We start from the raw sequence: 144,179 nt of genomic DNA, 5'->3' as shown, positions 1-144,179 counted from the left end.
AATATGTATATACATTAATACAAGTCTCTGTTTCATTATTATCTCATAACCTAATTTAATTTTACGGCAAACAGAAAGTTTCTAGCTTTGTTCCATGCACATTTAATTTGAAATGTTATTCTAAGCTGTGTAAAGGTTGGCTTTATCATTTATTGCATGTTTGCACGACATCCCTTTAAACACTTGCCAAAGTACATAAAGTAATCCATCAAAGGTGTCAAAGTCTTCTATAGACGTCCGGTCAGTTGGCTATGTCACCACAGTGACATTGACACTTGACACTGACAATTCTGTGCCTATTAATGGTTTTATAAAATTTCATAGTGCGAATATAATAATAATTCGATTTGTTTTGCTTAAACTATCCATACAGTTTAAGCAAAACAAATCGAACCACAAAATTAAAATTTTTAAAAAACCGCGACATAGTAGACCTATTTTCATGAAACACGGCTAAGAACACTCCCGACTAACTCAGCTTTCAGACGAAAAAAACGAAATCTAAATCGGTTCATCCATTCGGGAGCTACGATGCAACAGCCAGACACACACACAGACAGACAGACAGATAGACAGACATACAGACAGACCATCACACAGACAGACACGTCAAACTTATACGTTATTGCGTCGGGGGTTAAAAATAACGGTTTTATAAATGAAAACGGTTTTTTTCGGTAACGGTTTCGAAATATAGCCGGTTTCCAAGCCTTAATTGATTAAAACAAGATTATTAAATATTAATAGAAGGCTACTGGGTTTGTTCTTTCGCTGTGAAACTACATAAATGTCATGTGCACTTTAGTTAAAAGCTTAGACTGCGTGGGTGGGGGTGAATGACCTATTAGAAAAATAAGTTTTACAATTTCCACTTTGCCTTGTTTTACAATCTACACTGTAATCTACATATTACTATAACATGCGAAACAGAGAATTCAATTGTAAACTGAAATAAATGGCATATACAAAGACACAATTAAAAAATTGATAAAACCCCCGACCGTGTCATAGTGGACCGATTTTTATGAAACATGGCTAAGAACACTCCCGACTAACTCAGCTAAATCTAAAAGAAACTAAATCTAAATCGGTTCATCCGTTCGGGAGCTACGATGCCACAGACAGACACACACACAGACAGACAGACAAACAGACAGACAGACAGACAGACAGGTAGACAGACAGACAGACAGACACGTCAAACTTATAACACCCCGTCGTTATTGCGTCGGGGGTTAAAAAGTGACCAAGGCCTCCAAGTGCTCAAAGCTGGATTCGAACCAGCGTCCTCCGTTATCGCGACGGATGCCTAAACCACTCGGCCATTCGGACACGGTGGCAAGGGTCGAAATTTTCAAGTATATGACACAATTACCGAAAGTTTATGGCGCCCCCCGCCATCTCTGAGGTACGAGTAGGTTCTAAGAACTAAGAATTCAATTATGTTATAATAATATTATATCGTCTATCGACGGACGCAACGCAAAACCTGAAGTGTCAGGGAGACCGAGGTGAGTCGTGACAGAAGTGAGTTGTGACACCTTCGATTTTTGGGAACTTATTAAGGGCTAGCATTTGGACTCCCATTTCACCCCCTTAGGAGGTGAATTTTGAAAAATCCTTATTAGTACTCTTCTACATCTTATAAGGAACCTACATGTCGAATTTGGTATCTCTAGGACCAGCGGTTTCGGCAGTGCATTGGTATGTCAGTCGGTTTGTTCTTTTATATTATTGATTAGTAAGCTCGGACTTGGACTAAAAAATATGCGCTCTTTTGTTTTTTTAGTCCAAATCACTAGCTAGCAAATGCGCGCTATTGCGAACTTGCTGCTATTTAGTGATACGAAAATAACAGTTTTTCGTGATTTGTAACGTTTAAATAACAATAACGTACATTTTAATTCGATAAACATTAAGTAGCGTGGAGAGGCGGCGGTGTTGCCGCCAACAGATGATAGCAATAAATGCTAACTACAGATTTAGTAAATGTTTCGCAAATTTTGAGATTTCGTACTTTAGAAAAAAACCATACTCCAAAAAATGAAACTGTTTTTTTCTCTCGTTTTTTTGTGCTTGTTTTAAAGCCAGAAAAAAACCGTTTTTTTGCAACCCTATTCTCGAGTAGTAAGTGCGGTCGCCGCAATCTAAAAGGCAAGCACTCTTAACGCTTTTCAGCTCAAGAGCTTTAAAGTAGCACTTTGAAGCTGTGGTCCGATAGGTCTTGAGCATAATTAGTGGCTTTCCGCACACGCAAGAGTCTTTATGCTTCACTAGCTTTTGCCCGCGGCTTCGCTCGCGTTAGAAAGAGACAAAAAGTAGCCTATGTCACTCTCCATCCCTTCAACTATCTCCGCTTAAAAAATCACGTCAATTCGTCACTCCGTTTTGCCGTGAAAGACGGACAAACAAACAGACACACACACTTTCCCATTTATAATATGGATGTCCAATCAAGCCAAGGCCGAGGACCTTTTCATCTGAATTTTTAATGACCGGTCTGCATAGTGTTGTCAGCTTAATGCTTCAGGGTTCGAATCCCGATAATGGCTTGTGTGATGAGCACAGATATTTGTTCCTGAGTCATGGGCGTTTTCTATGGATACACCCTATTTTTTTTTAATTTCGTTAACTTTAGGGGAAGATTCTTTACATCAAATGCAATTAATTTCTCTAAGAATACTGGCTTTTCAACTCTTGCAGTTATTGAGTTATTAAAAAAATAAAGATAATTACTGAACACCTTTACCAATTCCTAATGTTATTTGTTTTGACATGTGCCGTCAATCACTTGACACTAACTTGAATGTTATTCTTAAGGGTCTCTCACATTAATAAATTCTGAAAAATATGAAAATTATGAAAAATTTTTTTTGCGAATTTAACTAAAAGTGATATAATTGATATACAGGGTGGCTCCTGATAATGAATCTAACGACGTGTCGAATTTAACGGAAAACAAAATAAACACGGTGTATATGTGTAGTGCAAATTGTAGCTTATGTCACTCTCCATCCCGTCAACTAACTCCACTAAAAAAATCACGTCGATTCGTCGCTCCGTTTTGCCGTGAAAGGCGGACAAACAAACAGACACACACTTTCCCATAGTATGGGTTAGCACATTGTTACTGGCGAATTCTCAATGTAAATTGAGACTCCAGTGCCTGTTAAGATCTATTCTTACGGGTACATGTTTGCTATAACGCCACCCTAAGGCGGTTGAGAATTGAGGGAAGGCATGGATAAATTCGCACACATCCAGCAGGCCTCCGTGGCACAGTTGGTTGGCAAGGCCAAAGGTCGCAGGTTCGAGTCCTGCCGGAGGTGTGAATTTTTCCATTTTTCCTTTAATTTAAAAATATTTAATATCGCTCGCAGACGTTTTTGCATGATAAAAAACAAAATGTAATAAATGTAATTAACAGATTGAAAGTTATAAACTCAGTAGCAAAATTTTGACAACGGCGTTCCAGGGGTTATAGACGTCAAAAAGTGATAAGAAAAACTTTTCATAAATGAGGTTTTTGGAAAAAAAAAGGATTAAACTCATTTTAAGTGCCAGTTTTATGTATAAACATTGAAATAAATCCAAACAAAAAAATAACATTTACTTTTTAAAATACAGGGTGGCCCAAAATTACGTTGACAAAAAATAGGGAAATGTTGAAAAAAAAAAAATATCGAAGTTACCGAAAATATTTCTTGGGCCTATATATATTGTATATTTCTACATACACCATGGATATTTCAACAGCATTCATGTCCATTCCGCATGGTTTGCAATGTAGACCAATTGTGTAAAGACATTTTTCTCAGATTCATAAGCTCGATACGTTTCAGCCTACTTAAGTAAATTCACCCAACTTAAAACTATAAATTATAGTTTGTAATTAATCTTAAAACTCTAGCCTGTTTACTGATTACAACAATTAAGATATTTTACAAGCTATACGTGCAGTAAGTTAGAAGAAAGTCATACTAGAGGTGCAGCGGCATATCGTTATTTTTTTCTTCTCATATTTGCGTTTGTACTTGAAAGCAAAGGGAGGATATTTTGAAGAAGATTCGATTTTTTTGGTCAAAAATTATTAAGGTTTCACATTTTAATTTGTAGGACAATTATTCTTGTAAGGACAGAAAAATAATTATACAAACGTTTGTCAACGTATTTTTGGGCCACCCTGTACATTCAAAAATTGTAAAAAAAAAAAATATTTTTGGCGAAATTTGCTTGACGTCATATAACATTTTATCTATATTTTGCCCTCAGAAATGCGTAGTTAAAATCTTTCGGTTCCCTCATGATACACCGTGTCAACCAAAGGTCAACCAAATCATGGCAATGTAGGGCTCACTAGCCAATTGTCTTCATAGAGCGCGTGCCTTCCCAAGGGACCGGCCACATCTAAGAGACGCATGTCCTGAGGTGCGGAACGGACGTCCGCGCCACGCCGCCTGAATGTAATTCAAAAAACGTCTCCTCAGTACATTTTGTATAGGAAGGACGTAAGACGCGCCCCAGGCGGCGTGGCGCGCGCCGCGCCGCTTGGCGGCGCGTCTTACGTCCTTCCTATACAAAATGTACTGCGTGCGTAGCCGAATGGCATTTCTCCGACGCCAAACGAAACCGAAACGCCGCGCCAGTTTGTCCGGCTCTGTCGCGCCAATATGCACGAGCGATAGAGATAGATATCTACTAGCGTTTCGTTTCGTGAGCGTTTCGTGAGCGTTAGTGCCATTCGGCTACGCACCCTGAGGAGACGTTTTTAGGGTTCCGTAGTCAACTAGGAACCCTTATAGTTTCGCCATGTCTGTCTGTCCGTCCGTCCGTCCGTCCGTCCGTCCGTCCGTCCGTCCGTCCGCGGATAATCTCAGTAACCGTTAGCACTAGAAAGCTGAAATTTGGTACCAATTTGTATATGAATAACGCCGACAAAGTGCAAAAATAAAAAATGGAAAAAATGTTTTATCAGGGTACCCCCCCTACATGTAAAGTGGGGGCTGAATTTTTTTTTCATTCCAACCCTAACGTGTGATATATTGTTGGATAGGTATTTAAAAATGAATAAGGGTTTGCTAAGATCGTTTTTTGATAATATTTATATTTTCGGAAATAATCGCTCCTAAAGGAAAAAAAAGGTGCGTCCCCCCCCTCTAACTTTTGAACCATATGTTTAAAAAATATGAAAAAAATCACAAAAGTAGAACTTTATAAAGAATTTCTAGGAAAATTGTTTTGAACTTGATAAGTTCAGTAGTTTTTGAGAAAAATACGGAAAACTACGGAACCCTACACTGAGCGTGGCCCGACACGCTCTTGGCCGGTTTTTTTGAATTACATTCAGGCGGCGTGGCGCGGACGTCCGTTGCGCGCCCCGAGACACGCGACGCTTAAATAAGTGGGAACGCTGCCTAAACCTTGACGTTGGCGGAATCATCGACGAGCCTTTCAATCACCAAGATGGCGACTCTGCTCAACATTTTACTCTATGCCCATGTTGGCAACGTCACATGTCGTTCGGTTGGTACTAACTCACCCCGGCACGCAACCGGAAGTTGAATATTTGATAGCATTTCCGTTTCCGACGCTAATACGTAGCGTAATCTAATATTTACGGGTGAAACCTTCACGGGCGAGTTACGGGGTATTTATGAGGTTTTTCGCTCAATTTGCTTATCGGAAAATATTTGGAAAATGTGTTGAAGTCAACAATTTTCTAACCCCCGACGCAAAAACGACGGGGTGTTATAAGTTTGACGTGACTGTCTGTCTATCTGTTTGTCTGTCCGTCTGTCTGTCTGTCCGTCTGTCTGTCTGTTTGTCTGTCTGTCTGTCTGTGTGTCTGTCTGTGTAGCTCTCGAACGGATGAACCGATTTAGATTTAGTTACCTTTGTATGAAAACTGAGTTAGTCGAGAGTGTTCTTAGCCATGTTTCATGAAAATCGGTCTATTATGTCGCTGTCGGGGGTTTTATCAAAATTTTAATTTTTACTCGTATTAAGTCGACCTCTATGTAACTAACTATGGTTGAGACAACGGGGCAAATCTCGACTGTAACTGGTCCATTTTTTCCATGTTCTACAATGTTTGCATAATTAAATAGTGTCCACCGGTTATATATGTATGGTAGGCGTGTTCAGTGGATACATGTACAACTCAACATCGTAATGTAGTAATGGAAATAACCTAACCACAAAATTAAAATTTTGAAAAAAACCCCGACCGCGACATAGTAGACCGATTTTCATGAGACATGGCTAAGAACACTCCTGACTAACTCAGCTTTCAAACAAAAAAAACTAAATCGGTTCATACGTTCGGGAGCTACGATGCCACAGACAGACACACACACACAGACAGACAGACAAACGGACAGACAGACAGACAGATAGACAGACAGCCAGACAGACACACACACAGACAGACACTTCAAACTTATAACACCCCGTCGTTTTGGCGTCGGGGGTTAAAAATGTACAAGTATTATTGTCTGTGGCCAAAAAAAGAAGGTACACAGCCCTGTCTAATTGAAAAAGTTGGTATCTCCAAAGAATGCTCAAGTTTGGACAAGTCTGAACTTGTTTCAAACCGCCCACTTTATTTATAGCGGATTGCGCAAGTGTGAGGAATGGGGTGAGAAAGTTCAGGAATTGTTTTTAGTAAATAAACAGACCTTTTGTGGGAAGGATTTGTGAAGTAGGTATTAACGTTGCAGGGTGGGTACTGTTTAAGTAGGTACATTATTGATGTCAGTAAGGTATGAGTGGAAGTAAGTAGGTACATTATTGATGTCAGTAAAGTCTGCACGCTTGGAGCGTTCAAGCCTCCGCCACACATAATTTTGATAGCGTAGCGTTAGCGGAGCGCAATGATAGCGGTGCGCCGGATGAACGCTGGAGTTCCGCTCGCAATCCGCGTGCATTCCGCTCGTTCTCCGCTCGGTTTATACATTCGAGAGCTACGATGTCACAGACAGATACACACACAGACAGACAGACACGTCAAACTAACACCCCGTCGTTTTTGCGTCGGGGGTTAAAACTGCCTCTTTACGTGATGTTTATTTAATTGCAACTTGATGATGATGATGAATTGCAACAAGACAAATATTATGAACTCTCAAGGGCCTGAGACATATTTAAAATCACAGGCAAGTAACAACTTCAGTACAAAATCTGACACGCTCGGCCGCCATACAAATAGATAATAAATAAATAAATATTGGGGACACCTTACACAGATCAACTTAGCCCCAAACTAAGCAAAGCTTGTACTATGGGTACTAAGCGACGATATACATAATTAAATAAATAAATACAGACTTATATACATAGAAAACATCCATGACTTTTTTTTTTTGTCAGAGGTGGAGGTAATCCTCATTGGATACTGCCACCCCGGTATCCTGGCAGTATGCCCGACTCAGCCGCCTACGGACTAAAGCCCTCCACCCTGTTCAGTGTAATGTTTTCGGAAACTCGGCGCTATCGGTATACACGTTGTTTCCGGGTGTGTGATTGTGTAGTCCGGGATATAGTGTTTGTGTATTGTGAATGTGGAGTGTAAAGTGTGTGTGTGGAGTTTGTTTGTCGAAAGTTTGTTGACTTGTGTAAGGTAATCGTAGATGCCATTGAATTTTATGTGCCATTAAAAGATTTTAAATTTTTAACTATGTGTGAGTTCTATTAAATCGTGGAAACATTCTGTACTTGATTCTTTCTGTGCTCATCACACAAATAAATGCCCTTACCGGGATTCGATCGCAGGACCGCGGCTTAGCAGGCAGGGTACACTACACTACACTCACTACCGACTGAGCCAGACCGGTCGTCAAATGAACTTGTTTCTTCTATCTAAATATAATTTTGTAAATATCGATATGAGTACAGATCAGCTATTCTTTATTTATTTATTTATTATCAGAAAAAGGTACATTTACTACATTTATGCAGTAACACGTGTCCCACAAAACGGTTTACACAGTTTGACTGTGGGATCAGAGTCTGTTCGCTAATAACTAAGAATAAAATAACACTTACAAAGTATCAATTAGAAACTTAAATAGTCTTCTTGAAGCACGATTTCAGACACATACTTTTACTGGCACTATTTTATGGGTGGGGTTGTTAATATACACTGAAGAAGGCATGAGAGTCTTTTTGCTAAGAGATGTTTGATGAAAATCGGTATTTTGTACACTATTTGCACATAACCTAACCACAAAATTAAAATTTTGAAAAAACCCCCGACCGCGACCTAGTGGACCGATTTTCATGAAACATAAGAACACTCCCGACTAACTCAGCTTTCAGATAAAAAAAAACTAAATCAAAATCGGTTCATCCGTTCGAGAGCTACGATGCCACAGACAGACACACACACAGACAGACAAACAGACAGACAGACAGACAGACATACACACAGACAGAAACGTCAAACTTATTACACCCCTTCGTTTTTGCGTCGGGGGTTAAAAATATAAATAAACATTTCACAACTTGACAGACGTCATCGTGGCGCGGCTACGCAGCGCCGCAACAAGTTGGCACGGGCTGCGGTCTCCGTGAAGTATTTAATACTCGGTTCACACATTATATTAAGTAATTTAGTAGCATTTAAGCTCAAGACATTAGAAATATTCTCCACATCTAATTTATTTTCAAATTTTATAAGCGAAATAGTACATTACTACAGAGGCCGGGACAAATTTCCCGCCGAGGTATGTATAGTGCTTTTCTCAAACATGGTATGAAATAAATAAAGTCTACTGAAAATAGTAACTTTGGATGGCTGTATCTCCTAAGCGGTGCGTCGTAGCGCAAAAATAATCGAATTTTCGTTCCCCTTTAATAACCCGTATACGCCTATAAAAAAACAAAAAATAAAAAAAATAAATAAAAAAAAAAAACGAAAAAAATTTTTTTTGTATGAAAACGCACCCAAAATCAAATATTGTCTAGGGCCCGTACCAGTTGCAGTCGGCACGTCTATAAAGCCCCTTATAGTTTTTTTTTTAATTGGCTAAATACCTGGATGTTATGTCACAATTATCTGTGTTTGGAAATTAAAAAAGAAGACTTTGCCGGCCTTGGCCTGCAAGGTTTGTATGAAATTCCATTATCTATCAATCGTCCTAGCCGCACCTGCAACGTCATACTTCGCTGCCAATTATAAGGCACATAACATCAATATTTCATACCATGTTTGAGAAAAATAATTTTCAGTTGCTGTTTGCGTTGCTAGGAGATCAACTTCTTAAAGTTGAACGTTAGTCCTCAATGAGATGTGTTGTCACGTTCACGTGCCAAAATACAAACAGAACTTCGACATGTGCTTAAGTTTGTCAGTAGAAATAGAAGTTTAGTTTCACAATTAATTTCGCTTCAAGAACCAAACCTTAACCCCCTTATTCATAAACGTACACTAAAGTTATCAAGCCGATAAAGTTCGTTTGTCCCTTTCTATCACACCAATACGTCGGAAAGGGACAAACGAACTTTATCGGCTTGATAACTTTAGTGTACGTTTATGAATAAGGGCATAAGTGTTTTACAAAGTGGAAAGATTTAAATCAAGTACTATCAGGTGCAATAGTGCATAGCGAATTTATCAATGAATTCGTTCATAATTTCTCCATGCACCTTCGCAGCTGATAGTACCTATCAAGAACCTATTACCTACTGTAACAACTTGGCAATGTCTTGTTCTAAAAAAAAATTTTTGAAAAAAAACCCTGACATAGTGGACCGATTTTCATGAAACATGACTAAGAACACTCCCGACTAACTCAGCTTTCAAACAAAAAAAACTAAATCTAAATCGGTTCATCCGTTCGTGAGCTACGATGCCACAGACAGACAGACAGACAGACAGACAGACAGACAAACAGACAAACAGACAGACAGACAAACAGACAGACAAACAGACAGACACGTCTGTTTGTACTCGCGCTAAATTCGAAAATTGCTGAATGCTCCATACACATTTCCACCCCCCTTTTTGACGTACAAAAATATTTTTAAAATAATTTTTAGTCAAGTAATTAAAGGAAATAGGCAAAAAAAATGACCGTTCCCTTCCCCCCTCCCTTATCTCTCAAACTACTAAGTGTAAAATTTTATCTATAAATTACAGGAAAATCTATTAAAAATGTACAGTCAAGCGTAAGTCGGACTTTAAAGAAAAATACTCAAATTACGGATTTCACTCAGTGCCACTGCAAGGAGTTACCAAATCTCTTGAAATTGTGTGAGCGCGTTTGAATATTACATATTAATTCATTTCTGTTCCGTTTTTTGTAGAATTGGTTTAAATATTGATTATTCGCAAAAATGACTTAAGTGCCTTCAAATAAAGAGGCGCTTAAGCCCTTATTGCTGTGTACGGAACCCTTGCAACGCGAGTACAACTCGCACTTGGCCGGTTTTTAACCCCCGACGCAAAAACGACGGGGTGTTATAAGTTTGACGTGTCTGTCTGTCTGTGTGTCTGTCTGTGTGTCTGTTTGTCTGTCTATCTGTGTGTGTGTCTGTCTGTGGCATCGCAGCTCCCGAACGGATGAACCGATTTCGATTTAGTTTTTTTTGTTTGAAAGCTGAGTTAGTCGGGAGTGTTCTTAGCCATGTTTTATGAAAATCGGTCCAATATGTCGCGGTCGGGGGTTTTTTCAAAATTTTAATTTTATGTATGTATGTATGTATAAGCTTTATTGTACATAAAGGAAACAAAAGAGACACAGTTACAAAGTCAGTAATATACAATGTAGGCGGACTTATCCCTTAATGGGATCTCTTCCAGTCAACCTTTGAGGAATTTTGTGGTTATTTTGGAACTAGCTTGATTGATTTGCTTACTCGTAACTTTATCATTAAAAAAATTAAAATTTTGAAAAAACCCCGACATAGTAGACCGATTTTCATGAAACATGGCTAAGAACACTCCCGACTAACTCAGCTTTCAAACAAAAAAAAAAAAAACTAAATGTAAATCGTGAAATAAAACTATGGAAACGGATTAAATCGCGTATAATGAATTTAAAATACATAGTTTTATTTCATGAGTAACTATCGCGGTAACCGAAGACAATAAATGTAAATCGGTTCGTCCGTTCGGGAGCTACGCTGCCACAGACAGACACAGACGGACAGACAAACACATCAAACTTATAACACCCCGTCGTTTTTGCGTCGGGGGTTAATAACTAGTTATTTAATTACGCTTTACACTGATCAAGAATCGATAAGCTCCCAGTATCCCCTATGGGCGACACTGTTCAGAAACTAATCATGTTAAATGGCCGCTACCCCGTTTTACGCTGTCTAAGATATAAGCGGGTAGAGTGATATTTATTACCTATTCTACAGAAATTATTGCATCTGGCTTTGAATATATGTACTGTGTAGGAAAATATACCACATTATTATTAGGACGAGCTTGTTTTTTTTTTTTATGCTACGTCGGTGGCAAACAAGTATACGGCCCGCCTGATGTAAAGCGGTCACCGTAACCTATGGACGCCTGCAACTCAAACAGTGTCACATGCGCGTTGCCACCCCATTAGAAACTTGTACATTCCCTTTTGCTGTGTTAAGTACACAGCAAAAAGGAGTGTACAAGTTCCAAGGAGGGTTCGGGTCGCCGACGACTCAAAGGACAATAAACGGAACAAGTTAGTTCCGTAAGTCCTCCCGTCATCAGCACACCGCACCCTCGTTGAGCTCTGGCAACCTTACTCACCGACAGGAACACAACACTATGAGTAGGGTCTAGTGCTATTTGGCTGCGGTCTTCTGTAAGGCGGAGGTACTACCCCAGTTGGGCTCTGCTCTAGATTCGAACGAGACGATATCCGCTGTGCTGTGCCCTACCACACAAAGCGGAATATCATTCGCTATGCCCTACCTCCTACTAAATTACTCCTACTTGTATCGTATTTATACGTTTAACCTCTTATGTCCTGACCTGAGTTCCTTTAACCACAAGAATAAATTTTTGAAAAAACCCCCGACCGCGACATAGTAGACCGATTTTCATGAAACAGACTAAGAACACTCCCGACTAACTCAGCTTTCAGACAAAAAAAAACTAAATCTAAATCGGTTCATCCGTTCGGGAGCTACGCTGCCATAGACAGACACACACACAGACAGACAAACAGACAGACAGACACGTCAAACTTATAACACCCTGTTTTTGCGTCGGGGTTAAAAATATGTTGCGAAAAAATCTTTAAAACGGAGGTTCCGCTCTCGACTGTTTCCTCCTTCAAAACTTAATCAATCAGAACGAAATTTGAGAATCTGAATAACAATGAAATAATCTGTGTCAGACCGTTTAGTTTTTTTCAGTTCAGCTTTCAGACAAAAAAAAAACTAATCACACACAGACAGACAGACAAACAGACAGACAGACACGTAAAATTTATAACATCCCGTCGTTTTTGCGTCAGGGGTTAAAAAGGAATTAGAATTTTGAACTCATCATTCTCTTGCCCTTATCCCAGTCACTTGGGGTCGGCGCAGCATGTCTTTCTCTTCCTTACATCTCTGTCACTCGTCATCTCATCATTAACTTGTTTTAGTTCCATATCATGTCTCACACAGTCCATCCACCTCTTCTTCGGTTTTCCCCTCCCGTTACTTCCACCACCTTCCACATTCATTCGTAATATCTTTCTCGTCACATGCCTTTCATCCCTCCGCATTACATGTCCATACCATGCTAGTCGATTCGCTCTTACTTTTTCAACTATCGGTGCTACTTTCAGGCTTCCTCTGATATACTCATTCTTTATCTTATCCATTCTTGTGACGCCACACATCCATCTTAACATTCTCATCTCTGCTACATGCAATCTCTTTTCATCCGTCATCTTTAGGGCCCAACACTCTGATCCATACATGAGGACAGGTCTGATGACAGATTTATAAATTTTGCCCTTCAGTCGAAGAGGCATCCGGGCGTCAGAAATGGTTCCCGTGACCTGTCGCCATTTCATCCACCCCGTGCTAATACGGTTTTTCACGTCGCGGTCGATATCGCCATCGCACTGTACGAGCGAACCAAGGTACTTAAAGTCGGAGCAGACCGGCAATAAAATACCATCGAGTTCTATGGCAGCAAAACCAGAGAGACCGCTACAATGGGATTAAACAAAGTTCCAAAGTCAACACCGCAAAATTGAGTCTGGGTGTTAGGAGGATATGGATCACCTGTTAGATCATCCTTCGACAACCGACAACCGACACTGAGATACCTTTTACTTGAGACCGTCAAACATGACTAAGAATACTTCTGACTAATTCAGCTTCCGAACAAACAAAAACTTAATCTAAATCAGTTAATCCGTTCAGGAGCTACGATGCCACAGACAGACACACATATAGACAAACAAAGAGACAGACAGGCACGTCAAACTTATAACAGCCCGTCGTTAAAAATCGAAAACGTCAAAAACTCACAAGGCGCTGTTCGTCAAAGGTAAAATTCATAAATATTATATGTATACATATACCCACGTGTAGGTAGGTACTGTGTAGAAATATATTATGTATTTATGAGTTTACCAACATCTAAGGGTTTCGTTTGAAACACAAAACCTCGAATATTAAATTTGATAGCTAGTTGAATACCCGATAGTCGATTGTTCCGAAGTGGGTCGCGATCGACTTAAGATTTGACCTTGATTTTGATTAGAGGGGTTATGCTTTAAAAAAGGCAAAAAGGACTTTTGATGAGCGATAAATGAAAAGGATGAGCGATAAAAAAATAGCACATTACAATACAAGTGCGAAAAAAAGGAAGTTCGAAACGAGTGGCGATAAATTAAAACACGTCCAAAGGGAGTGTTTTAAATCGACACGAGTTACGAATTTCCTTTTCACACGTGTATCGTACGACGTTTTTCAGTACAGATGAGCCTCCGAAGTTTCCACCTGGCATATAATGAACCACTTCTCGCACTAGTGCGTAAAAAAACGACCATCTGTACTGAAAAGGACTTTTTATGAGCGATACGATAAATGAAAAGGATGAGCGATAAAAAAAATTAGTTACATTACGATACACGTGCGAAAAAAAGGAAGTTCGAAACGAGTGGGGATAAATTAAAACACGACCGAAGGGACTGTTTTAAATAGACAAGAGTTACGAATTTTGCTACTTGGCCAGATTTCAAAATAGAATTACTCTTAACTAATACTTAACACTTTTTACATAACCACAAAATTAAAATTTTGAAAAAAACCCGGACCGCGACATAGTAGACCGATTTTCATGAAACATGGCTAAGAACACTCCCGATTAACTTCAGCTTTCAGATAAAAAAAACTAAATCTAAATCGGTTCATCCGTTCGGGAGCTACGATGCCACCGACAGACACACACACAGACAGACAGATAAATAGACAGACAGACAGACACGTCAAACTTATAACACCCGGTCGTTTTTGCATCGGGGGATAAAAAATCTGACACGCTCGGCCGCTATACAAATAAAATTGCCGTTAATAGAAATTGTCAACAATGTAAACAAACCATTCTGGAAAATATCAATATTCTATCACAATTTTATTATTTTTCCCCTCACTAGCTCGGAAACACGTGTTTTGTCCTTTAATACCAGCGGGTAAAAACGCATTTTATCAACTAGTGGGTAAAGTAATTTGACCTTGAATAAAGTCAAATTAACTGTTTTAAAATTGATAAAAATAGGTGAATCTAGTAATAAAGATGATTTATCACCTGTGGAACTACTGGAAGCAGTGATAAACGCATTTTTTGCGTTGTAGTTTCCTCGCTATACTGAGGGGAAAAGTTTTGTGTTACACTCAGGTGCAAACGTATTTTACTTCTCGTGTGTTAAAAAACTCGCAAGTTCAAGATTCTATTCTCGAACCACTCGCGAACTCGCTTCGCTCGTGGTTCAACTATACAATCCTTTCACTTGCTCGTTTTTCAATTCCACACTCGGCGTTAAAATACAACTTTGCCCCCTTGTATAGCAATTAACTATTAAATTAAAGGTTGAGGATCATAATGTGAGATGAATTGATTAAATAACACATGTATTTAGCCAGTATCTGACGAGTTAGAATGGAAATTAGAGACATTTTGACTACAAGGTTTACTTACATTGTTCACAAATTAACTTGTTTCTTCTGTCTTAATCCAGTTCTGTGGTGAAAGAGCATCCTCATCAGTGGCCTATTGCATAACAATTTACAACTTGTATTACAAGTGGAACTCTCTTTCTTATAAAATGAATTGGAGGGGGACTACCGCTTGTAATATGAGTTGTAAATTGTTATGCAATAGGCCCCAGAAAGCACTCTTTACCAGTTGACGTAGTGAAAAATAATAATATTGATCTAATTTCTACGTAATATTGATGCACTCATTCAACCTTTCAGTAACTCGAGTACGTGATAATATTATCTCTTATCAGTGCTGAAATATATTTCGAATCAATACTGCCGACCTGCGCTTGGTTGCAATAGTTTTCAGAAGCAGGAACACTTTTTATAATTCTGTTACAAAATGGTTTTTTGAAAGTCGCGATAGATGTCGCTGAACAGTCAGCGTCGATTCCTACATCGCGCTAACGAAATTATTATCGGATTTGTATATAAAGCCTAAGCAATTTAAGCAATTTTCAAAAATCAGCTTAAATTATACTATCTATCTCTATGTTAAGTTGCCATTTTTATTTATTGTATTTATGTCTGCCTGTTAACTTTTGTTTCTGTTCCGTTTTTCCAGCTACCCTAAGGTTATCTGGAAGAGATCGCTTGTTAGCGATAAGACCGCCTGTTGTTACCTAGTTATAATCTCACTCAACATTCTGTATATTTATAACATGTAAAATGGTGCAATAAAGAATTTATTTACTTACTTACTTAAAGCCTGACCAAAAGCACACCTCGGACACTGGCGATCAAATACATGAAAGAGGCGCGTTCCTAGCACACAGTCTAAGCTCGTGTAGGTGAACGCGTACCATGCTTGTATGAGTGAAATATGACAGGTCGACTGTTCGCTTTTCTGACAGGCGGTAACTGTGAGGTAACCGAGGGGTGGGCGGCATTTTCAGCGGGGAGCGGGAGTGGACATACTGTACGATAGTACTCTTTATTATACTGTGTCAGAAGGGCGGGCGCTGTTATTCTGACATATAAGGTGACAGTTCAGTATAGTATGAAGAAAATAGTTATATTATAACCACAAAATTAAAATTTTGAAAAAACCCCCGACCGCGACCTGGTGGACCGATTTTCATGAAACATGGCCAAGAACACTCCCGACTAACACAGCTTTCAAATGAAAAAAACTAAATCGAAATCGGTTCATCCATTCGGGAGCTACGATGCCACAGACAGACACACACACAGACAGACAGACAAAAAGACAGACAGACAGACAGACAGACAGACAGACAGACGGACAGACAGACAGACAGACACGTCAAACTTATAACACCCCTCCGTTTTTGCGTCGGGGGTTAAAAATAGTTATATTATAACCACAAAATTAAAATTTTGAAACAACCCCCGACCGCGACCTGGTGGACCGATTTTCATGAAACACGGCTAAGAACACTCCCGACTAACTCAGCTTTCAGACAAAAAAAACTAAATCAAAATCGGTTCATCCGTTCGGGAGCTAGGATGCCATAGACAGACACACAGACAGACAGACACGTCATATAACACCCCGTCGTTTTTGCGTCGGTTAAAAAGCAATATTGTATGAGCCGAAAAATACCAAATCGCCATAGGTTTCTCACTCGGTTGGCTGCCGACTAACAAATTCGATTACGCCCGATATAGTTGCCTCCATTACCCACAGCTGCGTGCTGATTTACTTAGACATGTCCAAGTAATAGAATAAATAAATAATTAATTTTTCGAAATGACTTTTTGCAAAACCACTACGTGTGGATTCCATACGGGCTTATTTGATCATCAGTGATCGGGGATTTGGATGCCACACGGGGTGAATGATCTCATGATATGCCGCGGGATCCCAGGCTTCATGTGGTTAGAATAAGGACAGTTTTTTTCATCATAATGTTTTGTTATGTACCTACCTTTTTATTAAATTTAAAAGTGGAAAATGTCTGCCTTGGGTGAGACTTGAACTCACGGCCTCTGGATCGATACTCCAGCGCTCTGCCAACTGAGCCACCAAGACTTCAACCAAGCCAGCGAAATTTTCCACTACTAAGGTCAATGGGACCCGTAGCGACATCTACCGTAAGAGTGTTAAACTTCTTAAACGGCAACCGGAATTCCAAGTCATATTGGAAATTCACCAGTTACGATGCGCTAACCATGCTAAATTTTCGATTGCAGACGTTTCTGCTAATCAGAAGTTAAAATCTACCTTTTTATTATCAATTTATTGCTAGTGCGGTCCAATGTTTTTGAATGCGATATCAAATCATCACTGTTATTACTGCTGAATTTATTTGTCTTAAGAGGGCTTTCGTGTGAAAAACATTGAAATCGCAACCGAGCGCTTGATTATACCGTGTGTGGTATCAAATTAAAGGGCTTTGCGAGTAGTTTACAAATATATATCACATTATAGGACTTTTTCTACTTGGTCTAACAAAATATGAGAAAATGTCCAAAAGTGGTAATAATTGTACCAGTGAAGGCTCGTTTTCAAAAAATTGCCAAAAATAAATAATAGCAATTTATAATCACTAAGGCATAAACATCAATTTAAGTAAACGTTGCAGATTCATTAAATATAAAAAATATTTCGATGTGATGTAGATTTTCAAAGAAATTGTCACTTAATTTTAGGTAATTTCTGAAAAAAAATGATTTCGTCTTAGCCTCGTTTACTCTTTTTTAAAACCTTATAATAAAAATGTAGTCTGAGAAGTTTGTAGTACAGGGTATACGAATTATAAATTTACCCGTTTTAGTAATCAAAATTGTCCAAATTTTACAAATAAGATCGACTAATTCAGCTCTATACGTGAGTTTTTATAAACGCGCTTTAGACAAAAAATCATAATTAATTTAGTGACTTGGTTTTCAAAAATCCAGTCTTATAAAAATCAAGATAATAAGATGCTCTAACTGAAATTTGAATTAAATAAATCTATTGGATAACGGAAAGTGTAGTATTTCACCGACTAAAACTATAAATTTTACATTATTTTGACGTTTTTTTTGAAAGCAGCCTTAATTAGTTTACTGTACGTGTGTCTGTCTGTTTGTGTGTGGCATCGTAGCTCCCGAACAGATGAACCGATTTAGATTTCGTGTTTTTTTGTCTGAAAGTCGAGTTAGTCGGGAGTGTTCTTAGCCAGGTTACATGAAAATCGGTCCACTAGGTCGCGGCCGGGGGTTTTTTTGAACAAGATTTTTGGCTGAAGCTTTAGTAGTTTCATGTGTTCTGCCTACCCCTTTATGGGATACAGGCGTGATTGTATGTATGTATGTATGTATTTTTGGCTCATCGTTGTTTATTCACCTTATTTGCTCGGTAGCAATTTCGCGAAGTTGGAAAGGTCTCGACTCAAGACGCTTGAATTATTCAAATGACACTTATCGCGGATTTTCGCGTCTCCTGTACTTAAGGGTTAAGGGTCCGTGATTTGCTTCTCCATACAAACGCTTGGAAGTTTTCACAAATCATCATCATCCTCGCGTTATCCCGGCATTTGCCACGGCTCATGGGAACCTGGGGTCCGCTTTGACAACTAATCCCAAGGTTTGGCGTAGGCACTACTTTTTACGAAAGCGACTGCCATCTGACCTTCCAACCCGAAGGGTAAACTAGACCTTATTGGAATTAGTCCGGTTTCCCCACGATGTTTTCCTTCACCGAAAAACGACTGGGAAATATCAAATGACATTTCGCATATAAATCTGAAAAACTCATTGGTGCGAGCCGGGGTTCGAACCCGCGACCTCCGGAACGAAAGTCGCACGTACTGACCGCTAGGTTACCATCGCATTTTCACAAATATGGTGTTGAAAACCGTTACTTATAATTCTGTTGTTTATATCCCCCGACGCAAAAACGACGGGGTGTTATAAGTTTGACATGTCTATCTGTCTGTCTGTGGCATCGTAGCTTCCGAACGGATGAACCGATTTAGATTTAGTTTTTTTTGCTTGAAAGCTGAGTTAGTCGGGAGTGTTCTTAGGGGTTTTTTCAAAATTTTAATTGTGTGGTTAGGTTATTTGAAATTTGCTTTAATACAGATTTTTAACCCCCGACGCAAAAACGACGGGATGTTGTAAGTTTGACGTGTCTGTCTGTCTGTCTGTTTGTCCGTCTGTGTGTGTGTGTGTGTGTGTGTGTGTCTGTCTGTGGCATCGTAGCTCCCGAACGGATAAACCGATTTAGGTTTAGTTTTTTTTTTGTTTGAAAGCTGAGTTAGTCGGGAGTGTTCTTAGCCATGTTTCATGAAAATTTATTTATTTATTTAAACTTTATTGCACAGTAAAAATATACAGTTACAAAAGGCGGACTTAATGCTACATGGCATTCTCTACCAGTCAACCTTTAGGCCAAAGAGAGAAGACCAAAAAAAGGTGCTGGATATGTAAAGAACACTAAAGACTTGATTTTATTGGACTACGTTATAGAAAAAAAATAGGGACTTATATAAATATATTTACCTATTTAAGACACTAATAACTATAATAAATACATATATTAATAATAAATACATATAAATTACATATTATAGATTTACATACAATTTGTCGGGTTTTTTTTAATTTTGTGGTTGATATTTGAAATTTTCGTTGATACGGCTTTTCGTACTTTAATATCAAAATCCCTGTCTTACAATATTGTTTTTTATCAAATACTGACTAAATTATTCACATATTATGCAGATGTGAGAATAATTAGCAAGCAACATACTCAGAATCTCTAAAGCTACGTCGTTACATAAACATCATGTTTGTTTCCAAACGACGAGAAGGGAATAGCTAATGTGGGTAGAAGAGCGATCAAGGGACTAATTATATAGTACTTCGTAAGGATGAAGCATATCGTCACTACTTTGAAAAAATCTCGTATCTCACGCTGCTCCTCAAAGTTAAAACGCAGTAAGTCTATATGCATTCCATACATACTTACTACAATTTTATTTTCATTGACAGACGAAGATACAAGTTTTTTTTTAAAGTAGTGACGATATTCTTCTTCTTTTTTACATCCTGTTACCCTCTGCTGGGGTGTAGGACTCGAATCATATTTCGGTCTGGCTCAGCCGGTAGTGACCCTGCCTGCTAAGCCGCGGTCCTGGGTTCGAATCCCGGTCATGGCATTTATTTATTTATATATTATATATTTTTTAATTTATTGAAAAAAAGAAAAACCTTTAAGTCTAAAGTTACAAATAATCGCCAAACTGTATAACAGTTTGTTGGCGGTGCGCTCTTGTACATGTATCTATTATATTTTACTAATATAAGTATTATGCTATAGTATAAGTAAGAGTAAACACAATAGGTACCATAGGTTAACTGATGTCAATAAAAACAGGTTGTATAACTTGGTAATTAGAATTACTGAGGCTAACGAAGACTACTATAGTGATTATTTAACATTATTTCTTTAAGTTTTGTCTTGAGACTGCCTATTTTTAATTTATTTTTCTCCAGTAAAAGAGGGTATTTGTTACAAATTTTAACCGGCGTGAAGTTAGCAGCCAAAGTTAGCAGCCGCCGATAACCCGACCAAATTAAGAAGTAATTTTTTTTTTTCACAATTTGGTGCATAAAAGCTACTAATTTGTTCCAAATATGATATTTATGAAGTAAATATAAAAGAATACACTGAAAATCAGAAAATCATAACATTTGAGCTCGGCTGCTAACTTTTATTATCAGCGGCCAAACAAGTTATATTAACTCATATATTGTAACCTTAGGACTACCTTAAGGGGAAATAACGTGTAATCCGTAAGAAAGACTATACCTACGACAAAAACAAATCTTAAGTGATACCGATTTTCAAGGTGCCAGAAATTAACATAATAAATAAATACCTAGTATGAAACTTTTCCTCATTAAATAATTATCATCTCCATTTAATACGAATAAATAAACCTTTTCTAAATATAAACCGTATATCCAGTGAGTCACACTATACGACAAAAATAAGCCTAAAATAGTACATGATTAGTAGTAGACAGAAAAATAAAATGAAAAGAAATAACGAGTTTTTGGAATGAATTCGGCTGCCAAGTGATAGCGTTCAAAGTAAACAAGGTACAGCACTACTAAAAACTGATTCAAATAGCCAGTTAGAAGTCAAATAAAACATATATTATAATGTTGCGAAACCAATCATACACCTAGACCTAAAAATTAAAAGATTAATGAAATAAATTCGGCCACTGAGTGAAAGCGTAAACTGAATGAGGTAGAGTTTCGGCATAAATGAACTATTCTAGACGCAAATCGTATATATTATTATTAGGACTATACGACAACAGAAAACCTGAAGTGAGACCAAATTTGTAGTAACCAGAAAATGTACATGAAAAACATTGAATTGAAACTATTCCAAATCCCCATTCAAAAATTATTATCTCCAAGTTAAACGGCAAAACTTAACATTTTTAGGCATGAAACATATAGCCTATTGGCCAAGCTACACGACACTACTAAGCCTGATGTGATACCGAATTTGTAGTAGCCACAAAATGTACATGAAAAACATGGAATTGAAACTATTCCAAATCGCCATTCAAAAATTATTATCTCCAAGCTAAACGGCAAAAGTGAACTTTTTAAGGCATGAAACATATAGCCTATTAACCAACCTATACGACACTACTAAGCCTGATGTGATACCGAATTTGTAGTAGCCAGAAAATATACATGAAGGAAATGAAATTTAAACTATTCCAAATCCCCATTCAAAAATTATTATCTCCAAGTTAAACGGCAAAACTGAACTTTTTCAGGAATGTAACATATAGCCTATTAGCCAAGCTATATGACACAACTAAGTCTGATGTGATACCGAATTTGTAGTAGCCAGAAAATGTACACGAAGGAAATGTAATTGTCTCTATTCCAAATCCCCATTTAAAAATTATTACCTCCAAATTAAACGGCAAAAATGAACTTTTTCAGGAATGTAACATATAGCCTATTAGCCACGCTGCACGACACTACTAAGCCTTACGTGATACCGAATTTGTAGTAGCCAGAATATGTACTTAAAGGAAATGGAATTGAAACTATTCCAAATCCCCATTAAAAAATTAGTATCTCTAAGTTAAACGGCAAAAGTGAACGTTTTTAGGCACGTAATATATAGCCTATTAGCCAAGCTACATGATACTATTAAGCCTTACTTGATACCGAATTTGTAGTAGCCAGAAAATGTACTTGAAGGAAATGGAATTGAAGCTAGTCCAAATCCCCATTCAAAAAATATTATCTCGAAGTCAAACGGCAAAAATGAACTTTTTCAGGCATGTGACATATAGCCTACTAGCCAAGCTACACGACACTACTAAGCCTTACGTGATACCGAATTTGTAGTAGCCAGAAAATGTACTTGAAGGAAATGGAATTGAAACTATTCCAAATCCCCATTCAAAAATTACTACCTCCAAGCTAAACGGCAAAAGAGAACATTTTAAGGCATGAAGCATATAGCATATTAGCCAAGCTATATGACACTACTAAGTCTGATGTGATACCGAATTTGTAGTAGCCAGAAAATGTACATGTAGGAAATGGAATTGAAACAATTCCAAATCCCCATTCAAAAATTATTATCTCCAAGTCAGACGGCAAAAATGAACTATTTCAGGCATGTAACATATAGCCTATTAGCAAAGCTACACGACACTACTAAGCCTTACGTGATACCGAATTTGTAGTAGCCAGAAAATATACATGAAGGAAATGGAATTGAAACTATTCCAAATCCCCATCAAAAATTACTACCTCCAAGTTAAACGGCAAAAGTGAACATTTTTAGGCATGAAACATATAGCATATTAGCCAAGCTATATGACACTACTAAGTCTGATGTGATACCGAATTTGTAGTAGACAGAAAATGTACATGAAGTAAATGAAATTGAAACAATTCTTAATCCCCATTCAGAAATTATTATCTCGAAGTTAAACGGCAAAAATGAACTTTTCAGCGATGTAACATATAGCCTATTAGCCAAGCTACACGACACTACTAAGCCTTACGTGATACCGAATTTGTAGTAGCCAGAAAATGTACTTGAAGGAAATGGAATTGAAGCTATTCCAAATCCCCATTCAAAAATCATTATCTCCAAGTCAAACGGCAAAAATGAACTTTTTCAGGCATGTGACATATAGCCTACTAGCCAAGCTATATGATACTACTAAGTCTGATGTGATACCCAATTTGTAGTAGCCAGAAAATGTGCATGAAGGAAATGGAATTGAAACAATTCCATATCCCCATTCAAAAATTATTTTCTCCAAGTTAAACGGCAAAAATGAACTTTTACAGGCATGTAACATATAGCCTATGAGCAAAGCTACACGACACTACTAAGCCTTACGTGATACCCAATTCGTAGTAGCCAGAAAATGTACTTGAAGGAAATGGAATTGAAACTATTCCAAATCCCCATTCAAAAATTATTTTCTCCAAGTTAAACGGCAAAAATGAACTTTTACAGGCATGTAACATATAGCCTATGAGCCAAGCTACACGACACTACTAAGCCTTACGTGATACCTAATTTGTAGTAGCCAGAAAATGTACTTGAAGGAAATGGAATTGAAACTATTCCAAATCCCCATTCAAAAATTACTACCTCCAAGTTAAACGGCAAAAGTGAACATTTTTAGGCATGAAACATATAGCATATTAGCCAAGCTATATGATACTGCTAAGTCTGATGTGATACCCAATTTGTAGTAGCCAGAAAATGTGCATGAAGGAAATGGAATTGAAACAATTCCAAATCCCCATTCAAAAATTATTTTCTCCAAGTTAAACGGCAAAAATGAACTTTTACAGGCATGTAACATATAGCCTATGAGCCAAGCTACACGACACTACTAAGCCTTACGTGATACCCAATTCGTAGTAGCCAGAAAATGTACTTGAAGGAAATGGAATTGAAACTATTCCAAATCCCCATTCAAAAATCATTATCTCCAAGTCAGACGGCAAAAATGAACTTTTTCAGGCATGTGACATATAGCCTACTAGCCAAGCTACACGACACTACTAAGCCTTACGTGATACCGAATTTGTAGTAGCCAGAAAATGTACATAAAGGAAATGGAATTGAAACAATTCCTAATCCACATTCAAAAATTATTATCTCCAATTCAAACGGCAAAATTGAACTTTTTCAGGCATTAGTCATATAGCCTATTAGCTAAGCTACACGACACTACTAAACCTGACGTGATACTGAATTTGTAGTAGCCAGAAAATGTACATGAAAGAAAATGGAATTGAAACTATTCCAAATCCCCATTTGGAATGAATTCGGCTGCTAAGTGATTGCGTTTAAAGTAAACAAGGTACAGCTGTACTAAAAACAGATTTAAATAGCCAGTTAGAAGCTTAATAAAACTTATAGTATTAAGTTGTGATAACGAATTTGTAGTAGCCACAAAATGTACATGAAAAACATGGAATTGAAACCATTCCAAATCGCCATTCAAAAATTATTATCTCCAAAATAAACGGCAAAAGTGAACATTTTTAGGCATGAAACATATAGCCTATTAGCCACGCTATACGACGCTGCTAAGTCTATTGTGATACCGAATTTGTAGTAGCCAAAATGTACATGAAGTAAATGAAATTGAAACGATTCCAAATCCCCATTCAAAAATGATTATCTCCAAGTTAAACGGAAAAACTGAACTTTTTCAGGCATGAAACATATAGCTTATTAGCCAAGCTATACGACACTACTAAGCCCGTTGTGATACCGAATTTGTAGTAGCCATAAAATGTACATGAAGGAAATGGAATTGAAGCTATTCCAAATCCCCATTCAAAAATTACTACCTCCAAGTTAAACGGCAAAAGTGAACTATTTTAGGAATGAAACCTCTAGCCTATTAGCTAAGCTACAATACAATGCTAAGCCTGATGTGATACCGAATTTGTAGTAGCCAGAAAATGTACTTGAAGGAAATGAAATTGAAACGATTCCAAATCCCCATTCAAAAATTATTATCTCCAAGTCAAACGGCAAAAATGAATTTTTTCAGGCATGTGACATATAGCCTATTAGCCAAGCTACACGACACTACTAAGCCTTACGTGATACCGAATTTGTAGTAGCCAGAATATGTACTTGAAGGAAATGGAATTGACTCTATTCCAAATCCCCATTCAAAAATTATTATCTCCAAGTTAAACGGCAAAACTGAACTTTTTCAGGAATGTAACGTATAGCCTATTAGCCAAGCTACACGACACTACTAAGCCTTACGTGATACCGAATTTGTAGTAGCCAGAAAATATACATGAAGGAAATGGAATTGAAACTATTCCAAATCCCCATTCAAAAATTACTACCTCCAAGTTATTTAAACGGCAAAAGTGAACTTTTTTAGGCATGACACCTCTAGCCTATTAGCTAAGCTACAATACAGTACTAAGCCTGATGTGATACCGAATTTGTAGTAGCCAGAAAATGTACATGAAGGAAATGTAATTGACTCTATTCCAAATCCCCATTCAAAAATTATTATCTCCAAGTTAAACGGCAAAAATGAACTTTTTCAGGAATGAAACATATAGCCTATTAGCTAAGCTACACGACACTACTAAGCCTTACGTGATACCGAATTTGTAGTAGCCAGAATATGTACTTGAAGGAAATGTAATTGAAACTATTCCAAATCCCCATTAAAAAATTATTATCTCTAAGTTAAACGGCAAAAGTCAACGTTTTTAGGCACGTAATATATAGCTTATTAGCCAAGCTACATGATACTATTAAGCCTTACTTGATACCGAATTTGTAGTAGCCAGAAAATGTACTTAAAGGAAATGGAATTGAAGCTATTCCAAATCCCCATTCAAAAATTATTATCTCCAAGTAAAACGGCAAAAATGAACTTTTTCAGGCATGTGAAATATAGCCTACTAGCCAAGCTACACGACACTACTAAGCTTTACGTGATACCTAATTTGTAGTAGCCAGAAAATGTACTTGAAGGAAATGGAATTGAAACTATTCCAAATCCCCATTCAAAAATTACTACCTCCAAGTTAAACGGCAAAAGTGAACATTTTTAGGCATGAAACATATAGCATATTAGCCGAGCTATATGATACTACTAAGTCTGATGTGATACCCAATTTGTAGTAGCCAGAAAATGTGCATGAAGGAAATGGAATTGAAACAATTCCAAATCCCCATTCAAAAATTATTTTCTCCAAGTTAAACGGCAAAAATGAACTTTGACAGGCATGTAACATATAGCCTATGAGCCAAGCTACACGTCACTACTAAGCCTTACGTGATACCCAATTCGTAGTAGCCAGAAAATGTACTTGAAGGAAATGGAATTGAAACTATTCCAAATCCCCATTCAAAAATCATTATCTCCAAGTCAGACGGCAAAAATGAACTTCTTCAGGCATGTGACATATAGCCTATTAGCCAAGCTACACGACACTACTAAGCCTTACGTGATACCGAATTTGTAGTAGCCAGAAAATGTACATGAAGGAAATGGAATTGAAACAATTCCTAATCCCCATTCAAAAATTATTATCTCCAATTCAAACGGCAAAAATGAACTTTTTCAGGCATTAGTCATATAGCCTATTAGCTAAGCTACACGACACTACTAAACCTGACGTGATACTGAATTTGTAGTAGCCAGAAAATGTACATGAAAGAAAATGGAATTGAAACTATTCCAAATCCCCATTTGGAATGAATTCGGCTGCTAAGTGATTGCGTTCAAAGTAAACAAGGTACAGCTGTACTAAAAACAGATTTAAATAGCCAGTTAGAAGCTTAATAAAACTTATAGTATTAAGTTGTGATAACGAATTTGTAGTAGCCACAAAATGTACATGAAAAACATGGAATTGAAACCATTCCAAATCGCCATTCAAAAATTATTATCTCCAAGATAAACGGCAAAAGTGAACTTTTTAGGCATGAAGCATATAGCCTATTAGCCAAGCTATACGACACTGCTAAGTTTATTGTGATACCGAATTTGTAGTAGCCAGAAAATGTACATGAAGTAAATGAAATTGAAACGATTCCAAATCCCCATTCAAAAATTATTATCTCCAAGTTAAACGGAAAAACTGAACTTTTTCAGGCATGAAACATATAGCTTATTAGCCAAGCTATACGATACTACTAAGCCCGTTGTGATACCGAATTTGTAGTAGCCATAAAATGTACATGAAGGAAATGGAATTGAAGCTATTCCAAATCCCCATTCAAAAATTACTACCTCCAAGTTAAACGGCAAAAGTGAACTATTTTAGGAATGAAACCTCTAGCCTATTAGCTAAGCTACAATACAATACTAAGCCTGATGTGATACCGAATTTGTAGTAGCCAGAAAATGTACTTAAATGAAATGGAATTAAAGCTATTCCAAATCCCCATTCAAAAATTATTATCTCCAAGTCAAACGGCAAAAATGAACTTTTTCAGGCATGTGACATATAGCCTACTAGCCAAGCTACACGACACTACTAAGCCTTACGTGATACCTAATTTGTAGTAGCCAGAAAATGTACTTGAAGGAAATGGAATTGAAACTATTCCAAATCCCCATTCAAAAATTACTACCTCCAAGTTAAACGGCAAAAGTGAACATTTTTAGGCATGAAACATATAGCATATTAGCCAAGCTATATGATACTACTAAGTCTGATGTGATACCCAATTTGTAGTAGCCAGAAAATGTGCATGAAGGAAATGGAATTGAAACAATTCCAAATCCCCATTCAAAAATTATTTTCTCCAAGTTAAACGGCAAAAATGAACTTTTACAGGCATGTAACATATAGCCTATGAGCCAAGCTACACGACACTACTAAGCCTTACGTGATACCCAATTCGTAGTAGCCAGAAAATGTACTTGAAGGAAATGGAATTGAAACTATTCCAAATCCCCATTCAAAAATCATTATCTCCAAGTCATACGGCAAAAATGAACTTTTTCAGGCATGTGACATATAGCCTATTAGCCAAGCTACACGACACTACTAAGCCTTACGTGATACCGAATTTGTAGTAGCCAGAAAATGTACATGAAGGAAATGGAATTGAAACAATTCCTAATCCCCATTCAAAAATTATTATCTCCAATTCAAACGGCAAAAATGAACTTTTTCAGGCATTAGTCATATAGCCTATTAGCTAAGCTACACGACACTACTAAACCTGACGTGATACTGAATTTGTAGTAGCCAGAAAATGTACATGAAAGAAAATGGAATTGAAACTATTCCAAATCCCCATTTGGAATGAATTCGGCTGCTAAGTGATTGCTTTCAAAGTAAACAAGGTACAGCTGTACTAAAAACAGATTTAAATAGCCAGTTAGAAGCTTAATAAAACTTATAGTAGTAAGTTGTGATAACGAATTTGTAGTAGCCACAAAATGTACATGAAAAACATGGAATTGAAACCATTCCAAATCGCCATTCAAAAATTATTATCTCCAAGATAAACGGCAAAAGTGAACTTTTTTAGGCATGAAGCATATAGCCTATTAGCCAAGCTATACGACACTGCTAAGTTTATTGTGATACCGAATTTGTAGTAGCCAGAAAATGTACATGAAGTAAATGAAATTGCAACGATTCCAAATCCCCATTCAAAAATTATTATCTCCAAGTTAAACGGAAAAACTGAACTTTTTCAGGCATGAAACATATAGCTTATTAGCCAAGCTATACGACACTACTAAGCCCGTTGTGATACCGAATTTGTAGTAGCCATAAAATGTACATGAAGGAAATGGAATTGAAGCTATTCCAAATCCCCATTCAAAAATTACTACCTCCAAGTTAAACGGCAAAAGTGAACTATTTTAGGAATGAAACCTCTAGCCTATTAGCTAAGCTGCAATACAATACTAAGCCTGATGTGATACCGAATTTGTAGTAGCCAGAAAATGTACTTGAAGGAAATGAAATTGAAACGATTCCAAATCCCCAATCAAAAATTACTACCTCCAAGTTAAACGGCAAAAGTGAACATTTTTAGGCATGAAACATATAGCATATTAGCCAAGCTATATGATACTACTAAGTCTGATGTGATACCCAATTTGTAGTAGCCAGAAAATGTGCATGAAGGAAATGGAATTGAAACAATTCCAAATCCCCATTCAAAAATTATTTTCTCCAAGTTAAACGGCAAAAATGAACTTTTACAGGCATGTAACATATAGCATATGAGCCAAGCTACACGACACTACTAAGCCTTACGTGATACCGAATTTGTAGTAGCCAGAAAATGTACTTGAATGAAATGGAATTGAAACTATTCCAAATCCCCATTCAAAAATCATTATCTCCAAGTCAAACGGCAAAAATGAACTTTTTCAGGCATGTGACATATAGCCTATTAGCCAAGCTACACGACACTACTAAGCCTTACGTGATACCAAATTTGTAGTAGCCAGAAAATGTACTTGAAGGAAATGGAATAGAAACTATTCCAAATCCCCATTCAAAAATTACTACCTCCAAGTTAAACGGCAAAAGTGAACATTTTTAGGCATGAAACATATAGCATATTAGCCAAGCTATATGATACTACTAAGTCTGATGTGATACCCAATTTGTAGTAGCCAGAAAATGTGCATGAAGGAAATGGAATTGAAACAATTCCAAATCCCCATTCAAAAATTATTTTCTCCAAGTTAAACGGCAAAAATGAACTTTTACAGGCATGTAACATATAGCATATGAGACGAACTACACGACACTACTAAGCCTTACGTGATACCGAATTTGTAGTAGCCAGAAAATGTACTTGAAGGAAATGGAATTGAAACTATTCCAAATCCCCATTCAAAAATCATTATCTCCAAGTCAAACGGCAAAAATGAACTTTTTCAGGCATGTGACATATAGCCTATAAGCCAAGCTACACGACACTACTAAGCCTTACGTGATACCGAATTTGTAGTAGCCAGAAAATGTACTTGAAGGAAATGGAATTGAAGCTATTCCAAATCCCCATTCAAAAATTATTATCTCCAAGTCAAACGGCAAAAATGAACTTTTTCAGGCATGTGACATATAGCCTACTAGCCAAGCTACACGACACTACTAAGCCTTACGTGATACCTAATTTGTAGTAGCCAGAAAATGTACTTGAAGAAATGGAATTGAAACTATTCCAAATCCCCATTCAAAAATTGTTATCTCTACGTTAAACGGCAAAAGTGAACTTTTTTAGGAATGAAACCTCTAGCCTATTAGCTAAGCTACAATACAATAATAAGCCTGATATTGTGATACCGAATTTGTAGTAGCCAGAAAATGTACTTAAATGAAATGGAATTAAAGCTATTCCAAATCCCCATTCAAAAATTATTATCTCCAAGTCAAACGGCAAAAATGAATATTTTCAGGCATGCGACATATAGCCTATTAGCCAAGATACATGACACTACTAAGCCTTACGTGATACCGAATTTGTAGTAGCCAGAAAATGTACATGAAGGAAATGGAATTGACTCTATTCCAAATCCCTATTCAAAAATTATTATCTCCAAGTTAAACGGCAAAACTGAACTTTTTCAGGAATGTAACGTATAGCCTATTAGCCAAGCTACACGACACTACTAAGCCTTACGTGATACCGAATTTGTAGTAGCCAGAAAATATACATGAAGGAAATGGAATTGAAACTATTCCAAATCCCCATTCAAAAATTACTACCTCCAAGTTATTTAAACGGCAAAAGTGAACTTTTTTAGGCATGACACCTCTAGCCTATTAGCTAAGCTACAATACAATACTAAGCCTGATGTGATACCGAATTTGTAGTAGCCAGAAAATGTACATGAAGGAAATGTAATTGACTCTATTCCAAATCCCCATTCAAAAATTATTATCTCCAAGTTAAACGGCAAAAATGAACTTTTTCAGGAATGAAACATATAGCCTATTAGCTAAGCTACACGACACTACTAAGCCTTACGTGATACCGAATTTGTAGTAGCCAGAATATGTACTTGAAGGAAATGTAATTGAAACTATTCCAAATCCCCATTAAAAAATTATTATCTCTAAGTTAAACGGCAAAAGTCAACGTTTTTAGGCACGTAATATATAGCTTATTAGCCAAGCTACATGATACTATTAAGCCTTACTTGATACCGAATTTGTAGTAGCCAGAAAATGTACTTAAAGGAAATGGAATTGAAGCTATTCCAAATCCCCATTCAAAAATTATTATCTCGAAGTAAAACGGCAAAAATGAACTTTTTCAGGCATGTGAAATATAGCCTACTAGCCAAGCTCCACGACACTACTAAGCCTTACGTGATACCAAATTTGTAGTATCCAGAAAATGTACTTGAAGGAAATGGAATTGAAACTATTCCAAATCCCCATTCAAAAATTACTACCTCCAAGTTAAACGGCAAAAGTGAACATTTTTAGGCATGAAACATATAGCATATTAGCCAAGCTATATGACACTACTAAGTCTGATGTGATACCCAATTTGTAGTAGCCAGAAAATGTGCATGAAGGAAATGGAATTGAAACAATTCCAAATCCCCATTCAAAAATTATTTTCTCCAAGTTAGACGGCAAAAATGAACTTTTACAGGCATGTAACATATAGCCTATGAGCCAAGCTACACGACACTACTAAGCCTTACGTGATACCCAATTCGTAGTAGCCAGAAAATGTACTTGAAGGAAATGGAATTGAAACTATTCCAAATCCCCATTCAAAAATCATTATCTCCAAGTCAGACGGCAAAAATGAACTTTTTCAGGCATGTGACATATAGCCTATTAGCCAAGGTACACGACACTACTAAGCGTTACGTGATAGCGAATTTGTAGTAGCCAGAAAATGTACATGAAGGAAATGGAATTGAAACAATTCCTAATCCCCATTCAAAAATTATTATCTCCAATTCAAACGGCAAAAATGAACTTTTTCAGGCATTAGTCATATAGCCTATTAGCTAAGCTACACGACACTACTAAACCTGACGTGATACTGAATTTGTAGTAGCCAGAAAATGTACATGAAAGAAAATGGAATTGAAACTATTCCAAATCCCCATTTGGAATGAATTCGGCTGCTAAGTGATTGCGTTCAAAGTAAACAAGGTACAGCTGTACTAAAAACAGATTTAAATAGCCAGTTAGAAGCTTAATAAAACTTATAGTATTAAGTTGTGATAACGAATTTGTAGTAGCCACAAAATGTACATGAAAAACATGGAATTGAAACCATTCCAAATCGCCATTCAAAAATTATTATCTCCAAGATAAACGGCAAAAGTGAACTTTTTTAGGCATGAAGCATATAGCCTATTAGCCAAGCTATACGACACTGCTAAGTTTATTGTGATACCGAATTTGTAGTAGCCAGAAAATGTACATGAAGTAAATGAAATTGAAACGATTCCAAATCCCCATTCAAAAATTATTATCTCCAAGTTAAACGGAAAAACTGAACTTTTTCAGGCATGAAACATATAGCTTATTAGCCAAGCTATACGACACTACTAAGCCCGTTGTGATACCGAATTTGTAGTAGCCATAAAATGTACATGAAGGAAATGGAATTGAAGCTATTCCAAATCCCCATTCAAAAATTACTACCTCCAAGTTAAACGGCAAAAGTGAACTATTTTAGGAATGAAACCTCTAGCCTATTAGCTAAGCTACAATACAATACTAAGCCTGATGTGATACCGAATTTGTAGTAGCCAGAAAATGTACATGAAGGAAATGGAATTGACTCTATTCCAAATCCCCATTCAAAAATTATTATCTCCAAGTTAAACGGCAAAACTGAACTTTTTCAGGAATGTAACGTATAGCCTATTAGCCAAGCTACACGACACTACTAAGCCTTACGTGATACCGAATTTGTAGTAGCCAGAATATGTACTTGAAGGAAATGGAATTGAAACTATTCCAAATCCCCATTCAAAAATTACTACCTCCAAGTTAAACGGCAAAAGTGAACATTTTTAGGTATGAAACATATAGCATATTAGCCAAGCTATATGACACTACTAACTCTGATGTGATACCCAATTTGTAGTAGCCAGAAAATGTGCATGAAGGAAATGGAATTGAAACAATTCCAAATCCCCGTTCAAAAATTATTTTCTCCAAGTTAAACGGCAAAAATGAACTTTTTCAGGCATGTAACATATAGCCTATGAGCCTAGCTACACGACACTACTAAGCCTTACGTGATACCGAATTTGTAGTAGCCAGAAAATGTACTTAAATGAAATGGAATTGAAACTATTCCAAATCCCCATTCAAAAATCATTATCTCCAAGTCAAACGGCAAAAATGAACTTTTTCAGGCATGTGGCATAAAGCCTATTAGCCAAGCTACACGACACTATTAAGCCTTACGTGATACCGAATTTGTAGTAGCCAGAAAATATACATGAAGGAAATGGAATTGAAACAATTCCTAATCCCCATTCAAAAATTCTTATCGCCAGGTCATACGGCAAAAATAAACTTTTTCAGGCATGTAACATATAGCCTACTAGCTTTTACCCGCGGCTTCGCCCGCGTAATAAAAGTATTCATTAAGATTTTCATTTGGATCCGTAGGGACCGTAGGTTTCTCTGTAGGTATATTTATCTGCGATTATTTCGATTTCACATAATACTTTTGCTTGCAATGATTGTAGAAATATTACACATCGACCACAGCGTAGGTAATTCTATATACGCTGGGGAAACCTTTATAAACATCCCACATAGCCCGTATTTGGACACTATGATCGGTGGGTAAAAAGTACTTTTTTCTACTATCCCTTACAATTTTTTTACATTTTGCTTAGGTATACTTATCGCAAACGTAATCTTCAAGCAAGCAAACAACGATCGTCTTAGAGCACATTGATTGTAAGAGACCGCCGACCGATTATCCGTATCCCTCTAACGATACCCATATTATCCGTATCCGTATCCGTATCCGTATCCGTATCCGTATCCGTATCGCTATCGCTATCGCTATCCCTATCGCTAACCCTATCGCTATCGCTATCGCTATCGCTATCGCTATCGCTATCGCTATCGCTATCGCTATCGCTATCCCTATCGCTATCCCTATCGCTATCCCTATCGCTATCCCTATCGCTATCCCTATCGCTATCCCTATCCCTATCCCTATCCCTATCCCTATCCCTATCCCTATCCCTATCCCTATCCCTATCCCTATCCCTATCCCTATCCCTATCCCTATCCCTATCCCTATCCCTATCCCTATCCCTATCCCTATCCCTATCCCTATCCCTATCCCTATCCCTATCCCTATCCCTATACCTATCCCTATCCCTATCCCTTATCAAGATGTTTAATGATATAACACTTTAAGTTCTCGCGCTTTGTACACATATTTAAAGTCACATACAGGTCGAACGCGATTAATTAACATTATTTTTACCTTTTTTCCCAACGTTTCGGCCAGGTTGCACTGGCCGTGGTCGCGGAAGACTGACGTCCCAGCAAAATGTCACAGGAGATGTAAACAACACAAAACTACCCGATATTAATTTATATAAATGTTCGGGGTAGACAAATAAATATAATCTACCCGCTTTTAGTTAATGTTTATTTCTCACCATGTTTATTTTAAAGGTAAAAATAATGTTAATTAATCGCGTTCGACCTGTATGTGACTTTAAATATATGTTTAATGATTTCTTATCAAGTGCTAAAATATAAAGTTTCATGGTTTTATCTTTTAAAATTAAGAAATCCCATACAAACTTTCAACCTCTTTTTCAACCCCTTCATCCCTTTTTTTCGAAATAAAAATAGCCTATGTTCTGTCTCAGGGTCTAAAGATTGTCTGTTCCAAATTTCATCAAAATCGGTTGCGTGGTTTAAGCGGGAAAGCGTAACAGACAGACAGACAGACAGACAGACAGACAGACAGAGTTACTTTCGCATTTATAATATTAGTATGGATAGTATGGATGGATTAGCCAAGCTACATGACACTACTAAGCCTTACGTGATACCGAATTTGTAGTAGCCAGAAAATGTACTTAAAGGAAATGGAATTGAAACTATTCCAAATCCCCATTCAAAAATCATTATCTCCAAGTCAAACGGCAAAAATGAACTTTTTCAGGCATGTGACATATAGCCTATTAGCCAAGCTACACGACACTATTAAGCCTTACGTGATACCGAATTTGTAGTAGCCAGAAAATGTACTTAAAGGAAATGGAATTGAAACTATTCCAAATCCCCATTCAAAAATCATTATCTCCAAGTCAAACGGCAAAAATGAACTTTTTCAGGCATGTGACATATAGCCTATTAGCCAAGCTACACGACACTATTAATAATATGAGTGAAGATCGTGTTAGTTTAAATCAATATAAAGTTCATTTTTGCCGTTTGAATTGGAGATAATAATTTTTGAATGGGGATTAGGAATTGTTTCAATTCCATTTCCTTCATGTACATTTTCTGGCTACTACAAATTCGGTATCACGTAAGGCTTAGTAGTGTCGTGTAGCTTGGCTAATAGGCTATATGTTACATGCCTGAAAAAGTTTATTTTTGCCGTGTGACCTGGCGATAAGAATTTTTGAATGGGGATTAGGAATTGTTTCAATTCCATTTCCTTCATGTATATTTTCTGGCTACTACAAATTCAGTATCACGTAAGGCTTAATAGAGTGTGGCTAATGAAATATTGCCCCAACTTTTGGCGGGAAATTCAAAAAATCTAGGGCTGGTCACACTTGGTATAGTAGGAGATATAGTTTTGATACTAGAAAATATTTTTGTTTTCTGTGCACACTTATATTGAAAATCAATAGAAATTGCTAATATATGTATGTACAGAAATTTGACAAAATCTGTTAGCATTTGACGTATTAACCTAAAAGTTTGACGATGGTTATTGGCATTTAAATATTAATAATTAACGTGTATTACAAGTAGTAATGGGGAATGGATGAAAAAATTAAAAGTGCCTGTTAGTATGTCTCACCACAGTTTAAATTAGACTACTATGCCAAATTTCAACTCCAACTTACAACATTTGCATTTGCTTGTTTGCTCACAGGCAAGACAGAGGCCGAAAGATGTGAAGTCTCCAACCCGCATTGGGCTAGCGTGGAGACTATATAGCCCGAGCCCTCTCAGACATGAGAGGAGGCCTGTGCCCAGCAGTGGAACGTATATAGGCTAAATTATATTATTTATTTTATTTTTTATATTTTTATATCAAATTACTACTGACCAGTCACTTCACTGATTTCTTCTAAATATTGGTTTTTCGTAAGTAGTTACGTTCCAATATTTTTATTTTATTAATGCTTTCCAGAGCTTCGAGTTTCTCCTTGTCTTTACACTCTTTTCCTGTTTATGAGATTTAAGTTTTATTATATTCACATACTTAATCAAAGTTATAGGCAAATGTTAGAACTAGTACTTAAAGTATCAAAATATTAATAGAGCACCAACCTACTATATTGTTTACGACTTGTAAACATTGCAGTTTTTCATTATATGCCGCTTCACGTCGACTTCGCTCTTGGTTGTAATTATTTATTAGCTTAAACAGCAAATTGCGGACCTCGCTTGGTATCGTCATTGTTATAATATTTAAGATTTACCCTTAATAACCCGCGAACAATTTGAATAAGTGACATAAATTGACAGCAGACTTTTAGCCTTTTTTTTAAACCATAGACAATTGGTGATACCACAAGGAAATATCTGTCAACAATATTTGGCTAGCCAGACTCTAGTCTCGTGTAGCTTGGCTAATAGGCTATATGTCACATGCCTGAAAAAGTTCATTTTTGCCGTTTGACTCAGATAATGATTTTTGAATGGGGATTTGGAATAGTTTCAATTCCATTTCCTTTAAGTACATTTTCTGGCTACTACAAATTCGGTATCACGTAAGGCTTAGTAGTGTCGTGTAGCTTGGCTCATAGGCTATATGTTACATGCCTGAAAAAGTTCATTTTTGCCGTTTAACTTGGAGAAAATAATTTTTGAATGGGGATTTGGAATTGTTTCAATTCCATTTCCTTCATGCACATTTTCTGGCTACTACAAATTGGGTATCACATCAGAGTTAGTAGTGTCATATAGCTTGGCTAATATGCTATATGTTTCATGCCTAAAAATGTTCACTTTTGCCGTTTAACTTGGAGGTAGTAATTTTTGAATGGGGATTTGGAATAGTTTCAATTCCATTTCCTTCAAGTACATATTCTGGCTACTACAAATTCTCAGTTTTGCCGTTTAACTTGGAGATAATAATTTTTGAATGGGGATTTGGAATAGAGTCAATTCCATTTCCTTTAAGTACATTTTCTGGCTACTACAAATTCGGTATCACGTAAGGCTTAAAAGTGTCGTGTAGCTTGGCTCATAGGCTATATGTTACATGCCTGAAAAAGTTCAGTTTTGCCATTTAACTTGGAGATAATAATTTTTGAATGGGGATTTGGAATAGTTTCAATTCCATTTCCTTTAAGTACATTTTCTGGCTACTACGAATTCGGTATCACGTAAGGCTTAGTAGTGTCGTGTAGCTTGGCACATAGGCTATATGTTACATGCCTGCAAAGTTCATTTTTGCCGTTTAACTTGGAGAAAATAATTTTTGAATGGAGATTTGGAATTGTTTCAATTCCATTTCCTTCATGCACATTTTCTGGCTACTACAAATTGGGTATCACATCAGACTTAGTAGTGTCATATAGCTTGGCTAATATGCTATATGTTTCATGCCTAAAAATGTTCACTTTTGCCGTTTAACTTGGAGGTAGTAATTTTTGAATGGGGATTTGGAATAGTTTCAATTCCATTTCCTTCAAGTACATATTCTGGCTACTACAAATTCTGTATCACATAAGGCTTAGTAGTGTCGTGTAGCTTGGCTAATAGGCTATACGTTACATTCCTGAATAAGTTCAGTTTTGCCATTTAACTTGGAGATAATAATTTTTGAATGGGGATTTGGTATAGAGTCAATTCCATTTCCTTCATGTACATTTTCTGGCTACTACAAATTCGGTATCACGTAAGGCTTAGTAGTGTCGTGTATCTTGGCTAATAGGCTATATGTCGCATGCCTGAAAATATTCATTTTTGCCGTTTGACTTGGAGATAATAATTTTTGAATGGGGATTTGGAATAGCTTTAATTCCATTTCATTTAAGTACATTTTCTGGCTACTACAAATTCGGTATCACATCAGGCTTAGTATTGTATTGTAGCTTAGCTAATAGGCTAGAGGTTTCATTCCTAAAAAAGTTCACTTTTGCCGTTTAACGTAGAGATAATAATTTTTGAATGGGGATTTTGAATAGTTTCAATTCCATTTCCTTCAAGTACATATTCTGGCTACTACAAATTCGGTATCACGTAAGGCTTAGTAGTGTCGTGTAGCTTGGCTAGTAGGCTATATGTCACATGCCTGAAAAAGTTCATTTTTGCCGTTTGACTTGGAGATAATGATTTTTGAATGGGGATTTGGAATAGCTTCAATTCCATTTCCTTCAAGTACATTTTATGGCTACTACAAATTCGGTATCACGTAAGGCTTAGTAGTGTCGTGTATCTTGGCTAATAGGCTATATGTCGCATGCCTGAAAATATTCATTTTTGCCGTTTGACTTGGAGATAATAATTTTTGAATGGGGATTTGGAATAGCTTTAATTCCATTTCATTTAAGTACATTTTCTGGCTACTACAAATTCGGTATCACATCAGGCTTAATATTGTATTGTAGCTTAGCTAATAGGCTAGAGGTTTCATTCCTAAAAAAGTTCACTTTTGCCGTTTAACGTAGAGATAATAATTTTTGAATGGGGATTTGGAATAGTTTCAATTCCATTTCCTTCAAGTACATTTTCTGGCTACTACAAATTAGGTATCACGTAAGCCTTAGTAGTGTCGTGTAGCTTGGCTAGTAGGCTATATGTCACATGCCTGAAAAAGTTCATTTTTGCCGTTTGACTTGGAGATAATGATTTTTGAATGGGGATTTGGAATAGCTTCAATTCCATTTCCTTCAAGTACATTTTCTGGCTACTACAAATTCGGTATCACGTAAGGCTTAGTAGTGTCGTGTAGCTTGGCTAATAGGCTATATGTTACATTGCTGAAAAAGTTCATTTTTGCCATTTAACTTCGAGATAATAATTTCTGAATGGGGATTAAGAATTGTTTCAATTCCATTTCCTTCATGTACATTTTCTGTCTACTACAAATTCGGTATCACATCAGACTTAGTAGTGTCATATAGCTTGGCTAATATGCTTTATGTTTCATGCCTAAAAATGTTCACTTTTGCCGTTTAACTTGGAGGTAGTAATTTTTAAATGGGGATTTGGAATAGTTTCAATTCCATTTCCTTCAAGTACATTTTCTGGATACTACAAATTTGGTATCACGTAAGGCTTAGTAGTGTCGTGGAGCTTGGCTAGTAGGCTATTTTTCACATGCCTGAAAAAGTTCATTTTTGCCGTTTTACTTGGAGATAATAATTTTTGAATGGGGATTTGGAATAGCTTCAATTCCATTTCCTTTAAGTACATTTTCTGGCTACTACAAATTCGGTATCAAGTAAGGCTTAATAGTATCACACATGATAGCTTGGCTAATAAGCTATATATTACGTGCCTAAAAACGTTGACTTTTGCCGTTTAACTTAGAGATAATAATTTTTTAATGGGGATTTGGAATAGTTTCAATTACATTTCCTTCAAGTACTGGCTACTACAAATTCGGTATCACGTAAGGCTTAGTAGTGTCGTGTAGCTTAGCTAATAGGCTATATGTTTCATTCCTGAAAAAGTTCATTTTTGCCGTTTAACTTGGAGAAAATAATTTTTGAATGGGGATTTGGAATTGTTTCAATTCCATTTCCTTCATGCACATTTTCTGGCTACTACAAATTGGGTATCACATCAGACTTAGTAGTGACATATAGCTTGGCTAATATGCTATATGTTTCATGCCTAAAAATGTTCACATTTGCCGTTTAACTTGGAGGTAGTAATTTTTGAATGGGGATTTGGAATAGTTTCAATTCCATTTCCTTCAAGTACATTTTCTGGCTACTACAAATTAGGTATCACGTAAGGCTTAGTAGTGTCGTGTAGCTTGGCTAGTAGGCTATATGTCACATGCCTGAAAAAGTTCATTTTTGCCGTTTGACTTGGAGATAATAATTTTTGAATGGGGATTTGGAATAGCTTCAATTCCATTTCCTTCAAGTACATTTTCTGGCTACTACAAATTCGGTATCACGTAAGGCTTAGTAGTGTCGTGTAGCTTGGCTAATAGGCTATATGTCACATGCCTGAAAAAGTTCATTTTTGCCGTTTGACTTGGAGATAATGATATTTGAATGGGGATTTGGAATAGTTTCAATTCCATTTCCTTCAAGTACATTTTCTGGCTACTACAAATTCGGTATCACGTAAGGCTTAGTAGTGTCGTGTAGCTTGGCTCATAGGCTATATGTTACATGCCTGTAAAAGTTCATTTTTGCCGTTTAACTTGGAGAAAATAATTTTTGAATGGGGATTTGGAATTGTTTCAATTCCATTTCCTTCATGCACATTTTCTGGCTACTACAAATTGGGTATCACATCAGACTTAGTAGTATCATATAGCTTGGCTAATATGCTATATGTTTCATGCCTAAAAATGTTCACTTTTGCCGTTTAACTTGGAGGTAGTAATTTTTGAATGGGGATTTGGAATAGTTTCTATTCCATTTCCTTCAAGTACATTTTCTGGCTACTACAAATTTGGTATCACGTAAGGCTTAGTAGTGTCGTGTAGCGTGGCTAATAGGCTATATGTCACATGCCTGAAAAAATTCATTTTTGCCGTTTGACTTGGAGATAATAATTTTTGAATGGGGATTTGGAATCGTTTCAATTTCATTTCCTTCAAGTACATTTTCTGGCTACTACAAATACGGTATCATATCAGGCTTAGTATTGTATTGTAGCTTAGCTAATAGGCTAGAGGTTTCATTCCTAAAATAGTTCACTTTTGCCGTTTAACTTGGAGGTAGTAATTTTTGAATGGGGATTTGGAATAGCTTCAATTCCATTTCCTTCATGTACATTTTATGGCTACTACAAATTCGGTATCACAACGGGCTTAGTAGTGTCGTATAGCTTGGCTAATAAGCTATATGTTTCATGCCTGAAAAAGTTCAGTTTTTCCGTTTAACTTGGAGATAATAATTTTTGAATGGGGATTTGGAATCGTTTCAATTTCATTTACTTCATGTACATTTTCTGGCTACTACAAATTCGGTATCACAATAAACTTAGCAGTGTCGTATAGCTTGGCTAATAGGCTATATGCTTCATGCCTAAAAAGTTCACTTTTGCCGTTTATCTTGGAGATAATAATTTTTGAATGGCGATTTGGAATGGTTTCAATTCCATGTTTTTCATGTACATTTTGTGGCTACTACAAATTCGTTATCACAACTTAATACTATAAGTTTTATTAAGCTTCTAACTGGCTATTTAAATCTGTTTTTAGTACAGCTGTACCTTGTTTACTTTGAACGCAATCACTTAGCAGCCGAATTCATTCCAAATGGGGATTTGGAATAGTTTCAATTCCATTTTCTTTCATGTACATTTTCTGGCTACTACAAATTCAGTATCACGTCAGGTTTAGTAGTGTCGTGTAGCTTGGCTAATAGGCTATATGTCACATGCCTGAAAAAATTCATTTTTGCCGTTTGACTTGGAGATAATAATTTTTGAATGGGGATTTGGAATCGTTTCAATTTCATTTCTTTCAAGTACATTTTCTGGCTACTACAAATTAGGTATCACGTAAGGCTTAGTAGTGTCGTGTAGCTTGGCTAGTAGGCTATATGTCACATGCCTGAAAAAGTTCATTTTTGCCGTTTGACTTGGAGATAATAATTTTTGAATGGGGATTTGGAATAGCTTCAATTCCATTTCCTTCAAGTACATTTTCTGGCTACTACAAATTCGGTATCACGTAAGGCTTAGTAGTGTCGTGTAGCTTGGCTTATAGGCTATATGTCACATGCCTGAAAAAGTTCATTTTTGCCGTTTGACTTGGAGATAATGATTTTTGAATGGGGATTTGGAATAGTTTCAATTCCATTTCCTTCAAGTACATTTTCTGGCTACTACAAATTCGGTATCACGTAAGGCTTAGTAGTGTCGTGTAGCTTGGCTCATATGCTATATGTTACATGCCTGTAAAAGTTCATTTTTGCCGTTTAACTTGGAGAAAATAATTTTTGAATGGGGATTTGGAATTGTTTCAATTCCATTTCCTTCATGCACATTTTCTGGCTACTACAAATTGGGTATCACATCAGACTTAGTAGTATCATATAGCTTGGCTAATATGCTATATGTTTCATGCCTAAAAATGTTCACTTTTGCCGTTTAACTTGGAGGTAGTAATTTTTGAATGGGGATTTGGAATAGTTTCTATTCCATTTCCTTAAAGTACATTTTCTGGCTACTACAAATTTGGTATCACGTAAGGCTTAGTAGTGTCGTGTAGCTTGGCTAATAGGCTATATGTCACATGCCTGATAAAATTCATTTTTGCCGTTTGACTTGGAGATAATAATTTTTGAATGGGGATTTGGAATCGTTTCAATTTCATTTCCTTCAAGTACATTTTCTGGCTACTACAAATTCGGTATCACATCACGCTTAGTATTGTATTGTAGCTTAGCTAATAGGCTAGAGGTTTCATTCCTAAAATAGTTCACTTTTTCCGTTTAACTTGGAGGTAGTAATTTTTGAATGGGGATTTGGAATAGCTTCAATTCCATTTCATTCATGTACATTTTATGGGTACTACAAATTCGGTATCACAACGGGCTTAGTAGTGTCGTATAGCTTGGCTAATAAGCTATATGTTTCATGCCTGAAAAAGTTCAGTTTTTCCGTTTAACTTGGAGATAATAATTTTTGAATGGGGATTTGGAATCGTTTCAATTTCATTTACTTCATGTACATTTTCTGGCTACTACAAATTCGGTATCACAATAAACTTAGCAGTGTCGTATAGCTTGGCTAATAGGCTATATGCTTCATGCCTAAAAAAGTTCACTTTTGCCGTTTATCTTGGAGATAATAATTTTTGAATGGCGATTTGGAATGGTTTCAATTCCATGTTTTTCATGTACATTTTGTGGCTACTACAAATTCGTTATCACAACTTAATACTATAAGTTTTATTAAGCTTCTAACTGGCTATTTAAATCTGTTTTTAGTACAGCTGTACCTTGTTTACTTTGAACGCAATCACTTAGCAGCCGAATTCATTCCAAATGGGGATTTGGAATAGTTTCAATTCCATTTTCTTTCATGTACATTTTCTGGCTACTACAAATTCAGTATCACGTCAGGTTTAGTAGTGTCGTGTAGCTTGGCTAATAGGCTATATGTCACATGCCTGAAAAAATTCATTTTTGCCGTTTGACTTGGAGATAATAATTTTTGAATGGGGATTTGGAATCGTTTCAATTTCATTTCCTTCAAGTACATTTTCTGGCTACTACAAATTCGGTATCACATCAGGCTTAGTATTGTATTGTAGCTTAGCTAATAGGCTAGAGGTTTCATTCCTAAAATAGTTCACTTTTGCCGTTTAACTTGGAGGTAGTAATTTTTGAATGGGGATTTGGAATAGCTTCAATTCCATTTCCTTCATGTACATTTTATGGCTACTACAAATTCGGTATCACAACGGGCTTAGTAGTGTCGTATAGCTTGGCTAATAAGCTATATGTTTCATGCCTGAAAAAGTTCAGTTTTTCCGTTTAACTTGGAGATAATAATTTTTGAATGGGGATTTGGAATCGTTTCAATTTCATTTACTTCATGTACATTTTCTGGCTACTACAAATTCGGTATCACAATAAACTTAGCAGTGTCGTATAGCTTGGCTAATAGGCTATATGCTTCATGCCTAAAAAAGTTCACTTTTGCCGTTTATCTTGGAGATAATAATTTTTGAATGGCGATTTGGAATGGTTTCAATTCCATGTTTTTCATGTACATTTTGTGGCTACTACAAATTCGTTATCACAACTTAATACTATAAGTTTTATTAAGCTTCTAACTGGCTATTTAAATCTGTTTTTAGTACAGCTGTACCTTGTTTACTTTGAACGCAATCACTTAGCAGCCGAATTCATTCCAAATGGGGATTTGGAATAGTTTCAATTCCATTTTCTTTCATGTACATTTTCTGGCTACTACAAATTCAGTATCACGTCAGGTTTAGTAGTGTCGTGTAGCTTAGCTAATAGGCTATATGACTAATGCCTGAAAAAGTTCATTTTTGCCGTTTGAATTGGAGATAATAATTTTTGAATGGGGATTAGGAATTGTTTCAATTCCATTTCCTTCATGTACATTTTCTGGCTACTACAAATTCGCTATCACGTAACGCTTAGTAGTGTCGTGTACCTTGGCTAATAGGCTATATGTCACATGCCTGAAAAAGTTCATTTTTGCCGTCTGACTTGGAGATAATGATTTTTGAATGGGGATTTGGAATAGTTTCAATTCCATTTCCTTCAAGTACATTTTCTGGCTACTACGAATTGGGTATCACGTAAGGCTTAGTAGTGTCGTGTAGCTTGGCTCATAGGCTATATGTTACATGCCTGTAAAAGTTCATTTTTGCCGTTTAACTTGGAGAAAATAATTTTTGAATGGGGATTTGGAATTGTTTCAATTCCATTTCCTTCATGCACATTTTCTGGCTACTACAAATTGGGTATCACATCAGACTTAGTAGTGTCATATAGCTTGGCTAATATGCTATATGTTTCATGCCTAAAAATGTTCACTTTTGCCGTTTAACTTGGAGGTAGTAATTTTTGAATGGGGATTTGGAATAGTTTCAATTCCATTTCCTTCAAGTACATTTTCTGGCTACTACAAATTTGGTATCACGTAAGGCTTAGTAGTGTCGTGGAGCTTGGCTAGTAGGCTATATTTCACATGCCTGAAAAAGTTCATTTTTGCCGTTTTACTTCGAGATAATAATTTTTGAATGGGGATTTGGAATAGCTTCAATTCCATTTCCTTTAAGTACATTTTCTGGCTACTACAAATTCGGTATCAAGTAAGGCTTAATAGTATCATGTAGCTTGGCTAATAAGCTATATATTACGTGCCTAAAAACGTTGACTTTTGCCGTTTAACTTAGAGATAATAATTTTTTAATGGGGATTTGGAATAGTTTCAATTACATTTCCTTCAAGTACATTTTCTGGCTACTACAAATTCGGTATCACGTAAGGCTTAGTAGTGTCGTGTAGCTTAGCTAATAGGCTATATGTTTCATTCCTGAAAAAGTTCATTTTTGCCGTTTAACTTGGAGATAATAATTTTTGAATGGGGATTTGGAATAGTTTCAATTCCATTTCCTTCATGTACATTTTCTGGCTACTACAAATTGGGTATCACATCAGGCTTAGTAGTGTCATATAGCTTGGCTAATAGGCTATATGTTTCATGCCTAAAAATGTTCACATTTGCCGTTTAACTTGGAGGTAATAATTTTTGAATGGGGATTTGGAATAGTTTCAATTCCATTTCCTTCAAGTACATTTTCTGGCTACTACAAATTAGGTATCACGTAAGGCTTAGTAGTGTCGTGTAGCTTGGCTAATATAGGCTATATGTCACATGCCTGAAAAAGTTCATTTTTGCCGTTTGACTTGGAGATAATAATTTTTGAATGGGGATTTGGAATAGTTTCAATTCCATTTCCTTCAAGTACATTTTCTGGATACTACAAATTCGGTATCACGTAAGGCTTAGTAGTGTCGTGTAGCTTGGCTAATAGGCTATATGTCACATGCCTGAAAAAGTTCATTTTTGCCGTTTGACTTGGAGATAATGATTTTTGAATGGGGATTTGGAATAGTTTCAATTCCATTTCCTTCAAGTACATTTTCTGGCTATTACAAATTCGGTATCACGTAAGGCTTAGTAGTGTCGTGTAGCTTGGCTCATAGGCTATATGTTACATGCCTGTAAAAGTTCATTTTTGCCGTTTAACTTGGAGAAAATAATTTTTGAATGGGGATTTGGAATTGTTTCAATTCCATTTCCTTCATGCACATTTTCTGGCTACTACAAATTGGGTATCACATCAGACTTAGTAGTATCATATAGCTTGGCTAATATGCTATATGTTTCATGCCTAAAAATGTTCACTTTTGCCGTTTAACTTGGAGGTAGTAATTTTTGAATGGGGATTTGGAATAGTTTCTATTCCATTTCCTTCAAGTACATTTTCTGGCTACTACAAATTTGGTATCACGTAAGGCTTAGTAGTGTCGTGTAGCTTGGCTAAATAGGCTATATGTCACATGCCTGAAAAAATTCATTTTTGCCGTTTGACTTGGAGATAATAATTTTTGAATGGGGATTTGGAATCGTTTCAATTTCATTTCCTTCAAGTACATTTTCTGGCTACTACAAATTCGGTATCACATCAGGCTTAGTATTGTATTGTAGCTTAGCTAATAGGCTAGAGGTTTCATTCCTAAAATAGTTCACTTTTGCCGTTTAACTTGGAGGTAGTAATTTTTGAATGGGGATTTGGAATAGCTTCAATTCCATTTCCTTCATGTACATTTTATGGCTACTACAAATTCGGTATCACAACGGGCTTAGTAGTGTCGTATAGCTTGGCTAATAAGCTATATGTTTCATGCCTGAAAAAGTTCAGTTTTTCCGTTTAACTTGGAGATAATAATTTTTGAATGGGGATTTGGAATCGTTTCAATTTCATTTACTTCATGTACATTTTCTGGCTACTACAAATTCGGTATCACAATAAACTTAGCAGTGTCGTATAGCTTGGCTAATAGGCTATATGCTTCATGCCTAAAAAAGTTCACTTTTGCCGTTTATCTTGGAGATAATAATTTTTGAATGGCGATTTGGAATGGTTTCAATTCCATGTTTTTCATGTACATTTTGTGGCTACTACAAATTCGTTATCACAATCTTAATACTATAAGTTTTATTAAGCTTCTAACTGGCTATTTAAATCTGTTTTTAGTACAGCTGTACCTTGTTTACTTTGAACGCAATCACTTAGCAGCCGAATTCATTCCAAATGGGGATTTGGAATAGTTTCAATTCCATTTTCTTTCATGTACATTTTCTGGCTACTACAAATTCGGTATCACGTAAGGCTTAGTAGTGTCGTGTATCTTGGCTAGGCTATATGTCGTGTTTGACTTTAATAATTTTTGAACTGCTCGTTTCAATTTCAGGCTATATGTTTGGAATAGTTTCAATTCCATTTTCTTTCAATGTACATTTTCTGGCTACTACAAATTCGGTATCACGTAAGGCTTAGTAGTGTCGTGAAAAATGTTCATTTTTGCCGTTTGACTTGGAGATAATAATTTTTGAATGGGGATTTGGAATCGTTTCAATTTCATTTCCTTCAAGTACATTTTCTGGCTACTACAAATTCGGTATCACATCAGGCTTAGTATTGTATTGTAGCTTAGCTAATAGGCTAGAGGTTTCATTCCTAAAATAGTTCACTTTTGCCGTTTAACTTGGAGGTAGTAATTTTTGAATGGGGATTTGGAATAGCTTCAATTCCATTTCCTTCATGTACATTTTATGGCTACTACAAATTCGGTATCACAACGGGCTTAGTAGTGTCGTATAGCTTGGCTAATAAGCTATATGTTTCATGCCTGAAAAAGTTCAGTTTTTCCGTTTAACTTGGAGATAATAATTTTTGAATGGGGATTTGGAATCGTTTCAATTTCATTTACTTCATGTACATTTTCTGGCTACTACAAATTCGGTATCACAATAGACTTAGCAGTGTCGTATAGCTTGGCTAATAGGCTATATGTTTCATGCCTAAAAAAGTTCACTTTTGCCGTTTATCTTGGAGATAATAATTTTTGAATGGCGATTTGGAATGGTTTCAATTCCATGTTTTTCATGTACATTTTGTGGCTACTACAAATTCGTTATCACAACTTAATACTATAAGTTTTATTAAGCTTCTAACTGGCTATTTAAATCTGTTTTTAGTACAGCTGTACCTTGTTTACTTTGAACGCAATCACTTAGCAGCCGAATTCATTCCAAATGGGGATTTGGAATAGTTTCAATTCCATTTTCTTTCATGTACATTTTCTGGCTACTACAAATTCAGTATCACGTCAGGTTTAGTAGTGTCGTGTAGCTTAGCTAATAGGCTATATGACTAATGCCTGAAAAAGTTCATTTTTGCCGTTTGAATTGGAGATAATAATTTTTGAATGGGGATTAGGAATTGTTTCAATTCCATTTCCTTCATGTACATTTTCTGGCTACTACAAATTCGGTATCACGTAAGGCTTAGTAGTGTCGTGTAGCTTGGCTAATAGGCTATATGTCACATGCCTGAAAAAGTTCATTTTTGCCGTCTGACTTGGAGATAATGATTTTTGAATGGGGATTTGGAATAGTTTCAATTCCATTTCCTTCAAGTACATTTTCTGGCTACTACGAATTGGGTATCACGTAAGGCTTAGTAGTGTCGTGTAGCTTGGCTCATAGGCTATATGTTACATGCCTGTAAAAGTTCATTTTTGCCGTTTAACTTGGAGAAAATAATTTTTGAATGGGGATTTGGAATTGTTTCAATTCCATTTCCTTCATGCACATTTTCTGGCTACTACAAATTGGGTATCACATCAGACTTAGTAGTGTCATATAGCTTGGCTAATATGCTATATGTTTCATGCCTAAAAATGTTCACTTTTGCCGTTTAACTTGGAGGTAGTAATTTTTGAATGGGGATTTGGAATAGTTTCAATTCCATTTCCTTCAAGTACATTTTCTGGCTACTACAAATTTGGTATCACGTAAGGCTTAGTAGTGTCGTGTAGCTTGGCTAGTAGGCTATATTTCACATGCCTGAAAAAGTTCATTTTTGCCGTTTTACTTGGAGATAATAATTTTTGAATGGGGATTTGGAATAGCTTCAATTCCATTTCCTTTAAGTACATTTTCTGGCTACTACAAATTCGGTATCAAGTAAGGCTTAATAGTATCATGTAGCTTGGCTAATAAGCTATATATTACGTGCCTAAAAACGTTGACTTTTGCCGTTTAACTTAGAGATAATAATTTTTTAATGGGGATTTGGAATAGTTTCAATTCCATTTCCTTCAAGTACATATTCTGGCTACTACAAATTCGGTATCACGTAAGGCTTAGTAGTGTCGTGTAGCTTAGCTAATAGGCTATATGTTTCATTCCTGAAAAAGTTCATTTTTGCCGTTTAACTTGGAGATAATAATTTTTGAATGGGGATTTGGAATAGAGTCAATTACATTTCCTTCATGTACATTTTCTGGCTACTACAAATTCGGTATCACATCAGGCTTAGTATTGTATTGTAGCTTAGCTAATAGGCTAGAGGTGTCATGCCTAAAAAGTTCACTTTTGCCGTTTAAATAACTTGGAGGTAGTAATTTTTGAATGGGGATTTGGAATAGTTTCAATTCCATTTCCTTCATGTACATTTTCTGGCTACTACAAATTCGGTATCACGTAAGGCTTAGTAGTTTCGTGTAGCTTGGCTAATAGGCTATACGTTACATTCCTGAAAATGTTCAGTTTTGCCGTTTAACTTGGAGATAATAATTTTTGAATGGGGATTTGGAATAGTTTCAATTCCATTTCCTTCATGTACATTTTCTGGCTACTACAAATTCGGTTTCACGTCAGGCTTAGTAGTGTCATGTAGCTTGGCTAATAGGCTATATGTCGCATGCCTGAAAATATTCATTTTTGCCGTTTGACTTGGAGATAATAATTTTTGAATGGGGATTTGGAATAGCTTTAATTCCATTTCATTTAAGTACATTTTCTGGCTACTACAAATTCGGTATCACAATATCAGGCTTATTATTGTATTGTAGCTTAGCTAATAGGCTAGAGGTTTCATTCCTAAAAAGTTCACTTTTGCCGTTTAACGTTGAGATAGTAATTTTTGAATGGGGATTTGGAATAGTTTCAATTCCATTTCTTCAAGTACATTTTCTGGCTACTACAAATTCGGTATCACGTAAGGCTTAGTAGTGTCGTGTAGCTTGGCTAGTAGGCTATATGTCACATGCCTGAAAAAGTTCATTTTTGCCGTTTGACTTGGAGATAATAATTTTTGAATGGGGATTTGGAATAGCTTCAATTCCATTTCCTTCAAGTACATTTTCTGGCTACTACAAATTCGGTATCACGTAAGGCTTAGTAGTGTCGTGTAGCTTGGCTAATAGGCTATATGTCACATGCCTGAAAAAGTTCATTTTTGCCGTTTGACTTGGAGATAATGATTTTTGAATGGGGATTTGGAATAGTTTCAATTCCATTTCCTTCAAGTACATTTTCTGGCTACTACAAATTCGGTATCACGTAAGGCTTAGTAGTGTCGTGTAGCTTGGCTCATAGCTATATGTTACATGCCTGTAAAAGTTCATTTTTGCCGTTTAACTTGGAGAAAATAATTTTTGAATGGGGATTTGGAATTGTTTCAATTCCATTTCCTTCATGCACATTTTCTGGCTACTACAAATTGGGTATCACATCAGACTTAGTAGTATCATATAGCTTGGCTAATATGCTATATGTTTCATGCCTAAAAATGTTCACTTTTGCCGTTTAACTTGGAGGTAGTAATTTTTGAATGGGGATTTGGAATAGTTTCAATTCCATTTCCTTCAAGTACATTTTCTGGATACTACAAATTTGGTATCACGTAAGGCTTAGTAGTGTCGTGTAGCTTGGCTAATAGGCTATATGTCACATGCCTGAAAAAGTTCATTTTTGCCGTTTGACTTGGAGATAATGATTTTTGAATGGGGATTTGGAATAGTTTCAATTCCATTTCCTTCAAGTACATTTTCTGGCTACTACAAATTCGGTATCACGTAAGGCTTAGTAGTGTCGTGTAGCTTGGCTCATAGGCTATATGTTACATGCCTGTAAAAGTTCATTTTTGCCGTTTAACTTGGAGAAAATAATTTTTGAATGGGGATTTGGAATTGTTTCAATTCCATTTCCTTCATGCACATTTTCTGGCTACTACAAATTGGGTATCACATCAGACTTAGTAGTATCATATAGCTTGGCTAATATGCTATATGTTTCATGCCTAAAAATGTTCACTTTTGCCGTTTAACTTGGAGGTAGTAATTTTTGAATGGGGATTTGGAATCGTTTCAATTTCATTTCCTTCAAGTACATTTTCTGGCTACTACAAATTCGGTATCACATCAGGCTTAGTATTGTATTGTAGCTTAGCTAATAGGCTAGAGGTTTCATTCCTAAAATAGTTCACTTTTGCCGTTTAACTTGGAGGTAGTAATTTTTGAATGGGGATTTGGAATAGCTTCAATTCCATTTCCTTCATGTACATTTTATGGCTACTACAAATTCGGTATCACAACGGGCTTAGTAGTGTCGTATAGCTTGGCTAATAAGCTATATGTTTCATGCCTGAAAAAGTTCAGTTTTTCCGTTTAACTTGGAGATAATAATTTTTGAATGGGGATTTGGAATCGTTTCAATTTCATTTACTTCATGTACATTTTCTGGCTACTACAAATTCGGTATCACAATAAACTTAGCAGTGTCGTATAGCTTGGCTAATAGGCTATATGCTTCATGCCTAAAAAAGTTCACTTTTGCCGTTTATCTTGGAGATAATAATTTTTGAATGGCGATTTGGAATGGTTTCAATTCCATGTTTTTCATGTACATTTTGTGGCTACTACAAATTCGTTATCACAACTTAATACTATAAGTTTTATTAAGCTTCTAACTGGCTATTTAAATCTGTTTTTAGTACAGCTGTACCTTGTTTACTTTGAACGCAATCACTTAGCAGCCGAATTCATTCCAAATGGGGATTTGGAATAGTTTCAATTCCATTTTCTTTCATGTACATTTTCTGGCTACTACAAATTCAGTATCACGTCAGGTTTAGTAGTGTCGTGTAGCTTAGCTAATAGGCTATATGACTAATGCCTGAAAAAGTTCATTTTTGCCGTTTGAATTGGAGATAATAATTTTTGAATGGGGATTAGGAATTGTTTCAATTCCATTTCCTTCATGTACATTTTCTGGCTACTACAAATTCGGTATCACGTAAGGCTTAGTAGTGTCGTGTAGCTTGGCTAATAGGCTATATGTCACATGCCTGAAAAAGTTCATTTTTGCCGTTTGACTTGGAGATAATGATTTTTGAATGGGGATTTGGAATAGTTTCAATTCCATTTCCTTCAAGTACATTTTCTGGCTACTACGAATTGGGTATCACGTAAGGCTTAGTAGTGTCGTGTAGCTTGGCTCATAGGCTATATGTTACATGCCTGTAAAAGTTCATTTTTGCCGTTTAACTTGGAGAAAATAATTTTTGAATGGGGATTTGGAATTGTTTCAATTCCATTTCCTTCATGCACATTTTCTGGCTACTACAAATTGGGTATCACATCAGACTTAGTAGTATCATATAGCTTGGCTAATATGCTATATGTTTCATGCCTAAAAATGTTCACTTTTGCCGTTTAACTTGGAGGTAGTAATTTTTGAATGGGGATTTGGAATAGTTTCAATTCCATTTCCTTCAAGTACATTTTCTGGCTACTACAAATTAGGTATCACGTAAGGCTTAGTAGTGTCGTGTAGCTTGGCTAGTAGGCTATATGTCACATGCCTGAAAAAGTTCATTTTTGCCGTTTGACTTGGAGATAATAATTTTTGAATGGGGATTTGGAATAGCTTTAATTCCATTTCATTTAAGTACATTTTCTGGCTACTACAAATTCGGTATCACATCAGGCTTAGTATTGTATTGTAGCTTAGCTAATAGGCTAGAGGTTTCATTCCTAAAATAGTTCACTTTTGCCGTTTAACTTGGAGGTAGTAATTTTTGAATGGGGATTTGGAATAGCTTCAATTCCATTTCCTTCATGTACATTTTATGGCTACTACAAATTCGGTATCACAACGGGCTTAGTAGTGTCGTATAGCTTGGCTAATAAGCTATATGTTTCATGCCTGAAAAAGTTCAGTTTTTCCGTTTAACTTGGAGATAATAATTTTTGAATGGGGATTTGGAATCGTTTCAATTTCATTTACTTCATGTACATTTTCTGGCTACTACAAATTCGGTATCACAATAAACTTAGCAGTGTCGTATAGCTTGGCTAATAGGCTATATGCTTCATGCCTAAAAAAGTTCACTTTTGCCGTTTATCTTGGAGATAATAATTTTTGAATGGCGATTTGGAATGGTTTCAATTCCATGTTTTTCATGTACATTTTGTGGCTACTACAAATTCGTTATCACAACTTAATACTATAAGTTTTATTAAGCTTCTAACTGGCTATTTAAATCTGTTTTTAGTACAGCTGTACCTTGTTTACTTTGAACGCAATCACTTAGCAGCCGAATTCATTCCAAATGGGGATTTGGAATAGTTTCAATTCCATTTTCTTTCATGTACATTTTCTGGCTACTACAAATTCAGTATCACGTCAGGTTTAGTAGTGTCGTGTAGCTTAGCTAATAGGCTATATGACTAATGCCTGAAAAAGTTCATTTTTGCCGTTTGAATTGGAGATAATAATTTTTGAATGGGGATTAGGAATTGTTTCAATTCCATTTCCTTCATGTACATTTTCTGGCTACTACAAATTCGGTATCACGTAAGGCTTAGTAGTGTCGTGTAGCTTGGCTAATAGGCTATATGTCACATGCCTGAAAAAGTTCATTTTTGCCGTCTGACTTGGAGATAATGATTTTTGAATGGGGATTTGGAATAGTTTCAATTCCATTTCCTTCAAGTACATTTTCTGGCTACTACAAATTGGGTATCACGTAAGGCTTAGTAGTGTCGTGTAGCTTGGCTCATAGGCTATATGTTACATGCCTGTAAAAGTTCATTTTTGCCGTTTAACTTGGAGAAAATAATTTTTGAATGGGGATTTGGAATTGTTTCAATTCCATTTCCTTCATGCACATTTTCTGGCTACTACAAATTGGGTATCACATCAGACTTAGTAGTATCATATAGCTTGGCTAATATGCTATATGTTTCATGCCTAAAAATGTTCACTTTTGCCGTTTAACTTGGAGGTAGTAATTTTTGAATGGGGATTTGGAATAGTTTCAATTCCATTTCCTTCAAGTACATTTTCTGGCTACTACAAATTAGGTATCACGTAAGGCTTAGTAGTGTCGTGTAGCTTGGCTAGTAGGCTATATGTCACATGCCTGAAAAAGTTCATTTTTGCCGTTTGACTTGGAGATAATGATTTTTGAATGGGGATTTGGAATAGCTTCAATTCCATTTCCTTCAAGTACATTTTCTGGCTACTACAAATTCGGTATCACGTAAGGCTTAGTAGTGTCGTGTAGCTTGGCTAATAGGCTATATGTTACATCGCTGAAAAAGTTCATTTTTGCCGTTTAACTTCGAGATAATAATTTCTGAATGGGGATTAAGAATTGTTTCAATTCCATTTCCTTCATGTACATTTTCTGTCTACTACAAATTCGGTATCACATCAGACTTAGTAGTGTCATATAGCTTGGCTAATATGCTATATGTTTCATGCCTAAAAATGTTCACTTTTGCCGTTTAACTTGGAGGTAGTAATTTTTGAATGGGGATTTGGAATAGTTTCAATTCCATTTCCTTCAAGTACATTTTCTGGATACTACAAATTTGGTATCACGTAAGGCTTAGTAGTGTCGTGTAGCTTGGCTAGTAGGCTATATTTCACATGCCTGAAAAAGTTCATTTTTGCCGTTTTACTTGGAGATAATAATTTTTGAATGGGGATTTGGAATAGCTTCAATTCCATTTCCTTTAAGTACATTTTCTGGCTACTACAAATTCGGTATCAAGTAAGGCTTAATAGTATCATGTAGCTTGGCTAATAAGCTATATATTACGTGCCTAAAAACGTTGACTTTTGCCGTTTAACTTAGAGATAATAATTTTTTAATGGGGATTTGGAATAGTTTCAATTCCATTTCCTTCAAGTACATATTCTGGCTACTACAAATTCGGTATCACGTAAGGCTTAGTAGTGTCGTGTAGCTTAGCTAATAGGCTATATGTTTCATTCCTGAAAAAGTTCATTTTTGCCGTTTAACTTGGAGATAATAATTTTTGAATGGGGATTTGGAATAGAGTCAATTACATTTCCTTCATGTACATTTTCTGGCTACTACAAATTCGGTATCACATCAGGCTTAGTATTGTATTGTAGCTTAGCTAATAGGCTAGAGGTGTCATGCCTAAAAAAGTTCACTTTTGCCGTTTAAATAACTTGGAGGTAGTAATTTTTGAATGGGGATTTGGAATAGTTTCAATTCCATTTCCTTCATGTATATTTTCTGGCTACTACAAATTCGGTATCACGTAAGGCTTAGTAGTGTCGTGTAGCTTGGCTAATAGGCTATACGTTACATTCCTTAAAAAGTTCAGTTTTGCCGTCTGACTTGGAGATAATAATTTTTGAATGGGGATTTGGAATAGAGTCAATTCCATTTCCTTCATGTACATTTTCTGGCTACTACAAATTCGGTATCACGTAAGGCTTAGTAGTGTCGTGTATCTTGGCTAATAGGCTATATGTCGCATGCCTGAAAATATTCATTTTTGCCGTTTGACTTGGAGATAATAATTTTTGAATGGGGATTTGGAATAGCTTTAATTCCATTTCATTTAAGTACATTTTCTGGCTACTACAAATTCGGTATCACATCAGGCTTAGTATTGTATTGTAGCTTAGCTAATAGGCTAGAGGTTTCATTCCTAAAAAAGTTCACTTTTGCCGTTTAACGTAGAGATAATAATTTTTGAATGGGGATTTGGAATCGTTTCAATTTCATTTCCTTCAAGTACATTTTCTGGCTACTACAAATTCGGTATCACATCAGGCTTAGTATTGTATTGTAGCTTAGTTAATAGGCTAGAGGTTTCATTCCTAAAATAGTTCACTTTTGCCGTTTAACTTGGAGGTAGTAATTTTTGAATGGGGATTTGGAATAGCTTCAATTCCATTTCCTTCATGTACATTTTATGGCTACTACAAATTCGGTATCACAACGGGCTTAGTAGTGTCGTATAGCTTGGCTAATAAGCTATATGTTTCATGCCTGAAAAAGTTCAGTTTTTCCGTTTAACTTGGAGATAATAATTTTTGAATGGGGATTTGGAATCGTTTCAATTTCATTTACTTCATGTACATTTTCTGGCTACTACAAATTCGGTATCACAATAAACTTAGCAGTGTCGTATAGCTTGGCTAATAGGCTATATGCTTCATGCCTAAAAAAGTTCACTTTTGCCGTTTATCTTGGAGATAATAATTTTTGAATGGCGATTTGGAATGGTTTCAATTCCATGTTTTTCATGTACATTTTGTGGCTACTACAAATTCGTTATCACAACTTAATACTATAAGTTTTATTAAGCTTCTAACTGGCTATTTAAATCTGTTTTTAGTACAGCTGTACCTTGTTTACTTTGAACGCAATCACTTAGCAGCCGAATTCATTCCAAATGGGGATTTGGAATAGTTTCAATTCCATTTTCTTTCATGTACATTTTCTGGCTACTACAAATTCAGTATCACGTCAGGTTTAGTAGTGTCGTGTAGCTTAGCTAATAGGCTATATGACTAATGCCTGAAAAAGTTCATTTTTGCCGTTTGAATTGGAGATAATAATTTTTGAATGGGGATTAGGAATTGTTTCAATTCCATTTCCTTCATGTACATTTTCTGGCTACTACAAATTCGGTATCACGTAAGGCTTAGTAGTGTCGTGTAGCTTGGCTAATAGGCTATATGTCACATGCCTGAAGAAGTTCATTTTTGCCGTCTGACTTGGAGATAATGATTTTTGAATGGGGATTTGGAATAGTTTCAATTCCATTTCCTTCAAGTACATTTTCTGGCTACTACGAATTGGGTATCACGTAAGGCTTAGTAGTGTCGTGTAGCTTGGCTCATAGGCTATATGTTACATGCCTGTAAAAGTTCATTTTTGCCGTTTAACTTGGAGAAAATAATTTTTGAATGGGGATTTGGAATTGTTTCAATTCCATTTCCTTCATGCACATTTTCTGGCTACTACAAATTGGGTATCACATCAGACTTAGTAGTATCATATAGCTCGGCTAATATGCTATATGTTTCATGCCTAAAAATGTTCACTTTTGCCGTTTAACTTGGAGGTAGTAATTTTTGAATGGGGATTTGGAATAGTTTCAATTCCATTTCCTTCAAGTACATTTTCTGGCTACTACAAATTAGGTATCACGTAAGGCTTAGTAGTGTCGTGTAGCTTGGCTAGTAGGCTATATTTGACATGCCTGAAAAAGTTCATTTTTGCCGTTTTACTTGGAGATAATAATTTTTGAATGGGGATTTGGAATAGCTTCAATTCCATTTCCTTTAAGTACATTTTCTGGCTACTACAAATTCGGTATCAAGTAAGGCTTAATAGTATCATGTAGCTTGGCTAATAAGCTATATATTACGTGCCTAAAAACGTTGACTTTTGCCGTTTAACTTAGAGATAATAATTTTTTAATGGGGATTTGGAATAGTTTCAATTACATTTCCTTCAAGTACATATTCTGGCTACTACAAATTCGGTATCACGTAAGGCTTAGTAGTGTCGTGTAGCTTAGCTAATAGGCTATATGTTTCATTCCTGAAAAAGTTCATTTTTGCCGTTTAACTTGGAGATAATAATTTTTGAATGGGGATTTGGAATAGAGTTTCAATTACATTTCCTTCATGTACATTTTCTGGCTACTACAAATTCGGTATCACATCAGGCTTAGTACTGTATTGTAGCTTAGCTAATAGGCTAGAGGTGTCATGCCTAAAAAAGTTCACTTTTGCCGTTTAAATAACTTGGAGGTAGTAATTTTTGAATGGGGATTTGGAATAGTTTCAATTCCATTTCCTTCATGTATATTTTCTGGCTACTACAAATTCGGTATCACGTAAGGCTTAGTAGTGTCGTGTAGCTTGGCTAATAGGCTATACGTTACATTCCTGAAAAAGTTCAGTTTTGCCGTTTAACTTGGAGATAATAATTTTTGAATGGGGATTTGGAATAGAGTCAATTCCATTTCCTTCAAGTACATATTCTGGCTACTACAAATTCGGTATCACGTAAGGCTTAGTAGTGTCGTGTAGCTTGGCTAATAGGCTATATGTCACATGCCTGAAAAATTCATTTTTGCCGTTTGACTTGGAGATAATAATTTTTGAATGGGGATTTGGAATCGTTTCAATTTCATTTCCTTCAAGTACATTTTCTGGCTACTACAAATTCGGTATCACATCAGGCTTAGTATTGTATTGTAGCTTAGCTAATAGGCTAGAGGTTTCATTCCTAAAATAGTTCACTTTTGCCGTTTAACTTGGAGGTAGTAATTTTTGAATGGGGATTTGGAATAGCTTCAATTCCATTTCCTTCATGTACATTTTATGGCTACTACAAATTCGGTATCACAACGGGCTTAGTAGTGTCGTATAGCTTGGCTAATAAGCTATATGTTTCATGCCTGAAAAAGTTCAGTTTTTCCGTTTAACTTGGAGATAATCATTTTTGAATGGGGATTTGGAATCGTTTCAATTTCATTTACTTCATGTACATTTTCTGGCTACTACAAATTCGGTATCACAATAGACTTAGCAGCGTCGTATAGCGTGGCTAATAGGCTATATGTTTCATGCCTAAAAATGTTCACTTTTGCCGTTTATTTTGGAGATAATAATTTTTGAATGGCGATTTGGAATGGTTTCAATTCCATGTTTTTCATGTACATTTTGTGGCTACTACAAATTCGTTATCACAACTTAATACTATAAGTTTTATTAAGCTTCTAACTGGCTATTTAAATCTGTTTTTAGTACAGCTGTACCTTGTTTACTTTAAACGCAATCACTTAGCAGCCGAATTCATTCCAAATGGGGATTTGGAATAGTTTCAATTCCATTTTCTTTCATGTACATTTTCTGGCTACTACAAATTCAGTATCACGTCAGGTTTAGTAGTGTCGTGTAGCTTAGCTAATAGGCTATATGACTAATGCCTGAAAAAGTTCATTTTTGCCGTTTGAATTGGAGATAATAATTTTTGAATGGGATTAGGAATTGTTTCAATTCCATTTCCTTCATGTACATTTTCTGGCTACTACAAATTCGGTATCACGTAAGGCTTAGTAGTGTCGTGTAGCTTGGCTAATAGGCTATATGTCACATGCCTGAAAAAGTTCATTTTTGCCGTCTGACTTGGAGATAATGATTTTTGAATGGGGATTTGGAATAGTTTCAATTCCATTTCCTTCAAGTACATTTTCTGGCTACTACGAATTGGGTATCACGTAAGGCTTAGTAGTGTCGTGTAGCTTGGCTCATAGGCTATATGTTACATGCCTGTAAAAGTTCATTTTTGCCGTTTAACTTGGAGAAAATAATTTTTGAATGGGGATTTGGAATTGTTTCAATTCCATTTCCTTCATGCACATTTTCTGGCTACTACAAATTGGGTATCACATCAGACTTAGTAGTATCATATAGCTTGGCTAATATGCTATATGTTTCATGCCTAAAAATGTTCACTTTTGCCGTTTAACTTGGAGGTAGTAATTTTTGAATGGGGATTTGGAATAGTTTCAATTCCATTTCCTTCAAGTACATTTTCTGGCTACTACAAATTAGGTATCACGTAAGGCTTAGTAGTGTCGTGTAGCTTGGCTAGTAGGCTATATGTTACATGCCTGTAAAAAGTTCATTTTTGCCGTTTAACTTGGAGATAATAATTTTTGAATGGGGATTTGGAATAGTTTCAATTCCATTTCCTTCAAGTACATTTTCTGGCTACTACAAATTCGGTATCACGTAAGGCTTAGTAGTGTCGTGTAGCTTTGCTAATAGGCTATATGTTACATGCCTGAAAAAGTTCATTTTTGCCGTTTAACTTGGAGATAATAATTTTTGAATGGGGATATGGAATTGTTTCAATTCCATTTCCTTCATGTACATTTTCTGGCTACTACAAATTCGGTATCACATCAGACTTAGTAGTATCATATAGCTTGGCTAGTAGGCTATATGTCACATGCCTGAAAAAGTTCATTTTTGCCGTTTGACTTGGAGATAATGATTTTTGAATGGGGATTTGGAATAGCTTCAATTCCATTTCCTTCAAGTACATTTTCTGGCTACTACAAATTCGGTATCACGTAAGGCTTAGTAGTGTCGTGTAGCTTGGCTAATAGGCTATATGTTACATCGCTGAAAAGTTCATTTTTGCCGTTTAACTTCGAGATAATAATTTCTGAATGGGGATTTGGAATTGTTTCAATTTCATTTCTTCATGTACATTTTCTGTCTACTACAAATTCGGTATCACATCAGACTTAGTAGTGTCATATAGCTTGGCTAATATGCTATATGTACATTTTCTGGCTACTACAAATTCGCATCAGTCTTAGTATTGTATTGTAGCTTAGCTAATAGGCTAGAGGTGTCATGCCTAAAAATGTTCACTTTTGCCGTTTAACTTGGAGGTAGTAATTTTTGAATGGGGATTTGGAATAGTTTCAATTCCATTTCCTTCATGTATATTTTCTGGCTACTACAAATTCGGTATCACGTAAGGCTTAGTAGTGTCGTGTAGCTTGGCTAATAGGCTATATGTTACATGCCTGAAATAGTTCATTTTTGCCGTCTGACTTGGAGATAATAATTTTTGAATGGGGATTTGGAATTGTTTCAATTCCATTTCCTACATGTACATTTTCTGGCTACTACAAATTCGGTATCACATCAGACTTAGTAGTGTCATATAGCTTGGCTAATATGCTATATGCTTCATGCCTTAAAATGTTCTCTTTTGCCGTTTAGCTTGGAGGTAGTAATTTTTGAATGGGGATTTGGAATAGTTTCAATTCCATTTCCTTCAAGTACATTTTCTGGCTACTACAAATTCGGTATCACGTAAGGCTTAGTAGTGTCGTGTAGCTTGGCTAGTAGGCTATATGTCACATGCCTGAAAAAGTTCATTTTTGCCGTTTGACTTTGGAGATAATATTTTTTGAATGGGGATTTGGACTAGCTTCAATTCCATTTCCTTCAAGTACATTTTCTGGCTACTACAAATTCGGTATCAAGTAAGGCTTAATAGTATCATGTAGCTTGGCTAATAGGCTATATATTACGTGCCTAAAAACGTTCACTTTTGCCGTTTAACTTAGAGATACTAATTTTTTAATGGGGATTTGGAATAGTTTCAATTCCATTTCCTTTAAGTACATATTCTGGCTACTACAAATTCGGTATCACGTAAGGCTTAGTAGTGTCGTGTAGCTTGGCTAATAGGCTATATGTTACATTCCTGAAAAAGTTCATTTTTGCCGTTTAATTTGGAGATAATAATTTTTAAATGGGGATTTGGAATAGAGACAATTACATTTCCTTCGTGTACATTTTCTGGCTACTACAAATTCGGTATCACATCAGACTTAGTAGTGTCATATAGCTTGGCTAATAGGCTATATGTTACATTCCTGAAAAAGTTCAGTTTTGCCGTTTAACTTGGAGATAATAATTTTTGAATGGGGATTTGGAATAGTTTAAATTTCATTTCCTTCATGTATATTTTCTGGCTACTACAAATTCGGTATCACATCAGGCTTAGTAGTGTCGTATAGGTTGGTTAATAGGCTATATGTTTCATGCCTTAAAAAGTTCACTTTTGCCGTTTAGCTTGGAGATAATAATTTTTGAATGGCGATTTGGAATAGTTTCAATTCCATGTTTTTCATGTACATTTTGTGGCTACTACAAATTCGGTATCACATCAGGCTTAGTAGTGTCGTGTAGCTTGGCCAATAGGCTATATGTTTCATGCCTAAAAATGTTAAGTTTTGCCGTTTAACTTGGAGATAATAATTTTTGAATGGGGATTTGGAATAGTTTCAATTCAATGTTTTTCATGTACATTTTCTGGTTACTACAAATTTGGTCTCACTTCAGGTTTTCTGTTGTCGTATAGTCCTAATAATAATATATACGATTTGCGTCTAGAATAGTTCATTTATGCCGAAACTCTACCTCATTCAGTTTACGCTTTCACTCAGTGGCCGAATTTATTTCATTAATCTTTTAATTTTTAGGTCTAGGTGTATGATTGGTTTCGCAACATTATAATATATGTTTTATTTGACTTCTAACTGGCTATTTGAATCTGTTTTTAGTAGTGCTGTACCTTGTTTACTTTGAACGCTATCACTTGGCAGCCGAATTCATTCCAAAAACTCGTTATTTCTTTTCATTTTATTTTTCTGTCTACTACTAATCATGTACTATTTTAGGCTTATTTTTGTCGTATAGTGTGACTCACTGGATATACGGTTTATATTTAGAAAAGGTTTATTTATTCGTATTAAATGGAGATGATAATTATTTAATGAGGAAAAGTTTCATACTAGGTATTTATTTATTATGTTAATTTCTGGCACCTTGAAAATCGGTATCACTTAAGATTTGTTTTTGTCGTAGGTATAGTCTTTCTTACGGATTACACGTTATTTCCCCTTAAGGTAGTCCTAAGGTTACAATATATGAGTTAATATAACTTGTTTGGCCGCTGATAATAAAAGTTAGCAGCCGAGCTCAAATGTTATGATTTTCTGATTTTCAGTGTATTCTTTTATATTTACTTCATAAATATCATATTTGGAACAAATTAGTAGCTTTTATGCACCAAATTGTGAAAAAAAAAATTACTTCTTAATTTGGTCGGGTTATCGGCGGCTGCTAACTTTGGCTGCTAACTTCACGCCGGTCAGGCGCTAAGTTGATCTGTGTAAGATGTCCCCAATATTTTTTTTTTATTTATATAGTTCTTCGTCAGGATGTGGCACATATCGTCTTCTTCTTTGCATCTTGTTACCCTTTGCTGGGGTGTAGGGCTCGAATCCTATTTCTCAATTTACTCCGGTCTTGGGCAGTTTAGGTAGCCTCCCCCCACCCCATGGCTACTACCCTGAGCTCCTGCTGAACCGAGCGACGCCAAGACGACTTAGGGCGGCATGGTTTGCGCTTTCCGGGTATATTCCAGGATGTGGCATACGATCACTAAAACTGGGCCAAGAGAGTGAATTAAATACGCGCGCGCGACGCGACCATAAGGCACTGGTCCCACCGCGAGCTAGTAAGCTATGAGCTATCGGCTATAAAAACGAACAAAAGATAAGCACTCCCGTGCAAATAAAAGAGACACGGCGATTTTAATAGCTCACCGCTGGGCGAGTAACTATAAACATCGCCGTGTCTCTTTTATTTGCACGGGAGTGATTATCTTTTGTTCGTGTTTATAGCCGATAGCTCATAGCTTACTAGCTCGCGGTGGGACCTGTGCCTAAAGGCGACTCAAACAAGAAGGTTGAAAGTATATGAATTACGTTATCCTTTCTTTTGAAATCTTTGGGACTGGGCTAATCACATAAATTCTACGCAGTTATATAATTCGAGGACTGATCTGGATTGACTATAGGGTCTGTAGTATAGGTAGGTCTGTAGGTATATAATATTTAAGCAGTATGTATGTGTGTCTAGTCACCTTTATAATGTTGTTAACAGGCACTTAAATATATACGAAAATAATTACCATCACTGCAAAAAAGAAATTCCTAAATGGCTACAAGAAAAAACCTATAATGAGACTGAACAACTCTTAAATCTTTAATCCACACACACACACACACACACACACACACACACCGCGTGCGAAGATACGCACACTTGTATATGGTATCTTACACGTTTAACTGTAATCTGAAATCTGACATCTTCTGTATTCTCCTATTCTGTAGGTAAGGGTTCTAAATATATACGTGTACCTTAGATATATTATATTAAATCCTTTCACTTGCTCGTTTTTCAATTCCACACTCGGCGTTAAAATACAACTTTGCCCCCTTGTATTTATAACAAATAACTATTTCCCCTCAATAGCTCGGAAACACGCGTTTTGTCCTTTAATACCAACGGGTAAAAACGCATTTTATCCACTAGTGGATAAAGTAATTTAACCTTGAATGTAGCCAAATGTTCTGCTTTAAAATTGATAAAAGTGGATTAATCTAGTGATAATAGTTATTTGTTATACAAGGGGGCAAAGTTGTATTTTAACGCCGAGTGTGGAATTGAAAAACGAGCAAGTGAAAGGATTCTATAGTTGAACCACGAGCGAAGCGAGTGGTTCGAGAATAGAATCCTGAACTTGCGAGTTTTTTAACACACGAGAAGTAAAATACATTTGCACCCGAGTGTAACCCAAAACTTTTCCCCTCACTATAGCGAGGAAACTACAACGCAAAAAATGCGTTTATCACTGCTTCCAGTAGTTCCACAGGTGGTAAATCATCTGTATTACTAGATTCATCTACTTTTATCGATTTTAAAGCAGTTAATTTGACTTTATTCAAGGTCAAATTACTTTACCCACTAGTGGATAAAATGCGTTTTTTACCCGCTGGTATTAAAGGGCAAAACACGTGTTTCTGAGCTAGTGAGGGGAAAAGATGTTTTACCACCTGTGGAACTACTGCGTTGTAGTTTCCTCGCTATAGTGAGGGGAAAAGTTTTGTGTTACGCACGGGTGCAAATGTATTTTACTTCTCGTGTGTTTTGAAAAACTCGCCAAGTTCAGGATTCTATTTTCGAACCACTCGCTTCGCTCGTGGGTCAACTATAGTATCCTTTCACTTGCTCGTTTTTCAATTTTCAACTTTGCACCCTTGTATAACAAATAACTAATTTATTGTAGGCACGTCTAGCCTTCCCTTTACCGTGTTATAAATCTAACTGAATTATACCTTTGTCTCACCTATCTCGATCTCAATTTATGTACAACACTGTATCTTGTCCCTCGTTTCAATAAAACAATGCATAAGATATATATTCAATTCTCTTGTAACTAGTTTCTTGCTTGAGACAGGACTGTGACCCATATTAAGGTAAAATAGAGATTTTATTTTGTAACCCCCGACGCAAAAACGACGGGGAGCGGATCTGTCTGTTTGTCTGTCTGTCTGTCTGTCTGTGTATGGGTCTGTCTGTGGCATCGTAGCTCCCGAACGGATGAACCGATTTAGATTTAGTTTTATTTTGTTTTAAAGCTGAGTTAGTCGGGAGTGTTGTTAGCCTTGTTTCATGAAAATCGGTCCACTATGTCACGGTCGGGGTTTTTTTCAAAATTTTAATTTTGTGGTTAGGTTATAATACTTTTGCACGCGGCTTCGCTCACGTTAAATTGTGGAATGCTTCATACAAACTTACAGCCCCAATTTTAGGGAAGTGGGGGGTCAGAAAGAGACAAAAAGTAGCCTATGTCACTCTCCATCCCTTCAACTATATCCACTTAAAAAATCACGTCAATTCGTCGCTCCGTTTGGCCGTGAAAGACGGACAAACAAACAGACACACACACTTTCCCATTTGTAATATTAGTATGGGTTATGTTATGACATGTGCCGTTGCCTTACATCATCACGTCAGCCCCTGATCGCCCACTGCTGAGCATAGGCCTCTCTTCTAGTACGCCATGTATCCCGGTCCTGAGCTAGTCCCATCCAGTTGTGACCCGCAACCTTGCGGATGTCGTCCACCCAACGAGCCAACGGATGCCAAGCGCTTCTTACATCTGTGAGCGGCCACCATTCTGTTAACATTTTAGTCCATCTGCCATCACTCTGCCTAACAACATGTCCCGACGAACTCCATTTTAGTTTGGTAATGACGAAACCCACAAAGATCACAGGGATCTCGACATAGTCGACACTAACCTGAATGTTATTCTAAAGTCTCTAACTGAGATGCTGGCGACATTTCTTCGCAATTGCCTTTTCTTAAAGATTTCGTTTCCGATACAAAGTGAATAAAATTCCAATTTGTCGAAATTCTCAGTCGAGAAGTAATTCAGGCCGGATAATAATCTCTTAACAAGTTCCTCAGCGAATGACAACTTTCGCAATATTGAAATTTTGATTGACTGAAACTTTTGTACTGTTGTCACATTTTGTGAACATTGTTAGGGGCTTAAAAGATTGCCGATGGTTGATCCATACTAATATTATAAATGGGAAAGTGTGTGTCTGTTTGTTTGTTCATCTTTCACGGCAAAACGGAGCGACGGATTGACGTGATTTTTTAGGTGGAGATAGTTGAAGGGATGGAGAGTGACCTGAGTGACATATAAGCTACTCTTTAACCCACGACGCAAAAACGACGGGGTTGTTAGAGTATTACGATAGTTGTTAAACTGTGTCATTGTGGTAGATAGTTCAGAGGTCATTGATCTCCGGTGGACTGACAGTCAATTGACCCTTTTAAAAATTAAGCGACGTAAGCGCCGACAGCGAAAAGGTATCTTTTGTTGCCAAAATAGATCGAAAATTAATTCCTAATTCGATACGAATAGAAAAACAAAAGCTATATATTGCGAAAATCTATTATGCTGCAAACAATACAAGTACCTAAATCATGAATATCTCTATCATTTTCTAATTTAAGATTCAACATAATGGAAGCTATTTTGACTTCAGGTCGGTTAAACATACGCCAATGAAAATCAAACATGGATTGTTATCATTTCTCATGTCATGCCGCGAGTGATTTTAGATTTCAGAATTCAGACTATACTAATTTTGCCTATGTTTATGCATGATACGCACGTACAGTCAACTAATTGGAACTATGTCATAGTGACGTTATACATCAGATTGTAAATCTCTTACTGCTTCTTATTTTGAAATGGTTGTTGAGTGGCCTAGGGTTCCAATTGGTTAACTGTACGGTACGGTGCGTAGATACAATACAATACAATAAAATATAATAGATTAAGTAGATATACATTTTATTTTTAGTTGTGACATTTAGAGTCATTTGCACCTCTAAAGTAATTTTAGACTTTTTTTTTTTGTATTTGTACTTTTTATATTAAAATTTAGTGTAGTTCTTGGTTGTAATTCGACATTTAGAGACCTTCTACATCTCTAATTAATTGTATAGAGTTAACTTTAGTTAGAACTTAGAATTAGTATATAATAGTATCAATTGTAATTTCAACTCAATTTTAAATATTTTTTTAAATACCTATGTACATGTGACGTGTAAAAGTGCCCCTGTGGCCTATTTGCTGAATAAATTATTTTGATTTTGATTTTGATTTTAATACAATACAATACGATACAATACAATACAATACAATACAATACTCTTTATTGCACACCTCACATAGTTTACAAGTAATGCACAAGAAACAAAAACAAATTACAACAACAGGCGACAACAGGCGAACTTCGTAACTCGTGTCAATTTAAAACACTCCCTTCGGTCGTGTTTTAATTTATCGCCACTCGTTTCGAACTTCCTTTTTTACGCACTTATATCGTAATGTACTATTTTAAATACCTATCCAACAATATATCACGTTGGGGTTGGAATGAAAAAAAAAAAAAAAAACAGTCCCCACTTTACATATAGGGGGGGAGGGTACCGTAACTAAACATTATTTTTTCACTTTTCATTTTACCACTTTGTCGGCGTGATTGATATACATATTGATACCAAATTTCGGCTTTCTAGTACTAACGGTCACTGAGATTATCCGCGGACGGACGGACGGACGGACGGACGGACGGACGGACGGACGGACGGACGGATGGATGGACAGACAGACATGGTTAAACTATAAGGGTTCCTAGTTGACTACGGAACCCTAAAAAAAGCAACATCAGCACCGATAGCATGGTCGCGCGGTAAACGATAAAACATCAGGCCGTCCCTATCGCACTTACAAATAGTGCGAAAGGGACGGCCTGATGTTATATAATTTATCGCGCGACCATGACTGCCTACCTGGCTGGTGGTGTTGGAAAGATAAAATTAACGAACTACATTCAAGGTTCAAGAGGACTTGAAATATAACAAATACTTAAATTGAATAACAAAACCCTATATACAACAAAGTTAGTGCGATGTAGAAATCGTCGCTCTCGGTACAGCGCCATCTAGCGTGATATTTGGCAAACATTTTTATATGAAATGGCGCTTTTACCTAACCTTTCCATGTTACAAATGCGTATACTAAAATAGAAAGCTTAACTCTCTCTTTTCTGTCAGTTAATGGAAATAAACAATATGTTTTCGTATATTACCTCTATAACAATACTAGCTTTTGCCCGCGGTTTCGCTCGAGTTAAATTCGATAATTGCGTAATGCTCCATACAAACTTCCACCCCCCCCCATTTTAGGGAAGTGGGTGGTCAGAAAGAGATAAAGCAGCCTTTGTCACTCTCCATTCCTTCAACTATCTCCACTTAAAAAATCACGTCAATTTGTCGCTCCGTTTTGCAACGAGAGCCAAACAAATAGACACACACTTTCCCATTTGTAATATTAAGTCCCTATGGATTTCGACAAAGTTGTGGGCTTGCTCTCAACAGGATTAGAGCTCATTATGAATGTAAAGAGCCCACGTCAAACAGGCAGGTCGATTCGAACAAACATAGATATGGAAATGATAAATGAATAATGTTTTCACCACACCAACTGGTGAAGGCTTTCTTTGTTATTCGAAAACAGATAGCAAAATTGCATTTTATCCACAAGGGGGCAAAGTAATTTCATACAAACTCGAACTCGATGTCTTAATCTGGCTGCTAGATTTTACCTATAAATGATGATTTTGAATGATAAATATTGAATAAATTGATGGATTTCATTTATTTTGTTGTTTTATACTCAGTATTTAGTTCGAGTTGGTATGGTGAAAAATTTCGTGTTTCACTCGGTGGCAAAGTTTGTTTAACCTTCGTGCCTTGAAACCCTCAAGATTCCACTTTTTGAACTACTCGTTACGCTCGCGGTTCAATATTGGAATCTTTCGCTTGCTCGGGTATCAGTATTGGCACGTGTGGTTAAACAACTACTTTGCCCCCTTGTAAAACAAATAACTATTTTTAGTTTTAGTCTGAATGGAAATCAGATTCCCTTTGGAGCGTAGGTTCCGAATACTACAGACTGCTCCATCTAAGTGCCATCGCCTATTACACATCGTTCGCGAGTGTGTAATAGGCGAGACGAATAAAAAAACGAATTAGTCCGTCAGTTAGATAATCAATACAATACAATACAATACAAATGGTTTATTCGCAGTAATATGGTTACAAAATGGTCTTATATACTAGATAGTTCTACATATTACACCTTTCCAGGCGTGCGAATTTTAAACAGTCAAGAATTCAAAATTCTTTAACTACTTATACCTAACATGCAACTTACTAACTAATGTCTTAATAATAAGAGTCCTCATTGTAAGCGAAGAACTCGTTTACTGAGTAAAATACTCTAAGAGTAAGCCATTGGTGGAGTTGAGCTTTAAATCGATTCAAAGGCAAGTTACGTAGTTCAGCAGGCAGTTGATTAAAAACTTTGATGGCCATTATGTAGGCATTCCTTCTACAGTAGTACAGATTTGTTTTCGGTAACACTAATTTTCCTTCATTCATTGTTCGTTGTACTCTGTCGCTAACTTTAGGAAATTGTTCTGGGTTTGATTTTACAAATATCGCTAACTGTTTAATGTATAGACATGGTAATGTGAGCAGTCGTAATTTCTCGAATAGAGGCTTGGTTGAGTCTAATACATAGGCACCACAAATTGCTCTTAGACATTTTTTTTGCAAAATAAACAACTTGTTTACAACTTGTCAAAGAAATTTGGACACGTATTTTTTTCTTTTTTCCGTAAACGAAAAATGACGACGGTACGGTGCGTTGAAGTTTCACGTGACGTTACGTCTAGGTACAATTTTTACTTAAAAGTGACGTCACTAGCCCTCCCATACAACCATTTCAGTCGCAAAATCTTCAAATCAGTAACTAACTGTCAAATGTGACATAACGCGTGGTAACGTCGTGCAAACAATGCGACCGTATTGATACAATAACAAAATGTAGTCGTAGTGTGCACTCGTTACGGTAACAAAATGTGTACGAATTTGTGGCTGTCAATGTCACTGTCAGAATGACTTTTAACGACACTTTATTAGTCGACGTTTGCACACATAACGGTAACAACATGTGGACGAATTTGTGGCTGTCATTGTCACTGTCAGAACGGTTTCTGACAGTGACATTGACAGAATTTGTACACACATGTGTAGGTCTGATTACCGAACTGCTCCTAAACCACTGTATCCGCAAATGACAATCTGAAATACGAAGGTTTCTCAAACTGTCTTGTGAAGTTGTGGACTGATTGCTTTGAATCATTTAAATATGAGCGAATTAAATAATAATAAACGACGACGACCATTTAAGCACTCTTCGACATTTTATAGAAATGTGGGAAAGTTAAGAAAAGTGCAGAATGATAATACAAATAGATAAGCACTTTATAGTTACTTAAGAGGGGGTAGAGCAGGGAGAATTTTCAGAATCTGTCAAATTACCCCATTACACACACAAACACGCTTCACTCACACTACCTCAATTTACTGTGAAAGGTCAGTGACCCTTAATTTTTTTCAAGAGTGTTATTTTGAGTTTGTAGTCAACTACTGACCTCCTTTGAGAAATTAAAACTGTAAAAAAGGTAGCATACAAAAACACAGAGAAAAAATACGCATCATCTAGCTTTCCTTCTCTGTTCATGTCTCATGTGACTTAAATTTACCTAAATATGTAGATAACGTTCCTTACTCAATTGATTGTTTATCTAGGCAAAGTAATTTGAACTAAGGCAAAGTACTTTGCACTTCATTTTGCGTTACTTTTCTATACTTAGATTAAAAATCGTCAGCCTGCCTATCCCCGCAAACATTATTCAAAGTCGTGTGTGAAGGCCGATACCTCCAGGCAGACAATTATGGTCGCGTGATAAATGATAAAACATTCAGCCCTATCGCCCCCTATCGCACTATTTGTAAGTGCAATAGGGACGGCCCGATGTTTTATCATTTATCGCGCGACCATGATTGCCCTGCAGGTCTTCAGAGGCCTGTGCTGTGCATTACGTATATGCGGGTTGTATTAAAGACTAAGGTAATGGCGCCTATTAACGTGGTACTGAGGGAAGATTTCAAAAGATTCCAAAAAATTAAGGGTATCAAACACAGATGTCATATATACCATAGATCAAGCAAACGTATCTACTTAGCGTGTCAAATGAACTCAGTGAAATCCACTGAGTTGTCCGTCTTTACTCGCAGCTTGCAGCTTTCGGGCGTCAATTTTTGTAAGTTGAAGTCAACCAAAACATAAAAAATGCCTCGTTACGTGATATTCAATTGCAACAACACAAAAATTATGAACAATCAAGAGCCTGAGACATATTTAAAATTACAGACAAGAATCAACTTCAGTACAAAATTTGACACGCTCGGCCCCTATACAAATATATGAATTTGTTTCTTCTATCTAAATTAAGTTCTGTTGTATCAAAGCTCATTAACGACCACAAATATTTTTTTTATGGAAGAGTATTTATTGAACTATTAGTTTTGAAGAGTTTTTGGATCATTTTAGTTTATTATATGTATGTCATAAAATAATTATTGAAGCCAACATACCTAAATTTTCTATTACCGTGGTAATGAGCAGGCTGCGGTTCTATTAACGCAAATTGAGATTTCATTACCAATGGTATGAATGACAGTGTTTTTCTGCCATCGGTAAACAGAAACCCATCTCAAAATTCGGAGCTTAATACCGACGGTTGAATATACAAATTATGACAAATATATACACCTATACTATTCTCCTTTATGAATACCCAAAGAAGACTCAGTTTCACCTAAGAAATCTGTACTTACGGTACACTAAATATCATAATATTTTGATACAAGACTAAGTCGCTCGGTAATAGATGCTTACATAGGAACCTATTACCGACCGAAACAAATTTTGCATGGATCGGTAATAGATTCTTATATATTCTATTACCGAGGGTTATCTGATCGTACCATCGGTAATAGGCATAAATTGGAGTATTATAAAATCTAATTCCGACCAATAAAAACAATGTCATACAGATGTATTTTCATTACAAATCAAAATAAAATATTGCAACCTTATATTAAAACCAAGTTTACATAACTGGTAATAAAACATCATACTTTATCTCAATGTTTAAAAAAATTTATGAACGAACGGTTTTCATAGAAACTACGAAATCAGTAATGAAGTTTCTGCTAAAAATTGAGGTTTTGTTGAATATACCGCGTAAATAGTTCTTTGATAGCGTGAATAGATCAAGATTGAAACAACTGTAAGAAATTATGTTACTGATCACATATACTTAAAATAAAGCATAAAGAACTAATATCACTACTTCAACTATTACTGTGGTATACCACAGTAATAGAATCTACTCACGAAATGGCGCCTTTCACCGCTGTCATTTAATTTCCACTTTAAACACATTTCCAGGCTAAACAATACTTAAAAAGTACTCAGAAGTCATGTAGAAAACTATAAACAATAACTTAAAATGCATAACTTTCACCTATTTGCCATAATTATTACGTAAACTACTAAATGAGATTGGAGTTCACTTAGGTTTAGCGTCACGCGTCAGTATGACACAACCTCTTCTTGCGGCCCCGTGGCAAAAACTGTCAAATAGCGAGCGCCTTCTTTCATTCACACTCTCTAGCGCCTATATGTGCGTTAGTCAACTAAACAGGCTTCCATTGTGTGAGTATTTTCTAGGAAATTGGACGGTTTGCCTATAAAATGCGTATTTGCAAATGCGGCGGTGATGAACGTCGATTTCGATACCCGCGTTGATAGCCGCCGTTACCTTATCAGATATTTTCTTTATTATTTTTGGTCGTAAGGTTTTTTTTATCATTTAGTTTGATACAAAAATAAAGTATGTGTATAAAATAAAAACCTAATGAATACCTAGAGTACAGCTAGCAGCAGTCAAGTCAGAGACACAAAGTAAGACAGGGAATATCGACGCATATCTTATCTTATCCAATACCGCCATCGCCATCTGCATCAGACTCTTGATCTTACCCAATTTCCGAGTCTCTTCTCTTAATTTCAGTTTCTTGAGTTGAAAATGTTGAAACTCATACTTAGTATTAAATAAAACACAAATACATATAAAAATCACAATATAATTTTAAATTATGGCTTAGGCCCTGTACCAGTTGCAGTCGCTACGTCTGTAAAGCCCCTTGTAAAAATGAAAAAATGAAAAATGAAAATGAAAATGAAATATTTATTTTTCAAGTAGGCATATTACAATGCGCATATGAACGTCAAATAAAGCTACGCCGGCTCTAACCCTACGCCTCAGCCTCGAGAAGATTTCAGTCCCCCCTCAGTTGGGAGGGGGGTATCCACTATGGGACCGGCAAGAAACTCGGCGGGCAACTTCTTTTCAAAACATTACATCTTATAATAAAATTAACATGCATTAAATAACAACATACAATTTAACATGCAAAAGTATTCATCAAAGAATATGAACAGACTAGGTACTCTATGGAAATCAATTTCAATAAATTATATTATAGTAGTATTATTATTATTGTAGTTTCTTTTAAATGGCTAAATACCTAGATGTTAAGTCATGAACATCTGTGACGTGACTGAAAATTAAAAAACATCGCTCAGAGATAAGGTTCAAATTAGCATGGCAAAAAATACAACAGTGCAGTCAAAATACCATCCAAATACGAAAAAGCAAATATCAATGTCAATATCACTGCCGTATTTCAGGCAATAAGGGCTATTTTCTCAAATATGAAAAAATCTCAAAAGCAGGACTTTATAAAGACTTTCTAGGAAAATTATTTTGAACTTGATAGGTAGAACAATTTATAAAAGTTGTACAAAAAAAAATTCTGAGCTAAGTTTGTAACTATATATGAAAAGCAGTTTTATCTTAGATTGCATATTTTAGTATCGTAACGATTTTTCTTTCAAATAAAAAGAGAATTATTAGAATAGGTTCACGGTGTCTACCGTAAACAGGGGTTACATTGACCAATTTGGGGAATTTAAACTTCTCTAACTTCTACATTTAATGGGTACCTAGCTTCTACATTTCATGGGTATTTTTACCCATTAAATGTAAAGAAAGAAAAAAAATGGGACCATCAACTTTTTTAGTCTTTTCCTGCTAAAAATCTAGAAAGGTAACAAAATAATGTACGCAGAAAAAAAAAACTATGAGATCAAACTTAAACTGACATTGGAGTTACTTTGATACCCTATGTTTTTTTAATGGTAATCGAATGTAATCCCTTGCAAAACTATTTTCTCTCAAGAAAAGATAAAAAAACGGTTTGCAAAGTCAAATATTACAACTCTTTAACGCTATTTTGGGGTTACTTTGATCAAAAATAAAAATTACCTACCATCTTCGAAACACCAACTTTATTTGCAATTGTTTCAATATTTATCACACGAAGAGATCAAATTATCAGCCTCAACAAGTACCGTGACATAATCAGACAATAATCAACTATGTGTCAGTATGGTCAATGTTACCCCATGCAAGTGATCAAAGACACTCCACAGAGTAAATCATTAGTAATAAATGCCTAGTTTGACTTTATGATACAAAACTCAATACTTACAATGGTATAGCTAAGCAGAAACACATTTAAGCAAGCTAATATTCACTGTGAACCTTTTACTTGTATACCCACTACGTTACTTTAGAAGTGATTTAAACATGAAAAATAGCAACAAACTATGCTTATATTTTGACACGTTGTCCGCACTGCCCACGACCATACTTACTTGTTCACTGCGTCAGAGCACCATCTAACTATAAAGGTTGGTTTAAGGTTATCATATGTCTAGATTTCGATAAATTTATTTTATTAATACATAACAGACTACTCATAACATACTCGTATTAGTTCCTTATTTTTTGGTAAAATAAATATAATATGCTCGTGACAGGGGGCCGATTTTTGAGTCTCATTGTCACTAAAATACCGGTTGAAAACGGTGAATCGCCTATATTATTTTCAGTGACATGTTTCTGAATTCGAACGCCGTGAGACTCAAAAATCTGCCCCCAGGTCAGGTTTTGTTCGTTGTCCAATAGAGTCAACCCTAGCGCTTTTCCCTATTCACCCCAACGTTAGGGTGAGCGAAAATTACTAAATAAAACGACATATTCTCAAAGACAAACCGAAGTTCACACCGCTTGAAGATTTTTTTGTAAAAAATTAGCATGGCACATATAAAAAAGTGCTATCGACGTTCAAAAGTCGGTTTTGGCCCTATTCACCACAAATTACGGTAGTTCATACCCGTTCCGACCCCATGAACCCAAAATCTTCAGAAAACGATGTACTAAGTAGCCCAAAGTGCCGCGCCGTCTCTAGGTGAATTGGATTACTAATTTATGCAAACTACTTAAGTCGCAATAGATGTCATTTCATTTAGTATTTTGGAGGTAACTAGTAAAGATAATTTAGTTTTAGAATTGTGCGAAAAAAGATTCTGATTTGGCCGGATTTTTTAACCGACTTCCAAAATTCAAAAGGTTATAAATGTATAGTTTTTTTTTTAATATCAATACTGGTCCAATTTCAAACCCCACAAATATTAACGGCAAACTGATAATGACTTAAGTTTTTTTGAAATAAATTTGTGACATATGTGGGTAGTTTAGTAATTAGGCGCCGACTGATTGTGGTTAGGTTTATATTTTCGCTTCCTGCTAATAAATCTTGTATGGAACGGACGTGTTTTCTTTGGTGCCTCTTCATCAGCGCTGGTCTTCGGCTGGGAGCATACTTTACAAAATGAAATGCCAAAAAAAGTTTATCACTAAAAATTACTTACTTGAAAATAAAGCCATAACCGTTTTCATGCTTATGCATTGAAATAGATATCACGCACGAAAGTAAGAACGACAAGGCCCCCTGGTGGCTGAGCCGGGAATCGAACCCGCCATGTCTCTCGCTATACTGTAATCCTCTAAGTGCCACTTGCACCAACGAAGATGGAGGATTAACCTGAGGGTTAACCCACCATTTTACATGGAATTTGACAGTTGACAGCCCACTAACCCTGAGTTAAGTGGTTGGTGCAAATGGGCTTTAAAGATTCATATACGAGGTGGTCAAAAGGTGCCTATCAGAGATAACATACACTAGAGAAATTTCGTTGGGTACCACACGGCGGGCGGGTGGCCTAGTGGTAATGACGTTAGCTGCGTAAGCTGAAGACCCGGGTTCGATTCCCGGCTCGGCCACCAGTGGGCCTTGTCGTTTTTTCTTTCGTGTATAATATCTATTTCAATTTATGGATGTATGTATGTGAACACTTTACATATTGTACATAAGACAAGTTGGGACATATAAATACAGTATAGTTATGGTGTACAAAGGCGAACTTATCCCTATAAGGCGTCTCTTCCAACCTTTGAGCGAATTGAAAATTTATTATTTATATAAACTTGAAAAAGAACAAATCAAAAATTATTCAATAAAATTTCTTCCCTAGTTGTATAGTTTCATAGTTATGACTTTTATTTTAAAGTAATCCATTTATATTATAGCAACCATGGGTGAAACGTGGAGGTTGACAGAAGTGTAATTAACATTTCTAAATGTTAATTTCTTGTATCTAGTCTAACTACGAAGCAATACATTGACGTTTAAATTGCGTCCATAATTATACAGAGAGGTCATTCATAAAAACATCACTTTAGGTAAGTTATATATCTTTTATACAATTTGACAACCATTGACCACACATCCCAATTCACCCCTCTTCCGACCCTAATCACCCCTTCGTAAACCTATACACCCCTTTGCGACCCGATTCCCCCCATTCCTGATCCTATTCACCCCTCAGGCCGCGGATATTTATTCATCCCGTAAATGTTCCCCAACACAGTTGCATCGCTTTCTTCATGAAAACCATTATAAAAATTAAAATATCGTCACTACTTTTAAAAAAACTTGTATCTTCGTCTGTCAATGAAAAGAAAATTGTAGTAAGTATGTATGGAATGCATATAGACTTACTGCGTTTTAACTTTGAGGAGAAGCATGAGCTACGAGATATTTTAAAAGTAGTGACGATATGTCTTATGATTTTCTGTTAAACATAAACTTTAGAAGTGTAGGTGTAGTTATGTGATGTAATCTTGTTATATTGGTGAACAATAAAGAATATTTGTATTGTATTGTATACACTACATTCAAAAGGATAACGAACAAATTCTGAACAAAATTTCACACAAAATGAAGTTAAAATGAGTAAAGAATCCAATAAATTTGAATGCCAACTTTGACAGACATTTTCATGCCCCTAAATATATTATTTTCCTACTTTTTATTGCGGAAAATAGAAGGAATATGTGGAAAAATATAATAGCATTATATACCCCCGGAATCCTATTCACCCCAAATTACGGTATTTTCTAAATTGTCAATATGTAAAATGTCGGAAACTACGGAACCCTACACTGACCGTGGCCCGACGCGCCCGGTTTTTCTTCTCAATGAAATGCAGAGATAATAAAAAATTACACCTCCCAATTTATAATAAGTTTTTTTGCAAAAAAATCATTTTTGGCACAAGCTTTACCTTAGCCGACTGTACCTTTCTTTCAACAATCATCTATTGCTCTAAGAGATGTTTTTAAAAACCCCTTACTCAATGGGGATACGACGTTTCATAACAGAGTTCCTCTGACCACCTTTCTGCTCCATGATCAGATCACCTCCATGATATTATACCATAATAATGCATTGTCACGTGATTTACATATGTGTGCAAAATTTCAGCTCAATCGGAAACCGGAAAGTGGGCCAAATTTAGCTTCTACGTTTTAACCCAAACTAAGATACCAACAACTAACAAGGCAAGTTGAATAAAAGCTTGTAAATAGGCTTCTGATATCAGATTTGTAATAAGTTTACTTGTCATAGTTTAAGAACAGATGAGACAGACATATGCAGTGACAATCACTGACAACATCTCACGAAACACGTGCAGTATGGCATACTGCACGTGTTTCGTGAGATGTCAAATTGAAATCACCTCATACAATTTACCGCTCTAAGGCAACTAAGGTAGGGTTTGTTATTGCACTTTAATTACATATTAATGATTTCTAGAATAAGAATAAGAATAAGAATCGTTTTATTTGCCAAAAACAGTATAGAATACAATATTAATAACTACTACAATACTATTATTTAAAATAAATTGCAGGCAACTATAACATAAAATAATACTAAAAACTAAAAGTAAAATTAAATAAATACCTGAGCGAGCAATGGCAAATGGGTTCCAGTTTCAGCATGTGCTAGGCTACCTGGTAGCCTGGCGCTGGTTTTCAAACTGGTCCCTGAGACTTGAGAGAGTGATCACTACAGAGGTATATGTAAGGCGAGAACAATATTTATAAAAAAACGTGATTCTGCGCTGTGTGTGTGTGAGTGTGTGTGTGTACACAGGTGTGTGTGTGTGTGTGTGTGTGTGCGTACTACTTTTGGTTGTTTTTAATTTTAATTTTAATTCTAGCCCGTAAGATATATATTTGCTTTAACAATGGATATATAATTATGCGAGTGAGAGTGTAATTTAGATTTTTATAAAAGGAAACAAATATTTTTAAGCGACCCGATCAGATATTTATACGGATAAGGACCCTCCCACATCTACCGTCTTGCGATCGTAGCGTCGGGCCAGGCCAACTGTATGGCTAAGCCGCGCCAACGCGACGCGGCGTCTTTTTCCATACAGTTGGCCCGACGCTACGCTCGCGTGACGCTAGAAAGAGAGACTATGTTTTTGCCGGTCAGGAAGCATCACAATTTTTTGCCGGGAATATGTCGTCATATACTTTATGGCCCCTATAGAGAATCGGATATGTTGTTACGGCCGTTCATAGTCATAATACTTATGCTGGTGACTGTTCCATGTACATCTGGTCTAGTTGAATGGAGAAGTGCCATTCAAAACGAGCGTTAACTTTCTAAACAACGATCAACTTACGGTTACTTACGTGTTCGTGGTATGCACAGAGTAATCTTTAATGAAATTGAAACATTTTTTTATATATAAATTTGAACCAGAAGCACACCATACGGAATATTGTATTTAATAAATAGGTACTTATATACCCGCCCGCATTTCCCTTTCTTCTATTCTAAGTAAGAATCGATTAATAAGTATCTAAATATGTAAAAATAAATTAAATTGTAATTGTTTACATACAACCTGTGAAGTTTGATTGACAAAATTTGACGTAGGTGCTGTCATATATATTTTTAAAATGACGTCCTGTGAATACCAGCGTAATGAAAATGTATTCCAATGAGTAAAAGAAAGCATGAAACTTTTTTCAATTTAACCGAACTAGAATGAAATCATTTATAGTCATTCGGTTGTGTTCGTTATTTTCTTTAATAATGTGATATATTTTTATTTATTTTTTATGTACAAGCCATGCACCTTTAAACTTTAAATGATATTGGATCTCCACCTGACATTATTGATTTACCCTATTTATTTTGAGCACAGTTTTACACTGGTATGGTTTTTCGTGTACGTACACTAATTTCTGTCAAAATATTTGTCAAATTTAATTGTCAACGCGGAGCGACCGGCGACACGTCTGCCTCCGATGAGCCGCTCACGGCGTCTAATCGAAAGGAGAATTCTGACAGCAATGGCGAATGTATGGAAATTTTACGATAGTTTAAATTTAAGGTAAAATTTCTTTGTTGCCTTTGAGAGGAAAAATATAAAAAACCTCAAAACTTGTAGTCCATTTATCTGGCTTTTAGAATCACTTAACCTTATAACTAAAGTATTGAATTTTTTTAACAAAGTTTACTAAACGGCGACATACGTTTTTCTCATTTTAGGTCAACTTTGTGTGGGTTTAGTTATTACACCGTTAATAATTGGAGATTGTGAATAGTCAAAAGTTGTAGACACACTCTTTAAGATAATAACTACATTTATTTTATTTCATTTAATTTAGAAATGTGAGCAGCATTTGTTAAACGCCGAGTGTACTTTTCGAGGATTTCGTACGACCCCCTCTTAATGTATTAAATGTATAATTTTTAATTCTTAGGCTCCCCACAGACAGTCTTAAAAATTCATAATCTTAAAAAAAACTTGTATGCAATCTGACAGTTCAGATCTGTCAGTGTCTTGTCAGTGTCAGTTTGAACTGTCAGATTGCATACAAGTTTTTTTTAAGATTATGAATTTTTAAGACTGTCTGTGGGGAGCCATATTGATAAAAATGAAGTGTAGTGTTGCTTTACACATTAAATGTAGGAATCAAATGAAATAGAGTATTTACTGTGATATTAATAGAATTTCTGCTGCGCAATGATAGTTTTTTTCAGTACAGGTGCTGCTTTTTTTAACGCAGTAGTACGAGCAAATCAAGCAATGATTCATTTCTTGTCTGGTCGAAACTCTTAGCTTAGATTTAGGTACTGAAAATCGTCGTACGATACACGTGCGAAAAGGACATTCACAACTCGTGTTGATTTAAAACACTCCCTTCGTTCGTGTATTAATTTATCGCTACTCGTATCGATTTTCCTCTTTTCCGCACTCGTATCTACAAGTAAAAAGTTTGGGTTACAAAAAAAACACATTATTTACTCTACTACGTTTTATTTATGTCTCTTTAACATTACAAATTTGTAGACACTTATCTATACAAAAATCTTGACAAAAGAAGTACAGATCGCTGCAATTAATGTTGATAGTAATATTAATGACAACTACTTCAACAAGTGTCAATTGTGAAATGCCGCAAAATACTAGTTGCTCTATAGAAGACCATAATAATATGATCCCCGATCCTTTACAACCCAGCAGCTCGGTACGCACGTTACAATTTTTTTAAAATCTTCTTTAGTCAGGGCAACTGAGTACGACGGCATATTTAATTGTTTATAAAGTTTGAGGATACCTGGAAAAAATGAATAAAAGAAGCCATTTTGAAAATCCAATAAATATTCACTGCTTTCGGTCACGCGTGTACGCTGCGACCATTTGTCGACTGTTTGTCGACCGTTTGGTGACCGTTTGGCGACTGTTTTTTACATGGAATATTACCGTCTTAATCCATATTTTAACAACTTTATTGGTTTTCTAAGCATTATTTTTATTATTTCAGTATAGTATATGCACCGGAGCACTAAAACTTCACCAAACTACGCAAACATCGAGTAGTCAATAATTCAATTCAATTCAATTCAAAATATCTTTATTCATGTAGGCCTAGTTACAAGCTCTTATGAATAGTTCATTACATATATATTATGATCTTAATCTAACCTAATTATCAGAGCAATTTATTGTTGTAAATTATTGTTCATAATAATATTGAGTCTATAATATACAATTTCATATAAAAATAATCGTTAAACAAAAAATATATAATTAGGTATTATGTATATATAAAAATACATGTCTAGAATATTTCTAGGAAAAATCCAATGTCCAAAAAAATACAATATTAATTTCATCAACAATAATAATAATAAAAAACGTAAAAATAAGAAACCATTTCGAATAACAATTAATCCCACGTTGTTTTATCATTCATGTAGTCTTGTGTTGTATAATAAGCTTTGGAAATGAGTACACGCTTTACATGATTCTTAAATTTATTAATTGACAATTCAGTAATATGATTCGGAAGTTTATTATAAAATCGAACACAATTACCCATGAATGATTTTTTAATTTTACAGAGCCGTGTGAAGGGCACCGCGAGTTTATGTTTATTTCTAGTATTTATATTATGTACATCACAGTTTTTCTTAAAATTACAAATGTTTTTATGTACATACATAATATTCTCATAAATATATTGACAATGCACTGTCATTATATTAATGTCCTTAAATTTATCTCTAAGTGAGTCTCTATGGTTCATTTTATATATTGCTCGAATAGCCCTCTTCTGCAGAATAAATATGGTATTTATCTCTGAAGCACTGCCCCAAAGTAAAATACCATATGACATAATGCTGTGAAAGTAACTAAAATAAACTAATCGAGCTGTTTTCACGTCTGTTAACTGACGGATCTTGCTCACTGCAAAAGCTGCAGAACTAAGTCTATTCGAGAGGTTAACAATATGGGGACCCCACTGAAGTTTAGAATCTAAAGTTATACCAAGAAAAACTGTACTATCTACCAGTTCCAATTCCTCATCCTTCACAACGACACTTGTTTGCTCATTCCTTACGTTACTATTAGTGACAAACTTAATACATTTAGTCTTTTTTTCATTTAATAATAAATTATTAGCATTGAACCAGTTCACTACTTTAGAGATAGCATTGTTTACATCACTGTGAGCTTGTTGCTGTCGTTTGAGTTTGAAAATAAGTGAGGTGTCGTCTGCAAACAATACTATATCATGGTGGGTCTTTACAAGGAATGGCAAGTCATTTATGTAGATAAGGAACAGGAAAGGCCCCAATATTGATCCCTGTGGTACACCCATAGAGACCAATGACCCAGTTGATCTCTGTCCATTGACATCTACCCTTTGTATTCTACCATTTAAGTAGGACTTGAGTAAATTTAGTGCTGATCCTCTGACTCCATAATAATGTAGTTTCCTGATCAATGTTTCATGACAAACACAGTCGAAGGCCTTAGATAAATCACAAAAGATACCTAAAGCATCTTGTGACTCCTCCCAGGCATCGAAAATATGCTTAATTAGCTCAACACCAGCATCGGTTGTCGAGCGACCCCGTGTGAAGCCAAATTGCTTATTATGCATTAAATTATTAACGTTAAAATGTCGTACTAATTGCGAAAGAACTAATTTTTCAAATATTTTACTGAAAGTTGGCAGCACAGATATTGGTCTAAAGTTAGTGGGGTCAGAGTGGCTGCCGGATTTAAATAAAGGAGTTATTTAGAATAATATTATTACTGGTTAAACTGAGGTAAATTGATGGCGCGTTGATAAATTTAGACTTATTTTATGAAATCACTCGAGCAATTTAATTGGCCATGGTAATTAGCCCACATTATATTACAAATGCAAACAATATTTATCTTTAACAAATTCTTACGCCATTACATTTTAATGTCAAATGATTTTATTTCTTTTTTACTTTGACGTCTCTGACAGTCGCCATTTGAAAAGAATGACATGAACGAATGATTTTGGGAAAGTAGTCGCCAAACGGTAACAATGTGTGCACGCGTAGTGCACTCTTCTGTCACTTCTGTGACCATTTGTGCCTGTTACCAATCGTCCCCATTTGGGTCGCCGCGACTAAACGTCGACCGTACTGCGACTAAGCATTGAGACCCGAAGACCTGTGTGTACACAAAATAGGAGGATTTGCGTAGGAACGGCGACCGATTATGGTTATATGGGCTCACTTCGGAACTTTAATGCTCTATATCTTTGTATTTTTTTCATTAATTAGACAAAAGCGAAAAATATGTGTTCAGTATTTTTGGACGATCTAACTGACGGACTAACAGAATGCCTTTTTTATGTAGTCGTCATTCCTATTCAAAAGAACGATATCTTTTGTTTGGCTGAACTCGTTCACGTTGCAACTCAGTACAGATTCAACTGACTAATTTCGCTCAGTAACTCACATATTATGTATCTCAGAGTTACTTGCGTTCTCTTTCCCACTCATCATTCGAATGAGTGGGCCGAAACAAAAAAAAAACTAAATGATGCAAGACAAAGAGACGTCAAACTTACAACACCCCGTGGTTTTTGCGTCGGGGGTTAAATACCTTAACCACAAAATTAAATTTTTGAAAAAAACCTCCGACCGCGACACAGTGGACCGATTTTCATGAAACATGGCTAAGAGCACTCCCGACTAACTCAGCTTTCAGACAAAAAAAATCTAAATCGGTTCATCCGTTCGGGAGCTACTACGCCACAGACAGACACACACACAGACAGACAGACAAACAGACAGACAGACAGACACGTCAAACTTATAACACCACCTCATTTAGAGTCGCGGATTAAAAGAGCACTTCTTTTTTTGCCATTTTTTTATTTTGATTTTTTTAGGGAATTTTAGGTCAATTTGTACTCAGAATCACGAGTACTTTCAATGTCATTGGGAAACAAAAAAAGTCCCAGAATTTTCATACATTTTTGTAACTTTTCTCTTTTGTTACCCCCCGCAACATCTACGGAAAATGGTAACAAAATAAGAAAAAATCGTATGGGACAATTTTTTAAACTACTAGGATTGAAACAGCTAGTGATTCTGAGTAGAAATAGCATTTTTTTCTCAAAAATATCACATTTCATAAAATTGGAAAAAAAAGCAATGCTCTATAACCTAACCACAAAATTAAAATTTTGAAAAAACCCCCGACCGCGACATAGTGGACCGATTTTCATGAAACATGGCTAAGAACACTCCTGACTAACTCAGCTTTCAAACAAAAAAAACTAAATCGAAATCGGTTCACCCGTTCGGGAGCTACGGTGCCACAGACAGACACACACACAGACAAACAGACACGTCAAACTTATAACACCCCGTCGTTTTTGCGTCGGGGATTAAAAATGGCCCAGTTTATTCTGATATCAGTATCCGAATGGTCCTAATAGCAAGCAAATATGATATTGTTATTCATGCGCGAGTTTGACCTCTTTCGTCATCTGGTTACGACGAGTTGTTTGTCTCGTAAACAGAGCGTCTGTCATGATATTCTGACGTTTTAGAAAACGTTATCAAAATCGTATAATTTAATTTTCCCCTCACTAGCTCGGAAACACGTGTTTTGTCGTTTAATACCAGCGGGTAAAAACGCATTTTATCCACTAGTGGGTAAAGTAATTTGACCTTGAATAAAGTCAAAATAACTGCTATAAAATTGATAAAAGTAGGTGAATCTATGTATACAAGTATTTGTATATTATATATATCGTTGTCTGAGTACCTGCAACACAAGCCTTCTTGAGTTTATCGTAGGGCTACTCAATCTGTGTATGACAAATAAATTCCGAAAAAGTCATTGGTGCGAACCGGGGTTCGAACCCACGACCTCTGGAACGAAAGTTGCACGTACTTCCATATATGTAAAGTAAAAATGTTCATGTAAAAAAATATAACTAGTTTTTATTGCGTGTTGAAATTCTAACTTTTAATGCATGTTAATTATAAGATGTAATGTTTTGAAAAGAAGTTGCCCGTCGAGTTTCTTGCCGGTCCCATAGTGGATACCCCCTCCCAACTGAGGGGGGACTGAAATCTTCTCGAGGCTGAGGCGTAGGGTTAGAGCAGGCATAGCTTTATTTGACGTTCATATGCGCATTGTGATATGCCTACTTGGAAAATAAATATTTAATTTCATTTCATAACTGGTGAGTTAAATAAGTTGGAATGAACAAGTTTGACCTTCGCAAGACATAATTCTTGGCTATGCATTATGGCATAATAATATTATTATATAAACAACCCACCCCTACCGGCGAACCATGAATAATTGGGACTGAAATAACTCGACAGATAATCGCTTTTACATTACTATAATTATATTATATTACAGTATAATCACAGTATAATAAAGAGTACTATCGTACAGTATGGCCACTCCCGCTCCCCGCTGAAAGTGCCGCCCACCCGCTCTCGGTTACCTCACAGTTACCGCCTGTCACAAACGCGAACAGTCGACCTGGCATATCTCACTCATACAAGCATGGTACGCGTTCACTGCACGAGCTTAGAATGTGTGCTAGGAACGCGCCTCTTTCATATATTTGATCGCCAGTGTCCGAGATGTGGTATAACATAGCTATGTCATAGAGAACTACGTAAGTATCTCATTTCGTACCTAAATGCTAATGCTATGAAGATGTCTGTCTGTCTGTTTGTCTGTCTGTCTGTCTGTATGTGTGTGTGTCTGTGGCATCGCAGCTCCCGAACGGATGAACCGATTTAGAATTAGTTTTTTTGTGTTTGAAAGCTGAGTTAGTCGGGACTTCGGGAGTGTTCTTAGCCATGTTTCATGAAAATCGGTCTACTACGGAGCGTCTATCGGACGATGCCACAGACAGCCATACACACAGACAAACAGACAGGCAGACACGACAAACTTATAAAACCCCGTCGTTAATAAAACAGAATACAAAATAGTCCGCAACTTTGAAAACCGTACAAAACCTAGGACTGCAAAGCCAGAGCTCATTGAGATTCAGAACCGACGAAGCATCTCGGAGATTGCATGAAATATTCCACTCGTTTCGTGTTCCGAGTATTTGTAGCGGCACTGACAACGCAAAAATAGTCATATGGAACTTTTAATATTGCAATATTTGCAAATGATGGAATAAAAAACCGGCCAAGAGCATGTCGGGCCACGCTCAGTGTAGGGTTCCGTAGTTTTCCGTATTTTTCTCAAATACTACTGAACCTATCAAGTTCAAAACAATTTTCCTAGAAAGTTTTTATAAAGTTTTACTTTTGTGATTTTTTTTCATATTTTTTTAACATATGGTTCAAAAGTTAGAGGGCGGGGGACACACTTTTTTTTTCTTTAGGAGCGATTATTTCCGAAAATATTGATATTATCAAGAAACGATTTTAAGAAACCCTTATTCATTTTTAAATACCTATCCAACAATATATCACACGTTGGGGTTGAAATGAAAAAAAAAATCAGTCCCCACTTTACGTGTAGGGGGGGTACCCTAACAAAACATTTTTTTCCACTTTTTATTTTACCACTTTGTCGGCGTGATTTATATACATATTGGTACCAAATTTCAGCTTTCTAGTGCTAACGGTCACTGAGATTATCCGCGGACGGACGGACGGACGGACGGACGGACGGACAGACAGACATGGCGAAACTATAAGGGTTCCTAGTTGACTACGGAACCCTACAAAGTTGTTGGTAGGTTTTGACATGCTACGTACATACATAAAATCACGCCTGTATATCATGAAGGGGTAGGCAAAGCACATGAAACTAACTCAAGTTTCAGTACCACTCTTGGTAAATAAGGGGTTGAAAGGAAACGAAACTGTGACATTGCAGTGACAGGTTGCCAGCCTCTCGCCTACACCACAATTTAACCCATGTCCCACAGTCGCCTTCTACGACACACACGGGAAGAAAGGGGTGGTGAATTTCTTAACCCCCACACGGGCACATTTACATGATATAATGAGCATAATATAACTTACTATGTCTTTTTTTTGTCTTTTTTATAGAATGCCTTTTGGAATTAAGTCCGCCATTTGTACATTTTTGTGTATTTCTGTGCAATAAAGTTTAAATATTTAAATAAATAAAATAAGATGCGTTGAATAAATACCTACGAGTAATAATCTATAAACAAATTTAAATTTCGAAAAAATCCCCGACATAGTGGACCGATTTTCATGAAACATAAGAACACTCCCGACTAATTCCATTCATCCGTTCGGGAGGTACGATGCCACAGACAGACACACACAGACAGACACGTCAAACTTGTAACACCACGTCGTTTTTGCGTCGGGGGTTAAAAATGTAGGGGCAAAGGTTTAATTCTCAATAGAAGATTTGGATTTCGCGCCTCCTTTAACCGACTTCAAAAAAAGGAGGAGGTTCTCAATTCGACTGAATGTTTTTTATTTTTTTTTGTATGTTATTATTTTGTGTTACTCGATATCTCCGAGAATCGTGAACCGATTTTCAGAATTTTTTTTAATCGAATGTGTATAACACCGAGATGGTCCCATTGGCACCAAGTCGAGGTCTGATGATGAGATCTTGGAGAAATCGAGGGAATTCTTCAAGTGTTATAGGCTGATGTAATGTCTTAGTGTATTTTTCAAAGGTGTACCAGTATGATAAAATGGTGCAATAAAGAATATTTACTACTTACTTACTTATTTACGCCTGATGGTAATACTTTTATGTGGCTGAGCTGATGATGGAAGGTCAACTCCTCAATGGTTAGGAGTTAAGGGATAATTCTTTCACTACTGTGCGCATATTCGGACTGATACTTATAATATCAATGGGAACCACTAAACAACAAATAATAAACTTAAAAAAAAACCTCCTTCAAAAATAAGCGCGTTAGAAAACACGGCGAAACTAAAAATGCAAAAAAATAATAAACCGGGTTGTGTCGGGCAAACAGGCAATAACAAGGTGAGGAACAGGGCTGGTACCGACTACAAAAATAATTAATTGATTTGTTTATAATTTGGATGTTTAGATTGTTGCAATCCGATAAGAAATCTGCATCTCTTCAAAGGTTTATTCTTTTTTGCTTTTTAGATTCTCCGTCTTTTCTAACGCGCTTATTTTTGAAGGCGGTTTTATTTTGTTTAGTGCTAAGTGTAAATGTAGTGGTAAATCAACAGGCTGTTTCACCAACAGGCTACCCAACAGGTGGCGAGGCGAATTTGGCACCATGCCAGCATTTATGCCACACAATAGACTTCATGGAGTGTAGCTTAGTCAAGCGTGAAACAACCATGTAAGCACCACAGATATATAGACAGACAAACATACATACAGACAGAGAGATAGACACGTCAAACTTATAACACCCCGACGTTTTTGCGTCGGCGGTTATAAGTGACAAGTAAAACCTTTCAAAAATGAGGTTTTTTAAAAAAAAAACGTTATATTATAACTCATTTTAAGTGCCATTTTTATAAAAAAAAATTATAAACATTTTTTTATGTGAAAAAAAAAAACCAAAAGATGCAGCCTTAAGTTGGATGCGGCTTATGAAATGTCTGCCATAAGCGCCATAGGTCCTTTTCAACTGAAACTTAATAGTTGGTTTGTTAAAAAATTATTTTGTGATAAAAAGCTACAAATGTTAACATCTTTTTACAATTTTTATTTAACCTACATACATTAAAACACCCACAATTATTATTCACCAGACCAGAAAATCACCGAAATCAAAAGCCAATTTGAAAGGCAATTATGCTAATGTCCGAAACTTCTGGAATATATTAAAGTAACTTATATATCTGAGCGGCCAAAAAGCTTAGAAATATCTGAACGTTTTTGTCACACCTCGGACAGTTGCGATCAAATGTATGAAAGACGCGCGTTCCTACGCACACAGGCTAAGCTCGTGTACGCGTACCATGCTTGTGTGAGTGATATAAGAAAGGTCAACTGGGGCACATTTCTCGAAGCTACAAGTTACAATTACGACTTGTCTGGCCTAGTGTGTAGTGACCCTGCCTGTTTCGCCGCGGTCCCGGGTTCGAATCCCGGTAAGGGCATTTATTTGTGTGATGAGCACAGATATTTGTTCCCGAGTCATGGATGTTTACTATGTAGTATTTGTATATTATGTATATCGTTGTCTTAGTATCCACAAGTCCCACAACACAATTAAGCCTTCTTGAGCTTACCGTGGGACTCAGTCAATCTGTTTAAGAATGTCCTATAATATTTATTTATTATTTATTTACAAGCAGTAGTCAATGTCGAATATGACAAGTTGGAATGTGACTTCCGCTTGTAACTTGTAACTTTCAGTTTTGAAAAATGGGCCCGTCGCGCTTTTGACAGGCGGTAACTGTGAGGTAGGTGAGAGCGGGGGGGGGGGGGGGTTATTTCAGCGGGGAGCGGGGAGTGACCATACTGTTCGATAGTACTTATTATACGACTGTCCTTTTGTAATGCCAGTTGCTTTTCGGTGAAGAAAATGGCTCCAAAAGAGGACATTCGCACTTTTTTCAGAAAATCATTTTAAAAAAAAATGCTATCCGATAGAGAATTATATAAGGAAAGACGTAAACGAAAAAATCGAAAATGTGTGGACTTTTTACTGGACTAAAAAAAAAACCAGCACCTGTATAAAAATCTGCTTATCGTTTCCTACTCTATAAAAGTAGAAAAACAAAGTCTTAAAAGGTAGAAGACGGGACGCCTGATGTAAAGCGGTCACCGTAACCTATGGACGCCTGCAACTCAAACAGTGTCACATGCGCGTTGCCACCCCATTAGAAACTTGTACACTCCCTTTTGCTGTGTTAAGTACACAGCAAAAAGGAGTGTACAAGTTCCAAGGAGGGTTCGGGTTGCCGACGACTCAAAGGACAATAGACGGAACAAGTTAGTTCCGTAAGTCCTCCCGTCATCAGCACACCGCACCCTCGTTGAGCTCTGGCAGCCTTACTCACCGGCAGGAACACAACACTATGAGTAGGGTCTAGTGCTATTTGGCTGCGGTCTTCTGTAAGGCGGAGGTACTACCCCAGTTGGGCTCTGCTCTAGATTCGAGCGAGATGATATCCGCTGTGCTGTGCCCTACCACACAAAGCGGAATATCATTCGCTATGCCCTACCTCCTACTACTACCTACTTTAATAGTTTCTGAGAAACAAGATGCCTATTTTTGGGTCCCATACAAAGAAAACAGACTTTATTTTTTTCTGTTGTCAATATGCCTTATTTCGAAAAAATGTATTCCACATTTATTGTTCCTTATATAATTCTCTATCGGATAGTTTTTTTAGGGTTCCGTAGTCAACTAGGAACCCTTATAGTTTCGCCATGTCTGTCTGTCCGTCCGTCCGTCCGTCCGTCCGTCCGTCCGCGGATAATCTCAGTAACCGTAAGCACTAGAAAGCTGAAATTTGGTACCAATATGTATATCAATCACGCCAACAAAGTGCAAAAATAAAAAATGGAAAAAAATGTTTTATTAGGGTACCCCCGCTACATGTAAAGTGGGGGCTGATATTTTTTTTCATTCCAACCCCAACGTGTGATATATTGTTGGATAGGTATTTAAAAATGAATAAGGGTTTACTAAGATCGTTTTTTGATAATATTAATATTTTCGGCAATCATCGCTCCTAAAGGAAAAAAAGTGCGTCCCCCCCCCCTCTAATTTTTGAACCGTATGTTTAAAAAATATGAAAAAAATCACAAAAGTAGAACTTTATAAAGACTTTCTAGGAAAATTGTTTTGAACTGGATAGGTTCAGTAGTTTTTGAGAAAAATACGAAAAACTACGGAACCCTATACTGAGCGTGGCCCGACACGCTCTTGGCCGGTTTTTTTTAAAAATGATTTTCTGAAAAAAGTGCGAATGTCCTTTTCGAGCCATCCAGCCCACCGTGATCGTGAGGAAACCGGACTAATTCCAATAAGCCCTAGTTACCCTTCGAGTTGGAAGGTCAGATGATTCGTGAGCGTTTCGTGAAGCGTTTTTGCATTCGGCTACGCACACAGCTGGCAGTCGTTTTCGTGAAACTAATGCCTACGCCAAATCTTAGAATTAGTTGTCAAAGCGGACCCCAGGCTCCCATGAGCCGTGGCAAATGCCGGGATAACGCAAGAAGGATGATGTTGACTGTGCTTTGGTAACAGAGGCGTGCTAAATATTTGTGTACAGTTTACCCACTTAGATATTTTAAATGGCGACTGAATAAAGTTGTTTGTCACAGAATTAATGTGGTGTCATGAAACTTTATGAATAGCAAATAGGAATAGATTATGAGGCATTATTGCGTGAACTTGTGCTTGGTGGCTCTGTTGGCAGAGTGCTGATATTCGGGCCATTTTTAGGGTTTTTAGGGTTCCGTAGTCAACTAGGAACCCTTATAGTTTCGCCATGTCTGTCTGTCCGTCCGTCCGTCCGTCCGTCCGTCCGTCCGTCCGTCCGCGGATAATCTCAGTAACCGTTAGCACTAGAAAGCTGAAATTTGGTACCAATATGTATATCAATCACGCCAACAAAGTGCAAAAATAAAAAGTGGAAAAAATGTTTCGTTAGGGCACCCCCCCTACATGTAAAGTGGGGCCTGATATTTTTTTTCATTCCAACCCCAACGTGTGATATATCGTTGGATAGGTATTAAAAAATGAATAAGGGTTTACTAATATCGTTTTTTGATAATATTAATAGTTTCGGAAATAATCGCTCCTAAAGGAAAAAAAAGTGCGTCCCCCCCCTCTAACTTTTGAACCATATGTTTAAAAAATATGAAAAAAATCACAAAAGTAGAACTTTATGAATACTTTCTAGGAAAATTGTTTTGAACTTGATAGGTTCAGTAGTTTTTGAGAAAAATACGGAAAACTACGGAACCCTACACTGAGCGTGGCCCGACACGCTCTTGGCCGGTTTTATCAAAGTTGTCCACCCCACTTTTTTTGTAACATGGGCATTTTATTACGCGATTAATACTCAGAATCGCGAGGTCTTTCGATCCTGATAGGAGAAAAAAATGTTCCAAGATTTCCATACATTTTTTCGAACCTTCCATTTCGCTACCGCCATGCAAAATGTATGAAAAAATGGTAACGGAACGGGAAAAAAACCTTGGGACACTTTTGGAATTGACACTTTGAGAATTGAAAGAGCTCGCGATTCTGAGTGGAAACCACATAAACAATTCCAATTCCAAAAAAAAAAGAGGTGGACAACTTTAAAAAAAATGGCTCATTCAGAGGTTATCAGTGTGCGTAGCCGATTGTCCAAACGCTTCACGATTTGCTCACGACTCGTTCACGATTCGCTCACGATTCGTTCACGATTCGCTCACGATTCGTTCACGATTCGTTCACGATTGGCTCACGATTAGCTCACGGTTAGCTCACGATTCGCTCACGAGTCGCTCACGAATCGCTCATGATTCGCTCACGATTTGCTCACGATTCGCTCACGATTCGTGAGCGTTTCGTGAAGCGTTTGTGCATTTGGCTACGCACACAGTTCAAGTCTGACCCGAGGCATTCTTATTTAGGTTAATTTAAACTTTTAATTAAATTATATCTGTTTTCCTGGTAAACCAATTTGTGACCTTTTTCATTACAGGTAAATATGTCCTAAAGTTTGGGCCGAGTTTTTGGAAAACAGGAAACGTCACTTAATTGAAATGGTGAGTACCTAAAGTATTTACGTTAAAAGTACGTTTAAAATTCAAAATTCTAAAAAGTTTTTTTATACTACTTCGGTGACAAACAAGCATACGGTCCGCCTGATGGAAAGCGGTCACCGTAACCTATGCCTAAAGTCACATGCATGTTGCCACCCGATTAGAAACTTGTATACTCCCTTTTGCTGTGTTAAGTATAAGTACACAGCAAAAAGGAGTGTACAAGTTCCAAGGAGGGTTCGGGTTGCCGATGACTCAAAGGACAATAGACGGAACAAATTAGTTCCGGTAGGTCCTTCCGTCGTCAGCACACGGCACCCTCGTTGAGCTCTGGCAGCCCTACTCACCGGCAGGAACACAACACTATGAGTAAGGTGGTGCTATTTTAAAATAATAATAATCTGTGTTGAAAAAATCATTGCCCTATCTTCAAAAACCGGGAGGAAATAGTCGAGGGCGTTTGTATGGAGAATTGACCTGTATCGTATCGTCTTAAGCGATAAAGTGGAACCTTGTGCGTGAAATCGGCACATATGTAAAACAAATTGTTTCTGCGTATGTGAGATAGCCCTGACAGGTTATTAGGCAAATGTTAGTACTGGATTAGGGTACTTTAGTGAGACATTTCCTAAATTTAGTGCAAAGGTCGAGGGCGTTTGGAATTCATCTCTTTTTAACCCCCGACGCAAAAACGACGGGGTGTTATATGTTTGACGTGTCTGTCTGCCTGTCTGTTTGTATGTCTATCTGTCTGTCTCTGTGTGTGTCTGTCAGTGGCATTGTAGCTCCCGAACGGATTTAGTTTTTTTTGTTTGAAAGCTGAGTTAGTCGGGAGTGTTTTTATCGCCATCATAAATATAAATATTTGTGACGATTTAAAGTAAAAGTTACCAATCTGTAGCTTACCATAAGGAGATCTTACATTTATACGACTTACGTCCTTAGGTCCTTCAACTGATAGCTAAATTGCATTTTATTTTTTATTTTTTTTAACTTTATGTCTTAATCTAGAAATGGAAAAATTTACACCTCCGGCAGGACTCGAACCTGCGACCTTTGGCCTTGCCGGGGTCATCTCGCTTCCAACTGCGCCACGGAGGCCTGCTGGATGTGTGCGAGTTTATCCATGCCTTCCCTCAATTCTCAACCGCCTTAGGGTGGCGTTATAGAACGTCATCATAATACATACATACAAACATCTTAATACATACATACATACATATAATCACGCCTGTATCCCAGAAAGGGGTAGGCAGAGCACATGAACTAATGAGTTTCAGTGCCACTCTTGGCAAAAAGGGGTTGAAAGAAATCCAAATTGTGACATTGCAGTGACAGGTTGCCAGCCTCTCGCCTACGCCACAATTTAACCCATATCCCACAGTCGACTTCTACGACACCCACGGGAAGAAAGGAGATGGTGAAATTCTTAACCCGTCACCACACGGGACAAACATCTTAATAGATTATAAATTATTGTTTTGAATCGTAAAATGTTTGGTTATTTGACGAATTTGATTTATTTTGATGTTTTACAGTTCATATTTTCCTAGTGTTGGTGTGGTGAAAAACTTTGCGTTTCACTCGGTGGCAAAATGCTTAGTTGGCTTAGAATAAATTTAAAGGTGGAAAATGTCTGCCTTGGGTGAGACCCACGGCCTCTGGATCGATACTCCAGCACTCTGCCAACTGAGTCACCAAGACTTCAACCAAGCCAGCGAAATTTTCCACTACTAAGGTCAATGGGACCCGTAGCGACATCTACCGTAAGAGTGTTAAACTTCTTAAACGGCAACCGGAGTTCCAAGTCATATTGGAAATTCACCAGTTACGATGCGCTAACCATGCTAAATTTTTAACTTCTGATTAGCAGAAACGTCTGCAATCGATGCCACTAAGGCTTAGAATAAATTTAAAGTGGAAAATGTCTGCCTTGGGTCACCCAAGAAGTTAAAAAATGCTTAGTTAGTTAATCGCAAGTTAAATAATCGCGTTCGACCTGTGTGTGTCTTTAAATATGATATTATCGTCAAGCGTTTGTGCATTTGGCTAAGTACCCAGTTAGGAATGTTAAGAACTTCTAACATGGGAGGGTATTCTGACCCTATTTTAGTGAATAACTCAATTTCTGAAGGTTAGGGGTGTAAATTACCCTTATGTAAGGGACCCTTGTAATATATAGCAGCGGTCTCGAGGGTATTGTAATACTTGTAGTTGCTGAAAATGGATGTTTTGGATAGAAAACTACGTATTACGAGAATATCTTTTGTATATATTCAACAATTTACTTATTGAATAGGTTTTATTCATATTATTCATATTATTCATTCATTTATTTGCATAAAAACACATCGACATGCATGCAAATACAATATTTACACTACAGCTAAAAATAAATATAGGATTTAACATCATCTCATAGTGTTGTGTTCCTGTCGGTGAGTAAGGCTGCCAGAGCTCAACGAGGGTGCGGTGTGCTGATGACAGGAGGACATACGGAACTAACTTGTTCCGTCTATTGTCCTTTGGAGTCGTCGGCAACCCGAACCCTCCTTAGAACTTGTACACTCCTTTTTGCTGTGCACACACAGCAAAGGGGAGTGTACAAGTTTCTAATGGGGTGGCAACGCGCGTGTGACACTGTTTCAGTTGCAGGCGTCCATAGGTTACGTTGACCGCTTTACATCAGGCGGGCCGTATGCTTGTTTGCCACCGACGTAGTATTTAAAAAAAAATCTTTATTGCCACATCTTATACTTATACATGTTCTTAATACTTATACATTATCAGTAAAGAAGTCAGAATGTGCAAAAACAAACTGAAACTTATTAATGTATCCTAACAATTATATCTATGGTTTATGCTTGTGTAGGACATGTACTAATAGTACAAAAGACACGATTCCCTGCACTGTACTAGACCGAAATACTCCCAAATGATTCTGCTCTCTAGTACATTTAGTACATTCATACACGCGCAACAGAATGGGAGCAAAAGAGCGAAGAGCCGAGGAGTAACAATGACAGCAAAGCGATCCGTGTGATCCTACCGAAACCGACCGAGAGCGCGCGAAAACGGCCGATCAGCTCTCGGCTAGTACGAGCGAACGTTACTGTACGCCATATGCACAATTTATCTCTCGCTCTCTCGGTGTACTACTGTCTTAAATGTCCTAAAAGAACGAACTAGTACACTTCGGAGGACGTACTAGTTGGGAGCGATCTTTTCAGTGAACGAGCAGGCACAACTCTACTATTGTTAACTAATATCTACGATGAGGCAAAGGGTCCCAGTCTCAACGTGCATAGCGTTACTAGCAAGCTTAAATATTTTTTAAATAGGTACTTACTTATTGTTATCAAACAGCATAATATCTATTTAACATTACCAGTATATCTGTTTAACGGCACAGTACAACTTTTGTGAGTAATTGTTACGCAAATACTAAAAATACTAGTAATTTTTGGCCCGAATGAATGGAACGCTTTTACCGCCAAAATTGGCGCTATCTATGTGAGCAAACTATATATGTCCGAGTAATGGCTACTTTCCTCTGTACAGTCATAGTAATAGTTATTTGTTATACAAGGGGGCAAAGTTGTATTTTGACGCCGAGTGTGGAATTGAAAAACGAGCAAGTGAAAGGATTATATAGTTGAACCACGAGCGAAGCGAGTGGTTCGAGAATAGAATCCTGATCTTGCGAGTTTTTTAACACACGAGAAGTAAAATACATTTGCACCCGAGTGTAACACAAAACTTTTTCCCTCACTATAGCGAGGAAACTACAACGCAAAAAAATGCGTTTATCACTGCTTCCAGTAGTTCCACACGTGGTAAATCATCTTAATTACTAGATTCACCTACTTTTATCAATTTTAAACTTTATTCAAGGTCAAATTACTTTACCCACTAGTGGATAAAATGCGTTTTTACCCGCTGGTATTAAAGGACAAAACGCGTTTTTCCGAGCTAGTGAGGGGAAAAGTTGTTTATATAGGTATAATAGTTTCAGAGATATAAGCCGCCGCGCTATAACATTTTTCGTTACACCTGTTTTTCGGTCCGGTCACTCTACTACGGGTTTTTAAAGACGTTCACCTAACGTTTCACTCAGTGAAATTATTACTCACATCACGATCACGGTCAAACACCTCACACGGTCACACCTTTCTGACCGCCGCGTAGCACGCGACAATCAAATTAAAAAAATAATGGCGTAGCAGCTCTACGGCTTAGCCGCTACGAATAGTAGCAAGCGTGAAGGTCAATGACCTGACAGGCTGTCAGTCTTTATTTATAATGAAAATGTAAATCGATTTTTTAAATAGTCCTTGCCTCCCGAGTAGAATTACACGGCATGTGACGTTTTGAGGTATAACCTAACCTAACCACCAAATTAAAATCTTGGAAAAACCCCCGACCGCGACATAGTGGACCGATTTTCATGAAACATGGCTAAGAACACTCCCGACTAACTCAGACAAAAAAAAAATCTAAATCGGTTCATCTGTCGGGAGCTACGATACCACAGACAAATACACACACACGCACACACACAGAGAGACAGACACGTCAAACTTATAACACCCCGTCGTTTTTGCGTCGGGGGTTAAAAACAGGACATAAATACGTGTAGATTAGAAATGTCAGTTTTTTAAGACGGTAAGAAGGCAGACGCATTTTTAACCGACTTCAAAAAAGGAGGAGGTTCTCAATTCGACTGAATGTTTTTTTTTTATTTTTTTATTTTTTTTTTTTTGTAATATGTTACTCGATATCTCCGAGAATCGTGGACCGATTTTCAAAATTTTTTTTTTGATCGAACCGGTATAACCCCGAGATGGTCCCATTGGCACCAAGTCAGGGTCTGATGATGGGATCCTGGAGAAATCGAGGGAACTCATCAAATGTTATAGGCACATGTAATGTTTTTAGTCTATTTTTCAAAGGTACACCAGTATTTACGTCTGATGGTAATAATTTTATGTGGCTGAGCTGATGATGGAAGGTCAACTCCTCAATGGTTAGGAGTTAAAGGATAATTCTTTCACTACTGTACATGTATTCGGACTGATACATATAATATCACTAGGAACCACTAAAAATCAACAAATAAATAAACTTTTTAACAAAAAATAAAACCGCCTTCAAAAATAAGCGCGTTACAAAACACGGAGAAACTAAAAAGCCAAAAATAATAAACCTTTCAATTCAGATTTCTTATCGTATTGCAATAAGCTTAACATCCAAATTATAAACAAATCAATTATTTTTGGAGTCGGTACCAGCCTGTGTATGGTTGGGTGGGGCAAACAGGCAATAGCAAGGCGACGAACAGGTCTGGTACCGACTACAAAAATAATTGATTTGTTTATAATTTGGATGTTTAGCTTATTGCAATACGATAAGAAATCTGAATTGAAAGGTTTATTATTTTTGGCTTTTTAGTTTCTCCGTGTTTTGTAACGCGCTTATTTTTGTTAAAGAAGCTGGTGCCTAAGTACTCCAATTATTGGGATTGCAGCGGAACCCAAGCTGCCACGAGGCAAAAAGAGATAATGTACAGTCAAGTGTAAAAATATGGGTGCGTACAACTTATCAAAAATATGTCCCATAGCACTTTATGTCGGCGGAATAAGGTCTCGGTACATATTTTTGAGCGGATAATATCGATACGTATTTTAGCACTTGACTGTACAGCGGGGCAAATCTCGACTGGGAAGCAATTTATTGTAACTAATCCATTTTTTCCATCATTACACTATCATGTTAAGTTCTACATGTATCCACTGTACGCGCCTGCGCCTACCATTTATAACCGGTGGACACTCTATATAATAATGAAAATATTATAAAACATGGATAAAATGGACTAGTTACATTTGCCCTCCAGTTGAGTATATAAGGTCCTAATTTATTAGTTGCAGATATTTTAACACATGATACTTTACATTAAAATAATTAACTTTAAATATAAATTAAGAAATCTTTTCATGTAACTTTTTTGATTTCATTTTCCTAACAAAAAAAATAATTATAATTTCGTCTAAAAAAATCATCATGTGCATTATCACATGTCACAATAACACTGTCTGTCATGTCAACAATTGTTTGTTGTAAATGTCGTAAAGGTTCGGCGGGAAAACTGCACATGTCATTGAAGTGGCCAGTTACAGTTAAGTGGTACGTAAAAGAGGTACTAGAATCTGTTCAATGAGTTTTCATTTAATAATCACATAAACAGGGTGTTTTTACGTAGCAAATTTGTTTTTCCGTTTTCTCCAATAAAACATCGTAAAAGCTATAATGTTTCACGGTTTAATATACTCCAGAGACCGAGTACTATCAGCTGTAAAAATATCTGCATCTAATAAATTAGGACCTTACATAAGTTTTTGGTAAAATCTAGAGAACTAATATGAGAAGTAATCTAAGTGCTATGACATTGATGTTAATATTTTTTAAGTATAGAAAAAAGCAATTTCAGATATGTATTGAAGCTAGCAACTGAACCCATAAAAAACTTACATAAAGAATGAATAAAAAACTTTAAACCACTTCGAAGGCGACCAATCTACTAAAAGCATATATTTTTAGAGTTCCGTAGTCAACTAGGAAAGGAACCCTTATAGTTTCGCCATGTCCGTCCGTCCGTCCGCGGATAATCTCAGTGACCGTTAGCACTAGAAAGCTGAAATTTGGTACCAATATGTATAAGTATATCAATCATGCCGACAAAGTGGAAAAATAAAAGAAATGTTTTGTTAGGGTAGATGGTCAAAGGAGACCTTCCCTCGATTTCAAATTCATGATAAATGGCATTAACAGGTTTTGGAAAAAACATACAGGATGCGAGAAAAAGGGCATTTTTGTCAAACTTTTTTTTTACGCCAATCTATCCCATTCCTATCCAGGGGCCGATTTTTGAGTCTCACTGTCACTAAAATACCGGTTGAAAACGGTGAATTGCCTAATTTTCAGTGACAATTTTCTGAATTCGAACGCCGTGAGACTCAAAAATCGGCCCCCAGGATCGAAAGCTTGTATGGGACAAAAAAAATCAGGCTAGAAAAGTCACAAATCTCGAAAAACGTTTCCCATAATTTGTATGGGAAACGTTTTTGGTATGATTTTTTTCACATGGTGTTTTTTTGATGCCAGTCGATTCCATTCCGGTAGACACTCTATTTAATAATGCAAACATTGTAAAACATGGAAAAAATGGACCAGTTACATTTGCCTTCCAGTCGAGATTTGCCCCGCTGTACGTTACTCGCTTCTGGGGGGACTAATGCCAGAGGCACAGATGAAAATTGACCCAAATATCAAATGACAAAAAAGTAACTTTCAGACGCAGGGGAGATATTTTCCGCGTCCCTGGACACAAAAGAATATAATTAAAGGTATTTGGGAGTATGATACTTAAGGTATCAGTGACGTGCCATTTGTTCTTTGAGAAAGTGAACCGGGAGCGTGGATTCATTTAAGCAGATGTTCATTTAAAAAGCTCTAACTTCGTATTTTTACGGAAACATACGAACATGTTTGTAAGGCTGCCAGAGCTCAACGAGGTTGCGATGTGCTGGAGACAGAAAGATCTACGGAACTAATTTGTTCCGTCTATTGTCTTTTGAGCCGTCTAAACCCGAACCCTCCTTGGAACTTGTACACTCCTTTTTGCTGTGTACTTAACACGGCAAAAAGGAGTGTACAAGTTTCTAATGGGTTGGCAACGCGCATGTGACACTCCTTGAGTTCCAGGCGTCCATAGGTTAAGGTGACCGCTTTCCATCAGGCGGACCGTATGCTTGTTTGCCACCGACATAGTCCATAAAAAACCGGCCAAGTGCGAGTCGGACTCGCGCACCGAGGGTTCCGTACAAACATTAAAATTATTAAAAAAAAATATATTATGTGATGTAACTAAAAATTTATGGTTTTCGTAATTTTTCCTTTATCTATGCTATAAGACGTTGCTTCGTACCAAATTTCAAGATTCTGAGTTCACGGGAAGCACCCTGTAGGTTTTGATTCCCTTGCAAGTGTCGAAAATTTGCGGCATAAACGGCTGTATCTTTTGATTGCGTTGGCTTAGAAGTTTGATTTTTTCACAGCTTCAAGGGACAGTAGACCTGAGTAATTGATATAAATTTCAGCTTCATACCTCCACGCGTTCCTGAGAAAAAGGGTCTTGACAGACGGACGGACGGACAGACGGACAACAAAGTGATCCTATAAGGGTTCCGTTTTTTCCTTTTGAGGTACGGAACCCTAAAAATACGAAGGTTTCCGGATAAATGCGAAAGAAAAGCTTTTCGCACTACAGCTGGAAATTCTTCTGCTAGTAAGATTTTGGTCGTCTATTTTCTATAGATACAAATATTTGCGTTTTATAAATATAAATAAATAAATATATTATAGGACATTCTTACACAGATTGACTGAGGCCCACGGTAAGCTCAAGAAGGCTTGTGTTGTGGGTACTCAGACAACGATATATATAATATATAAATACTTATATACATAGAAAACATCCATGACTCAGGAACAAATATCTGTGCTCATAATACAAATAAATGCCCTTACCGGGATTCGAACCCGGGACCGCGGCGTAGCAGGCAGGGTCACTACCGACTGCGCCAGACCGGTCGTCAAAAATTAAGTTTTATTAAGTAACTAGCTTTTTCCCACGCCTCGGCTGCGTACTAATCTAATCCCGTTTTCCCATACAAACTTTGAACCCCCATTTCACCCCCTTAGGAGGTGAATTTTGAAAAATCCTTTCTTAGCGCTCCTCTACACCTTATAAGGAACCTACGTGCCAAATTTGGAATCTCTAGGACCAGCGGTTTCGGCTGAGCGTTGATATGTCAGTCAGTCAGTCAGTCAGTTTCTTCTTTTATACACCTTGTTTTTATTGAATTCCGTTAACTTTAAGTCAAGGTTCTTTAAACCAAATACAATTAATTTCTCTAAGAAACTAGCGTCTTAACTCTTGCGGTTTTCGAGTTATTAAAAAAATTAAGATAATTGCTGAACACGTGTGTCACAGCCTTTACCAATTACTAATGTTATTTGTTTTGACATGTGCCGTCAATCACTTGACACTAACTTGAATGTTATTCTTAAGGGTCTCTCACACTAAATGAATTTATTATGTAAACTATGAAAATGATGATTTTTTTTGTCACAATTTGGATTTCTTTCAACCCCTTTTTGCCAAGAGTGGCACTGAAACTTCATCATGTTCATGTGCTCTGCCTACCCCTTTCTGGGATACAGGCGTGATTATATGTATGTATGTTTTTTTTTTGCAAATTCAATTAAAAGTGATATACAGAGTGGTTCCTGATAATGAACCTAACGACGTGTCGAATTTAACGGAAAACAAAAAAAAACGTCTATGTACCTAACAGTAATTATATTTTTGTAGCCACCTCCCGGACTATATATACAATCTTTGCGGTCAATTCCTTCACCGTCTTTTGTTTGAGCAGCCGTTATTGGCTCCGTCACTGAAATCCAAAATGGCCGACTGCTCTAGAGACATCCAGTCGTATATTACTTTTCTAAATTACCTTATTCTGACTGATCTTCTCTAAGCAGCTTTGTGTACTATAAATATATTGAAGATCCAATTAGAATAGAAGGCAAGAAAGGCAATTGGAAGAAGGTACGGAAAATCAATAGTTGTAGTAATTAATAGTATTATGTATATTTATTTGCTATAAATGTAGTACAATAATTTGTTACAATAGTTATGTGAGCGTAGATTTAGACTTCAAAAAGTCATGCAAATTAATTCCTTAATAGCTATTTTTCAACCCCCGACGCAAAAACGACGGGGTGTTATAAGTTTGACGTGTCTGTCTGTCTGAGTGTGTGTCTGTCTGTGGCATCTTGCTCCCGAACGGATGAACCGATTTTTTTTTTTTTTTTGAAAACTGAGTTAGTCGGGAGTGTTCTTAGCCATGTTAGATGAAAATCACTGTGCCGGGGATTTTTTTTTAAATTAACATTTTACTACCCGAGGCCGAGGTAGGCCAAAAGTTTGATGGCGGAAAGACCGGTACTCATTTTGTGGCGATTGGCGGGAGCATGCACAAAGCCGTGACTAGTGGCGAAAATAGGGGAGGCCTTTGCCCAGCAGTGGGGCACAATATAGGCTATTAAAAAAATATTGGTTAGGTTATTATTCGAATAGGTGGGTAGTATTTCAACTGAGTATTTGTACATTAATGACATAATTACTATTTCAAATCATCTCTCAGGATTTGCTTCAGGTTACATTTTAGATGAGACAGCTTCCGCGTGTGTCATTAATTATTACTTACCTTGTCAACATAATAATATGGCGCTACATTACTACCGTGTTTGCGTAATTTGTAAAGCGCGTAATATACATAACTAGCTTTTGCCTGCGGCTTCGGCCCGCGTTAGAAAGAGACAAACACTTAGCAAACCGAATTGTGAACGAATCGTGAGCGAATCGTGAAGGAATTGTGAGCGAATCGTGAAGGAATTGTGAGCGAATCGTGAGCGAATCGTGAAGGAATTGTGAACGAATCGTGAGCGAATCGTGAAGGAATTGTGAGCGAATCGTGAAGGAATTGTGAGCGAATCGTGAGCGAATCGTGAAGGAATTGTGAACGAATCGTGAGCGAATCGTGAAGGAATTGTGAGCGAATCGTGAAGGAATTGCGAGCGAATCTAGCGGAGCGATAAAAGCGGTCCGATTTACTTTTTTTTGTTTGAAAGCCGAGTTATATTTTTATTGAGGTCTCATATGTTGACTTAAAATAAAATAAAAATAAAAATACGTTTATTACCATAACACAAAAAGAGTACAGCCATGGAAAAAAAAGAAAAAAAAAGTAATGTACTGTACTAAATATGTAATAGGGATGTTCAACTCTAGTGGCTGTACACACCGCGTCTAAAGTAGCTGCAGAGCTTAAACTCGGACAAACTTTATAGGTTTAGATAACAAGTTGAGTGTGTTCCTGTGTTCGACGCCATTTTGAATCATTTCCTATTCCTGTTGCTTTTCAACCCCCGACGCAAAAACGACGGGGTGTTATAATCACTTTTTTAGGGTTCCGTAGTCAACTAGGAACCCTTATAGTTTCGCCATGTCTGTCTGTCCGTCCGTCCGTCCGTCCGTCCGTCCGTCCGTCCGTCCGTCCGTCCGTCCGTCCGTCCGTCCGTCCGCGGATAATCTCAGTAACCGTAAGCACTAGAAAGCTGAAATTTGGTACCAATATGTATATCAATCACGCCAACAAAGTGCAAAAATAAAAAGTGGAAAAAAATGTTTTATTACGGTACCCCCCCCCTACATGAAAAGTGGGGGCTGATATTTTTTTTCATTCCAACCCCAACGTGTGATATATTGTTGGATAGGTATTTAAAAATGAATAAGGGTTTGTTTTAAATTGTTTTAAAATTGATAGGTTCAGTAGTTTTTGAGAAAAATACGAAAAACTTCGGAACCCTACACTGAGCGTGGCCCGACACGCTCTTGGCCGGTTTTTTTTCTTTCATTATATGTAATTCATATGTGTGGTGACGGGTTAAGAATTTTACCACCCCCTTTCTTCCCGTGGGTGTCGTAGAAGGCGACTGTGGGATATAGGTTAAATAGTGACGCCTAAGTTAGACTGGCAACCTGTCACTGCAATGTCACATTTTCGATTTCTTTCAACCCCTTTTTGCCAAGAGTAGCACTGAAACTTGAGTAGTTTCATGTGCTCTGCTTACCCCTTCATGGGATACAGGCGTGATAGTATGTATGTATGCGTAATTTGTTTCGGTTTTAATTTATATATAGGTATAGTGGTGTGATTACTTTAAGATTTTCAATAGATTATAATATTTAACTTGTGTTCGTTATTAATTTAATATTTTTTTATACTACGTCGGTGGCAAACAAGCATACGGCCCGCCTGATGTAAAGCGGTCACCGTAACCTATGGACGCCTGCAACTCAAACAGTTACGATTTAGGAATCAGGATATTTATTAATATTTCCACTGACTTAAAGTATTATAATATTCAATCCTGCCATGTAAAAGAGAACGTAATGAAAATTCCCGTCAACGTGTTAGACGTTAACGCCATTAACGTTTACGTTACCTGAAAGAGCACGTCACTTTAATGAACCGGGTCTGAAAAGATTTAGGCACTGGTTCCACCGCGAGCTACTAAGCTGTGAGCTATCGGCTATAACTAACCACAAAATTAAAATTTTGAAAAAAAAAACCCCGACCGCGACATAGTAGATCTATTTTCATGAAACATGGCTAAAAACACTCCCGACTAACTCAGCTTTCAGAAAAAAAACTAAATCTAAATCGGTTCATCCGTTCGGGAGCTACGATGCCACAGACAGACACACACACATACAGACAGACAGACAGACAGACAGACAGACAGACAGACAGACAGACAAACACACAGACAGACACGTCAAACTTATAACACCCCTTCGTTTTTGCGTCGGGGGTTAAAAAACCATCTTAATCGGAATTAGTATTACGTCGCTCTAGTTTTATTTATTGTAAAAATAACGTCACAATAAAACATTACGCTATTCTGTAAATCTGTGTACACTTAATTTATATTTTGCTCACGCCGTAATGACTTTAATTAAAAGTATACTTTAAACAACACTTAGTCTCAACAAGTTTAGTTTGTGACAAAGTTTTTACGTGAATAACTTGAAAAGTTTTGATGGATGGGATGTTCTGTTTCTTCATTAAAATAAAGTTGAGGAAAAAGCCATTTTGTTCGTAGAGTGGTAAAGCTGATACACTCCCGACGAGCACCAGTCTCTCTAGCTATATCGTAAACCTGTAAAGGTTTCGTATAGGAGGTGCAAGCACCTACTGCTTGCCCTTAGAGTTGGTCAAAGACGCCTAGTCTTACAAAAAAACCGGCCAAGTGCGAGTCGGACTCGCCCTCCGAGGGTTCCGTACCTACAAAACTATTAGGTACTTTTACGTTACTCACATAAGTCTAAAGACTGGGCTAGGCTAGAAGTATAGGTTCTCTAATGAGCATAATTGTGTTTAGCGCCACCTCTCGACGAATTCGCGAACTAATTAGCACAGCTTGCGTGAGGTCTTTTATAATGTTGACCAAATTCAACATTTTTTATTTTATTTTAAAGTAGGTGTTTTATGTAAAATTTCGTAGCTATAAATTTTAACACCTTTATTCATAAACGTACACTAAAGTTATCCAGCCGATAAAGTTCGTTTATCCCTTTCTATCACACCAATACGTCGGAAAGGGACAACCGAACTTTATCGGCTTGATAACTTAGTGTACGTTTATGAATAACGGGGTGAGTATTACCGTACTGTAAAAATGTAATGTATAGTTGTATACGGATTAATGAATTTAATATAGATAGGTAATTATTGATATGTGGCAAAACGAAGGAAATTGTTTACACCTTCGCAATAAGTATCTAATGATATTTTTTTAATTTACCATGTTACTTCACGTACGTACCTACTTAGGTACTTATTTTAAAAACTCTGAAAATGTCTATTGAGTTTCAATCGCAGACCACCATGTGGCTTCTGCATATTCTGCGCTTTGATAGAGTTGCCATAGTAGGTACCTATATTGTATAATAGGCAATAAGAGGCAAAAAACATATTGTGCTAAAATATTTAAAATACCTACAGTCATTTCCGAAACGTGTGAATTCATGTCAATACTTTCTCTTATCAGTATTACACGGAGTAGGTAAACGTTTCGTGGCAGCGGCAGCGCACACTCCAGAGAGCGCACGTGGACACCGGCGCGGCGCCACAGAATATATAATAGCACAAGTAAAGAAGGCCCACTACTTTGATGTTTCCGAAATGCCGCCTTTTTAAATACCTACAACATTCTTACAAAGAAACGAGCCGCACGTGCGCGGCGTCCGGTGATAGGGTTACCAATGGATCCAAACGAATTAATACTCACATTAAATGTTATATTATTATATTCAAGTCTTGAGTACTTTCTAGGTATATACGCTGTATTTATATATTTTTGTTCAAGGTTCCAACATCACAAGCCTTATTGAACTTTTCCGTGGGACTTAACCAGTAGTAGATCTGTATAAGAATATCTTTTGGTATTTATTTTATTCAATATGTCTATTTAATTTAGTATTATTAGCCATTCCACCCGCGGACATCGCTTAAAAAACCTCGCGACGTAAAGTAACAATAGAAAGTGCGAACGTGCATTCCGTGAGAATGTGCGCCACCCCTGAGTAAGCCGCGAATTCGCGGCCACAGCTCGCGGCCGCCAGGATATACTTGTAGCGCGGCGATAGGATAGCGGAATGAGCCGCCCCTGGCGGCGCCAGCGGAGGCGTCTGTGTGCGTGAGCTAGGTATGCATACAACTACAACTGCTGTAGGCACCGCCCCCCCCCTCAGCGCGTCCTCTGCGGCGCGGCGATAATCACCTAGCCCTAAGGCCCTGGTTTCTCTGGCCCGTCACACGCGCCCGGCGACGTTTGGAATGTTTGGATGTGAGCCGCATGTGCCGCTGTACCACACGCTGTCGGTCGCGGGTGCGTGGGTTTTCTGACCCTTGGTCACCCGTCGTCGGCGACGGAACTCAGAAGCTCTGGTAGACTGATTTTTGAACTGTTGTGTTGTGCTCTGATCAAAATGAATGCAAAAATACTTACATTGTAATTCTTAGAGGAAGAAGATTATACGCGACTTAATCCGTTTCCATATAAATATTGATATTACCCAAAAAAGAGACAGTCAAACGATATTTTTGTATGAAACCGGCAAAAAGAAAGTGAAATTTTTAACTTGGTACTCAAACACTTTCATTGTAGTAAAGAAAATTTTACATCATATATTCGATTAAGTATATCGAAAACAGATCACAGAAGTACAATTCATCCATTGAATTACTATGTACTAACAGACTAGAAATTACACCCCAAACAAAGTCTGTGCTCCGGCCGGCAGCGCGCGGCGCATGCGTGGGGAGGTACCGTGTCATAGAGTAAGACTTGACCAATGACCACCTAGACGCGACACTCTTAGTGTAGACCTTTTTTTATACTTTTTGTAAAATACTAACCCCCTTATTCATAAACGCACACTAAAGTTATCAAGCCGATAAAGTTCGTTTGTCCCTTTTCGGCGTATTGGTGTGATAGAAAGGGACAATAGTTATTTGTTATACAAGGGGGCAAAGTTGTATTTTAACGCCGAGTGTGGAATTGAAAAACGAGCAAGTGAAAGGATTCTGTAGTTGAACCACGAGCGAAGCGAGTGGTTCGAGAATAGAATCCTGAACTTGCGAGTTTTTTAACACACGAGAAGTAAAATACATTTGCACCCGAGTGTAACACAAAACTTTTCCCCTCACTATAGCGAGGAAACTACAACGCAAAAAATGCGTTTTCCCCTGCTTCCAGTAGTTCCTCAGTTGGTAAATCATCTTTATTACTAGATTCACCTACTCTTATCAATTTTAAAGCAGTTAATTTGACTTTATTCAAGGTCAAATTACTTTACCCACTAGTGGATAAAATGCGTTTTTACCCGCTGGTATTAGAGGACAAAACGTGTTTCCGAGCTAGTGAGGGGAAAACGAACTTTATCGGCTTGATAACTTTAGTGAACGTTTATGAATAAGGGGGTAAGTAGTTTAATTTTAGCACTATCATACATTGTGCTATGTTTAAGTTCTACTAAGTGAAACAAAAATACATTATTGATTTTTTTCATATACCTACTTTAAATAATTGCCCTTGAAGAAAATCATAGGTTATTATTGTATGAAAATATCGATTACAACTCGTGTTAGAACTGTGTAGTATTCATAAGTATAACGTGAAATAAATTTAACATTTCTCTTTTATATATTACAAACAGAATATAATCACAATTACTATACTTCATTACCTACATGTCAAGTCTGTGCGATTATGATGCGATTAATCTATGATTTCGTTCAACAAAATGGCAGCGATACGTTTAAAACCGCAAACGTTTTGCTCGCAGTGTCCTCTCTAGTATTACCTCAATGAGTTCATCATTATCTTTAGTGAAGTCAGTCATTTTCCATATCAAGACGCCACCCGCCGTCCGTTGCTATTGTACAAAACGAATACAGACCGTCACGTGCGGCGTGTGACCTTCGCCCGTCGAACCACCCGCCACCGGCGACGTTTCAAAGAAACCACCCTCAAACATTTCCGAACAAAACATTCGAACGTCGTCAGTCGCGGACCCGCGTAAAAAACCACAACACGTTCTATGAACATTGGTCAAGTGCGAGTCGGTTTTCGACTTTTCCATACAAAGAACTCATGAGCGCCTGAACGACTGTGATGGCAAAGTTAACTTTTCGCACTTACAAGACTTTACGTATATATCTCGGAAACGATAAGAGATAGAGCAAAATGGACTTCAGATTTGGGCTGTCGTTGCCACAAATTCTATGTTTTCGTCAACAGAGACCTTTTTTTGGACCGATTTGAACAAAATTTTGCTCAGTCCACTTACAAACGGTCTTAAGCGCCTCCTTTTTAGTAGGAACTTAAGTCATTTTGGCAAATGAAAAAAAAAATTGAACAATTTCTAAAAAGAAAAAGACAGAAATGAATTTCTTTCTACCTGTCCATCACGCTAACAAAATTTTAAGACGTTTAGTAACTGCTTGCAGCGTCAGTGAGTGAAAATCTTAATTTGAGTTTTTTTCTCGTAAGTCCGACTTACGCTTGACTGTAGATTTCTAATAGGTTTTCCTATAATCTACAGGTAGAGGGCTATCTCGTGTATTTTTTGAAAATTTTACGCTAAGTAGTTTCGGAGATAAGGGGGGGAATGGTCATTTTTTGTCTATTTTCTTAAATTACTCCTAAAGTACAAAAATTAAAAATTAAAAAAAAATATATTTCAAATGCTCATAAAATGCTCTTTCATTTGATATATAACACAATATAGTTTTAATAACTTTGATTTTTAATTTTCAAGTTTACCCCCCAAAAGTGACCCTTATGATTAAATTTCATTTAATTAAATTACATGTCCGTCTTTGGGCCACAGGTTTACATATTTGTACCAAATTTCAAGTAAATCGGTCCAGTAGTTTCGGAGAAATCGGCTGTAACAGAGGGACAGACAGACACACGAGTGATCCTATAAGGGTTCCGTTTTTCCTCTTTGAGGTACGGAACCCTAATAAGGGTTCCGTTTTTCCTCTTTGAGGTACGGAACCCTAAAAATGACTTATAGAAGAGAAATTTCGACGGCTTCCGCTGTGGTAAGCTGGCTTAGGGGTTCATGGGGTTAGCCCGGATTGCTAAAGACGCCGGTTCGAATCCGGCCTTCACCACTGATGGTGCTCGTCATTTTTCTTTAATATAATGATATCTTATTTCGATTTTTAATTTATATATAGTAGTGTGACTACTTAAAAAACACAAATCAAAATATTTGTTAATAACCTAACCACAAAATTAAAATTTTTTAAAAACCCCCGACCGCGACGTAGTGGACCGATTTTCATGAAACATGGCTAAGAACACTCCCGACTAACTCAGCTTTTAGACAAAAAAAAACTAAATAAAAATCGGTTCATCCGTTCGGGAGCTACGGTGCCACAGACAGACACACACACAGACAGACAGACAAACAGACAGACAGACAGACGGACAGACAGACAGACGGACAGACAGACATACAGACACGTCAAACTTATAACACCCCTTCGTTTTTGCGTCGGGGGTTGAAAATAATTTGATTTGTTCCAATAGTTGCGTAAAGACTTAGTTTAGGTTTTATAAGCAACATCAGGGGAGTCACTTATAACTACGTTGCCGACCTTTGAGAACCCTAAATACCTGCTTCTTGAAGAACCCCATGTTATAGCGAAATGGGAACACCTCAGAAAGTTAGTTTAGGTTGTAGTTATAACACTTTAAATTCTCGCGTTTTGTACACATTTTTAAAGTCACATACGGGTCGCACGCGATAAAATGAATGGCAATGCAATACAATCTGGCCGTTATATCTTTAAAAAAGTTTAGTAATGTTATTTTTCACCACACCAACTGGTAAAGGCACTCTTTGCTATTCGAAAACGGATAACAAAATTGCATTTTATCCACAAGAGAGCAAAGTAATTTCATATAAATTTTAACTCGATGTCTTAATCTGGCTGCTAGATTTTACCTATAAATGATGATTTTGAATCATAAATATTGAATAAATTGATGGATTTGATTTATTTTGATGTTTTATAGTCAGTATTTTGTTCTTGTTGGTGCGGTGAAAAATGTTGTGTTTCACTCGGTGGCAAAGTTTGTTTAACCTTCGTGCCTTGATACCCTCGCAACGCTCAAGATTCCACTTTTTGAACCACTCGCTACGCTCGCGGTTCAATATTGGAATCTTTCGCTTGCTCAGGTATCAATATTGGCACGTGCGGTAAAACAATTACTTTGCCCCCTTGTAAAACAAATAACTATTTTTTTTCCGACGTTTCGGTCAGAATCTCGGCCAGTGCAATAATCTGGCCGACATATCTTTAAAAAAGTTTAGTAATGTTATTTTATCACGTCGAACCCGTTTACAAAGATTTATTTGTTATTTGTGTCTTTTCTAAACCATGTTTGTACCTATGTTTATAGTTTTTAAGCATTATTTAAGAAAATTGTTATTTAAAACAATTTTAGACATTTTTCTATGAAATAAATTTATCTTTATCTTATCTTTTTATCTTTATGTCATTGAAAAAGTTTACGCTGTATCGTGAAATTAACACCAAAAATAGAAACACATTCATAAAAATTTATGTAAATATAGGTACAAAGGAGAGAACAAGATACATGCATTAAGAAGTAACACAAGTATTGAGTTACCAAAATGTAACAATTACCTACTCTTTAAGAGGAGTCCTGAATATAACGGAATAAAAATATACAACACTTTAAATAACGACATTAAACAATGCTGTAATATAGATGAATTTAAAAATAATTTAAAATCGTTTTTAGTTAGTAGACCTTTCTATTCCTTAAAGGAATTTTTTGGAAAAATATACGATTGAATGTTTTAATCATGTGAACTATTTGGAATAGTATTAGTACGATTTTGTTTAATTCATGATTATTTTATTTACTGAATATTTTAATGTAATTTTGACATGTTTTACTATTTATATATATTGCACTATGTGTTGATTGATAATATAATAACTATGTGTGGGTTGTAATATAATAAGTTTAACATATGTATTCCCTTTAGGAAGCTTAATTAGGCTCTTTAGGCTAAGACTAGCTTTAGTATAGGATTAATATTTTGCATGCCTTGTGGCGTAATATGCACTCATGAATTTGTAACGCACCAACATGACCTGTATTATTATCTGTGTGTATTAGCAAATAAACAAATACATATACAAATACAAAACACTCCGTTCATCTACATTTTCCAACGTTCTATTTTATTTGAAGCAAAGCGTCGACCTATATAAATTGCACAGTAAAACTCTCCCTCGTTCCGAATTTGCATTAGAATCGGAACCTCAAGTACCCATGCGGAAATAGTAGGAAATGTAGCGAGTGATCTACCTATCGCTAGGTTTCCCGATTTTGGACAAAGGGAAGAGTCTTTGTTAAAGAATATTGATAGATTTGTATGTTTTTTTATACCACGTCGGTGGCAAACAGGTATAGGTACGGTCCGCCTGATGGAAAGTGATCACCGTAAGACCGTAACCTATGTATGTTTTACCCCCGTCGCAAAAAAGACGGGCTGTTATAAATTTGACGTGTCTATCTGTCCGTCTCTGTGTGTGTATGTGTGTGTCTATGGCATCGTAACTCGCAAACGGATGAACTGATTTAGATTTCGTTTTTTATATTTGAAAGCTGAATTAGTCGGGAGTGGTTCATAGCCATGTTTGATGGAAATCGGTCCACGATGTCGGGTTTGTTTTCAAAATTTTAATTTTGTGGTTATGTTATTAAATGAAAAATGAGAAAATTCCCACCAGCTAAGTTGGACATAGCGAAGGCTCCAGCAAAAGTCGTAGGTCGCAGGTTAAAGTCCTGCCGGAGGTGTGATTTTTTCAATTTTTCCTTTAATTTAAAAATATTTAATATCGGTCTCAGATGTTTCTGCATGATAAATTTTCTTCTATTTTTGATACTTAATACACATTCTATACAGCATCGCCATCGCAATTGTGGTGTGTATAAAAATTAGATTAAACTGAACAAGATTACCATTGACCATTTTTACATATTTCTGTTTGGACCGATAGTTGACATTAGTCTAATAACAAATTAAATTATTTTCATAGAAAATATTTTAATTTGAAATTTAAGTAGTTAAACTACTATTATACTTCATAAACATGAAATAAAGTGACCAAAGCCTCCAAGTGTCCCGAGCTGGAATCGAACCAGCGTCCTCCGTTTACCTGACCTAAACCGCTCGGCCACCAGGTTCCGAAGGCAAGGCTTTTTCTTTGTATATGACATTTATTTCATGTTAATGACATTAGTTATTAAGTCCGCCATTTGTACATTTTTTGTTTTATTTGTGCAATAATATTAAAAAATATAACGTATCAGGATGTAAATTTTGTCGTTCCATGCATTAAAATTAGAATACCCTTGTTCGAAACATCAAACCAAATTAAAACTTTCCTTTTTCCTTGATATTTTCACTTTGTAAACATTGAATTCTAGCTTATACTTTGCCAATAAAATTATTTTCAATTTCATAGCTCATTCGTGCGATTTTCGCCAAGAAAATACGTTGTCCCAAGGCGCTGTAAATGTTTTCCAATATAAAATATTGATAGCTTGGCTTGGATCTGCTCGTCTCACTTCATCTGAAAAAATATTGTAGTACTCTCGAAAAAAACAACTTTTATCTTAATAAGTAGTATTTTATGCAACTGGTGGTTAAAAAAGGTCAAAAAAGGTGAGTGGCGTGGGTAACAATTTGAGGCGAAGCCGAAAATTGTTAATAAAGACGCCACGAGCATTTTTTGACTCAGTTAAACACCGTTGCATACAATACTTTTTCTACGACCAAGCACTTACTTTGAAAGAAAATTATAAATTCAACAAATACCTACTTTCAGTCATCTTAGTTATCTAGTGGACCGCCTACCATTTTGAATATGCAGTTTGAGTGCAAACATGAAAATAAAACTGTCTATGTCTTCTTTGAAGCCTGGCCACTAAGACGAATCGAGCCGAGTTGAATCGAGTTCTCATACATTTGAATGCGATTCGACGCGTCGCCAATGAACGCAGCAGAAAACGAATGAGTCTCGACTCTGCGAATGCCAGGCTTTATCTGACATTCTGAGGTTGGCAACAATGTACTCGTATTTCATACAATATTTTATTTTCTACGATGAAGTGATTGGTTTGTTAAGTTGGTAGCAATGTATTTACAGAACTTTAACAGCTATATCGTGCTACTGCTACTAAATGTTTTCAAGGTATAGACTAGATAGACTTGTCCTGACAGCTTTTATGTAGGGTTTTAAAGTTCTATGCACGACCTTGTAACTCACGAATAGTACGGGAGTAGAAAAAATATTAAAAAACATCCTTCTGACTTTGGATTCGAGCAAATGCTTTTCGGTCTTAAAAAAAGCAACGATATGTCCGATTTTCCTTAAGTCAATATACAGTTTGTTGTGTGCAATTTAGTTTAAAATCATGTTAAGACAGTGAAGGACAGCATAAACACGACACAAAATTTAAATTTTCAAAAAAAAAACCCACATAGGGCACATAGTACTTAGGTACTTAGATCGATGTTCATCAAACAAAAAAAACTAAATCGAAATCGGTTTATTAATTCGAAAGCGATGATTTCATATATAGACACAAACACAGACAGACATGTCAAACTTATAACACCCCGTCGTTATTGCGTCGGGGGTTAAAAAAACAGCCTTCTGTACTCTTTTGGGACGGTTTGGATTCAAGCGAATGCCTTTCGGCACAGAATATATAATAGTACAAGTACAGAAGGCCCACTGCTTTGATGTTCCCGAAATGCCGCCTTTTTAAATACCTACAAAATTCTTACAAAGAAACGAGCCGCACGTGCGCGGCGTCCGGTGATAGGGTTACCTATGGATCCATACGAATTAATACTCACATAAAATGTTGTACTATTATATTCAAGTCTTGGGTACTTTCTAGGTATATATACTGTATTTACATATTTCTGTTCAAGTTCCAACATCACAAGCCTTATTGAACTTTTCCGTGGGACTTAATCAATAGTAGATCTGTGTAAGAATGTCTTATGGTATTTATTTTATTCAATATATCTATTTAACTAAGTATTATTAGCCATTCCACACGCGGACATCGCTTAAAAAACCGCGACGTAAAGTAACAATAGAAAGTGCGAACGTGCATTCCGTGAGAACGCGCGCCACCCCTGAGTAGGCCGCGAACTCGCGGCCGCCAGGATGTACTTGTAGCGCGGTGATAGAATCGCGGAGTGAGCCGCCCCTGCTTTCGGTCTAAAAACAGCTCCAATACAGCCGATTTTCCTCAAGTCAATTTGCAGTTTGTTGTGAAAATTTGTTTATAAACGTTTTAAGATAATGAAAACAGTAAAATTAAAAAGGTAAGAGAGAGACAATATGACAGTTTATCCTTGTTCGGTCGGGAGACCCCATTCGGTTTTAGATTCAATTTTAGATTGTCTTAATGCAGGGCCTTTTAAAGATTTCGTGTGGTATTTGCTTGGATTGCTTCTCCATTTTACGTTTTCATTTGTATTTGAGGATGTAACTAAAAGTTTTATAAAATTATCTTTATGTTAAAAACTGTCAAGGGCCAGACCGGTTGACAATGTTACCCTGTTATCCCTCATCAGGGACGTTTTCACTGACTGTAACCTTAGAAGTAATAATTGATTTCTTGACTCCACAGTAGGGTGGATCAAAAAAACACTTTTTTGGAATTAGCAAACTTAATAGTTATCAATCAATGACCCTTAGTCTATGAAGCTTTTGTGCAAAATTTCAGCTTTTTTAATCAACATCTTCAGCCCCCGCATTAGGTTTGAAATTTTGAAAATCTCATACAAACCTGAAAATTCAACTTTCAGATAAAAAAAAACTTTTGGCAGTATTATGTTCAGTATACATTACTGATACATATTATTACAAGAAAATACCAAAAGTTGCGAAAATAGCGTTAAAAATCGCAAATTTTCGGTATTTTAGCGGCTATTTCGGCAAATGTACTAAAACTAGGCGAACTTTGGCGATTTTTGATGCTATTTTCGCAACTTTTGGTAGTTTCTTATATTGATATGTATCAATAACATATACTTAACATAATACAGCTAAAATTTTTTTTAATCTGAAAGTTGAATTTTCAGGTTTGTATGAGATTTTCAAAATTTCAAACCTAATGCGGGGGCTGAAGATGTTGATTAAAAAAGCTGAAATTTTGCACAAAGGCTTCATAGACTAAGAGGCATTGATTGATAACTATTAGGTTTGCTAATTCCAAAAAAGTATTTTTTTGATCCACCCTACTCCACAGTCAAACTTACCGTAGTTTTGTGGAGCACTGTATATTTAAACTATATGACATGTTACTTTGATTGTAATCCATACCATAAATTAAATATAACAAGATCATACCATCCCATACATTAAAATGCGACCGCCTAAGACCGCGCTTACACTCCACTACACATAGGTGGCGCCACAAAAAAAATGACTTGTAGCTTTCGATTATACTTGTAGATGGCGTTAAGTGCCACTTTTGACATAGATTTACGGCTCGGAATTGACACTTAATGCCAATCTACAAATAATCGGTGGCAACAAGGCATTTTTTGTGGCACCATCATCTACGAGTATGTGTGGTGGAGTGTAAGCGCGTTCGTAGGCGGTCGCATTTTAATGTATGGGATGGTATGATCTTGTTATATTTAATTTATGTCCATACTAATGTTATAAATGGGAAAGTGTGTGTGTCTGTTTATTTGTCCGTCTTTCACGGCAAAACGGAGCGACGAATTGACGTGATTTTTTTAAGTAGTGATAGTTGAAGGGATGGAGAGTGACATAAGCTTCTTTTTGTCTCTTTCTAACCCTCCTCTTTCCTAAAATGGAGGGTGGAATGTTGTGTGAAGCAAGTTTCTAATTTAATGCGAGCGAAGCCGCGGGTAAAAGCTAGTTAATATTATAAATGGGAAAGTGTGTGTCTGTTTGTTTGTCCGTCTTTCACGGCAAAACGGAGCGACGAATTGACGTGAGTTTTTAAGAGAACTTAGTTGGAGAGTGACATAGGCTACTTTTTAACCCCCGACGCAAAAACGACGGGGTGTTATAAGTTTGACGTGTCTGTCTGTCTGTCCGTCTGTCTGTCTGTCTGTCTGTCTGTCTGTCTGTCTGTTTGTCTGTCCGTGTGTGTGTCTGTCTGTGGCATCGTAGCTCCCGAACGGACTAACCGATTTAGATTTAGTTTTTTTTGTCTAAAAGCTGAGTTCGTCGGGAGTGTGCTTAGCCATGTTTCATAAAAATCGGTCCACTATGTCGCAGTCGGGGGTTTTTTCAAAATTTTAATCTTGTGGTTAGGTTATTGTCTGTTTCTAACCCCCCCACTTCCTTAAAATGGGAGGTGGAAGTTTGTATGGAACGTTCCGCCATTTTGGATTTAAGGCTAGCGAAGCTGCGGGCTATAGCTAGTTTCTAATAATTTACTGCAACTCTTCTTACATTATAAATGTTTCATCATCATCATATCAGCCCTTTATCGCCCACTGCTCAGCATAGGCCTCTCTTCTAGTTCGCCACTTGTCCCGGTCCTGAGCTAGTCTCATCCAGTTGTGACCCGCAATTTTCCGGATGTCGTCCACCCAACGAGCCAACGGATGCCAAGCGCTTCTTACATCTCATATATATTTAAGTTAGTCCGTGGAAAAATGAGTAACCCAGATTTACTTGCGACAATAGGGGTTTATGCGCCCCAGCGTTACGTGTGGCGGAGGCGCAGGCCGCCACTGCTAGCCGAGCCGCGCGCGCGCACCGGTATGATGCGCACAGGCCCGTGGACGAGAGCCACCAGAATTTTTAACCAGGTAGCTAGTCGGACAGACGTATTTTATTGTTCTGAAGGTGAATTTAAGTAAGTAAGTAAGTAATCATTTATTGTCAGATTGTGCAAATCAGTTTACAGATGTTACAATATTAATAAACAATTATAGCTTGTGTCACAATCAACCGTTTTACGGTATACAATATACATAATTATTCCTATAACTAAATAAAATTTAACTTAAATAATAAAAACAGTCAGGTACATTATTATATAGGAACTACATTATTATTTATTATTTAATATCTCATATCATTATAAATCTATATTACATCAGCTCATTTACATAATAATTAATGTCGAAAATAGTCAGAGTAAGTATACATGCGTGTTAATCAATAAATTGTGTTTCATGAAAGAAGTCCTCGAGGTTATAAAAACATTCGGTTACTAGATAGCTTTTTAGCTTAGAAAAAATTTATGGTTCGGCAACTCAGTCCACGACATAGGAAGTGCATTGAAAATACGAACAGCCATGTGGTAGCAATTTTTCTTATTCATCTCTAGTCTACTATTTGGGACTACTAAAGCTTTATGTGTGACTGTTCGCTTCCCAGTGTTACATTTCCTATCGAATAATTCTAAATTACATTTGACGAATTTACACATTTCAAGGATATATAAGCTCGGAACTGTTAGGATTCCATACTTTTCAAACAACGGTCTGCATGGTTCTGACCATTTGACTCCCGCTATAGCCCGCACACATTTTTTTTGTGCTATTAAAGCTTGCTTAACGTTTGTGCCGTTTCCCCATAACACTATTCCATAGCGAAGTGCAGAAGCAACGTAGCTATGATAAACAAGCAGCGCAGTTTTATCTGAAGTGAGTCGCTTCAGTTTTTTTATGGCATAGATAAATTTATTGATTTTTGTGGAAACTGTATCTATTTGTTGTTTCCAATTCAAAATTTCATCAATATCAATCCCTAGGAAAATCGTATGTGATACTTCTTCAATCTGCTCATTACCCGTTTTTATATTCAATGGTATTATTTTACTGTTTCGTGTAGCAAATCTAACTAATTTGGTTTTTGATGCATTCATTCGTAGACCATTATTGTCCAGCCAGATTCTTATATCATTCAAAGTATCGTTTATGTTCTCTTTTAATTCATTGCAGTTTTTACCTCTAATAACTATCGTTGTATCATCGGCAAATAAAATGCAGCGATGTTTAATACTGTTGGGAAGATCATTGATATAGAGTTAAGAAAGTTGCATTGTATGTGTTGTGTTATTCTTAGTATAGGTTTATTTAATTGTAGTACATAGTAGAATAAGTTTAGTTTGTAATGTAAATAACCTGTATACACTATCGCATTGGGAATCTGTAAAGATAGCTGTAAGACTTATATAAAATAAAATAAAAAAATCTGTGAGGCCACCATTCTGTTAACATTTTAGTCCATCTGCCAAATCCTATAAATGTTTACCGAAACTTTTGTGAGATAGTAGATTCAGGACAATACAAATGGTTTTATCTGTATATTCAGACAATGGAAAGATTATCCGATTCAGCAACAAAGGCGAAGGATAATCAACAAGAAGGCCACACAATACTGGAATAGGTCCATCAGAAGGTCGATTCAAACTTTGTGGCATCAAGATGATATTCTGAATGATAACGCTGAGTGCGTTTTACTTGTTCTTATCAGTATTTCGTGGTAGTTTACTTGGGTGGCGCGATAATCCTAAATGAGTTTTGGCTTCAACACAAGAGCACGCGGTATTATTATTATTTTCCCTTCACTAGCTCCAAAACACGTCTTTTGTCTTTTAATACGAGTGGCTGAAAACGCACTTTATCCACTAGTGGGTAAAGTAATTTGACCTTGAATAAAGTAAATTAACTCCTTTAAAATTGATAAAAGTAGGTGAATCTAGTAATAAAGATGATTTACCACCTATAGATGTACTGGAAGCCGTGATAAACGCGTTTTTTGCGTTGTAGTTTCCTCGCTATAGTGAGGGGAAAAGTTTTGTGTTACACTCGGGTGCAATAGTTATTTGTTATACAAGGGGCAAAGTTGTATTTTAACGCCGAGTGTGGAATTGAAAAACGAGCAAGTGAAAGGATTCTATAGTTGAACCACGAGCGAAGCGAGTGGTTCGAGAATAGGATCCTGAACTTGCGAGTTTTTTAACACACGAGAAGTAAAATACATTTGCACCCGAGTGTAACACAAAACTTTTCCCCTCACTATAGCGAGGAAACTACAACGCAAAAAGTGCGTTTAACACTGCTTCCAGTAGTTCCACAGGTGGTAAATCATCTTTATTACTAGATTCACCTGCTTGTTATCAATTTTAAAGCAGTTAATTTGACTTTATTCAAGGTCAAATTACTTTACCCACTAGTGGATAAAATGCGTTTTTACCCGCTGGTATTAAAGGACAAAACACGTGTTTCCGAGCTAGTGAGGGGAAATAGTTATTTGTTATACAAGGGGGCAAAGTTGTATTTTAACGCCGAGTGTGGAATTGAAAAACGAGCAAGTGAAAGGATTCTATAGTTGAACCACGAGCGAAGCGAGTGGTTCGAGAATAGAATCCTGAACTTGCGAGTTTTTTAACACACGAGAAGTAAAATACATTTGCCCGAGTGTAACACAAAACTTTTCCCCTCACTATAGCGAGGAAACTACAACGCAAAAAATGCGTTTATCACTGCTTCCAGTAGTTACAGCAGTACCTACCACAGGTGGTAAATCATCTTTATTACTAGATTCACCTACTTTTATCAATTTTAACTGACTTTATTCAAGGTCAAATTACTTTACCCACTAGTGGATAAAATGCGCTTTTACCCGCTGGTATGAAAGGACAAAACACGTGTTTCCGAGCTAGTGAGGGGAAAGTGTCTAAATGACAGAGCTCCGTGTAGGGCCGAAGGCTGGAAGTGTCCAAAATGACACCCGAATTGGAGGAAAATGAGAATCACGAGTAGGTTTGTATGTTAAGCGGTTTTGGATCTTTGATCTCTGTCACCTTAAGACCTACACATATATGTATTTACGTAACTCATGGGCAAGGAATGAAATGTACATATAATGTCTTTGTTCCCTTATTATTAATTTAACAAACGTTGTGGATTAGAGCTGGGGTGTGTGACTAATTACAAGGGTAGGGGCGTGGGATGACTGGTCAGAATAAATTGTTCTCTAAGTTTTGACGACTACGTGTCCTCACTAATGTCTCATAATAAATATTGGGGACACCTAACACAGATCAACTTAGCCCCAAACTAAGCAAAGCTTGTACTATGGGTGCTAAGCGACGATATACATACTTAAATAGATAAATACATACTTACATACATAGAAAACATCATTGACTCAGGAACAAATATCTGTTCCCATAACACAAATAAATGCCCTTACCGGGATTCGAACCCAGGACCGCGGCTTAGCAGGCAGGGTCACTACCGACTGAGCCAGACCGGCCGTCAAATGGGAAAGTGTCGTTCACGGCAAAACGGAGCGACGAATTGACGTGATTTTTTAAGTGGAGATAGTTGAAGGGATGGAAAGTTGCATAGGCTACTTTTTATCTCTTTCTAATCCCCCTCTTCCCTGAAATTGGGGGTGGGAGTTTGTATGTATGTATGTAAACACCAGTGGCGGCTGGTGAAAATTTCTGCTAGGCAACACTGAGCTAAAAGAAACCTACCGTAACATTATATATATATATATATATATATATATATATAGTCCTCCTCCCCGATTTCGGCGATGGCGACCTCAGCAACTCAGCTGTATTACGCCTGTTATGGGCTCTAATATGGCTGGCCAGGCCGAACTTCGTCTTAAAGACTCTTTGGCAAGTGCTACAATAGAGTTGGCCAGAGGTATTGTATGTATATACGTAGGAGGGCTTCGGTCTGTCTTTGCGTTGCTGGCGTTTGGCATCTAAAGTATTAAGGCGTCTTTCCTCGAATACTTTGATATTCCTAAAGATTGTTGATCGCCAAGATGACCTATTTGTAGCAAGCTCCTTCCACCGCTCAGGGTCTATGCTGCAAGCGTTCAGGTGCCGTTTGAGCACATCCTTATATCGCAGATGCTGACCGCCATGCTTCCGCTTGCCGTCCACCAATTCAGAGTAGAATACAGTTTTAGGCAAGCGGCGGTCATCCATACGAAGGACATGCCCACACCACCTTAGCTGCCGTAACATTAAGTACTTTACTAATAATCAATTTTAGACAAGCCGGTGGGAATCGGCTTGTATGGACTAGCCGCTACTAGTAAACACTTTGTTGTACATAAGGCAAGTTAGGTCATAAAAATACAGTATAGTTATGGTGTACAAATGCGAACTTATCCCTGTAAGGGATCTCTTCCAGTCAACCAGGTGTATGGAGCATTCCGCAATTTTTGAATTTAACGCGAGCGAAGCAGCGGTAAGAATGTTAAACTAGTAATACAGGGTGTAAACCTAATACGGGCAAACCTCTTAACGGTGATGAGGATAGGACATAAGAAATGTAATTAGATAACTTTTCTTACAAGAGCTTAATCTGCGTAATATAGTGATCCTTGGGTATAAGCGTGAGTATAAGAATTATTTATAATCGCTAAATTCAAGTACCTATAAATATTATCATAGATTAAATAAAATATTATTAAGGTAGGGTAATATTTAACCTGTGTATCGACCTCTAACTTCACTTTTCGTTGTATGTATTGTTTGCATCAGTTCACTGTTTTCTGTGTGGCTTGCACATTTTCACTGTAATTTTAAATATGTAACACAATAATTTTTTTTTAGTAACATATTGTGTATAATACTTTTCACTCAACGGATAACTGTTATTGGCCTAAGACTATGTAAAAATACCTATGTAAGTTATATATTTACGGCTGTTGTTGTCCTAAATACCAATAAAAAAAAAAAAAAAAAAAAAAAACTTTTACTTAAAATTGAGATATGGGCGATTCTCTGTAAGCTCGTGAAGGTCCCATACAAATGCTGTCCTGTCAATTTTTTTTAACTATTGCCAAAAATCTGAGTTCTATGTTGACTAAAATTAACTATTATTTTAGTTACATAAGGAGACCCGCTGAATTTATACGTAATTTCCGAGTTATTAACGATTTTCTAAAAAATCGTAACAGGGGACTGTTTGGGGCATGAGGGGACTGTTTTTAACGTGTCATGTATTTAGATAAAAGTCATTTTATATTGATCAGTCATTTATTATTTCTATGGCATATTTGCACATCAATAATCAACAGAAGCTTTTTTAAGAAAATCTCAACAGAAATAAAAATTTCTTTTACCAGGGGACTCTTACCAGGGGACTGGGTGTGGCAGCGGTCTAAACGCGGGTTCACCTCACAAGTGATGCTCTGACACTAAACAAAATGGCGTCTCGCCGCCGCATTAGGCATGGTAACCAACTTCACAGCGATCGCGTTTCGTTTCACTCAAAAATACGTTTGCGAACATAGTGGTTATTTTTTAATATGGCTAAATATTTTAGGCAGGGGACTGTATACAAATTCTGGGGACAAAGTTTACTGGACTTTATTAAATAAATAACCAATTAATCAGACCTCGTTATACTACAATAATATAATTTAATAATTCGATTGTTTTGATTTAACTGCCGCTTGTATTTAGTTTTAATATTTTTTTCGTAACTTTCACTTCTAGGTGGGAAGACAGTGATGGGGACAGCCAGGGGACTGTATTTTTAGAGCTGCTATTACGTGTAGTAAAACGCTTAAAATAGTTATGGTTATAAAAATGATGGCCCGTAAAGATTCGAGGTTAAAGTTTTATTAGACGTGCTTATTATTTAAATAATTGAAGTACTTTTTGAAAAAATCGGCCAGGACAGCCGATTACAAGCTTACAGAGAATCGCCCATAAATATTTTATCCATACAAAATAATTCGGCCCGCAACGTAATGCAAACACACTCGCGTTTAACGCTCGATGACAGTTGTCATTGATTGTCATCGCAACCACGTTTACAGTACATTGCTGCTGGGAAATTTTTCAAAATTTCATTATGGGGTGAAAACTAAGAGTAACTCAAAAACACCTCTTAATTAATGATAACAATATTGAATTATATGCCTGGTTTCATTTATCGCCCTTATTAGGTTTACACGCTGTATAATATATCTCGTAATAATATCTCGTTGTGTGTTAAAGTAACTAAATGTCAAATAAAACATTACGCACATAAAGTAACGGCATGGAAAGTGAAAAATGGTGAACATTCCAACTAATGTATAATTTAAAATATACGATTAGGTATTTCAAAATTTTAATTTTGTGGTTAAGTTATAACCTAGTAGGATCGAAAGAGCTCGTGATTCTGAGTAAGTAAAACATTAAATTTACACATACATACATACAATCACGCCTGTTTCCCATATAGGGGTAGGCAGAGCACATGAAACTGCTAAAGTTACAGTGCCACTCTTGGCAAATAAGGGGTTGAAAGAAAACGAAACTGTGACATTGCAGTGACAGGTTGCCAGCCTCTCGCCTACGCCACAATTTACCCCATGTCCCACAGTGGCCTTCTACGACACCCACGGGAAGAAAGGGGGTGGTGAAAATCTTAACCCGTCACCACACGGGTGACACGGGAAACATTAAATTTACCTATGTATTTTTAACCTTCGACGCAAAAACGACGGGGTGTTATAAGTTTGACGTGTCTGTCTGTATGCCTGTCTGTCTCTGTGTACACACACTGAAAAAATCCCCGACCGCGACATAGTGGACCGATTTTCATAAAACATGGCTAAGATCTGAATATGAATATGAATATGAACACTCCCAACTAACTATGCTTTCAGAGAAAAAAACTAAATCCAAATCTGTTCATCCGTTCGGGAGCTACGATGCCACAGACAGACACACAGACAGACAGACAGACAGACACGTCAAACTTATAACACCCCGTCGTTTTTGCGTCGGGGGTTAAAAAGGCCCTTACACACCAATGACGTCACTAGCCTCTCATCCTTAAGTCAGCCATTGTCTCCGTTTCCATTGTCACCGAATAACGAAAATACGTTGCGTATTAATTACGAACAATGAATGTCTGCTCTTTATTGATATTTCGTGTTTGCGAGTCGTTTAACGCTGTATTATCTTGACAGATGTGGATAACAACAAAGATGTAAGGTATAGCCACAGTATAAATCAGTAATAAATAAATAAATATTGGGGACACCTTACACAGATCAACTTAGCCCTAAACTAAGCAAAGCCAGTACTATGGGTGCTAAGCGACGATATACATACTTAAATAGATAAATACATACTTATATACATAGAAAACATCCACGACTCAGGAACAAATATCTGTGCTCATCACACAAATAAATGACCTTACCGGGATTCGAATCCAGAACCGCGGTTTAGCAGGCAGGGACACTACCGACTGAGCCAGACCGGTCGTCAAATCTCAAATCGTATTATCTTGGCAAATGTGTAAATGACAACAATGTAAGGTACAGCCACAGCACAGAATATATAATAGTACAAGTACAGAAGGCCCACTGCTTTGATGTTCACGAAATGCCGCCTTTTTAAATGCCTACAAAATTCTTACAAAGAAACCAGCCGCACGTGCGCGACGTCCGGTGATAGGGTTGCCTATGGATTAAAACGAATTAATACTCAGATAAAATGAAATACGATTATTTTAAAGTCTTGGGTACTTTCTAGGTTTATATACAGTATTTATAATTATGTTTTTATTTAAGTTCCACCATCACAAGCCTTATTGAACTTTTCCGTGGGACTCTGACTCTCAATAGATATCTGTGTAAGAATGTCCTATGGTATTTATATCATTCGTGATGTCTAGTTAAATAAGTATTATTAGCCATTCCACACGCGGACATCGCATATGAACCTTAAAATGGCGACGTAAAGTGACAATTAGAAAGTGCGAACGTGCGTTCCGAACAACGCGCGCCACCCCTGATTAGGCCGCGAACTCGCGACCGCCAGCATGTACTTGTAGCGCGGCGATAGAATCGCGGAGTGAGCCGCCCCTGGCCACAGTATAAAGCAGTAATAACTCTTCTAGCAAACTTCACGCCCCGCGGTGTGTCGAACATTCACTACTGACTGATGTGATGTCATGACGTGGTATTGTTATACTAATACTTACAGTTTTTTTTTGTTTAACAAAGTCATTTATTAATAACCATTAAAACATAATAAAACACTTAAATTAAAATCTTACAAATAAGATAAAACTACATAACTACGTAAAAATAAGCTTATAATAAATAATACTAATGAAATAATTAGAAAATAATAAAAAATAAAACCCAATTATAAGAAGAAAAAACCATCTAACAAATCCGCCTGCGGCATGGTGCCCATTATGCTGGCGGCATTTCCTCGCTGTATCGCCAGTGCGATACGTTGCGAGAAATACGCGCCAGCTCTAGGGTCTCCAGTAGAGTCGATAAGCCGAGCCGACAGAGCTCCCACAAAGGTTTTCATGTCGGCCGACCAAGGACCCAGTGTCTCCATAGCAAGCGCCGCAAACTCGTACAGTTAGTAATACCTATTAGATAGAAGCGCTGGTAGCCTAGCGGTAAGTACCTGCGACTTTCGTTCCGAAGGTCACCAATTGGTACCAATGAGTTTTTCGGAACTTATGTGCGAAATGTAATTTTATATTTGCCAGCTGTTTTCCGGTGAAGGAAAACGTCGTGACGAAACCGGACTAATTCCAATAAGGCCTAGTTACCCTTCGGGTTGGAAGGTCAGATGGTAGTCGCTTTCGTAAAACTAGTGCCTACGCCAATTCTTGGGTTTAGTTGTCACAGCGGACCCCAGGCTCCCATGAGGATGCCGGGATAAAGCAAGGAGAATAATGAATAGTACCTATTAGTAGTAGTAGTAGTAGTAAAACACTTTATTGTACCAGAAAATAATACAACACACAAGAAAAAGAGCTTATCACTAGTACAAAGGCGAACTTATCCCTTTAAGGGATCTCTTCCAGTTAACCTTTGAGTAATTGAAGGAGAATTGGAGATGGTAGGCATACAGTACAAACGGCGCAGAAAACGACAATACTACTAACTATTAGATAACAACAACTTACTTTATACGAAGTCGATTAACTTTATAGTAATTTTGTTCAACCCTGCGTGACCTTGCGCAGTAGATACTGACTGCGTCGCCGCTGCCGGAGATTACTACTGAGTCGTCGTTATACTGTGGTACATGGATTAATCTCGACTGGGGGGCAAATGTAACTGGTCCAGTTTTTCCATGTTTTACAATGTTTCCACCGGTTGTATATGGTAGGCGTGTACAGTGGATACATGTAAAACTCAATATCATAGTGTATTTAATAATGGATAAAATGGATTAGTTAATTGCTCCTAAGTCGAGATTTGCCCTTCTGTACCTTTTAGACTTATTATATCGACGGTCTATATCCCGATCAATATAAGTCTAATGATAAACTAACCGCAAAAATAAAATTTTGAAAAAACCCCAATGAAACATGGCTAAAAACACTCCCGACTAATTCAGCTTCCAAAAAAAAATCTATATCGGTTTATCCGTTCGGGAGCTACGATGCCACAGACAGACACACACATAGACAGGCAGACAAACAGACAGACACGTCAAACTTATAAAACCGCGTCCTTTGTGCGTCGGGGGTTAATAGTTAAAGTATAATTATTTTGATTAAATAAATAAATAAATAAATAAAATAAATAATTACTTACTTAAAAAAATCACCTTGGGCTAAGCTTATAGCTAATTACCTACATCAAGACATACATCCTGTACGTAGTAGGCAGTAATAATTCAATTTAATGTCACTTAGTGAAACAACACTTAGCTAATAGCGCGCCTTGGCAATGCTATTAAGTAACATTGCCGGCAAATCTTGTTAATTGCTTAGTTTAGCGATATAGTAAACTGAAAGGAGCAATTTGGCTTAGTTTGACAATTGGTTGAATATGTGTCGATACCACAGAATATATAATAGTACAAGTACAGAAGGCTCACTCCTTTGATGTGCATAAAATGCCGCCATTCTAAATTCTTACCTACAGTAACAAACGGCCCGCACGCGAGCAGCCGACAATGAATTCTATTGCGCCGCGCGAAGGTCGCCACCACTCAATGGGCCGCGAACTCGCGGCCGCTGGCATGTACTTGTAGCGCGACGATAGAATCGCGGAGTGAGCCGCCCCTGTCGATACTATTAATGTTACATCTAAAGTCTAGAGGCTATTTTAGAAATTTTGTATAAAATCCTAAAAAAAGATCGTTAGCGGGATGTAGAAATCAGCGTTCCCGGTACAGCGCCATCTAACGGCACTATTCAGAAACAATGTCAGTAGTCTGCAGACACCTTATTAAAAACATCGTTAGCGTGGTTTTTGTAGAAATCGGCGTTCTTGCTACAGCGACATCTAACGTTATATTTAGTAGGTAAACATGCACGAATGAAAGTAGATCTATGAATGCGTTATATAAAATTGCATAAAAATGTCATCAGGAATCATCGCTCTCGATTAAGCGCCATCTAACGAGATATGTAGTAAACATGGACATATGAAAGTAAGTCTATGAACGCCTTATATACAATCGTATAAACATTTCGTTAGCGCGATGTAGAAATCGGCGCTCTCTGTACAGCGACATCTAACGTGATATTTAGTAAATAGTTTTGTATCACAGCTAGAGAAGTATAATATATGCCGCGTATGATGACGACGCTCAGATTTGCCAAATCTAGACTTTAAAAGAATGACATTATGAGTCAAAGCTCACGTATTTGTGAATGATCCGATATCATTGACGGTATAGCCACACCTCGGACACTGTTCCTAGCGCACATTCTAAGCTCGTGTAGGTAGGTGATCGCATACCGTGCTTGTATGAGTGAGATATGACAGGTCGACTGTTTGCTTTTTTTGACAGGCGGTATCTGTGAGGTCACCGAGAGGGGGTGGGCGACACTTACAGCGGGGAGCGGGAGTGGCCATACTGTACAATAGTACTCTTTATTATACTGTGGTATAGCTTAACTTTAGTAAAACCAACAGAGAGAGAGAGAACTTGTTTACATTTCGCTCTGGTTATTTGGCCAATTAGAGGCTTTCTGCAAGCCACGCGGATTGGCTGTATAGGATTTATTTTTGTTTGGCTACTAGTCACTTCGCTAGTACTGGTGACTTCGCTGGTTCGGCCACCTACTCAGAATGGGAGAGGATCGGGCTGCCAAGAGGGCGTATCTGGGAAGACCAACTGGTGGCCGCCCGGCGGGTCGGCCCAGATACCGCTGGGGAGACAGCGTGATGGCGGATCTGTGTCAGCTACAAGCCGATAATTGGCAGGAAGCTGCGCAGGATCGGGATAAGTGGCGTGCTCTCGTTTTGGAGGCCAAGATCCTCTTTGGATCACAGTGCCATACTAGTTAGTTAGTTAGTTAGTTAGTTAGTTTGGCTACTAGTCAACAATTTTGCGTGTATATGATGTGCGAAAGGTCATTTGATATTTTTAACCCCCGACACAAAAACGAAGGGGTGTTATAAGTTTGACGTGTCTGTCTGTCTTTCAGTCTGTCTGTCTGTTTGTCTATCTGTCTGTGTGTGTGTGTCTGTCTGTGGCATCGTAGCTCACGAACGGATGAACCAATTTGAATTTAGTTTTTTGGACACATGGCTAAGAACACTCCCGACTAACTCAGCTTTCAAACAAAAAAACTAAATCGAAATCTATTAATCCGTTCGGGAGCTACGATGCTACAGACAGACACACATGCACAGACAAACAGACAGACAAACAGACTAATGAAAATCGATCCACTAAGTCGCGGTGGGGTTTTTTTTTTCAAAATTTTAATTTTTAACTCCCGACGCAAAAACGACGGGTTGTTGTAAGTTTGACGTGTCTGTCTGTCTGTTACATGGCTAAGAATACTCCCCTGACAAACAGACAGACGGAGAGACACGTCAAACTTATGTAACACCCCGTCGTTTTTGCGTCGGCGGTTAAAATGGATTAGGACTATTTGTTACAGTGAACCCCATGCTCCCGAGCCATAGCGAATGTCGGGATCGTTCCTTTCCACATTATCCGATCCGATATCGGATGTCGGAAGGATTTCAATAGAAAGAATCCAAGATGGCGCCTGTTATACATGGAAATCGGTCCGACATCCGATATCGGATTGTGAAAACGCACTAACGCAAGGAGGATGATGATAGTCAGAATCAGTCCGACCTTTAGATCACACCTCGGACACTGGCGATCAAATATATGAAAGAGGCGCGTTCCTAGCACACAGTGAACACAGTCTAAGCTCGTGTAGGTGAACGCGTACTATGCTTGTATGAGTGAGAATATGACAGGTCGACTGTTCGCGTTTTTGGCAGGCGGTAACTGTGAGGTAACCGAGATGGGGTGGGCGGCACTTTCAGCGGGGAGCGGGAGTGGCCATACTCTGCGATAGTACTCTTTATTATACTGTGGTAAGACTCTTCTAGTAAATATCAATAAATGTTTCTCTCAGCTAGATTGGCTGCTCTCAAGCTATTGTTCAAGCTTTGATGGGCTTGAAAGCTTCCTGTACGGCTTCTAATAAGGTTGCTATGGCAACCACTACTCAGAAAGCTTTGCTTTGCTTATTTAACCCCCGACGCAAAAACGACGAAGTTTATAAGTTTGCCGTGTCTGTCGGTCTGTGTGTGACTCTGTCTGTGGCATCGTAGCTTCCGAACGGATGAGTCGATTTAGATTAAAATTAAAATTCATTTGTCCACTATGTCGGGGTTTACTTAAAATTTTAATTTTATGGTTATACTGAGCAACTTATATTGGGACGCACCACGAAACCGCGAAAAATGTAGTACCTCGCAGTAATTTTGCTATAACGGAGATGCTTTTATACTAAAAATGTCCTCAGCCTGATTTATGTACGTTTTTTTTTTATTGATTTATCAAATTACATATTTTTTCCTATACATATTTATTAAACATAACAAAAGATTAAACATATCATTAAAACTAAAGTTAAATCTAAAAATAAGTAAATACTACATTTACCTACCTACAGTGATAACCCAGTCATAAGGAAAATACCCCTTCCAGTAGGTCGGCTTGCGGAATGGACCCCATGACACTGGCGGCGTTACCTCTTTGTATCGCAAGTTGTAACAGTTAAAATTGGGCTGATTGCTGTTACTCACCGGTTCGCACAGGGTTAGCATGAGCTCTTTCAAATATGTCCTCAGGGCGCCTTACTGGGTTGTGATGTAAATAAAAGTTGCGAATATGCTGGAGAAAGCCTTTTAATTCTGGATATACTACGTCACAGTCACTCTTTGAAGATTGTCCACTGATGTTAAGATAAAGTTCAAATTAAGCTTAACTAACCTTGCAATCACTTTTTAATTACACATACGGAATCCTGTACGCTGACGCTGATGCCTTCAGGAAGCAGGTCCCAGGGTTAAGGTGTGAGGTGGAAAGCAAGCTCAAACACAGGATGCGGTCCGAGGTTCATTTCCCATCAGCTATGGCATTCTCTCGTGCAATTGATCAGGATTTCATAGCGACACAAGGACCCAGTATTGGGAATTAATTTTCTTCAAAGTAGTGCTTTCTCCAGGTTTTTTATGTTAATATGTTACGACTATTCATTTTAACCGCCCAGGCTGCAAGGTGGGACCTCCGGTGAACCACATTTTATAAAAATCAATTTTCAGTCTTGTTTCCCAGGCGCTGTTCGTATTAGAAAAGAACGTCGGACTCTGACCCGCGCGCCAGCTATCGTCTGCGGATGTTTTTGTAACTAACTCCTTATCTACTTGGCTAACACGTATGTGCGCGCGAGTGGATGCCTTGAGCGGGCTTGTTAGTTCGATATTTTATCCCGAGAGGGCGCTGAAGTTAAATTAGTGACTTATTTATAATTAATTTATTAAAAACACAATTTTTTATTTTATGTTAAATATTTATGTTACACATCCGTTCGGTTCCAGTTGGGTTAAAAAGTTTTTCGTAGCGAATAAACTTTTTTCTCATATATCTATATTTGTATGTACATTGTTAATAATTTAATATTATTATGCATAGGCATTTAGGCAAGACTATTTTCTCATGCGTAAATATTTACTATGTACTAACTTTATTGCTAAATATACGTTAAACGACAATTATGTTTGGCAGACAGTGAACATGCAATACCACCCGCCTGAATACTATATTTTCTACCTAACAATTTAATGTATTAAAGTATTTATTCTTACCTACTAATCTTACAAATAAGACGTGGCCAACGTCATAATTAAAGACGAGTACCAACACGTTTTAAGTAGTTGGGCTCATAAAATTTAATACTACTTGCTCAAAACTTACCTATACACCTTATCGTTGTGTTTAGGTATTCACTATATTTTTTTTTTTTAATTAAGTAACAGGTGGATCCAATAAACCATGGTTTGATCAAGTGACACGTGTCTTATTTAAGTAAGTATTGGTATTCATAAGGATACACGCTTAAGGTTTTAAATCAAGATTTATCATAAAGTACTGTAAGAGGTTTCGCATTCAGAATGAAACCTTTTACAGCAGTCATGGTCGCTGACTGGCAGTCCCTGATTTAAAATTGGAACAGTATAAAAACGTCTGGGAAATCGGACACTTCAATGGGGCATTCATATAGAAGCAGCGATTGAGAGTGAACGGTTGTACTTAGCTCCTAAAATATAAAAAAATATTGATTCAAAGCGTTGTTTAAATGTTTGGATGCTCTCCACTGATAGGCCGACTCTCTTACATGGTGGAGGCACTAACGTCTGAAAGTTTCCCCTAGTTTCGGTTTCAGAGTTTTCAGACAACGAACCCCGACCTCACAGCGCGAGGAAGCGCATGCCAAGCGATAAGCCAAACGCGCTTTAAGAAGAAGGAAAACAAAGTGACCATCGTCGCCAATACGAAGAGCTATTTCGGGTGATATATTTCTTATTATCTAATATTCAGTGTCACCCATTCAGTAGTTAGAACATAGCTGAGCAGATTTGACGTAAAAATGGAATGCGAGACATTCAACGGAGCAACGGGCGCTAAAGTCTGTATGGTTCAAGAAATCTTCGACTCCTCTTCGGTGACCATGGGCGTCGACGCAAATTGCGTGAACATCAGCTCCATCATACCTATATACTTAATCATACACATATGCAGTAAATCTTCCTAGATATGTAGGTTACATTAGATAGGCAATGTAAATTTAGTTTCAATCTTTTAATTATACATTATATTGTAGAACTTACGGAATAATTGTGATTATTAGTGAACTAAAATGTACATTATTTCAAAGGAAAAACGACTTGTGACAGAAAATGTCATTTGCCTATCCCTATTGTTAAAAAGGATAATTATTTGTAAATAACCACATAGAACTAATTATTTTGGCGCAATATATAACATGTAGAGTACTATACATATTATTTATGCAATGTTTATATTAGAATAAAAACTATTTGATAGGCTTATTTATTCCATAATGTTTTCCTATAGCTACCAATAAGGTTAAGTTATATGAAAATATGTAAACTGTGGAATAAAACACACCCCAAACTGTAAATATTTAATAAATAGATATAATTGTTTAAAGTTATAGAGTAATACGTCACAACACCCTTATAATTTCCTGACTACAAAGAACAACGTTCATACACATTTCTTTTACATGTATCAAGACAAGGCCGACTAGATGACCAGTTGATCCAGCTGTTCACGGTGTGGCGAGATGGCTGGCGGTCATATGCAACCCCCACTTCGTCGTCATCACCAACGTGCAGCGCACTGCAGCTGCAGCAATCTTCATGAGCCGTTCGGGCTCCACTTCACTTCGCAACCGGCGCGGCGGGAAGATTGGCGGCCATGAGAAGCCCCCACTTCAACGCCACCGCCAACAAGAATCGGCATCTTCAAAATTTATTATGTTTTTTCATGTGAAATAAACGTTTTGCCTTGTTTTTTTACTTGAAGTTAGGTGAATTTGCTAACAGCTGTCATGTCAATGTCATCTAGTCATGGCCACAGACAATTAGCTGTCAGAAAGTTCAAAATAAAAGGGTTTAGTCGATGGGCAGGGGTTAGGTTTTTGCCATTGGTTTTCCTAACCATAGTCCATATCCGACTAATTTGCGAGGACCTTGGCTATAGTCCAACTATCCAAATTATGGCGGTCTCAACCGTGGACTAGGCAACCACGCAAAGAGCGTTAGATGTTGGCTACCTTGAATGAGGCTGTCACTATTGGGTGTTAGGAGATTTTTTTGTGTGTAGGGGGGCCTGGCTTAGGTAGGGCCAACCGGTAGTTAGGGTAGAATAGGATAGGATAGGGTGTAGTATTGTGAACAATGGCTGCTTCTAACATAAGGGGGAGGGATATGTAAGAGGTTTCGCATTCAGAATGAAACCTTTTACAGCAGTCATGGTCGCTGACTGGCAGTCCCTGATTTAAAATTGGAACAGTATAAAAACGTCTGGGAAATCGGACACTTCAATGGGGCATTCATATAGAAGCAGCGATTGAGAGTGAACGGTTGTACTTAGCTCCTAAAATATAAAAAAATATTGATTCAAAGCGTTGTTTAAATGTTTGGATGCTCTCCACTGATAGGCCGACTCTCTTACAGTACCTACTTTCTAGATTCCCGGTACTATTATGTTAAGTATTTTATTAATTTCATGACCGATAGGCTAATAATTATATCGCGTAATCGTAAACATTGGGTCCGATGCACACAGATGTGGCATGTTTACGGTAATAACAAGTTACATTCCATTCTTATCTCTGTCACAGCTTACTATAGCCAAAGGGTTCACTAGTGATTAATTTAGAAAATGCATTCATACATCATATCTTACAATCTGCACTTATTATTAATGTATTAAGGACATTCTCGTCACGCGATATTGTCGATCTGCGATACTCAGGATTTTCACTAGCCTACTCCGCATTTTTTTTTAAATCCGGACTGCTTTCTGATATCCTAGCCAACCTATCTAAGTATAAGATAATTAGCACGCCGTGAAAGCTTTACAAGAAGTCTTCGGTCACCTACCTTGCTGGGTTCCGGAAGTTCTGATTCTAGACTCGCGATCTTTAGACTGCAAAGCTTGAGCTCGGACGCCGCATCCGGTGTTCCAGACGGTTCTCCCCTCATGCTTCCTCTCCTTGCTAGTTTGTAGACCTGGCGGATCCGCTTCCTCAAGGCATCCACGTTCACATCACTATCTGTGGATACACCAAGTACACCAAGTTCATATACCAATTCATCCTTATGCAAATAATCAATATACTTTTGGATAGACATCTTATATTAAGTTTAGTACAGTAGGTATTAATGTAGTCACAGGTATTCAAGGATGATGAAGTTAAGTTGAGCCAAATTATTTAAATTATTAAGTAAAATTAATTTCCTTGTACGCCTGAGACTATTCAATATCAATTATTTTTAACACAATATAGTAAAATTTGTTTTATGTAAAATTAAGTTACACTTCCTTACACGTGGTTAACCTTAAACTATAAAATTAAACTCGCTATTTTAACACTTTAAGTCCATAACTTTCTAGATAATTATTTATCATCACAACTTTACTCAGTTTTTCCAGTTTAAGGCCAAACGGTGGGCAGCCACTTTGTAACAGTTAAAATTGGGCTGATTGCTGTTACTCACCGGTTCGCACAGGGTTAGCATGAGCTCTTTCAAATATGTCCTCAGGGCGCCTTACTGGGTTGTGATGTAAATAAAAGTTGCGAATATGCTGGAGAAAGCCTTTTAATTCTGGATATACTACGTCACAGTCACTCTTTGAAGATTGTCCACTGATGTTAAGATAAAGTTCAAATTAAGCTTAACTAACCTTGCAATCACTTTTTAATTACACATACGGAATCCTGTACGCCGACGCTGATGCCTTCAGGAAGCAGGTCCCAGGGTTAAGGTGTGAGGTGGAAAGCAAGCTCAAACACAGGATGCGGTCCGAGGTTCATTTCCCATCAGCTATGGCATTCTCTCGTGCAATTGATCAGGATTTCATAGCGACACAAGGACCCAGTATTGGGAATTAATTTTCTTCAAAGTAGTGCTTTCTCCAGGTTTTTTATGTTAATATGTTACGACTATTCATTTTAACCGCCCAGGCTGCAAGGTGGGACCTCCGGTGAACCACATTTTATAAAAATCAATTTTCAGTCTTGTTTCCCAGGCGCTGTTCGTATTAGAAAAGAACGTCGGACTCTGACCCGCGCGCCAGCTATCGTCTGCGGATGTTTTTGTAACTAACTCCTTATCTACTTGGCTAACACGTATGTGCGCGCGAGTTGATGCCTTGAGCGGGCTTGTTAGTTCGATATTTTATCCCGAGAGGGCGCTGAAGTTAAATTAGTGACTTATTTATAATTAATTTATTAAAAACACAATTTTTTATTTTATGTTAAATATTTATGTTAGATACGTTGACAGAGGTACGCGCCAGCCCTGGGGTCCCCTGTGGTGTCGACCAGCCGTGCCGACAGTGCCCCCATGAATGATTTCATATCGGCCGACCAGGGACCCAAAGTCTCAACTGCGAGCGCCGCAAACTCGTAGTCTTTGAGCAACGACGAGTATTTTAGTATTTATCAAATTACAATTTACTGTGGGTACCTTACATTAATGTTTCGCCAAACTGCGGAGCAGTTTGTTGGCGTAAATGGCGTATAATATTATCTCTGAAATATTATTACAGTTGCTAATTAAGAGTCTGTATCTAAAAGTTCGGTTTTCATGGAGATTTTCAGAGATATCCGCAGTTATATGTTTACTAAATGTCACAATAGATGTCGTTGCACTGACTTGATTTCTACATCGCGCTAGCGATATTTTTATTGAGACTTGTACATTAAGGTGTGTGTTGGAGGATCCAACAGAAATTAAACCTATTTTTATATTATGTCGGTTGCTATGGAAACGTTTGTTGACAACAATAGAAAAAATGTCTTCTTAAATACCTTCTTGATTCATACGTTAATGTGAATACATAAAATAAATGGTTGTTCACCCGGCCACACATGGAATTGTTATTTCTCGCCCACTAGAACCAGCTGCACAGCTCTACAACAGTGTGTTACATATTTTTTCAATGTATCTATATTCACAACTCGGTTGCTGACTATACCTTAGTTAATATTGGTTTAGGTTATACAATTTGTTCGTGGATCTTTTGAGATAAGATGGATTTCCAATACTTTTTCTTACAGTAATACATTCGAAATCTGATCAAACACGGTACCTTTTTATTTTCTTTTTACACCTTGAAGACGAAGGGGAACGATCGACCTCCCGAAATCGGGCTTTTGTACAAACGCGGTTCCCAATTCCCCACCTGTATATTTTATATTATACTAGCTTTTTCCCGCGGATTCGCTAGCGTTAGAAAGAGACAAAGAGTAGACTATGTCACTTTCCATCCCTTCAACTATATTCACTGAAAAAATCAAGTCAATTCACCGCTCCTTTTAGCCGCGAAAGACGGACAAACAAACAGACACACACACTTTCCAATTTATAATATTAGTATGGATTATATTTATTCATTTTCACCACACCAACTGGTGAAGGCTTTCTTTGCTATTCGAAAACAGATAGCAAAATTGCATTTTATCCACAAGGGGGCAAAGTAATTTCATACAAATTTTAACTCGATGTCTTAATCTGGCTGCTAGATTTTACATATAAATGATGATTTCGAATCATAAATATTGAATAAATTGTCAAATTTAATTTATTTTGATGTTTTATAGTCAGTATTTTGTTCGTGTTGGTGTGGTGAAAAATTTTGTGTTTTACAAGGGGGCAAAGTAGTTGTTTAACCGCACGTGCCAATATTGATACCTGAGCAAGCGAAAGATTCCAATATTGGAAGTGGAATCTTGAGCGTTGCGAGGGTATCAAGGCACGAAAGTTAAACAAACTTTGCTTTAAACGAAGGTTAAAATAACTAATAAATTACAACAGCATTTCATGAACCTACAGCACTATGAAATTATATTAGGCCGTATTATAACACATATTGATGAATTTTAATCGTAGTTGAATTTCAACTTTCATAAGGAGTAGAAAATTTAAGGAAAAAAAAGTACCGTCGTGACATTTTTCGAGTAAGGCAAAAATGGCCGTGGATTTCGGACAAAATCGAATGTAATCGTAAAATTGACACTGCGTTATCTATAATCCGAAGTCCTTTTTGAAATCTTATGTTTGTTTCATTGCACTGTTGTAAGTCAGATTTTTTTAAATATCTAATTATTATAAAAGTTAACAGTTAAAAATTCGTATTACCTAAACTAATTTTTCACTTGATCCTAATTTGTACAATAATGAAAAAAACTATACGTGATAGGTAAGTATAGTCAACCAATTGGAACCCTAGGCCACTGTAGAACTATGTCATAGTGACGTTATAAATCAGCTTGTAAGAAATCTCTTACTGCTTGTTATTTTGACATGGTTGTAGAGTGGCCTAGGGTTCCAATTGGTTGACTGTACATACATACATTTTCGAAATAAATACCTAAATAAATAAATATTGGGGACACCTTACACAGATCAACTTAGCCCCAAACTAAGCAAAGCTTGTACTATGAGTGCTAAGCGACGATATACATACTTAAATAGATAAATACATACTTATATACATAGAAAACATCCATGACTCAGGAACAAACATCTGTGCTCATCACAAATAAATGCCCTTACCGGGATTCGGGGGCCGATTTTTTAATCTCGGCCATTCGATTTCGTGAAATTCGTTCAATAATAGCTCACCGCTGGGCGAGTAACTATAAACATCGCCGTGTCTCTTTTATTTACGCGGGAGTGATTATCTTTTGTTCGTTTTTATAGCCGATAGCTCATAGCTTACTAGCTCGCGGTGGGACCAGTGCCTTAGCAGGCAGGGTCACTACCGACTGAGCCAGACCGGTCGTCTAAATATATTTTCCATAATATCAATATCCAAGTTCCTTTTACTCGGGGGGGGAAATGAGGACTCCATTTGTATGAAGATATTTCATCTCATTACCTCGTAAGCGTGGGATCGAAAAAGGCGATATATCACTGTGCAATTTCTTTTACATCCCGAGTGCGAATAAAAAGTATGTAAAGAATAATATACAGGATATTGAACATTCGTACTTTGGGAGGGTAAAAGAGCGTGTGAAGGGTGTTACAAGTCATAGGCGGTAAAGGAATTTGCAGTGCGATGATTTAAAAAAATGTTTTCCCCTTGTTTTTAACCCCCGACGCAAAAACGACGGGGTGTTATAAGTTTGACGTGTCTGTCTGTCTTTCTGCTTGTGTGTGTGTGTGTGTGTCGATCTGTGGCATCGTAGCTCCCGAATAACGGATGAACCGATTTAGACTTAGTTTTTTTTTCGTCTGAAAGCTGTGTTAGTCGGGAGTGTTCTTAGCCATTTTTCATGAAAACCGGTCTACTATGTCGCGGTCGGGGGTTTTTTCAAAATTTTAATTTTGTGGTTACGTTATGAATTATTAATATTTAAAAAAAAAGTAAACTGAAGATTACTTTACTGCTTTTGTTCCGAAATATTATATGTATCCATATTTGTTTGTCCGTCTTTCGCGGCAAAACGGAGCGACGAATTGACGAGGTTTTTAGGGTTCCGTAGTCAACTAGGAACCCTTATAGTTTCGCCATGTCTGTCTGTCCGTCCGTCCGTCCGTCCGTCCGTCCGTCCGTCCGTCCGTCCGCGGATAATCTCAGTAACCGTTAGCACTAGAAAGCTGAAATTTGGTACTAATATGTATATCAATCACGCCAACAAAGTGCAAAAATAAAAAATGGAAAAAAATGTTTTATTAGGGTACCCCCCCTACATGTAAAGTGGGGCTGATATTTCTTTTCATTCCAACCCCAACGTGTGATATATTGTTGGATAGGTATTTAAAAATGAAAAAAATACGGAAAACTACGGAACCCTACACTGAGCGTGGCCCGACACGCTCTTGGCCGGTTTTTTTAAAGGAAGATAGTTGAAGGTATAGCGAGTTTTTGTTTCTTTCTAAGTATGTCCAAAGAGGATCGAGTATTATAGAGAGTTACTGTCAAAGTAAAATGTGTAATTACAGTGCATAGACTGCCATCTCTCGACACAAGCTTAAAACTTTTGAACCTCAGTTTTGAAAATTTGGCCCATATTCTTAGCTTGATTTATGTGTTAAAATGTCTGTTAAATAAAAGACTAGGTGTGGTATTGAAGATGACCATTTAATGACTAACTGTCAAACGATACTTATTTCTACCTACATACATAACACCTCCACCGTTATTTTAAAGATTTATTTTATTAAATTAAATCAAATTACACAAATAACTTTTATCTGACGTGGTCAGTCTAAATAGGTACATACACGTTTACCGCCACCTATGCTTATCACTTGTTTACCTTTTAATTGTTGTTTACCTTAAAAGGTAAATATCTTTTAATTGTAGGTACCTATTTCCCAACTGACCATATAAAAAAAAAAAACATGCAACGCAAACACTGCGTCGCAAAGAAAACAAAAGAAAGTTTTGTATGTAAATACATTATTTATCTTATAACTAATTAAAGTTAATAAACAGGTAAGTATGTACTACCTAGAAGGTACATCATACATAGTTAATTATTCTAGGGTAAGACTGCGCTTAATATTTATTAGGTAACTATTACTCTATCCATGACAATAAATAGTTTGGCCACTACATATTTAATGTTGCTAACGTTATCTCCAACATTCGCTAAGTAGGTACATAAATCTTACATTCTACAATTTACTTATAGGTAGTTTGCTACCCTAATATTATTAAAACTAAACCCCAGTATACATAGTTATGCTGTTGATATAATATTGATTTATATGTTGATGTAATATTGTATTGTACCCTAATTATGATAATTTAACTTTAACTTTGACATGTAAAATTGTTAATTTTATGAATAAATGAATATGAATATGAATATATGAATATAGACACTTAGGTATCTTTAGATTATGTTAGTCTCCATACAACATTATATAATACCTATATAGCTAAAGAATTTTGACCCCAGTGGTATATTTTTCACTTGAAATGGATAACACTCTAAACTTAATTTTAATTACGAGAAAGAAAAATGAAATTGCTCTAGTTAAAAAAAAACACTTCTTCAAATCCATATCGTATTGGTGGATTTCGAACCCTAGGAGGCTGATACCTCGCAGGCGGGTCAGGCGGCGGCGCTCGGGCCCCGCGCTCCCCCGGACTGCTCGAGCCCGTGGCTCCAGACTGGGCCTCGCCACCCGGGAAAAGCCACAAACTATTACGTGAACGCCGCTTTATTTGGTCGACATGCCGATGTACAATTTCCCCTTTACTAGTTTCTAATGCATAATCGGAGCTACCTAAACTTTCTTTAATAGTACCTTCGAGCCACTTGTCCGCATTCCTAGAACTGTAATTTCTGTACCAAATCGTATCCCCTGCGAGGAAGCTACGGTGGGCACCGCCGGCGGCGCGCTGTTGCCGCGCCTGCGCCTCGCGCGCTTGCGCCCCTCTTTCTGGTTTTAAACAATCCAGCCGCGTGCGTAAACCTCTACCTTGTAAAATGTTGGCAGGACTGTCTCCCGTCGTACTATGTACTGTATTTCTATAAATTAAAAGGAATCTACTAAGAGCTACTTCTGCATCAAGTTGCTGTTTTTGTGCTTTAAGCAAAACGTGTTTACATATCTTTACAGCGCCCTCTGCGGCCCCATTCGACGAAGGATGATAGGGGGCTGTAAATATATGCTCTACACCATTATTTTTCATGAAAAACCCGAATTCCTGGCTAGTAAAGGGAGGTCCATTGTCCGATACTACTTGTTTGGGTATACCAAATCTAGCCCAAATTTCTCGCAACTTAGAGATGACCGCGGCCGCAGTGGTACTCGCCATTTTGATGACTTCAATCCATTTAGAGCACGCATCTACTATTACCAGGTACATAATACCTGCGAGGGGCCCCAAAAAGTCTATGTGCAACCTGGTCCACGGGCGCTCCGGCCACGGCCAGGCGCGCGGGCCTGCGCCGGCGGCGCGCTGGCCGTCGCCGCGCACACGCCGCACGCCGTGCACGTCCGCTCGATCGCTTCATCGATGCCCGGGAACCAGGCATAACTTCTCGCTAAAGATTTGGTCTTTACAACCCCCATATGTGTTTCATGAAGTTCCCTAATAACCTTGTCCTGGCAGCCCACCGGTATTACCACCCTGTGACCCCACATAATGACTCCAAGTTCTAAATAAAGTTCATTTCTACGGTTGAAATACGGTTTCAATTGTTCAATATCTACGGCATCTGGCCACCCATCTAAAATAAAACTAGTTACCCGAGACAGTAACGGATCTTTTTTTGTTTCATTCTTTAGCACTTTGTAATCTAATAACAGGGCGTCGGACGCAAAGTGAAGGTAAGTTTGTTCGGGCTCTCTTTTCTCATTCTCCACTTCACTTAGTTTATGCGCTTTAATAAGCCTTGATAAAACGTCAGCCACGTTTTGTTCTGATTTCACATATTCTATGTCGAAATCATATGCCGATAAACATAAAGCCCATCTCTGTAACCTACTGGCTGTCATACTCGGTACACCTACATTCGGTCCAAAAATACTAACCAAGGGCTTATGATCCGTGCGCAACGAAAACCGCCTACCATACAAGTATTGATGAAAGCGTTTCACTGCAAAGTATATTGATAACGCCTCTTTATGAATTTGGCTATAATTGCGCTCGGCCGCGGTGAGCGCGCGCGACGCGTACGCCAGAGGGCGCTCGGAGCCGTCCGCGTAACGGTGAGCCAAAATAGCCCCTACTGCGAAGGGGCTAGCGTCGCTCGTGACCACCACGTCCAAGCCGGGGTCGTAGTGCGCGAGCACCTCGGCGCTTGACAACATACTCTTTACCCTGTTAAAAGCGTCTTTCTGTTTTTCTCCCCACTGCCATCTAGTATATTTTTGTAACAACGCGTGAAGTGGCGCCAAATAGTTACTAAGATCCTTTACAAATTTAGCGTAAAAATTCACCATGCCTAAAAAAGATCTAAGTTGACTAACATTACTGGGGTATGGCATTTCTAAGATCGGCTTTATTTTAGATTTATCCACACTTAACCCACTTTTGTCAATAACGTACCCTAAATACCTAACTTTATCCTGTAAAAATACGCATTTTTCCTTTTTTAATTTTAAGCCATGCGCCTGCAATCTATCTAATACTGTATTTACCGTTATTAAATGTTGTTTTAAATTACTTCCCGTAATTAATATATCGTCGTAAAACACAACAACGTTATCAATGCCCTGCAACAGCGTACTCATTAACCTTTGAAAAATACCAGGGCTCGATGCCAAGCCAAAAACCAATCTATTGTAGGAAAATAAACCTCGGTGCGTGTTAATGACAGTATATTTTTTTGATTCATCGTCTAGTACTACTTGCGAATAAGCTTGAGACAGGTCCAGTTTGGTAAAATAAGTACTACCGCTAAGACTACTAAACACATCTTCTAATCTCGGAACGGGATATTTGTCGACCAATAAAACTTTGTTCAATGTTACCTTGTAATCGGCACAAAGGCGTAAGCTGCCATCCGGCTTACGTATGGGAACAAGTGGCGTGGCCCAGTCGGAGGCGTCCACAGGCTCGATGACGCCGGCGCTTAACATGGAGTCGA

Source organism: Leguminivora glycinivorella, chromosome 27, assembly GCF_023078275.1.
Source record: "Leguminivora glycinivorella isolate SPB_JAAS2020 chromosome 27, LegGlyc_1.1, whole genome shotgun sequence".
Lineage (NCBI taxonomy): Eukaryota > Metazoa > Arthropoda > Insecta > Lepidoptera > Tortricidae > Leguminivora > Leguminivora glycinivorella.
This window is presented reverse-complemented; position numbering follows the sequence as displayed.